General features: G+C 39.7%; 3 protein-coding genes across 6 annotated transcripts in view; 1 reads left to right on the plus strand and 2 right to left on the minus strand.

Annotated features, from left to right (window-relative positions):
- Nucleotides 1-9074: 9074 nt before the first annotated feature.
- On the minus strand, nucleotides 9075-45890 carry nsg2 (neuronal vesicle trafficking associated 2). The gene is made up of 5 exons (XM_039776803.1): nucleotides 45638-45890; nucleotides 45060-45236; nucleotides 34623-34733; nucleotides 12645-12755; nucleotides 9075-10767 (listed from the first exon to the last, which is right to left on the minus strand). The coding sequence occupies exons 2-5, from the start codon at nucleotides 45186-45188 to the stop codon at nucleotides 10570-10572; spliced, it is 549 nt and encodes a 182-aa protein (XP_039632737.1). The 5' UTR covers nucleotides 45189-45236; nucleotides 45638-45890; the 3' UTR covers nucleotides 9075-10569.
- A 6685-nt stretch (nucleotides 45891-52575) lies between these two features.
- On the minus strand, nucleotides 52576-87731 carry cpeb4b (cytoplasmic polyadenylation element binding protein 4b). 2 transcript variants are annotated; one of them, XM_039776804.1, is made up of 12 exons: nucleotides 87301-87731; nucleotides 85254-86491; nucleotides 73244-73334; nucleotides 67245-67295; nucleotides 63183-63206; nucleotides 61645-61815; nucleotides 61000-61089; nucleotides 60401-60519; nucleotides 60124-60238; nucleotides 58954-59135; nucleotides 57143-57414; nucleotides 52576-53656 (listed from the first exon to the last, which is right to left on the minus strand). In XM_039776804.1, exons 2-11 carry the CDS (start codon nucleotides 86442-86444, stop codon nucleotides 57187-57189), a joined length of 2262 nt encoding a protein of 753 aa, XP_039632738.1. In that variant the 5' UTR covers nucleotides 86445-86491; nucleotides 87301-87731; the 3' UTR covers nucleotides 52576-53656; nucleotides 57143-57186. The 2 variants fall into 2 exon arrangements, with proteins under 2 accessions (XP_039632738.1, XP_039632739.1); XM_039776805.1 differs by lacking the exons at nucleotides 52576-53656; nucleotides 63183-63206 and having other exon boundaries at nucleotides 57045-57414.
- Nucleotides 87732-138328: 50597 nt separating this feature from the next.
- Nucleotides 138329-144179, plus strand: part of adad2 (adenosine deaminase domain containing 2) — an 11304-nt gene continuing 5453 nt past the window's right edge. The window contains exons 1-4 of one of the 3 annotated variants that reach the window (XM_039776644.1): nucleotides 138329-138603; nucleotides 139974-140133; nucleotides 142269-142374; nucleotides 143014-143137. In XM_039776644.1, coding sequence (XP_039632578.1) covers nucleotides 139988-140133; nucleotides 142269-142374; nucleotides 143014-143137 — 376 coding nt within the window. In that variant the 5' untranslated portion in view covers nucleotides 138329-138603; nucleotides 139974-139987. The remainder of the gene's footprint in view (nucleotides 138604-139973; nucleotides 140134-142268; nucleotides 142375-143013; nucleotides 143138-144179) is intronic. The other 2 variants (XM_039776645.1, XM_039776643.1) reach the window with 2 other exon arrangements.

A 144179-nucleotide genomic window follows, 5' to 3' on the forward strand; every position in this document is an offset into this window, starting at 1 on the left:
TAAATATAATATAATGAAGTCCACATCAATAGCCATGCAGTCAGTACTACCTCTCTGAAATTTTGTTTAAACGATGCTAAACCTTTTTAACACATTACTGAGACGTGTCTGCTGTTGATTGAAATATGCTACCTGTAAAGGCTGTGGTGTGTGATGTATTTGTATTAGATTGCATTACACAATGGAGTTTCATGTTACGTTGTTAGACAAAATCCTGTGAAGACTAACTTGAACCCTGGTTTCAACATTTTGTTTCTGTTTGTTTTGCTTTGATGACCACAGCAGTCTATTTCAGACCTAAAATACAATTTTTATTCATTGGACAGACACAGTTACGGTCTGAGATTGTTTCCTAAATTGATATAGGTAGAAAATCAAATATCACAATATTTTTGACCAAATACATCGATGTCGATATTGCGGCGATACTGTTGAGTTGACTGTTGGTGCTTTCACAAAATATTTACACAGTGAGATTTTAGATAAATAATCATCAGTAATGTTGATAAACTGACTAAGTGGGTAATGGCAGATAATAGAACAGCAGTAAGTCTGGTAAGTTCGGAAAATGACATCACTTTATTGTAATAGTAGATAACTTTATTGTCCCCATGGGGCAGTTGGGTTTGCGGCACAATCGCAAGGCTATGACAAGACATCAGACATATGATACAAACAAATAGTCCTTACATCAGACACACAGACAGGCATAACATGAAGAATATACATCACACACTACAATACACTATACACCCTTGGGTATGATCAGACCAGCTGGACAACTAGCTTATTTTGAATGATTTAAGCCTTTTGTGGCTTGTGGTACGAAAGAGAATTTGGATCTGTTCTTGGTCACAAGGGGAAGGCAGAAATGACGCATAGATGGCAGTAGTTTAAAATGTGATGCCAGGGGGTGTAATTCAGCCTTTAAAACCAGGAAAAGACAACACTTATGTCATATCGCGATATTACGATATCCAAATTTAAGACGATATCTAGCTTCATATATCAATGTCGATATAATATCGATATTTTGCCCAGCTCTATGATTTGGTGTCATCATGACTACAATTAAACAGTACCTTGTCTATGTTGGCAGGTCCAGCCTCTTTAGAATAAGCATGAGTCATAAAATGAACACACTTGTAGCCAGCAAGTGCACATGAAATGCACCCAGGCTGGTATTTAAGTCTGTCATCTCTTAGTAATTTAGTAATCCCTGCTCTCACAGAGCACAGTTTGCTGTTTGCATCACGGTGTTTTGGCATCCATTCCTAAATATGACTGACATCTGACCAGGGATTATACCATTGCCCCAGTTTCACTGGGACCGTTGAGCAGAGAGTGCTGTGTCGCAAATAAGCTCCACAGACTACACAAAGATCAGAGAGTGTGTGTGTGTGTGTGTGTGTGTGTGTGTGTGTGTGTGTGTGTGTGTGTGTGTGTGTGTGTGTGTGTGTGTGTGTGTGTGTCGTGTGCGTGTGTGACCGCCTGAATGTCTGAATTAATTCATATTCCTTTGTGTGTGTGTTTGCCTCTTAATGTGATCAAGCATGAATGTCCAAACAAATTCATTCAAGTCTATGTGAGCATATGTTTATTGCTGAGGAGCATACACCAATGTTTGTTTTCATATAGTGAGTGTGTGTCTGTGCATGTCTGAGGCAGAAAAAAAAACTGTAGGCATGACAAATGTATTTGTAACCTATGATCTAATGAATTTTCTTTCCTGAAATTATATAAATAATGAAAACCCAGTACACTGTTGAGCCATCATTTCTGTTTATTGCCATAACAAATGCTGCAGACAGCCAGATTATTATGCTCTGATACCGCTCCCTGAGAAAGAGACAGGACTTACATCCCTTAACCCAGACATTTATATTCTAAATAATTGAACTGTGCTCAGTATTTTGAATATTATATGTACCAAACGCAGCAGGATTGCCCCAGCAGCAGTAAGGGTTTGTGGATATAACTGACATCCCCCTAAATGGATGGAAGAAACTAGGCCAGGACAAAGTATGAACACACACTCACAGGGAGACACACACACAGTGCGTTAACATTTGAACATGTATATGCTGATTTAACTTAGCAAACTACACTTTCATTATGGCAGACTGCATTTAAATATGATTGATACACCGTGACAATCATCAGGGTCACTATTATCATTTAATGCTGTAGATTACTTAAATTGACACACACACACACACACACACACACACACACACACACACACACACACACACAGTCCATTTGAAAAGCCCAGTGAGTAATGAATTTAAATGAGACACCATTTTACTAGTACATCGCCTGTAATGTTAATGTAGAGAAACCCTACATTTTTCATGCAACATGTAGAAGTATGTTAAATATTTTACGCTCTTTTTAAGTACTGTATATTTTCTTGAGTATATCATGGCTGGCTCACTAACATCATCAGTAGTCCAACAGGCAGGCCAGCACACCGGTAGACTGTGAGGTAAAGGGTGGTGTGCTGTGAGAGACCAACTGTAGCTGATAGGTCATAGTTACCATCACTTGTGATCACAAGAGTGACCCTTTCTATCACCAAAGTGGCCTTGACACTGAACCTTTCGGTTTCTGTATATGCCTAAATGTGATGTTCATTTCTCATTTACAGTACAATATTTTCGCCCGTTCCGGGTCCGGTTATATCTCTTACAGTAGACTCGGGTTGCTAATGCTGGCTATAGTAAATACAAGTATAGTCCTGATAAGGGTCTGACAGCCTACTATACATCCCTGAAACTTGGCAACACACGTCCACATTTTACCATATGCAGAGGTGGGTAGTAACGAGTTACATTTACTCCGTTACATTTACTTGAGTAAGTTTTTGAAAAAATTATACTTCTAGGAGTAGTTTTAAATCACTATACTTTTTACTTTTACTTGAGTAGATTTGTGAAGAAGAAACTGTACTCTTACTCCGCTACATTAGGCTACAATGAGCTCGTTACTTTTCTTTTTACCTCTTTGGTATTCTACGCGTCATTGTTTGTATTCCCCCCGCGTGCGCCTCATTTTAATGTTTTATTTTGAAAGAGAGAGAGAGAGAGAGAGAGAGAGAGAGAGAGAGACTTCCGCCAAAGGCTCTACCACGTACGTGACTGTGTTTCACCAATCAAACGTAGTTGTGCAGTCTCGTCAGCTGGCAACAAAAAATAGGTGACGCTGATGCGTAAATCAACGCTTATCAATATCACTTCCCCATCAGTCAGGACCAAGATCTGACCATAATTACACTTGTGCTTTCCATAAACTGCCGTAATTAGCCTATTGTTTCAGTTTGGAAATTTGTGTTACTTGTGCTTATTTATTTTTATGTATTATTATTTTATGGATTTTATTTTTTAAGTACTTGAATTTACCTGGATTATTTTAATTTAAGCTATTTTGTAATTAATTCATTTTTATTTATTTTATTGATTGGATGAACTATAATTTGCCTAAAGATGATTATTTAGTATTTTTGTCCGTCTGATTGAATGCTTGTGTTAAAAAATAAATCAGACGTTACTCAACAGTTACTCAGTACTTGAGTAGTTTTTTCACTGAGTACTTTTTTACTCTTACTCAAGTAATTATTTGGATGACTACTTTTTACTTTTACTTGAGTCATATTATTCTGAAGTAACAGCACTTTTACTTGAGTACAATTTTTGGCTACTCTACCCACCTCTGACCATATGACCTGACAACACCACAAACGGAAAGATCTTCGGCGCAAAGTTCCATCAGGCGATAACAAGCTTACAACTACCTGTTCAAATGCTTAAAACAACCTATGGTTAAGTTTTCTTGTGGTCATGACATTCATGTATGTGCTCTCTGAGTCAACAGTGGAAGTAATGTGAAGGTAAAGCACAGCAAAGTCTCCGACGGGAGCATGCTGGGAGGGTTGGAGAGTACAAAGTGACTTTGACACTAGAAACTGCAGTTCCCATCCTGTCTCCAGTTAACTTTTATAAACTAAACTTTTAACCATGACCACAATGTATATCAATGTATCACACAGATACTGTTTTGAATTATTGTTATCCCATAGAATGAAGCGGAGGGCTCGTCACAGTGGCGGATCAGAACATGATGAATTGTTTTTTTTTAACAGTCACATGGTTCGTTTTGAAGGGTCGTGACAAACAATCTATTTTCGTCAGTTAGGTATGAGGTGTTGTTTCAAGAGAATGATGTTGCAAACTATAAGCAAGCTTTTCTGAGAAATAAATCAGATCCTGACAGAACAACAGCACATTTTGTGTTTTGCAGTGACTCACCAGTGTGTGTGTGTAATCCATGGTGCATAAAGTCTGTGTGACTGAATTGTAAAAAAAACTGTAACACCAAGGACAAACTCAGCTCAGACTTCATTTCAGACACTTGATTAATATCAAAACAGATTTTTCATTATTGTAGCTAAAACACAGTGTTTTTCAGCATTAGTCAATAGAAAACATTGACTTAAGAGAGAGAGGACATGTGGAAGGTTGCATGTTTTTTTTTCTTCACTTTGTGCTGAACGGGACTAATTTTATGTTAAAAGCAGATCCAACTCCACAAAGTACTGTACAGCTCCCATGACAAGAGCGTCTCTAAGATCCCTCATATCAAATTCTTATCATTTATGTACATTGACAGGAAAAACTGAGCACAAAAAGTGCCAAACCAAACTTTAACACTGAATATAAAACTGTCAGCATCTGCCAATGTGCATGTCTCGATGTCTGTCGAGTGCAGATGAAACCCCTGATCTTACTTACCTGATGACTCCTCTTCTCCCCTTGTAATTCCCTCCGGATCTGTCCCTCTCCACTGTTATTTTTCTCCTTCTCTTCCTTCTGTTTTCCTCCTCTACACCTCCGAGGGCCAACTGCTGAGAAGCAGCCTTTCTCTGACAGCAGAGGAGATGGCCGAGGGAAGGGTTGGAGGTCTAGAGCATAAATTACACAGATGGCCATATGTGTGTACGGTACATTTGAGTGGTGTGTGTGTGTGTGTAGGGTGCATTTACAAACAACAAATGTTTTGCAGAGAATTTTAAAATAATTAGAATAAATCGGTAAATAAGTGTAACTGACAAAAAATAAAGCGATGATGTTGTCATATTAATAACTGAGGAGACTACAAAGCTGTTGTAAAGGGATGGTTAAATGGAGATTTAAATAATGGCAATAGATGGGGAAGATCAGATTGTTTGACAGTCTGGAAGTAACAATGAAAAATTCTCTGTCATCACCTTTTTTGAAAACCTTCACCATAACAAATATTTCACTCCAAGTGGTTTATTTCAAATGTTAGCAAACAGTCTGCAGCTGTTCATTGACATATGTACAATGACAGTAGCCGATACATTTACTGGCCTTGGTATTAAGACTTGTTTTCACCAATTGAAAATATCAAAACAGTGCTGTCCATCCGCAGTAGCTGAGAGCCGAGGGAAATGGGAGATGACAGCAATGAAGTATGTGTTAAAAAAAAGAGAGTGCGGAAGGAAGAAAGAAAAAGACAGACAGACAGAGAGCTTGAATATGAAATGAAGAAGACAAAATGTGAGCAAGAAGAAAAATGACGACTGTGAGAGAGAGAAGCTCTGAATACAAAACGTTGGATCTTTTCCTGTGTTGGGAGACAACAGGGTGGACATATATGGCTGTTCATTTCCAAATGTCTGCCACATGCTCCCCCTTCTTCTACTTTCTCCCTCCTTCCTCCAGCAACCCTCTATACTTCGAGAAAACATCAATGACTGGTCTGCAATAATCAGTCCTTCTTCACATCAGTATCTAATATTCTGCACTGGCAGGAATTTAGCATTAATTATAGCACTGGAAGCTATTTTCCATTATAATTAGAGAGCCAAAGAAAGGATTAAGCCACAGTTCATCTGATTGCCAATTGTCCCTAGTAAGTAATCAGGGCCATAAGGTCTTTTAAATTAATGGTCTAATAAGCCTGGTGAGGATTGTATGCTTCTCGCAGTGTGAAGAGAAGAAAATGATCTTACATTTAACAGTTCTGCTTAAATTAGTGATCATACATATTATCATCTTGTAACATTCTCAAAATGGAATGAGAAATTGCAAGTGAAGTCTTGTTTCTATATCATTAGATATACTTTTCACAAATTTCTTCTCAGTTTAGTCATTGTATATTTCAAAGGTATACAGTATCGTGGTCGTTTTGTTGCCCATCATTGTTGGCCTTGTTATGTCTCGCCAAGTTTCTTAAGTTTAGTTTCTCATTCTTTGTCTTGTTCTGCACTTCCTGTTTCATTTTGTATTCACCTTTCCCCCTTGTTTCAGATCCTGACTTCCTCCCTTTGTGTGAGTTTCCCGCTTTTGTTACTGTCTACCCTGCCCCTGATTGTTTTCACCTGGTCTCCCCTACCTCTTGTATAAATAGTCCTTGTTTCCCTTTGTCTTGTGCCAGTTCGCCTTGTCTTGTCTCCTCCTTAGTCTTGTCAATGTTCCAGCCAGGTTATATACGCCATTAAGTTTGTTTGATAATATCCTCCTTGTGAGCACCTTTTGTTTAAACCATTTTTCTAGTAAAGACTTTATTTTGTTTAACTTTCAACCGTGTCTCTGAGTCGTGCATTTGAGTCCTCCAGTGTCGGGTGTCTAAGTCGTTACAGACCTTTGAAGGAAATAGACAACTATGTACCTTTTCTTGCCCATAAAGAGTCACCAGCTGCTTCTGACCCTTTAATTCACATGTCAGCGTTGTGTTAGGGTTGTGTAAGCATGTGCAACAATCTGTCACCGTTGTGCAGACTCTGAGTCAGTTCTGTTGTGTATCCACGTGGGGTGGGAGTAAAGAAAACGGCAGACATCAGGAAAAATGTGAAAACCCTATGATCAGTCCTTAATATTTAAGTTTCTGTTGTAACTGAACAACTTAACAATAATGAGTTTCTTTGCTATAGTGATATGGCAATAGGGATAGCAAAAGGGACGGTCTGTAAGTCAGTCCGCCACACTGGTCAAGAATTAAATGTCTCGACAACTATGAGATGGATTTCCATGAATTCTGGTACACACATTCAGGTCCTCCTCAGCATGAACTGTAACAACGTTGGTGATCCCTTAACTTTCCCTCTAGTGCCATTTTTAGGTTGAAATTTGAATGTCAAATTTTTGGGTTTACCTTTGGTTGACATTCCCATCAGCCTCAGCTGTGTTTTGTGTTCAGTAATTAGCAAACAGTAGCATGTTATGCTAAACAATGATGGGGGAATGTGGTAAACATGATGCCTTCTTAACATCAGCATGTTGGCATTTGCATTGTGAGCATGTTACAGTAGCATGCTGATACTGGCACAGAGCCAATAGTATAGCTGTAGACGCTTAGTCTTGTTAGGCTGTCATGCATGTCATTAGCTTGGAGTGAATAGCAACAATATGTGCAAAATATAGCATTAACTAGGTTTATTTTATTTAAAAAGAAGCTGTACTTGAACTTGGTGCATCAACACGTGCTGATTATGAGAATTCATGTTGTTTTGTTGGTTTGTTTGAAGGAACACGCGTGCATTGACTGGCTCGTCCTATTATAATACTTCTTGTATATTAGTATAATATATACCATTTTGAAATCCCATTAAAGACCCAGTGGGATATCATGTTTTAATACCTTTGAAAGAGCAACAAGTAGGTGTGGTTGATAAGACATTATAAACAATATGAATGTGTCTACCATAAAATAACTCGTAAACATTTATAGGTGTAGTTGTCCTTTATGGACAATGCTGTAAGCTAATGATCAGGACTGTTTTATGGCAAAATTGGATTTGTCTGATTTTTGCATTGCAATGTAATAATTTAATTTCTGAGCTATTTACTTTGCTGAATTGGCCAAAAACAGACATTTCTCAATTGATTTTCCAGAAAATGTATAATATTATATGAAAATGTATATTGACTGTGATAGGAAATGACATACATTACACAATGATGGTCATGAATAGAGTGGGCCAGTGTTGTAGAGTGAATCTATTTCCTGAGTCTAAGTGTAAAACACATTTAGGTTTACAAAAATAAGTTTAAGTAAGTGTTGTTTGGAGATACTTTGGTTTTGACACCAGGTGACAACAAACTTTGACTGATTGTGTGCAATGGTTGGCTTTGGCATATCTATTATTGAAATAGGAGGACTACAATAATAGTAAGACAATACAAGAAAAGATTACATTATTGCTGCTGCTATGTCTTATCGATTATACTGATTTGCCTTTTATTTCAATCTTACATCGCATACACTAATGATGATGCATTTTGCATGTGATGCATGTCATTTCAGTAAACCTTTGTGAAAACCTTTAGTATTATTGACACACTGTCTGATTATGCTTAACACGGCAGGATGGTGTGCGTCTCCTCTTATTGATTGACTCATGTGGTGCCTGCATCATTCATGGGAGATTTTGGACTTACTTTATGGTATTTGAAGCCAATTTCCTGTACATTTAAAATGTTGAATTTAATGTACATGTGTTTTTTGTCCAAAGATACACCGTTTATATTTGTCTTTTCCTCCATGTTGTTTTCTTCTCTCTTTCTCTGAAAGCTCTGTTGCATTCAGTGGGCGTTTCACTCCTCAGTGGAGAAAAACACAGACAGCTGACGAATTCATTAGAATACAAGCCTCTAATTAGAAAAGCTAGCTATTCTTGTCACTCACTGAATACACTGTTGTTAGTACTGTTCATAAGAAAAACAAGGGCCTTATCTGCCATTCACAGAGGACTCTGTAGATGTATAATGTATCCATTAGCTATTACAGATACAGGTATTCTACTGGTATTTTTTTGTTGTTGCTGTCAATCACCGCTGTTCATCATTACAGCCAACAAATCTCTCTGCAGCTTTGGAAAGTTCTATGCACAGCAGAATACATATCTAATGTAGTTTGAATTTGAGTAGGAGTATGAACATCTGAATAATATAACTTGCTGTCATTCACACTGCACTGCCTCGGGGCTGCATTAGGCGCTGTGTGAGCGCTAAAGAGACACAGTGGTAAGTGGGACTGACAGACACACTCGGCACAGGTCACAGCTTGTTTTATTTTGAATTCAAACCAAGTTAAGAGTGACAAGGATGCACACTGATAAATTACACCAGGTATCGCTACATATCAACTAACAACATCACAATATCTCATAAAAGCACTCCTGACAACAGATCCAACGTTACAAAATGAAAAATAACATTACAGGAACAAAACTCGGCTGCAGTTGAAGCCCATCGATAAACATAACAAAACACTGCAGAAAATAACAGCAAGAGTTTCGGCAAGAGATGTTGATATGCACAGTATTTCCTTTCCCATCTGTAACATTGTGTTGAATGGAGCTACAGTACATGTACAAGACTGAAGCAATAGGTAAGTAAGTCTGTAAAAATCTAAAAGAAAAAACTCCCAATAATAAGCTTCTACAATGTATACACACAAAAAACTAGCTTGACCGCACAGTTGTATGTACAGCTTGGGTGACTAGGGGATTTCTGGATTTAAAATGTATAGCACAGCACACTGAAATATCACTGTATATGAGCTATCAAACAGCCACGATGGGAAAATTCATTCAATCCACTAAAGACATGTTGCGGATGTGGACATTGGCGTGGACACTGGCGTCAAACTTTCCTCAGACAGTACGGCTGAAATTTTGTGTTTAAAAATGTGTTACAGCAATATAAGACTATACTAACAATTTTCGGGTTGGAATATGAAGGTGTGTGTGTGTGTACTCCACTAAGCTTATTCTCTCTGTCTCTCTACCTGTTCAGGAAATCAGTAAAATACACTTGAGTAATCACACAGTATACGGCAATGTATATATGTGTGTGTGTGTGTGCGCGTGTGTGGCGTGTGTGTGTGTGTGCATGTTTTTGTGTCGTGTGTGTCGGACGTGTGTGTGCGTGTTTTTGTGTTGTGTGTGTCGGACGTGCTTGGGGATACGCTGTTAGGACAAGAAAGAAAAGTGGCTGTGAATGAATATACATAAACTACACAAAGATTCCCAAATTCAGAAAGAGGAAGCATGAAATTCAGCATTGACTCGTGCCTTTGTACAAAGATAATCACATACAAATCATTCATACTTTACAGTAAAAAATAAATATATCAACACAATCAATAAATAATAAATTAGAGGAAAGGACTAAAGACATGGTAACAAGAGAGCAGACCGTGTGTGTGTGTGTGTATACGTGTGTGTGTATCAGCAGATGATGATCCCAAGAGAGCAAAGGTTCAATGGGAAATGCTGCTCGATAAGAGAATGAGCACATAAATGGACAGTCAAGGTAAATCAGAACATGACCTAGCATGTGCTTGTGTGTTCTTATGTCTGCATGCATGTTTTCACTCTATATTGGCTTTATATATGTAGCTGATGTGGAAATATGTGTCTCTTTTGTCTATATCTTTAAATATTCACCTACATGTTTGTGTGTGGATGCATCTATATCTGCCTGTGTCTGTATTTCTTCATGTCTGCATGTGTTTACAACAACCTTTAACCGTTCAGCTAACTCAGTGGCCCTCGTCGCTCGGAGGTTTAGCGTCGTGCTGCTGCCCCGCCGCCCCTCCAGGCAGCCAGGGGGAGACAGAGTGCGAGGTGGTCTGCTTGGCCATGCTGTAGTGGCTGATCACTGTGTAGAAACGGCCCCTTGAGTTGGCATCCTGAGCAGCGTAGTAGGCCTCCAAAGAGGCTGGGATACACCGCTTGTGCTGTAAGGGAGAAAGAGAACCCATATTTATCTTGTTTGTACGTGAATAGAATCAGATAAAATAATGCAGTTGCTTGTTGTCGAGGTCCTCTCAAGGTTGAAACAAGCCAGTCGGAGAAAAGTCATTCTATACATCTATAGAAAATTTAGTAATTGAGCTCAGATTTATTAAGATATTACATTAGTGGTATACTTGACATTACTCAGTGTCAAAATATAGATATATATATCAATGTTCAAATATATTTGTGATTTTCAAAACTGGCATATCTAAGAAGCTAACATTGACGTTTGCCTGACAGACATGGAGGGCAAGCTGCTTTGTGGCTTGTGTTTTTCTTTATATCTAGCTAAAAAATATACTGCGTGGTTTGCATTTATTTTATCCAAAATAATGACCAAAAACAGCCGAAAATGTCTCACGAGAATTTAAGATGATGGGGGTGGGGTGGGGGGGGGACAGCCACAAGCCTTTTTTTGCACCCGGTGAACACATGCATGTGACACTGCTAATAATACCTCTGCAGGCTGCAATCAGAGCCCCTGCAGAGGCTGTGGGCCTGAAACTAGATTTATTCCACCTTAAAGACCAGATTTGTCCAGTGACACAGAATCCCAAGGTGACCTCTCACAAAGTACAGAGAAACTTACGTTATAAGTGCAGTGCAGTGGAAATCTATAAGTACCAGGGAGGTAAGGAGAGGCTGTCTGCATCACATTTGGAAAAGTGTAGACATTCAACACTAATACTGTACATATCTGGGCAGCAGATTGTTAGATCAGAATGGGTGTTTAAGCTACTTCTTTTACGAGCTCAGCCATATAAATGGGGGGGGGTTAGTGATCATAATGTGATAATTATTGTGAAATAGGCAGTTAATTTCATTTTCATCTAATAGTCGACATGGCTAATGACATATGAGAATGGCCTCAATGGAGTTTCTTTCTTTGGCTTCTGTGTCAAGGAACAAAAGCCTAACATTACACTTGATTATACTGGTCATAACAAAATCACTGATATCATTGATTCATGATTGCCTGTCTGATAAGCCTTGTTAGCCTCTTTTGTAACGTGACCTCGGAAATGAGTAAAAGTAGGGCGGGAGTTTTTTTTTTTTTTCTCCCATAGGAGACTAGTTGGTGCACCTTTTTTTTATTATTTAGATAGGAAGGGAAGTAGAGAGGGAGACTGTAAAGTGCAGAGAGGATTTAAACAGCCAAGGATTAGTCCAGCACATAACCCCTCTTACATGGCAAACTGTTGTTCTACACTTTTGTATGGATTAAACAAATGGTCGTTATAAAGTTCTAATTAGTGAGCTTTAGAGTTGTTGGTTGGTGGATTTTGTCTCTTGTTTCACCTTGTTTCCAGTCTTTGCGCTAAACTAAGCTAAGATAACCAGTTCCTGGGTATCCCTTCATATTCAATGGACTTCTCATCTTACTTTCCAGTCTCCACCAAAAAGCAAATATTCCAAAAAATGTTGAGCTTGATTTAATTGACAGCAAATAAAGAGGCAGCATACTTTTATTAATGAATTAATCTTTTAAGCAAAAATGCCACTGGCATCTCAAATTTGCTGATTTTCTCCTTTTTATATAATTGCCAATTTAATATATTTTGGTTTGAGACTGTTGGTTGGACAAAACAAGTGATATGAAGATGTAACCCAGGGCTGATGGAAATTGTGATGGACAGTTTGGGATATTTTATAGACTAAACAAATCAGAATTAGGATCTTAACTCATCCTGTGGATGCTAACGTTCACACATTTCACACATTCCAGCTGCCCTGTTAACCACCTGACTATCTCTGGGCTGTAAATAGGTGTTTTGTCATGCTGTAAAATATAATTCAGGCCACTTATGGGTCTTACCTTGTAAATGAATCCATCTGGGCAGGCGTGGTCATAGGTGAAGGCCTTATAAACCACCAAGAACACGATACAGGCGAGGAAGGCCAGGGCCAGGATGATCAGAATAGTCACCTGGGGGGAGGACAAATGATGGTCAGTGTGTGTGTGTGTGTGTGTGTGTGTGTGTGTGTGTGTGTATGTGAGCATAATAAATGGTACAGTAAGATGCTGCTGACTGAGGTAGAAGTGTATCAAGTTGTGGACTAATAGTATGCTATAACATTCATTTGACTTTTGTCCAAAGCAATTTAAATGTTTTTGCATATACAGTATATTAAAGGGATACTTCACCGATTTAGCATTCAGCTTTGTATCAGTAGAAACCCGATAGTATTTCTGAATGACCGTGCCTCCCTCCCTCATGTCCCCCTGAGACGAGAGATTTCTGCATTTGGGGCCTGGAAAAAATCTTCCGATGACGTAAAATGACGATTTTTGTGTCATTGGAAGATTTTTGGGCCAGAGGCAAAGGACTACAGCCAGTAGTAGGATCTACTTCCGTATGTTTTCAACACGCCCACAGGGGGTTGGACTGCCGAGTCTGGCCGAGGTATTCCGAATGAAAACGACTGTCAGCCATCTTGAATCTTCGCTAAACAGGCTTTCGGTTTTCAGCAGAAAACATTTACAACAATTATCTGTATTCAAACTACCGGACGTGTGTACCACCGGGATACATCGGTACAGATCGGAGAATATGGAGGAAACGTTATTACAGACGCAATACTCGGCACACTACGTGAGCTTCGCCTGCACGGAGACCAGCGGTGTCGCTCAATGCCACTAGCCGGCTAGGGGACATCCTCATTGGCTAGGTGGAAAGCTAACGCTAGCTGTCCACCTGTCCCAGCCATCCTGCTTGCAAGTGTCTGCTCATTAAACAACAAGCTGGACTACATCCTCCTTCAACGAAACTCCTGCTGTGTTTTTGTTGTTGTGGAAACATGCCTGAACAACAGTGTACCGGAACCGGGACTATCCAGCTACCAGGCTGCTCTCGCCGGCCCGTGGAGGTGGGCTGTGTTAAACGGACTGGTGTAGAAATAAAATCCAACTAGCTATTGCTAACTGCTGGTGGAGCTTGTGACTGTTAAATGCCGACAATTCAACATTCCACGCTAATTCACGGCTGTGTTTATACTCTGTGTTTAGCTACACCAATGCTAGTATGCGTTAGCTGAACTTTACGGATCCTGCTTGCAAGTGTCCGTTCATTTAGACCACAAACTGGACTACATCCAACTTCAACGACACTCTAAACGTGAGTTCAGAGACTTTGTGTTTTTGTTGTGGAAACATGCCTGAATAGCGTACCGGACTGTCCAGCTACCAGGCCTGCTAGCCCTCCGAGCTAGAGATGCTCTGTCGCCGGGTAAAAGAGGTGGGCTGTGTTAACACCGAGTGGTGCAGAAATGTGGTGATTTGTATCATTTAACTGCTAACTGCTGGTGGAGTTTGTGACTGTTAAATGCCGACCATTCTACATTACACACTAATTCACGGCTGTGTTTATGCTCGGTGTTTACAGCCCACCAAGCGCTAATGCTAGTATGCGTTAGCTGAACTTTACGGGGCCTATAAAGTGTGTGTACTAAATGTAGCCTGTTTCGTATGTCGTTTTTATATAATTTCGTTAATGTGTTAAATGTGTAACCACTTGAGTCACGATGAAACGTTGTTTCGTGTATATGGTTGAAATGACAATAAAACACGCTTGAGTTGAGTTGAATGCCTCTGTCGGTCTGTCAAGCGGTAGGCGTGGCTTGGGAGTGGACTCAAAGCAACGAAGCAGGTGCATTCTGGGATTTGGTGTTTTTCATCCATATAAGACCAAAACACATTTTCTGGCTTTTCTCGGCCTAGAAGGCAACAATTTAAATTTTTTTTTTCACATTTCTACTACATAAGTGACCCAATTTAAAGATATATTCAGCTTTCCAGCGGTGAAATATTCCTTTAAGAGCAATTGGGCATCTTGCTCAAGGACTTCATTATTATATTGTATTTTTTTTTTATTTCAAACAAATAAAAAAATAAATAGCAAAATGAGTAACTGAAGTTTTTGTTTTTAATGTGAGGGTTTTGTTTCATGAAATGCACAACAAGGACATTGCTTTCTATTAAACTTGGTGGAAGGGTGTATCATGGGCCAAGGAGAAACCCATTACATTTTGGAGCGGATCCAAATCACAGGGCATCACTGATGATGATTGCAGATACACTAATTTTCACTTTCGTTAACATAATGAAATAGGGCATTTGTGCTGCATTCATGTGGTGTCGGAATAATCGGACTGGAAAAATTCACACTACATAAACATTGTGTAATAGTGCATTCTGGTCGGAGATCTGCGCTCTCCAAGTGCCTTTCCAGTTTTTTCTGTGATTTGCATACATTTTTCCATAATATTATATAGAGTATATCGCCCAGCCGTTAATGAAAATCCACACTGACTTTGCCGTTCATGATCATGAGGGTGGAAAAGAAAATTAATTTCAGTTGTTGGGTACCTTTTTTTTCATCAGCCTCATGAATCAATTTGCATCCTTCTTGTCACCAAACCTGTGCCTATAGTCAGTGCACTCAAGTCACCAAGAGAAGCCTACTGCAAGAAGCAGAAGAAAAAAAAACTCTCCCTTTTCCGATCGTAAATACGTAGGTGGCAAACTGATTTATGAATAGCATTTTTTGAAACTGCAAGCAACTCTGAGGTGTTTAAGAGTGCAAATTAAGCTTTTATATTGCTGGTCTTTATAAAAAAAACAAAAAAACTGGAACTAACTAAAACTTTCTGGTCAGTCTTCACAACATGGAACTAAAGTATGAAATGTTATCAGCATTTACTTGGACAGAATCAAAACACTAGACTGGGTAAACCCAGCCCGATCTGCTGGCGATTTGATTTCGCCCTGCAGCTCAGGCTGGAAACCTGTAAATTTTTATATCCTGCTTCCGTTACAAATCTGCGGGGACCAATCACAAACTGGCTTATTCACCTGGCGCACTATTGGCAGGTTTAACACGATAACGATAGAGAAGCGACGGCAAGCAGCTTCTTGTTTACATTCAACATGGCGCAGTAGGGGTGGGAATCACCAGAGGCCTCACGATATGATATTATTGCGATTTTAAACATATTGCAATATTCTGCGATATATTGCAATGTATTACCTTTTTTCTAATGATGTCCCCAAAGGAAAATTTTGTCAACATATGTTTTATCTAAAAAGATACATTTCTCTGTCTGTTCATCTCACTTCAATTTTATTGCTGCAAAATGGGGATTGTCAAGCAGACAGACTGACCAACACATATATTGCCACGAAAAATATCGCGATACTATGCTGTATCGATTTTTTCCCCCACCCCTATGGCGCAGCAACCCGTTGATGCCGCAGTCGCTGCTACGTCACCCGGACTGATTGGTTGAAGGACTATCCAATTGCGTACAGAGTCATTTGTCATTTGAACTATGCCCGTTGATTACGCCTCTTGTGCAGTAGAAAATACAGAGCACTCCCCAGACTAATGTTCAATCTTAAAAGATTGATCTTGGTCTGGTGATAGCCAGACTATCAAAACACATCTGCAATGTGAAAAATGCAATTCACACTTGCATTTCATTTCAGCGTACTGATGCAAATAAGAATGCCTCTGTGTAGTGTGAGGTGAAATATTCATTTCCCTGGCAGGCTAGACAATGTCGTAGTAAAGCAGATTAAAATATAAAAGGATTTATTTCCTCCTACTTTCTACTTGACATCATGATTGGATGCTTCTGAGAGAGCATTTAATTAGAATTATGCAAATCAAGTGCAAAGGATAGTTGTGTTTAAAAATGGTATTGTCTGCCAAGTCACAAATGCCAATGTGTGTGGTGTATGCATATGCTTGTATCTGCGCGTGTGCATGTGTCTGTTTCCCCTGCACACATGCTCCAAAATAAAAAGTTGCTATTTAAAAAGTCAGATTTATCCCAGTGAGCGAGCTGAATAAAGAAACAGAACCTTCCATAATGGATGATTTCTAATTTCCAGTTTCCATTTCAATTCTGGCATTAAAGTCCTTCCCGATTTACTGCTTTCTATATGATCTGTCACTGTGATATGTCAGAGCAATTACACGTGGGTGTGATCATTAGTCTCCATCAGTGTTATGGGGGTGGACAGGGACACGCAAGCTAAGTGACTGTTTACTTGGTGTCAACTGGGGGACATGACTCTCAGCCTTGGTTGCTGCTGACACTCTGTAAATTACATCTTCCACACATCACACACTGCAATACATTAAAATGACGCATTTAAAGTCATGGTGACTCGCCTTTTGGAGGCGAAATAGAAGTCGAATGACCCACCCTGACCCCCTTTATGAATTGTGATGCACATAAAACAGCTTATTAAGGAAGGGGATTAGTATAAAGCTCCTCATATCATGCACCGAGCAATCAGTGTTTTATGCATTTGGAGACACAACTTTGCGTAGACACTTTGAAACATGAAACAAAGACTTAAGTTGCTAATGACTGAAGAACTAAAATTGACGAAATTTAAACAGCAAAGCATTTAAATTATTTATCTGTATGGCCCACCCATCTGAAACATTCATTATATATGAAACGAATAATTATTTAATGAATCAAACTGCCTTCTTTAAAATATATGATCTGACCACTCTTTAATGATGCTTGGAATTAGGTCATGACTTAAATTAGTGGTATTAACCCTGGCATGGAAAGTATATCCTATGTTAACGTTCGGTGACATTTGTAGATTCAACACAGCAGCAGCAGTCGGAGCAACAGTTCAGGCCAGAACATACCCGTGCCCTTTGTAATAGAAATGATCGCTCTAGAATCCCTGTTGATTCAGCCATGGCCATGTGGTGTATAAATCCATTAAAAATCTATCCTGACCTTTCTCCATTATTCATAATCTGGCTGAACTCAGCAGTAAACCTTAGGAAGTCGTCAGGGTAACGCTATAGCTCACAGATGAAGACTCCCACCGGGCATGAAGTGGATTCGTACATTTATCTGCCAGTATCTACTGGTCTGATGCAATATTCCTCTATGATACGATAATGCTCTTATACTTCTGATAACAGCTGAATCTGTGCCAAGGGTGCAGCCACATTAAACATAGAACAGAATAGAATAGCACAGTGGAATCCAACGTAATAGAATAAGGCTTTTTTGGTGAATACAAGCTTATGATATCTCCCATCATGGCAGCTTCTCCCACCCACATCAACATCATCCTTTTTTCTGTTGAACACAGTCGATAGTGCTGTTTTGTCATTAGCGCTCCACTATGTGCCATCCTACACCACTATCACCACCAACACAACCATCATCCAGCTCGCTATGTGTGCCACAGATAACAGACAGACGTTTGTTTTTTGTGGATGCAGATACAGCGCACAGTGGGCTGCGATCATTTGGACGAAGAGCACTGTGTCCTTAACAAGAACTAGCTCCATTAGTAAAGATTGGATTGACTGTATAACAGGCGACCATGGCTGCTGGGCTTTAGTTGTTTGACCTAATCCACCCAGGGCCAATAGAAACTTGTTTCTATGAACATGGATTCATTCACATGGTATTTAAAGCTGCACTGAGCAAGGATTTTATGCAAGAATGCATTTCACCAACATCTCCCTGTGCATTTAAACTGTTTGCCCCATGAAACTGGAACTGACAAATATAAACTTAAGAGCAAAATTAAAAACTACAAACAAACAAACAAAAACTAATCAGTATATTCCCTTGCCTCTTTTATCCCTATGTTGCATTATACTGAAAGTGATCACACACAGGCTCACTGTTCTTCATCTGATTTCAAGGTACTTAACGCTTATTTTATTCAACATTCAACCAGGAAAACCTAACTGAGTTGAAATATCTCAATTTTAAGAAAGTCATGGTCAAGAGCAAGAACAATAAAGTTACAGACAACATAAAAAAACATAACTTAAACTTAACAACTTTAAATATGTATTGAGGAATAGTGAAAACTGCTCATCAGAATTTTCATCTAACTGCTTGTTTTGTCTATCGTTGGATTTAAACCTGCTAAAGTACACATTTTAAACATTTTAAGATTAAGATTTAAACTAAAAATTAAAACTATTCTTGGTATTAATATCTAAACAGTTATCATTCACAGAAAAGAAATGAACTAATTTTTACAACTGAGAAGCTGGAACTGGGGAACATTTGGCATTATTGTTTAAAAAAGTAAATTTAATTGATTATCAAACTTGTCTATCAACTTTATTATACTGCATATTTTCATGCACATATTTCCCATCCTTTGTTCTTGCATCACAGAGTGTGCAGCTGTGTATTATGGAAAAAGACAAACAATCATACCAGATTACTCCCTAATTTCCGACTGCAGAATAAGCATCTACAGTCTACCTATTGTTTATGTTTACCCATTTCTTTCATAACACACCTGCTTATTTTCTCTATTTGGATTGTAGAAAATACTTGATTTATAATTGATATTTTACACAAAATACACTTTCCTTTGATTATTTATGGCTGCACAGTGCCACATAGGTTCAAAGGCAGTTTCCCTAATGGATGTGCTTCTTCACAGCCTATTTCACCACCATTCCACATATGATTTCTCTCCTCTTTTTTTCACGCCTATGTTAGAATGCAACACACCACCCTCACTCTCACTGCTGGATCTTGACAGGCCATATGGGGGAGCAGACACTTCCTCACATTGGCTCGAGGAAAAGAGGAGAAAATGTAAGAGTGTGTCTGAGAGAGCGAGAGGGAAGGTGGGTGTGTGACAGGAGAGGGGTGCGAGAGAAAAATGACGCTGATAAAAACAGATAACAGAGTGGCAGAGGGAGCAAAGTGAGAAATATAGGAGGAGATGACATAGACAATAAAGCAGCGAGCAAAAGGCAGACAAAGAACGAGTGATGGAGATCCAGGGGCAGATAAAGAAGCTTGTTCCCTCTCTTGGTAGCTGGTGGCACAGACAGACAGACAGACAGACAGACAGGCAGGCGGGCGTGCGGGTGGGCGGGAAGCCAACACAATTGGATATCGGTTGATGCATTAATCAATACATCACTGATGGAAGCATAAACAACTATTTTTCATTCATCTTCCTGTTATCCTCTGACACCTTCTCTATAGCAGCACAAGAAGCTCAATCCACCAGGTCTTGGATTATTTACTGCTTCTCTACAGTGAAGCCTTGTGCTGACATGTCGAGACACATGCATTAAAAAAAGCTATTAATATCAAATTAGAAAAGTTCTAATATTAAATACATTTTATCTTGGCTGTAATAACCTCTGATGCCTTGAGGGAAGTTTGTTGATTAATGAAATTAATGAACTTGGTGACAGGGTGAGCTAGTGCGGAGAGAAAGCATCCCCTAAAAAGATATATTAAAAAAAGAAAAGCTTAAAGGTCACTGGCCAGATGCATATGGCAGCAAAAGCTGGTATATGTCCACCAGATTCGACTTCCAACAGTAAACAACAGACAAGTGAGGATTGTCCCCATAAAGGTTTATAGCTTTGGCCTTCAATTATATCCATTATAAAAACATTGTGCTCACCAAGTTAATTGTAAATATCCATCAAAGTTTGCTGGTATAAATTTGCACACAGTTTTTTTTCTGTTCTGTGAGGTATTATTACCAAAATTACAAGTGCTCCCACAAATAGTGGTTTTAGGTAATCTGATCTGAACTGCTGGCTGGTTTATAACCTGTTTGATCACCTGGACCACTAAGTCTGATGTCTTCTGTGAAAAAGGGGCATTTGTCAAGTAAAAATGGCAAACATTCTCTGGTTATAGCTTCTCATACGTGAAGCTTTGCAGCTTTTCTCTCTTTTATATCTTTGTAAATTGCATATATGCAGGATTAAAACTGCTGGACCAGTCAAAACAAGTAATTTGAGGACTATGAGCTCTGGGTACATGTTGCAGACATAATCCTAACTATGACATCAGAAAAAAACTGTAAAAGTTAAAAATATTCTTCATTCATTCTTCCCTCTGGAACAAACCAATCTAGCCTCAAGATTCAACAGTGGAGATGGAAATGTGTCTACTCGAGAAACTAAGCCCTCACCTACAGTATTCATGTACGAGCGTTTAAGTCAGGGATCAGCTAGCTACATAAAAATGTAAATGAAATATTCTCTTATCCTCTAAGGCAGTTTTGTAATGATGAAATTAATGAAGCGAGTGACAGCATGCCTGTTAGGGAAAGTGGTTGGAAACTACAACCGATAACTGAAAGGTCATGCATTTGATCCCTGTGTGTCCTTGAGAAAAACATAGAGCCCCTAGCTACTCTGTCACATGGAATATGAATGTGCAGGTTGTGGAAAAGGACGTTAGGTAACTGATGCAGTCTGGGACAAGACAGCAGTGGCCATTTGGGCTCCAGAAGATGTTTCTAAACCTTGTAACTGTGATTTTTCAGGGGTGGAAGAGGTATTCAGTTCCTTTACACAAAACTCCACTATGAATAAAAGTCCTGCATCCAAAATCCAACTAAAATAAAGGTACGGCAGTATTATAAGAAAAATCTACGTAAGGTAGCCTATTCATAGAAAAAGTACGGTACTCATGTAGAACAATTGCCCCTGTGACTGATATATTTATATTAGATTATCAGATTAATACTGATGCATAAATAGGTATTTTACTGTTGTAACTGGAGCTATTTCTAACTACTTTTATACAGTTCTGTTTTAGTCCAGTGGTTCCCAACCTCCTGAGTCGGGCCCCTTCAAAGGGTCACAAGGTAAATCTGATGGGTCGAGGGGTCATGAGATGATTAATAAGATTTGTTGTGAAATATTTGATAGTTTGATCTCCTTGAGCCTGATACAATTGTTTATATACAACATACGACATCTGAAAGGTGAAAAGGAGCCCCAAATAAACCTTGCTTTTTTGTAAAGGAGCACACGTCGAAAAGGTTGAACACCACTGGTTTAATCCTTAACAATGCATTGCCTTTTATAAGCTTATTACTGTATATGGTATATGGTTTACATAATAGTATGAAAAGTAACTGTTAGAGTAAAAGAAGACACGGAAGCAACTCTCAAAGCAGGGATCTCTGGGGAGCCAGCTACCTCAGAGCGGAGTATCTGAGACTGGGCAGGGGGATGTCAAGGAGACCGTGTACAGGGATTGGGGCTCTCGAGGACTGGCTATCCGGTTGAGATGAGCACAGCTAAAGTAGTGTGGCAATAAAGTACAAACACTCCACTGTCAAAATGCATTGCGTCTCCAATGGAAACACAAACCGTTAAAATGTAGGCCTGACAAAACACAAGATTCTCTTCTGAGCTCAGGTTAGCTCAAGCCTGCACACAAGAGCCTGTCTACCTCAGAGCTTTGCAGGAGGTTTTGTGAGCTTTCGTGTAGTGAGGTCATAAAGCTACATGTTCCATAAACAATCAATAGAACATGCACTGATTGAATACTTGCGCAGTCCTCATGCTGTTTTTCTTTGTATGTGAGGGCATGTCATGTCAGATCTACCATTTCATATAAAGGTCACACGCAGGCACGTGCACACATAGACATCCAAAGGAGCTGATGCACCTGCCCTTTTTCTTCCTGATTTTTTATTTTTTTTTATTAATAAATATACCCTATACATATTCCTGCTAGCACACAGCTTCCCTGTCAAACAAATGTAGTTCTTGAATTAAAATAATCAAATTATCAGATCGGGAGATGACACACTCTCTCTCTCCCTCTCTCTCTCTCTCTCTCTCTCTCTCTCTCTCTCTCTCTCTCTCTCTCCCCCTCTCCATGATGCATCTCCTCACCGCACACACAGACACACAGAGAGAGGCAGACAGGCAGGCAGAGAGGCAGACAGCTCCTACCCCAGAAAGTTTTTCTTGTCTTGTGTGGAGGTGAGTGGTGATGAACAAAAGACTAAGCAGCCAGTGCCTCGTTTTACAGCTAATTAGACGAAAGACAAAACAAATAGTTAACTTCTGTCTTGCTAACATGCATGAGCTACTAGCTTCTGTAATAAGTTAGCTAAGGTTTAGCTGAGGCATCATGGCCCTACAGGCTAATGTACTGTGCTTAATGGAGACACCTCAGGTGAACAGCTACAGTAAAATATGTGTCTGATAACAATAACAATCGCCACATTGATATGCAAATTAGGCGTTGACGAATTAAAATGAGCTAATTTGCACACATTTGACAAGGCACTGCAGGTGAACAGCACACAATATAACTTGTTACCACAGAACTTCCCCAGTTAATGAGTTAAGGGTCTTTCCCCCTTAAAAGTTAGGTTTAAATATGTAGATGATTTTAGAAGAAATCTACAGATGCAGCCCAAAACAAATACCATCTAAATATGTATTTTGGAAGTTTCATTTCCATTAGAGTAAAAGAAGACATGGAGGCCAAATAGATCAAAATCTCTAAATTGACCACAACATGTAAAAAGTGTCCTGGATTAAACAGTAACTTCATCATTTGGACCGTAGGCTCCTCATTTTATAATAACAGGGTTAGATTTCTTTTCAGATTTTTCAAAAAGATTCTTTGAAGTGTTATTTATTCTAATAGCACTAAAAGATTTAAAATTAGTTATTGCCATATGCAAAATAAACAAAACTATGTCCCTCTCCTTGGTGCAGTCACTTATTCTAGATATATACTTGAAACTAATAGCATAGAAAACATGCACATTGTGGCAGAGTTTCCCTTGCTGTTTGTGATTAACCTGGTCAATACCAAAAAGTATCTGTGTGAACTGATCATTTTGTTGAGTATTTATTAAATAAGTGCTTAAGGGAAATAAGAAAAAATGGTAAGGTAGTCAGAGTTGTGTTAATATATTTAACATTTTGTTAACATTTAAAATAAATAATTATTTATTAACTATTAGGCCTTTTTTTTTCATGAGCTCCTGCCGCCAAAAATGTCTGTGCACGTCCCTGGTCACACAGATGCAATAAGGAAACCAGCTCATTCAGTAAAGCTACATCAGGGTGTCTATGTTGATGATTGCAGTCTTAGATCACAGAATTCAAGAATTAAGACAGATTTGGTCATGTTTACCACTTATACAGAAAAAATACAGAAACACACCATATAACAACTGTTATTCTGTCTGGTATGAGCACATAATCTCCCCCTCTCTCTCTGTGACTGTGTGTGCACACCCAGAGGTGAATGACTTAGAAACACTCTGTACATGAACGTCCTCTGCAGCTTACTCCCACAAAGTGCAGTAAGAGTTGCTGAATTTTCTTTTAAACCAGGTTGGCCACTGCACTGACTTGCAGCAGCGAAGTGAGGCCTCTGCATCCTACAGAATGTATTCAAGCTATATTTGTGCAGATTTGTGCAGATTATAGTCGCCTCAATTACAGTTTTTAATCATCTTAAACCACAGCTTCACATCCATATTAGTCAATTTGACTTGTAAATATCGACCATTTTCGATTTAATCAAAGGATCCAACTGCACTGATGATTAGCTGGGAGACAACAGATTTGAATCCTGCATACTAGAAGATAACGTGCTGACTGTCCATGGTGACTTGGCCTATTTTTCCGAGACTTGAGCAGACTCTTTACAATCTCAAAAAACAGTTTTCATGAGAAAGTTAGGATTATAGCCTTCATATCGTGTGTGTGTGTGTGTGTGTGTGTGTGTGTGTGTGTGTGTGTGTGTGTGTGTGTGTGTGTGTGTGTGTGTGTGTGTGTGTGTGTGTGTGTGTGGATAGCGTTATTGTGAGTTTATATGTCCTCTGCTGCTTTGTAATAAGACTTGTCATTAAGGAACATCAAAAGTATTTCTCTCACATGCACGCAGAAATCCATGAGTTCAGTAGCGAGTGAGACAGTGCGTTTTCAGCAGGAGATAGATGCTAATTATGCTAATGAATCCCAATTAAGCAAGGTCTCTATGGAGACAAATCTTCAAAGGTTTTGTCGGAGCACGCTGTCATATTGGTTAGAGGAGAATGTGCTCTTGGGGTATAGACTCCAAATCAAATAGCAGGTGGGCTTAAAATTACAGAAATGAGCAACAGAAAAGGGTGAAAGAGACAAAACGGAAAATGCATATACAAGAGCACAATGAATAAACATCACTCTTCCCCTTTCCAGGGTGGTCCATGATGATGCTCAGTTGCTCTTAAAATATGATCTGAAACCTTAACTGTACCCTCACACCTATAAAACATGTGCACTGAGGAAATAGACAATACCAATCAATAATGACAACAAATTCAAATGCATCCTCAATAATGTGAACACACGAGCGCTCACACACAAAAACCCACTCAAACAGACACTAATTATGAATCAGTAATAGTTCCCTGACGAGACATTAAACATCTGGATTAGATTTGCTAATCAGCTCATATACTCTGCTGGATGAAGATGTTGCAAGAGAGGTGATATTAACGCAAGAAACCGCCTCTACACAAATATGCACACACACACACACACACACACACACACACACACACACACACACACACACACACACACACACACACACACACACACACAAGACAAGGTTCATTACTCTAATGTATCCCCAGCTCCCAGTCTCCTGGGTATGTTTTATGTTCCTGCATGTTCACCAACTGTGTGTGTGTGTGTGTGTGTGTGTGTGTGTGTGTGTGTGTGTGTGTGTGTGTGTGTGTGTGTGTATGTGTGTGTGTGTGTGTTTGTGTGTGTGTGTGTGTGTGCGTGCGTGCGTGCATGTGGAGCAATGTAGCCTACAGTGACTACAAAACAAAAAATAGCTTCAGGTATTGGATCGGCCAACATTACACGCAAACAATGGGAATGTCATGAGAACCTAACAATCCTGCTGTTACAATCACAAGAGAACGCTGTTCAGAGAAGAAATATAAGAAATAAAGTTGAGCAGACAGATAGAAAGGATTGTTGTACTCTAAGTAAGTGAATGGAGAGATTTGGGTGAGGGGAGGATTTGTCTTGAAAAGGAGTCAAACAGATGATGGGGGGAGACTCTAAGCTGCCTGCTGCTCTAATACATCATTTGTACCGTTTCCCAGTCAGCTGAAAGTGAGGAGAGTCAAGTATGTCAGCCAACACACTTAACAGTAAAAACGATGTTCAGAATATGTGGTTTATCAGCCTTAAATTATAGATGGAGAGCTGAAGGAACATGAATAATAATTATGATAATAGAACAGAAAGACAATTAATAATACTCATAATAAATAAAGACAGTGATACTGCTGATGTCTGGGCTGCAAAACAGCGTGAGTAACATAGAGAGATGGTTGGATCGATTGCAAGGACAGATGTTAAAGTGGGAGGAAAAAACAGAGAAGTGAGAAGTGGAGGGTCAGACTAGTCATCCGCAGTCCGTCTGTGTCCTAATTGCTCCCATGGCTCAGCTTGTCAGAACTACAGCAGCAAAGTGAAGGACTCTGGCTGAGGACAGGGAGCACAATGTCCGCTCACTATCTTTTATCATTTTCAAGATAGGGACATGAAAGCCTGGCTTTTCCTTGGGCTCATGTCTCCTTTTCTATCAATCTGAAATTGACTGGCTATGAACCGAGCATGCTCTGTTGAGTCTAATCTGCCTAAAATGAATCATATCTGCACAGGGCTTCAATTAAAAGATTAAATTTTAATCCCAGTCTCAAAAGTAATGGCCACGATACCTGCTTCAAATCTGATCAACCCACACAACTACAGATGATGAAACGTGGTCTACAGTATATCTAAGCTATACTTTTGTAAACTATTAAAAATTTGATTGCCTCCATTTAGTGGTGTTTTAAAAAACAAAACAAAAATTCATTCAAGTAATTCCAACAGGTCATGGAAAAAAAATTATAAAATAATGTTTTAAAAAATGCCTTATCTTGCAATGTTAACAAATCTTTTGAATATTGCTAGATCAGCACCAGACACTAATTACTTTTTCCTCTGGCAATGGCCTAATTTTCCACCACATTTTATTGAAATATGCTCACAAGTTTTAGAGATATCCTGCTAGCTATCAAAACAAAAAGGCAAAGATGATAATTATGCTCACAGGCAGTTTCCAACCAGCCAATTATACCTAAAGCAACTGTGACTTGGTATGATCCTCTCACTAAGAATCTATTAAAACTGAATTGGACTACATGGCGGTGTGATAAAGAAAAACACAAGTATTTGCAAAACATCATGGACTGTTACTGTTAACCCTCCTATTCTGAGATGACTGACACAGAACATAAACAAATCAGGCTGCATATGAATACTGTATGTGTGCCAAGATGTTTAATGCTGTCAGACTGCAAGGACATCATTCAGGCTCAGAAATCCTTTTTAGCCTTAGCAACCCCTGACAACTGAGTTTATTAAGTTATTCTGTAAAAAAGAGTTTGGATGCAACAAAACAAGACAGGATGGTGAATCTTAGATGGATTTAGGATTATTTTTCAGTAATCACAAATTTGATTCTCTCTTTGACCTTTAGGATAAAATAGAAAGTGCAGAAATATTTGATTCAAGAGTTCCTCGTTTACTGAATGGCTAAGAGATGATTTATATGTACTGTGTATGTGTTCACATCTGCTAATAATGATAGGCAGACGGTGATTGAAATCTACTGTCCTTTGAGGTTCTGCTTGATATGGGATCTCTAACAACAAGTAGAGCAGAACAGAAGCCATCTGGACTTATAAATCATCCCAAATATCACTCACATAGCAGCGATGTCTGTCTCTGTTGTTTTCTGTCTGTCTGGTCCTGAAGATTGCGAGTTGTCTGTCTGTCCGGCCTGTCTAAGAGTCTGTCAGTTTACACAGGGGACCTTTTTACAGTGACAAATGACTCAGACTTTACTTGGCATTGGGATGGCAGGCTGACCTAACCAGGACTGTTTGTGGCTCAGTGGAGCGTTAAGACGCACATATGGCACCATCCAGCTGAATGCTGGTTTTTAGCCTGTTAACAGCATCCTCTTCCTTTCTGTTTTATACTGATAACTGATTCTTCTGCTCACATAAAGCCAATAAAACCATCATATTCAGCTGAGGCATAAACTGAACATCACAGCCTGAACCGATTCATAATTTAACAATGACAGTCAGCAACTCAAAGTGTGTGTACTTGAAGTGTGTGTGTGCAAGCCAAGGCTAGGGATCACATCTGGCTAGTTCATTTTATCAGAAGCCAATTTTGAACAATAAGATGTCTGAGAATATCTGCCAATAGGAACTGGCATGGTAATAACAGGAACTGTGAGTGAGTGTGTGTGTGTGTGTGTGTGTGTGTGTGTGTGTGTGTGTGTGTGTGTGTGTGTGTGTGTGTGTGTGTGTGTGTGTGTGTGTGTGTGTGTGTGTGTAAAATGCTTCCCAGAACTGAATTTGCTGCCACTAATTGTTGGCTTGTTATGACACGATAAAGAGGGAGAGAAAAAAATGGCAAACAAAAGTGCAAGCTGGACAGATGATGAAAGGAAGAGACATTTTATCAGAATACAGCATAGAAAATCTGCTCTGGATAGGATATAATAACATAATGTAATTCTGCTAAATAAAACATTACATTCATTATTAATTCCACTTGTTTTAATTTAAACAAATTGTATATCCAAATACAATACACATTTTCTATAGGCTCAGTCTGTCACTTAAAAAAAAAAACAATTCCAGTGCTGGTTCCATCCATGGTATCAGAATTTTGGATAGTCATCATGGAAACATTAATTGGTCGTGTGACAAGGGCTAGGGAAATTGGCAGAACAGGCTGTGACAGTACTCTGATATGGAAGGGCTGGGGAGGGGTGGGGGGGGCGGCGTTTGGGGCACCATGGGGTATCATATTTCCCTTCTAGCCCCGCCCCTATACATCAGGACACATTTTACGACCATTTATGACCAAGTACCTGAAAAACGTATACACTCCCATCAGCCTCAGCTTATTAGTGCCTTGTTTATAGCACTAATAAGCAAATCATAGCATGCTAACATGCTAAACATTATACCTGAAATTAATCAGCATTTTAGCATTGTTATTGTAAGCAAGTTAGCATGCTATCATTTGCTTATTAGTGCTATAAACAAAGCACTAATAAGCTGAGGCTGATGGGAGTGTATACATTTTTCAGGTTCAGCATTTAGCTCAAATATAGACTCACAGAGGCATTAAGTGGCTTTGAAAAAAATAAATCAGGGAATGGAAAGTGTACATTAAATTATTAATAAGTGGAAATCTGATAAACATTAATAGTATAATATTCAGAATGTTTTAAAAATACCATTTGCAGCACACAAATGTACTTAACTAGTTTATTGTTTATTTACTTCCTTAGAGGGACTCTGGTGCATAATCAGCAGCTCCATTTACCTCTCCACTTTCTATTACTGGGACCAATCTGACCTGTCTTTATTACAATTATTATTATTAGTGCCTAGATTTAGTAAACTTTGGTCATCAGTGTCTTCATGCAGCAGGAATCACAAGAACTTTTAGATGCATTGGGACATCAAATTCAAATGAAAATGTGTTGAAACAACTCAAACAATTAAATATGCAGTAGTTTGAAATTTATAGTTAAAAAAAATAGATGACCAGTGGGAGTTAATGCTTATACAAACACAGAATGATTTCAGTTTTCATAACACTTGCTGTACTCCAAGTGCAGCAGAGGAGTTTAGATGCTGTTGCTCCCACACCAGCAAAAATAAAGTATCTGCCCTCGTCTTCCCCTCCCTCTATGTTCTTCCTCCTTCAACAGCACATAAGGTTCAGAGTATAATAGTAATGCTGAAGGTAAATCATTGTTCCCCCATTGTTCACTTGAATGTATGTGTGTGTCTGTGTGTGGGTGTTTAACTGAAAGCAGACGACTGCTATAAACACATCCTGTAATGAGCGTGCTTTTAGTCATCCATACAAAACAAGGAAGACCAATACGTGGAATAGGAGGCTGTGCGAGGTTACGAAAAACAGCAGTAATTACCTCCAACCTGAAAAACAGTGGAGGTTTTCTGTGGAGGCGGCAGATTGCCGCAAAGCTTTTGTCAGAAGGCGAGGTGGAGGTAATAATGGGATAATTGTTTTGGCTGTCATGTGGTCACTGTCTGTGTGTGCATGATCAGGTTTGTGTTGGAGTGTCAGTCCCTGAGTGCATGTGGATTTAAGGTGTCTGTGTGTGTGAAGGTGAGAGCCAGCCAAGTACACCATGTTTTCTGGGTAGCAAGCGGGCCAGAAACCAAGCAGGACAACACAAATTAAATTTCCCTTTCATCAATCTTTACACCTGCATCTCTCAATCCCTGCCCTACTGTGCCAGACTAATCTTTTCCTCTCTTCCAAGTCCTGGTTTTCAGGGATGCTCTTCATGGCATTTTTTATCCATCAGAAAGTCTGCAGTTGAGCGTGGTGGCAAAAATGGAAGAGAAAGAGAATAGATGTTTTGCAGAAAAGGTCATAACCTGAATTTTTATATATATATATATAAAGAAAATACTGCAAATACCACAACACAGCAGCTTTCCTCTATCCTAATTTTCATCCCTCTCATTGGGTCCCAGGCCAATGCAATTTTGATATTTGAATATCAAAATTATACAGTATATATATATATATATATATATATATATATATATATATATATATATATATATATATATATATATATATATATATATATATATATATATATATTTGCCATTTGCACAAGGACATGCAGTATGTAAAAAATATCACACTAAATTAATTTTTTTTCTCCTAGAAATCACATATTTGGTCAATGATGATCTGGCAAGTCACACGAGAAATTAAATTAGTATCACTAAGAACTATAAACTCCACCACACATGTGAATAAATAAATTTTTAACTTAAAAAAAATAGATTATACCATACTATAATAAACATCAAATGAAGTAGTGTGTGGTGTTGGCCATACCGTATTATAACACAAAAAATATTTATTTATATTTAAAATCAATTGTGCCCAGTGGTTAATCCATCTTTATGTATTAACTTAGGTATTAATGTATCTTTAATTCTATGTGACTCAAGCTACAGGAGATGTTTCACAAGCATTATATATGTCAACAGACTGAACTCGGTCTTACCGAGACCTCTCCAGGTTCTGTTTAAACGACACGCAGCTTGTAGTCTTTATTTCAGATAGTTATGAGGGGGGAAATGTGCTCTCCTAGGTTTGTTAATGGAATAAAACAACTACAGGAATACACTGTATCTCAGGTCGGCTGGGAGTAATCAGGAAGACAGAGAAAGAGAGGGAGGGAGGAGAATAAAAGTAAGGCGGCAAGGGAAAGAACAAGAGTAGGGAAGAGGGAGGGGACTGGAGCACGGTAAGCTATGACACATGAACCCGCTCTGAAGGCAGGAAGAGAATGGATGAGAGAAGCAAAGAGAGACAGCAGGGGGGAGGTAGCTCTTGTGAGAATCAATTATTGCGTATATGCTCTTGTGCCCTTTTTCCACCAAATTATAACTGTTTTATATTATTGTTGCTTTATTCTTTAGGCAATAATGCATTGTGGATATTAACATGTCTGCCTTTTCCCCCCCAACTGCTCCTATTTCTGTCTCATTTCCTTGCAGAAGGATCACTCTGAAGCAGTTTAAATCAAAAAGGAAAAAAGCAATGCAGTGAGCAAAAACGTGTGAGAGGAAAGAAAGCAGCGTCAGGGAAGGAGAGAGAAGTGGAGAAAATGATAGAGAGTGGTAAGCAGGAGCGAGGCGGTGAGGGAGGGCAGATTAGAGAGCATTTTACACTCTGAGCTCTTTATCCATCAACACAATCTGCAAAGCTTTGAAGAGAGAAGAGATGTGCAAGCTTTTATCCAGAACTGTTTGCTCGGCACTGCACAGTATGCTGTGTGTGTTTGTTTGTGTGTGTGTGTGTGTGTGTGTGTTTGTGTGTGTGTGTGTGTGTGTGTGTGTGTGTGTGTGTGTGTGTGTGTGTGTGTGTGTGTGTGTGTGTGTGTGTGTGCAGAATCAGCTCTCAGTCAAGCAAAGCAAGCGGTTCAGCTGAGCACCCAAAACCAACCAACATCGCACAAAACCACACAGACTGAAATGCATTTCTACAGAAGCTGATGCAGAGTGGCAAGTCAGAGATGACATTAAAGTCTGCTGCAACATTTTGGAGCAACTCTGATGAGCAAGTTGGCTCAGCATTGCTACATGGCAATGTGGACATTTTTGACACTGTGTCCTGATCCCCTAAAAGATCTGCAGATGTATCATTGCACTTTTACTGTATAATATGTATATCAGGCTCATGATGGACTGTTTAAGAAATGATTAAAATCAATGAAGCAGAACTAGAGATGTTGTGTTTATGTTGTGTATTAAACCGTGGTGCTTATATTACCCACAATGCAACTTCACCGCTGACAGTTTGGTCAGGGCTTCAGGTGTGTTATGCTTGTAACAGCTCAATGTACCCTTTACTATTTAGCCTATTTGAAATGAATTCACTGCAAGCACTCTCTCCTCAAATATTTTTAAATGCAGACTTCTCATAAATGCTAATCGCTGTACAAGGTTGGGCGTTATGACAATATACACCATGAGATGACAGACATTAATCAACTGTAAGATATTCCTTATATACTGTATTTCAGGTTGTTTTAGGCCTTTGTGGGTAACATCAATGTAAAAAAAATAGGGATGCACCGAATATTCGGCTACCGAAAATTTTCGGCCGAAAATGGCCCAAAAGAGCATTATCGGTTGTGATGTTGTGATGACGCAAACAGAAACCGCGACCTGCACGTGTATCAGTACCCGATCCACCTGCAAAGCGTCTCCTAAGCAAAGAGGTTGAGACGGACCACGGAGTGAAAACAATGAAAAGTACGCTCTTAGAGTCCGTCAGCACACGTTTCAGTGAGATCTGTTCGGATCCTCTGCACTTCATCGCGACTGTACTTGATCCGCGTTATAAAGACCATTACTTGGATGCGGAAATAAAGCAGGGCGCACGAGAAATGATCCAGGCCGCGATGGATGCGGAGAACCCGCGTGGAGACGGAGACGGAGCGCGCCGCAGCGCGCGGGCAGGAGGAGATCAGAGCGCCAGAAAAAAAGACTCGTCTCTCTGCACCAGATGAGGGGCATGCACCCTCGTTGTCTGATATGTTCGGTGAAATCCTGCAAGAAAGTGCCTCAAATAATAAGAATAATAACAATAGGTAAGCTATTCTGTTCTTAGGCTACTATATACTGTATGTGACTATCAGATTGTAGCCATTTTTCTGCTAGATATTTTTTTAATTAAACTTTAATTTTAATTTATACAATTGCAATGCCTTGATTTTAGTAAAGTTAGTACACAGTCATAGCCATAAATGCAATGGTACTAATAATTGGCATAATTTCTTTCGGTGTTTCGGTTTTCGGTCTTGATTTCCTCTTTTTCGGTTTCGGCCAAGAATTTTCATTTCGGTGCATCCCTATAAAAAAAAAAGTACCTCAAGTGTTCAGGTATTAAATTCATTCTATTAGTCAAAAACATAGTATGTAGGCCTATAAAACATTTCTCATCTTACATTTCTTATCATAATACTGTATCCATATTGTGATTCAACCCTAAAAAAGGTATATTCGTACTGTGGCAGAAGACACACACACACTCCTATCCCAGCTCAACCTTTCTGATGTCAAATATGGCTCATAAAAGGATGGAGAGCTCCTTCCCCTTTATATATATATGAAATTAATAAGGGACTGCAGGACTTCATGGACAAAACAGATTCACAACAAAACAGAGGTTTCTCTAGATAGAGGATTCCTGACATGTTTGTCCACCGATGCTGCCATTTCCAAAACACCAAGCTCATTGCATCGCTTTGGAGTGCCGTGGAGGCCCAAGTGAGTCGGTTTTCTGCTTAACACTGGCTGCATGCTCTGACACAGCTTCAGTGTAGCAGTGTGTGAATATACTGTAGCGTGTTCACTGCCTCTTTTGATGCCTGAGATCTCATTCTGTTATCCTCCGCTTTTAAAGGACGTTTCAGGCCAGTTTTACACCTTTCTTTTACACAGACACCTACACTTAGACATTTGCACACCTCTGCTTGCGCACTTTCTCTCCTCTCTCTCTCTCTCTCTCAGTCAGGGTTGCCATGGAGGGAGGTTTTCTTTGCTGCCATGACAACATGAGTTCTCTTTGGACTCCCTTAACGACAGAAGAATGGAACAGACAGTGCCTGGGTGATGTAGATGTTTTGGGACTGGTAGCTTAGTGATCCATACACACAGCATAAGTCACCTGTCCTAATATTTGCCAGGCAAGAGGAGTGATGGAATAAGTACGCAGCTCCTTTACTTAAGTAAAAGTAGGAATACAACAACGTAAAAAATACAATCTAAAAGTCCTGTGTTCACAATTATATTTAGCCTACGCGAGTAAAACTACTACTTCCTGTCCTGCATGAGATGATAATATAATTACCAATTCTTCCATATTTTTTTTTGTCCGCAGCTCTGCTTGCATCTCTAGTTCCTTGGTATTTACATAGCAACCTGTCTGAGTCGATTACAGGTGTATTTCTAAAACCAAACTCAGTTCAACGTAGTCGCATTTAATTTTTGGAAACCGAGGGGGAAAATGTCCAATGAATGAATATCCTGCTTCCAATTAGAGTCAAATATTACCTGAACCCACAATGTTGTACTTGGATGCCTATTATACTTTTGAGTCACAGACCAAGTACAGTAGGAAAGCACTGATCCAAACAATTTCTCTTCTGATATCAGCCGATACCAGAGCTGAATGAATGCAACTGATGCAGAAACACAATTTTTTTTTTATGTTGACATTGACAAAGAAACTGTATTTACATCATAGCCAATCCCCCATCCCCTTAATAAGGTCAGGATCAGTGCAGATCCAGATCCAGCAAATTGGATCTCATTTATTTTTACCTTAAGTCTCTCAGACACCCCGTCAGTAAAGCTGATGTTGAACTCCTCCACCTTGGGAACCTTCAGCCTCTTCTTCTCTGTCTGGTACTCCGTGCGAGTTTTTACCACCACCTGGAGGAGGGAGATAAACCGTTAAAGCAGTTAAATACTCAGGGAGGCTGAAGGCAATGAAGGGTGGATGGATGTTATTGTAGGAGGACATTTTTGAAAAGTCAACACAAAGGTCTTACTGTACACTTCACATTAAAAGGGTGTCAGAAAACAAGATGCAGAAGCACATAAATAAGACACATGAGATGATCGCTGCACTCCAGACACAATGCCAAGGTGCAAGAAGGCCGGAAAAAAAATCTGATGTTGTATGTTGTCTAGAGTTTACTAGAGGCATAGGATTTAAAAGACAAAGTTTAGAAGATGTCTTCTGTCATTATCTTGGACATAAAGACTTATTTAGTGCATTAGTTTTTAGATTTACAGATACTCAATTTTGTATTGTTTAGATTAGGGCTGGGCGATATGGAGAAAATCAGATATCACGAAATTTCTGACCAAATACCTTGATATCGATATTGCGGCGATATTCTAGGGCTGACAATTGGTGCTTTAACAAAATATCTTCACACTTAGATTTTAGATAAATAATCATCAGTAATGTGGACATAATGTCTAAGTGGGGAAAAGGCAAATAATAGAACAGCTAGAACAGTCTGGTAAGTTCAGAAAAGTACATCACTTTACTGTAATGCAGCCTTTAAAACCAGGAAACGACACCACTTATGTCATATCACGATATTACGATATCCAAAATCTAAGACGATATCTAGTCTCATATCACGATATCGATATAATATCGATATATTGCCCAGCCCTAGTTTAGATATGGAATAAAAATGTGGTTCCTCGAAATACTGGATGTGCATAATGTAGCTGTATGGGAACAAAGGAAAAGATATGACACTGATAGGACATCAGGAGGTCATGAAATGCATAAGCTGCTGTTAGATATACCAATATACTGGATCTGGAAAAAATAAAAGACACAGATAACAATAGCACAACTGTCAATAGAAAGTAAAAATGTAGTATATTGTAATAGCAGTGAATTCCTGGACCTTTTATTTTGGCATAGGTATTAGACCTCGGCTTCAGAATGTACATGACACCCAACGCTCAACAGAGCTAAAAACCATCCTACAGGAAACACTGGTGCCAGGCATCTGGTAGAGATCGACTGTGTGCTAATGATGTCTAGTGCCTAGAATCCAAGACCCCAATCTAAAGGGAAAACATTGTGCTTTGTGCCGGCAGTTAGATGGAAAAAAAAAAAGAGCCAGGCTGCCCCAGTACTGTCAGTGTAACACTCCTCAAGCAAACAGGTTTAAAGGGGTGAGATGGGCACAGGGAGAAGAGACAGAGTGCAACTCCCAAACTCTTAGATTTGTCTACTTATCAACTTTCACTTGTGTTGAGGTAGGTACTGGTTCAAAAACTGTGGGTAGGGAAAGTGGATGGGATTCCTCCATCAATTCAGCAACTACAGAGGTTCCCTTGACCAATGTGTCAAACTCCATTTCCATTCCATCAACGATGATTCTGTGTTTTAACAAAACATGCCTTTTTTGAGATAGCATCAGTTGTTTCAGCAAATACTAAAAAACATGTTTATGTACAAAAGTGGCAAAGCTCTAGCCTGGAAATCCAGACCCAAATCCGAAAGATTAAGGGTCTGGCATTAAGTAATGAAAATGGCCCAACTTGAGGGGCGGCACCAAGCATGCATTTGAAAATCTCACTGCACGCAATTGGATAACACTACGACCAATCACAACAATACACGGGGTCACGTATCCAGAACCCCATACACTTAGCTACCAGCGGAGCTAACTGGTAGATTAAACTGTCGTCATCTGTTTAGCTCGCCTCTGGCCCGCCAATATCAGATACACCGATGTGATTGGTGCAGCTCGGCTACAAGGGTATAGTTAATGAGCATCGTTACTCAATGCCAGAGTGACTCGCTGAGCAAATTCAAATTGTGCTCTCGCGAGAACTCTGGATTTCCAGGGTAGCAAAGCTCTCTGGCTGCAGTAGGAGTCATGACTCCTGTCTGTCAAGAGCAAAGGACAAAGTCTGGGTGGACAAACGGGTCGACAAAAGGTTGGACTTCAACACGGGAGATTTGTATCCCCTTTCTGACACGAATGTTTATAATAGGGAGTTTAGGTTATAATTAACCTTAGTTTTCTCTTTCTCAGCAATTAACTTGATCAGTACAATGTTATCATTAACAATGGGAATAATGGTCAAAAAATAAGAACCAGGTTTTGATAAACCGGAATTATCCTTTTCTTTTTCTGTTCATTGGCCACCAGTCCAAGACACCAGGTGGACTCTATATGCATGCACTCATATAGTATCACCTAAATAATTTCTTCACAATTTTGCTTGAAAATTAACTTACATCCTTCTTGCATGCACTCCTTACATACACTTTTTCTAATTCTGATGCAACACTCATATAAAACTCAAACTATGCATATATTGTGACCAATTGTCCTGTTTAACACATAACGTGATTGATGAACTAGCTAGCATGACATACAGCACAATTATGTACTTACTTCAACAATAGAATAAATAATAAATCAGGAGTTTTTCCATATCTAACATTGAATATCTCGGTTATCCTCTCAACATTGAATTGTAAAAATCCTAATTCTTAAAGGTCCAATGTGTAGGAATTTCTCCTATGTACCATTGAGATCATATATCACAATCAACTCTCTCGCACCACGCAATTCAAAGTACATATTACAGCTACGGTATCCTTCAAGCTTCAAAAAGCCAGTCTCTTAATCTTTTCAATGTCTTTTTTCTTTTTCTGGGTGAAGAAGAAGACTACTGTTCCTGAAATTTGGATTTTGAATACGTGTTGTCTTTCATGTTTCCTTCTTCAAACTTGCAATACCCATTAGCAGCATTAGCAGCACCTGTGAGTTTATCATGTGACAGCAAAAATGTGAAAGGCGGAGCAGTATGTCCTGTATGTCCCTTACCGGCTAACGTATTTCAAGATGCCGCATGAATATGAAGCGTCTACCCAAGTTCATGCAAATGTAAATGTAAAATTTCAAGCCAAAAGGAATACTTGGAATTGATGGTGGAGGTAAATATTCGTGAAAAGGACAAGTTTGTGAACAGGCAACACAGATTTTAATAATGAACAACTAAACACGTTACACACTGGACCTTTAATCCTATAAAACTTAATTAACTTGTCTTCTCAGCTTTAGCATAATTTTTTCATCTTTTGCGGCACTGACTTAATTGAACAAAAGAATCGCTTTTTACCAAGTTTCACTTCATCACTGCACCTACAAAAGAGAAAAGGTGTCGCTACTGTTTTGTGCATTCACTAAATATTAATGTGCAAAAGAGGACGGGGCAGATAGAGAGAAGGTGTACAAATGACAAGGCGGAAAAGAGGTGGAAGAAGAGAAAGAGAACAATGTCTCAGTGTCCTTGTGGCTAATTGCGCTGCTTCTGAGTGGCTCTCCTTCACTTCGAGACAAAGCCAGAAACTGCTGTGCTCACAAACGGGCTCCACTATCTGAATAACAAAGCTGTCAGTTGGCTCTAGAAAGCCTTTATCTAAGAGTTGAAGGCCGCAGTAGGTGCACTGAAAACATGCATTGGACCCCTGAGGCTCTGAAGCCTCGTGGCTTTCAGCGCAGCAACACCAAACACCACAGTCCTAACTAATGTCTCAATTTTGCCTAAACTTTCTCTTTCTCTGACCCATTTCACAACAGCCTGCTCAGGGCCTCCAGGTTCAAACACAGCAGCGCTTGATGTTACTTCATTACTCTCTCCCCTCCTGTACCTCTCCTTTTTATTTCACATTACCTAATGACGTGGCTATCAGTCAATGTTGCCTCATTTACACAGCCCTTAAGCTATCAGCAGCAGCTAGGAATCTACTGAACATAGTGCTACCTTCTCTGATTAGAAAGGTCCAACTACTCTGTGGGAAACCATAAATGTATGAACAATAAAATCTCGTTTAACAAACCTTGATGTAAAAAAAAAACATAACATGAACGAATGCAGCCATTAACAGTGGTGATATGATGACTGAAAATGTAATTACAACTTGCTTACTTATGATTCCACAGAGGTAGCAGCTCATTTTTCATTTGTGATTTCTCTTGATAATTCATTTATGTGTAGTTTATATTTTAGCCAGTGGCTTTTAAGGATGGCAATGTTGGTCAGTCGGGTGAAATATCTTATTAAGTGTTATTAAGAAAATCATCCAAGTACCAAAATCCCAATGCCCTGACTTTTCCTCTGGCACTACACCAGCAGATTGACAACTATGGGATGGATTTCAATTAAATTTGGCAAAGACATTCATATTCCCCACAGGATGAATTGGGTTGGACTCTATAACACAGCCTGCGATTTATTGTGTAATTTTCTCAACTATATATACAGCACTTCTTTTGTTGGGGCAAGCTTACCTAATAATTGCAATGAGCAAAGGGCAAAAGCATTTGTTTTTAGTGCACTCTGTGTAGTGAAATAACTGCTGCCACACAGGATGTTTTTGAAGTCAGCAGGATGTGACATACTGTATGTTTATTTTAAAAATCACATCATGGCTTTTTATGGTTTTCGTTTTATATTTGAGTGAATTAACGAGAGAATGAAAGACACACAAAGAAGTAGAGAAAAGTACATTTCAGAAAAGGCAGTTTTAGCTCATCAAACAGCGACTCTCTCTCTCTTTCTCTCACACACACACTTTCTCACTCTGTCTCTCTCTCTCTCTCACTCTCTCTCTCTTGCTCTGTCTCTCTCCATCCTTCTGTCTCCAATCACAGTATTTTTTTTAGATTTGATTTTTCCTGTGGAAGAGCTTTCAAAAAATGTCTTTACTCCCCATCTTCTCCAGAATGTTATTCCTCAGATCTGTTATCACTATGATTGCTGTTTCATGTCTCATCCCCAAAGACTGAGCTGCGGAAGAGTTGGTCTTTGGTGAGGTTTCAGTGCGGAAGGCAGCTGCAGATATTTTTTTTTATTGACATGTTTGTTTTTGTCTTTTCTTGTGAATAAAACAATGAATGAAATTCATATAAAATTCAGAAGGGACACCAATGCATACATGAAATAAAATAAGATATGCTCTATTTGGAATCCTGTTCTTACATGTTAGAAACATAAAATACAGGTTTTCTAAATGCTCAACTATGTCCATCAACTAGTCGCTACCTGTGTCTGTCCACCATTTGGTGCTGGCCTGATGGCGTAGAGCAAGTTTTTAGTGCTTTTAGAACTGCAGAGTTAGGTGATAATGCTTTGTGGGTTTGTCACTACAAGCAACACTTTTTTTTACATACATGTAGTGATTTGATCTGTTCATATGAAAATATTTATAGCAGCTTAAAAATGAAAAGCTACAAAATAAATCATCGGGCTCTCTCCTGAAAGCCAGTGTTGGTCATTTAGAATAAGCCCTGCTGGTTCTCTTCACCCAGGTAAGTAAGAGCAGTTATTTGCATTCCTCTGGCATCCGAGGTGTAAATCGACTTCTGTCTACACAGCTAGAATAAAAACCAGCAGAGCAGCAGGACTGAAAACCAGTGGTCCAACCAACAGGCAGCACTGTTGGATTAACCAGTATATACAGTACAAGAGTATGAAATAAAGCAAGAATGACTATTGAAGGCACAAGATGCATGTTGTTTTTCGTTACTTTTCATTACCTCCGCCAGGGAGGTTATGTTTTCTTTTCGGTTTGTCTGTTGGTTGGTTTGTTTGCTGGTTTGTCTGTTACTTTGTCTGTCAGCAGGATTACGGAACTTTAGATTTAATGGTTAAATACAAAATGTAAAATGAATCTAAAAAAAAAAAAAAAGCTTTACATTACCTGTTACAAAGCCTGACATTTAATTCACCAAAGCTAACAGGCTCTATTAGTGTGCAGGCTTTCTTTTTCATTAACATATTGAGTCATTAATATTTGGTTGCATTCAAAAGTCACAGCCTCTTTGCACAGCCAGCCAGATACATTTACAAATCGCTTATGTATAATTCGTGATCATTTGTCAAATTAAACTTGGATGCTGGCACATCTGGTTACAAGGCCTTACATCATCACAGCACGTAAGAAATCATTCATCGATCTATTGCTGATTTAACATTGCTGACTGAGCATTCCTGCTCCCAGGAATTCCTCCCTAATTCATGAGGATGAGAACACAAAGGCGTAAAGGATGAATGAGACTTAAAAGCTGCTCCAAAGGAACTGAGGAGAGAAACAAGAAAAGGATGAGGGTGTGTAAGGGGACATGTTGGACAGTAAAAGAGAATGGTTATAAGTCTGTGAAAGCCTTTGAAGCAGGTCTCTGTACTTCAGCTTTGTTCTCAAAAACAAAAACAAGCAGAAAGAAAATCTCTGTCTGTCTGTGAGTCTCTCCACCCTCCTCTGTTTTTTTTGTTTGTTTTTTCAAACCAGCAATCCAATCAAGATATTGGTGACCCATTGGTAGCTGTGACGTTGTCCATGCCCAGATGGAATCAAATCTATTACCTCTCTAATGCCTCAGCCTCTGCAGGCCACATGTGTGGGTGTGTGCGTCCGTTCGGTATGAACTTAACTGTGACTGCACATCGCCCCTGCAAATATCCGCGGGTAACCCTGTACTCGGGGAGGTCACATAGTCATCAGGCAAGATCAGGGTGAAAACAGCTGGGGTTGTATTTGTAAAGCTGCTCAGAATCGCGCACTGCTGATCTGGGGTACTAGTCAGGTCACAATAAATCTGGCTTTACTTATAAAGGACAGAGATAACAAAACTGGTCACAGGTCAGATTCTGAAAGGCTGATAAAAGCTGATTAAAAATCAACTCTTTCTGGGCGGGGCAGGTGGCAAAAACAACAACCTTACGAGAATATAGTGATTTTCATCACAAAGATATTATTGGTGTACCATATTTTTAGTGATACAAATCCACACAAAGGGTATGGCTTCCTACAAGACTGCCATTGTCCTTTAAACGTACAATATGTAATTTTCTGCCGCTAGGGGTCTCTCAATCAAAACAATGGATGTAAACACGGACTTTTGATGACGTTGTGTAGTGGCATTATGGGAGTTAGTTTAATACAATTGCCGATTAAAATAGATCTGTTTACAGTTTTATCCTTGTTACGTTTAGTAAGGTCTATTCATGTCATTATGATAAAATAGCTGCAGTTTCCCCCACATAATTACGTTTTCTTGATTTGATTTGTATTGGTAGCTAACGTTAGCTAGCTAGTTGACCAGACAAAATGATACTGTGTGGCAGAAAGCAAGCTGTATAACAGTTACTAAGTGTTATTCTTTCTGTGAGATTGTATGATTTGCGATTACTCTGAACGTATCATCTGAAACGGACCGTGTCATTAAAATAAAATAACAGATTTCTCTGGGTTAACATAGGTATAGTAATTTTTAGACATTTTAATACAGAAATGTTACATATTGTACCTTTAAGTGGCTATAATAAATATTAAAAAACAATGTGACAAAATGGTAGGTTAGAGTTCACAACTTCTTTCCACTTCCCCAAGTGGCCCCAAAAAAAAATAGTTTAAGTTTTAAATTTAAAGCAGGATTACAAAGTGATACTGAAAACTGGCCCCAAAAAGACAATAACAGTGCAGAATACCCATTGCATTAACAATGATAGCCATCATCAACACCTCCCATGCTCTGATGTCTAATTACAGATTTCATTATTATTTCTCTTGCCCTCTGTTGCGTTCATGCATCACCTGCCAGGAAGACAAATTCTTGCACAGCTGGAGACAAATTCAAAGATTTACAGTAACAGCAAATTGACCTTTACAAGTCCCACACAATCTCATATAAAAACAACCCATAATTTGTTTTACATGGATTTGTGTGGGAGTTGTACAGTCAATTTGTATTTTTAGCATTTATTAATGCCTGTAAGTGTGGACAACTTAAACCAGCTTATTCAGCGGCTGAACTGACAATTTCTTTAGTTATGTAAGCAAGTGAGCAGCATACAAAATCTGCATCAGCTGTCAGCAAAGTGTGTCCAAAAGCAACAAGCAATAGCAATCTTTGTGTGTGCGTTTCCCGAAGGCATGTAAAAATCCACTGATCAACAAACAGCGAGCCTTCTTCTCTGACCACTTTTCCTTTCAAATGTCAATGACAATAACTCGCTGGTATATCGCAGGAGCTCATACTCCACTCAGCTTATTCTCTCTGTCTCTCTACCTGTTCAGGAAATCAGTAAAATACACTTGAGTAATCACACAGTATACAGCAATGTATATGTGTGTGTGTGTGTGTGTGTGTGTGTGTGTGTGTGTGTGTGTGTGTGTGTGTGTGTGTGTGTGTGTGTGTGTGTGTGTGTGTGTGCGCTATGGCGGCAGCTTCAGCTACAGTACATAGCAATGTTCTCGAGTCTAGTGGGACTGATTTAATCATAAATGTCTGACAGCTTTATGAATGTCATGTTAGGAACTGGAGGCTGCTAACAGAAACAACTTGCCACTCACACACAAACATGCTCACATGCATGCATTGTGCACACACACACAGGAAGGCAAGCATGCCAGCGTGTGTGTTCTGCGTGTGTGTTTGTAAGAGTGCAGTGAATGACAAGACAGTTAACAGGTATATCAAATGAAACAAGATTGTGCCTCCCTCAGCAGAATACTCAGTGAGGGTTCCGGCTGTTCTGTCTGCAGCAGCATAAATGGCCATCCAATTTTGGGTTTTTAGCGAATCCTCGACAATAAAACCACTTGAAGAGATTCATCTCAAAATTTTCATGATTTTTAAAGGCCAGGCAGATAACTTGGGTCCATATTTCTTGGACCTTGTACACATTGCTGTAAAAGGCTTTTGCCCTCATAAATTTGCTGCATTTTCAAGGACCCACAAATATATGTAATGCTTTACCTTTTTTCCCAGGGATCGCTCCAAAGTGTTTTATTGAAGGAGAGAAAGCCTTTCTCTTTCTCGCTCGTTTTTTATGATAGAATGGGCAGATGTTGTTTAAAAAAACTGATGTAGGACTGCAACTTCTACTACGTTTTCATTTCAATACATCTGTAAAAACATGGTTTTGATGAGGCAACTGATCATTGTCTATAATGTGTAAGAAATTCATTCGAAAAATGACAATTTTGTCAGAGCAACAATCCAAAACACAAATATATTTAAAGAAACCCCCTCATGTCTATATCTGATAAATAAGTACAATAGCTGGAGCCGGGAGCAGTTAGCTTAGCTTAGCATAAAGACTGTAAGCAGGTTGAAATGGCCATCCAACAGTTCTTATGTGTCCAATGAAACTACAGATAATGCTGACTATTAACAAAGTATAACTAAAGGCTTGAAGAGTCAATAGCATTTCCATTGAGTGTTGTGTTTTCCATCCATCCAAAGATGCACTATATGGTTTCCTCTGTATCAACACTGACTAAATATATTGTAAACAAGCTTAGTAATAGTGGTTGATTTCTCAGTACCTGCCCAAGATCTCCCTCTCATTCTCAGTGTTTTGGTTTATTTTGTAAAAATAAAAATAAGTTTGATGAAATCTTAATAACAGAGGTAAAAAATATTGTCCTACTTTGTAATCTGCAAGTGCCTTTATCATTTCAAGTGTTAATTGTAAAAAGTTATTTTTGTTTGCTATGACTGTCCTTTGAGAGTCCAGCTTGAAGCCTTATTTGGAAGAATGTATTGGTTCGAATAATGTTGTTTGTCAATAATCCTTCTGACATCTAATAAGGTGAGTTAATAAATCACGTCAGAGATCATTTCATCTTGGTGTCCTGTAGGTAATTGATCAGTAGTTTAGGGTAGAATTATGGGTTCATATAGCTGCAAAATGAAATCATCACAATGTAACCATGGTCTTAAAACGAGCCAAACACTATAACACGACTGATGCGTAATAGAACGTTCATATGAGCATGCCTGTTGTCTAATTCCATTCATTTTTATAATTTGCAATCAGGTCAGCTCTCTGTCCCGACCCCATAGAAACACCAATCAGACTCTCCACTTTGCGCTGCCACCATGGTAACTGGATTAACGAGCTGCGGTGCAGTTACTATGGGATGTCGAGATGATAAATGACAGTCTGTCTGGCACCAAATCTGTCTCCTAATCTCAGCTGGAAAACAAAGGACACGGCTGGGTATGAATTTGTGAATGAATGAAAGGGGTGGGTGTGTGACTGGGTGTGTGTATATATGTCTGTGTTTTTTTTTTTTTGGGGTGGGGGTTATGAGGACAGGTCAACAACATTGACTTAGTAGAAACATGCACAAACAAGCAGGAAACTCTCTTTTTCACAGACTCCCACAAACACAACCAGGCTTTAGTCTCTCACCTTGTCAGGTGCTTGGCTCTGGAGACTGCCGACATCCAGTGGAGTGATGAGAGGCACATTCTGAAAGCCGTCCTCCACGCTCACAGGTTTGGCCCCTTTGTCTTGAAGATTACTCCCCAGTTTCACCATCTTTCACCGCCCTTATATATATTCCCTTTATTTCCCTGAAGACTGCTCCTGAATAGAGGAGGTGTTGAGAAAAGATGGGTTTTACCTCAGCCTTTCAGGTCAATGAAAGCTGGCAGACACAGGCTATTTGATGGAGAAGATTCTAGTGTAACAGGAGATTAAATATTGAGATTTTAACTTTATTATAGCATTCTTTAAAGCACACACTACATAGCCTACGGGTAAATGTTATCAAATGTTTTGTTAAGCGGAATCAAATTCGGGGCATGCGATTAATTTGTGAACGATAAGAGCAGCAAAACACTCCCAAAAAAAAAGCACATTTGTTTGCAATGTAAACGTATCTCGGACTTTATTTAGCAGAAACCAGAAAGAAAAACAAACCTACGTCTATATCATCTTCTCCACCTTTCTCCATCACAAAAAAAGCAGTAAAAACAGTAACTTACAGCTGACCGTCCTTGTGTGTCCGTCTCCTGTGTGCTGCGGCAGTGTTTGTGTCTGACAGAGGCGGAGGGGAGCACGGATGAGGAGCAGGTGAGGCTGGAGGCTGCTCTGCGGTGTCGCTGCTGCTGAGGATGCGGGAAAGCAACGCTGCACCGCCGGAGACAAGCTGGATGTCTGGCGGCAGATTTCCTACCAGCAGGCAGCCCAACCCCCTAATCCAAACACAGCCTCCTCTTCGCCGCGCTGCTACACCCCAGCCGCTGGAGCTGCCACTAGGGGGATTTTTTTTTTTTTTCCGGCAGTCTCGTTTGTTTGACTAAAGTGGAATCCGAATTAATGTTGCCTTTCTGGGATGCTCGTAAACTCCTGTCTCCTGTAGCCTACCTGAGCTGACAAGGTGGAAGCATATCCACTGCATTTATGTCTAGTCTACATAACAATTAAAGCATTTAGGCTGTAGCCTGGTAAATTATTGTGTCACGGTATAGGCTACGTTGCAAAAGTACTTTTATTTCTGTTTTATTTTGACACATGAATTAGAGAAGTTGATGTTCTATTATGAATAGCCCAAATATGTGCATGTATCCTAGCCTGTGACAGCTCAAAGTTAGCCAGAATTCAATTAGAGAACAGTCAACTTCAGCATAATTCTTAAAAATGACCTACAATTAGGCTACTTTATTCCCAAACAATAAGGTTAATGATTCAGAATCGATTAACTGTGCCTTTTTAAACATAGATCCCAATGTATCAGTAGGCCTAATCACAGAAATTCCATGTGAAGGGAGAAAACGAAATCCTAGGATAATAGATTAGTCAATATTTCCCACAGTATATGAAAGCAGATGAAAACCACGTGGAACTCATATGTGTTCTTTGGTCATAAAGCGCCACCTGGTGGTTAAAGGAGTGACACACAGTCAAGTTTTAGGGAATCTAAAAACCTAAATCAATAATCCGACTAACAGTACACCACTTGTTTGTGTGGAAACAGATATGCTTCATTAAGATTAATTGGTTCTCTGTAGTAATTATAGTGGTTAGGCAGATTTGTCTGATAAATAAATCAATCAATAATTTATAAAAGCAAATAAGACATGCTCAAATAATCAAAAACGCAAGTAAATGCAACATTACAAAAAAGATAATTTCAAAAAAAGATAATTTCAAAAAAAGATATTTCCGAAAGAAAATCCCTTCTTTCTCTATCTCTGTCCCATGACCCTATTTTTCAAAAAAGTAGTCCTTCAGGATCTGTGACATATTACACCCTAGATTCTCCTCGTTTGTCCTGTAACCTATAAGGACATAATGACATAAACTACATTGTCAACTAGAAAATGCTTCTGAATGCTGAAAAGCTAAACTGCTAAAGCTAAACTGGATTGCTGGCATAATTGCGTAAGAAGTGAGAACAGTTGGAAAAGTGTGAATGGTTTAAATTTGTACAAATTTCATTAAAATGTTAAATGATAGTGAATGAAGTTTTTTAAAGAAAAGTCATAGTATACCATGCTGAAAAGTCGTAGTATAGGTTTGTCAAAAAAAGTGATAAAAAGTCACAGTATAGTTTATCGGAAAAAAAGTAATAAAAAGTGATAAAAAAGTCCAATTGTACGTCGGAAAAATTTATAAAAAAGTGATAGTATACTATGCTGAAAAAAGTGATTAAAAAGTAATTGTATGTTGAAAAAAAGTCATAGTACAGCATTTCGTAAAAGGCCATCAAAAAGAATTAGAATGGTATGTTGAAAAAGTCATTGTATAGTATGACGAAAAAAGTCATAAAAAAGTCATAGCATAGTCTGTCAAAAAGTGATTAAAAAAAGTAGCTCACCTGGTAGAGTGTGTACCCTGTGTGCAGAGGCTCAGTCCTTGTTATGGTATATTATGTCGAGAAAAGTCCTAGTCATAGTAGTCATAGTATAGTATATACTATACTATGACTTTAGGACTTTTCTCTTAGGTCGGAAAAACTCGTAGTATAGCATATCTAAAAAAGTGATAAAAAGTCATAGTTTAGTATTTTTAAAAAGTGCTAAAAAGTCATAGTATAGTACTGTATGTCCAAAAAAGTAATTATAAAGTCATAATATAGTATATAGAAAAATATAATAGTATAGTATGCCCAAAAAAGTCTTAGTATAGTATTTAAAAAATAGTCATATTATAGTATGTTGAAACAAGTGATAAAAGGTAATTGCATTGTATGTCAAAAAAGGTCTAGCCTGGACTGGGAATCAAACCTGAGTCAAAGTCTGCAGTGATTACATTCTGGTTGTCTGTTGGAGCTACTGTTCTATCAGCTAATTTATGTTGAAAACAGTCATAGTATAGTATGTCAAAAAAAAGTCATAAAAAAGTCACAGTATTGCATTTCGAAAAAACATGAAAAGTGCCAAGCTGGACTGGGAATCAAACCTGGGTCAGAGTATGCAACTACCTGTTGGAGCTGTACTAACCACTAGGCCACTGTGCCACAAAATAATTTATGTTGAAAACAGTGATAGCATAAAAAAGTCCAAAAGATGTATTAAAACAAGTCATAGTGTAGTATGACGAAAAAAGTCATAGTAAAGAATGTTACAAAAAAATCACAGTATAGTATATCGAAAAATGTGATAACAAAGTCATATATAGTATGTTGGAAAAAAGTGATAAACATATGGTATAGTACGTCAAAATAATTGATTAAAAAAAGTCATAGTGTAGTATGTCGAAAAACAAGTCACAGTATAGAATGTTAAAAAAAAAATCATAGTATAGTATACGGAAAACAAGTCATAAAAAAGTCATAATATTGTATGTCGAAAAAAACTAACCACTAGGCCACTGTGCCACAAAATAATATATGTTGAAAACACTCATAGCATAGCATGTAAAAAAAAAAAAAGCCATTAAAAAAGTCATAGTATAGTATGTCAAAAAAGTCGAAGTATAGTACGTCCAAAAAATGTATTAAAAAAAGTCAGTGTAGTATGTCTTCCCCCACCTGGGGCAGAAGGGGGAAACCAACCCCTGCTGACTGACCTCATCACTAACTGTGCGCTCCATTTAAATTTAGGGCGGGAAAGTCGCCACAGACACTCAGTATTACCAAAGAACTTCTAATATAGGAAGAAGTTCCACTCCCTCGTTACTTCCGGGTTCTGAACTGGTTGCAGTTCCACCAGAGTTCCATATAGGGGGCGCTCACAGGCCAGTGCAGAATGAATGGGGCTCTATGGAGCTATACCCCTCAAAACCCACTTTTCTCAGGATATAATTTTTTGTCTAGTAATTTGAATGTTGCATTCGAAAGGGGAGGCAAAAAAAATATACACACTGCTGTGTGTTAGATTTTTTAAAGTAACTTTTTTGTTCTAAAAAGCCTTTTAAAATGTTAATGACGTCCTACACATATACGGCCAGAGATACTGCTTTACGGCAAGCTCTGAGTCGCTTCCTTTGTTCTCTCGAGGCATCGACAACACAGCTGACAGGTTAGACTCTCCCTGTTAATACATGTGCTAGAAAGAGGTTTGCTAATGTTTTAAAGACCACACCGAAATATTCATTCTGATATTCAGGCTCTGCTTCGGATGCCGTCAAGCTGGATCTCCGATCGTAATCACTCCTTCACTGACCAATCAGCATTCATTAGCAGAATGCTAGCGTGTTATGGGCAACAACGAGTCACCCTGTAAGAAATCAAAAGGACATAAGTACTCGTTCATTCAACTTTCGACCTATAACCCATGTTGAACTTGCAAAAACTACAATCAAATCTGAGGTTTCTCAACGACAATCAGGCGAAAGAGACAAATTTAGCCGTCTAGCTCCATAGAGTCCCATTCATTTTGCACTGGACTGCGATCACCCCCAGTGGAACTCTGGTGTAACTGCAACCAAAATCCGGTACAATGGGGCTGGATAGGGAGTGGAATGGCTTTCCGTAAACCGGCTTTGGTATTACTTGACAAAGCAGCAAATACAAGTGCTTTCATCAGTGGGTCATGTGCTCAATCACCATTGTTTTACCTCACTTTTTGATCGATAGGTACTTTCTAAACAATTAACTACATGAAAATCTTACGGACAATACCTTTAAACAAATTATTATTATATTAGTAAAATAAATTATTAAAAAGAAAATTATACTGTAATTATCAAGAATGAATGACTAATGATCACACTTTCATGAATTCACACTTAACAGTACAAGATGCAACCAGCTGGTGGCGTCACTGAGCCGTCAGACAATTTGTTCAGTTTTTCCTGGATTTTGAGAAAACAACACATGGCCCAGTAAGCAGTCTTACAAGACATGCGTCTTTTTTTGGAATTTATGGACCCTCGATCTGAGTCAATTTAAGTCCATTAAAAAGTCAATCCGCCCCAACGCTATTTCTTTGATGGCAAGCAACACTGCACCTGGGATAAGTGCATTTACAAACAATGTTGGAATACAAAGCTAATAAAATCCAAAAACAAGCTTAAAATAAATAAATAGAAACTAAGTAGATATCCTAGCTAAATGCTACATAAACTAAAACACCTATCAAAAGTAAAAAATGCTAATATCCTTACTCTTCTCAGATCTCCCTAGTCTGTCTCTGATGACAACTCCAAACGTTTCCCATAGCTGACAGTTGATTTTGTGTTTTTATGTCTTGACCAAAGTTAGTGTTCACTTCCTTTGACTGCCTTTTCCTTCGAGGCATGTCATAGATTATTTCGCTCCATAAGACACTTTTATTGGATTTTCTCTGGAAATAATTAAAATGTCTGCTGCATTTAACACCATAGAAAAGGGTTCAGAATTGATTTATTTATTTATTGTACGAGGAATACCTCTTGAGATGTGTCCTCTCATTTTCGAGAGGGTCCTCGGTAGGACTGGACGGTACAGAAGACAAGACATTGCAGTACTCACTCACATACAAGTTCCCCCTATAACCCCTCTACGTCCATGCCCAGACATCACATCAATGTATGAAATTAATAACAGAAAGATAGAGAAATAACAGAAAACTATGAAAAATCAGACAAACCAAAAACAATTACACCAAAGAGCAATCAAGCTTTAGGGAAAAGCCAATAACCGACAAAGAGGAGCTGGTTGAGTCATGAATACACAATGTGGAAGTAGCCTACGTGCTAACGCTGCTGCAGTGATGGCTCAACCAGCTCCTTCTTGTCGGTTATTGGCCGGAACACTGTTTGTTATGGTTCGTGGGGCAGGTTGGCGCGGTTTGTTTTTGTTGCCGTTTGTGGAGCCTGGGCAGCTAGCGGATAGTGAGGAGATGTTTGCTGTATGTGACAAAACATGTTGTAGCCTAAAAAACGCGTCACATCACTTAGAGCACCTTTAAAGTGTGCTATTAATAGCCTGCCGTAACGGCTTGAGCACCGCTAAAAATAGCATATAGCGCCGCCGCTGCAGTTACCTCCCTACCAGACACTTTCTTATTTGTAACTGTCAATGCAAATGAAAAGAAAAACCTGGAAGAATAATTCGACCTGACGAATCATCAGACTCATTCATGTCAGAACTGAAACACTGGAACAACAAACCCTGACCCACAGTCTGTTTCCCCATTGATGGATATTGTTGAAGGAAAACAAGTTAAAACACTGGTGATGTTTTAGAGCAATACTTTTAGGTTAAAATGTAAACTATTTCATGTAAACTGCTGTGAGTGACACTGAAGCTGAGCAGAAAATGATTGTTTCAATACTGATTAGCATTCGACCCCAACCTTAGCTTCTAAAGAATGATTAAGTCATGACCGTCAATTTGCATACTAGAGAAGAGGTAAACTTCTGTTCCTGCTTTTTGGGGAGCCACTCCCCGCTGGGCCAGACTTGATTAGGACAAAGAATGAGTAGCTATTCCTGTAGTTTGAGAAGAGGGACCTGGAAGAACCAGGTGAGAAAGTGGACATATACAGGCAAAAACACTTAAAATATTCCATTCACATTATATTTACATATGCATTTCATAGAGGACTAAGCTCTTAAGAAAAAGAGATGTTGGATTTTCCCCATCTGGTTCAGAGGCATTATTAGATTATTCATCATGTAGCTGTATAACCATATCAGTTTCTATCAATGATGTAAATGAAAAAGTTTAAAATTAACAGCAGAAAAAAAAACATGAATAATCCTGTCTAAAAATATGTTAAGGCTTATTTTACCAGTTCAAGATATGTGCAGGGGCGTAGCTCAAAATTCTGGGCCCTGTAGAAAGGAATTTTCTATGGGCTCCTCCCTGCACCCACAGCTATTAATTCTAGCATATTTTTGGGCCATCCTCACGAGGGCCCTGGGTACTCAGTCCCCTTTAAGCCCCCAGTCCGACGCCCCTGGGTATGTGTGCTGCAGTAATCATGCTTTGTAGTTTCAATCTTTTGTCACAGCAGATGCCTTGAATCTGTTGATAGTTTGTCATAATTGCATGTCTCAATCGGTCTTTTTCTTTCCCCAAAACTCACCAGAAGTCATGATTTAAGGGTTTAAAAAAAAATAAAAAAATCTTACGGGGGCATGCCCCCGGATCCCTCTAGCTTAACTGCTATCAACTTTTCATTAGGGGCTGAGCCCCCCCAAAGGTCAGATCCTAGAATCACCCCTGTTTTTGGCTTACCTTCAGTAGTTTAACTCCTCAATGCTGCAGTGATGTAGTGTATTCCAGGGTGTGGTCAGTACAGAATAACAACAGTGCTGGGTGTGGTCAGAGGTACAAGGCAGTGAAGCACCACCTTTCAGTCTGTTGTTAAGTTACTGTTTGGATAGACTGCTCATACACATGGTAATATTACACTACATGAGAGCCGAACTGTGATTAGAACACGGTAAGATGTGACCAAATATAAAAGGATCATCTAGTTATTGAGACTATCCCATAACAGCTTCAAATGTCCCACGACTTGACATAAATAAACACACCAAGCACATATATTCATCACAGTTAAGATTTATTTCATTCAACATTTCACATTACAAATATTTAAAAATTATGCATACTGTTATAAATAGTTGGCTGCAAACAATTAAATAACATTAGATTTGTCTTTTTCGTTTCACTAGCACTTCTACAGACCAACTCCTAGAAATATGGACATATCCGTATTACATAACTTAATTAGAAAGGAAAATACAAAAATAGGAACTTATAAAGTGAAATGACAATAAAAATTAAGGTGATATCTTAAGTAAAAAATGCTATTAATAAATACATCAACCTTCCCATACACAGTTAAAAACTATTGAAATCTTGCCATTAAGTAACATCGTTAACAGACAAATATTTAAATATTTATTTTCCTTCAGAAAATGTGAACCATATATTGTGGAGCACAATATAGCAATTAGTAAAAACTAGACACTTTAACATATTAAAAGCTTCACCTCAAAAATATAACAAAAATCTGATCAAAATTATAAAAATCAATTATACATTCCAATTAAAAATATACCAATAAACAGCTAAATACATTGTTGACCTAATAATTACAATGCAATCAATCACAGTAGCTTAAAATAAACAAAAAAAAATGAGCAAATGAGCACAAAACCTTTAATGTTTTAAAAATAACTTCAATTATTTATATTAGTACAAATAGTTTGATTTCTTTTCTTTTTTACAAACACCAGCATGAAAAGGATTACAATAACAGTAGAAAATGACTGTGAAAAACATATTAACATCTTCTTTAATTAAATGTCTGCAATTAAAAATGGCATTAAAGAATTACATTGCAAAGAGTCTTTATCTGGAAAAAGGTTCAAAAGAAGTATTGCACATAACAACTTGAAGTTAACTTGCAACATTTACCACATTCAAGTCTTTAAGCTCCCCTTCCTCCAGATAGGTCTATATAAGATCACCTCGACAGACTGCGGGGATGAGTTCTCAAGTCTTTTAAAACAGTGTTCTATAAGGATGCTCAAAGTCCTGCACTGCCAAATCGATTTAAAAGTTAAGTTTCTGTCTTGTTTCTCGTCTTATCTCTCTTTCGTGTGCATCCTGCAGAGGTCTGCGAATGGGGAAGCGAGGAGATCAACACATGGGGAGGGGAAAGGGGAGGGTGAGAGTGGGTTTGGGGGTGTCCTTAACAACTTAATAGTTGAGAAACATTTGGTGCACACCACAACAATTAGTTTTAATAGCTAATTCATGTACTTGTCATTTTCTCTTCTTTTTTTGTCATGCATGCTAAGGATTACAATAGGTGCTAGTTGGCAAGTTCAAGAATATATATATATATACTTTTTTTGAAATATTAAAATATCTAAACACCAAACATCCATTCTTGTGATACGAGATTCAGCGTTAAGCTTGAACCAAATTTTGCATTCTCCTTATAATAAGTTATACTCCATCTATGGAGAGGAAACCAAGACAGAAGTTACCATTTTCCAACTAGTATAGCCATGTTTAGAGACATTAACATCAATTTCAAATTATAACTTTTTTTTTGTTTTTTTTTATTCTCGCCATGCTGTTATTGACCAGATTGACTGGAAACATCTAGTGTACGAAAAGCTAAGACCAAGAGAGCAATACACTTTGGTCTCTCCTCGGCAGATCTGAAGTCGCATCAACACAAGTGCGCACTTAGTTGTAAAGTTTCCTCAGCACTGAAATGTATAAAAAGCATAATTGAAAATAATATATATTGAAATCACTCAACTTTTTTTCTTAAAATGAACATTTCCATATATGCAGATCTCTCAGTAACAAAAGTACAAAAGCTACCTTTCACAATGTGAAAAATTTGAGGTATTGCAAAAAGGAGTTTTCCCATTTGTGAAAAATGTGCCTAAAATGACTGTTGGAAAAAGAAAAAATATTTAGAAAAGTAGTGCATAATAAATGTTTATATGTGCATGACAAAATAATTTAGCTAGAAAACACTGTACCAAAAATCAGCAGGCCATGTATAAAATAATCTTTTTTTTTTTTTTTTTAAATCTCATTTAACAGCAAATTCTTCACAAAGTGTTTTAACTTCTAAAATGCTCACCCACCACACCCACAAAACTAATGTCCAGGGTGCAAAACTGGTGCAACGACACAACGCCGATATGAGGATACGTTTCTCACTAGTGTGTATAATCAAGTTTCTGTACTAACTCCCTGACATATTTAAATGCTCGGCTAGTAGGTTACCACTGAGTGACTTAAAAGGTCAAACAAATGAGAGGATTAGTTTTACTTTTGCTGTGTGAATGTGCACTTAAACTTCCAGCAGACCTATTTGAGATAAGAAGAACTAGTGCCTACCAGCATGCACCTCCATTTTGAGCTATGTGAGGCCTTGTGTGTGTGTGTGTGTGTGTGTGTGTGTGTGTGTGTGTGTGTGTGTGTGTGTGTGTGTGTGTGTGTGTGTGTGCAAGCCCTGTTGTTTTTCCACTGGTATTCTAATGGGTTTTGACTGCACTGTCAAATATATATATATATATAAATATATTATGTTCAAGGCCAATCTTTGGTTTACTGGGCTTGACAGTTAAGCAAAACTGGGTAGAAGTGACAGAATTTAAAAAATATATATGAAAAAAACATCCTTAAAAAAAATGAGAAAGAAATAAGAATAAAAACCTAAATAAGAAATGAGCTACAGTATGACCCACTACTGCACAGCCATCTTTGGTTCCCAAAAGCCACTGGGTACAACCGACTGTTACCAAGAACAAACTGCATGTGGGTCACAAGTGTGTAGTAGTAGAGCACACTGCAGAGACTATCTTCATTTATGCTTCAAAAACACTGGATGCTGAGTTGGATTAGCTTGGCAGGAGAAAGGATAGAGGGTTCGCCGAAAGGGCAGATCCCTCTATGACTCAAATGTGTGCTGACGATTGGGAAATCAGATAAACTTTAATTGCTTCTTTCGTTAATTGTAGCTGACTCTCGGATGCAAAGTAGAACTTTTTCATTAAAAGACGGGAGAATTGCAGAAATGCATAAAAAAAAATAAAAAAAATAACTAACAAGACCAGGCATTTCCTGTTTGGTGGTAGCCCCGTAGAAACTGCAATAAAAGGTGACCACTTGACCAGCCTTCTCTCGAGGAGTTACCCTAACCTCAGTCCTGAAAGATCCGGGTCCAAACCCCGCTGTGTATTGACACAGAAAGCAGGGTTTGATCCATGAATGAGGCCCTACCCTCTGTTAGCTGCTAGCTTAGCAGTAGAGGCTGCAGGCAAACGTGAGGAGGCGGGGAGGGGGGAGTTGGGCTGGACTTATCTCTTTACCAGGAAGCCTGTCTGTCTGTCCTTCGGCCTCCCTACGCCATACATTCCCCTAATACACTGTATACTGTACGATGCTCTGCTCTGTCCCTAGCACAACCCTGGGTTTAATTACAAAAATAAGGAGGTGATGAAGCAAGTGAGTACAAAACTGTGCCAGTCACATCACACTGCCTGTTGCATCACTTCCCTTTGATTATAGTTCTTAGGAAAGGAGAACACGAGCGGGTGATAATGTTTTCTTTCTTTCGTTTTCTTTCTTTTTCTTTTCTTCCTTGCTTTTTAACTGTATTCGGCACATTAGCAGCTGAGTTTGAGGTATTAGTTTTTGCATGTCAAAATGGAGATCAAAACCCAAATATGTGTTGCTAAATTTTGTTGCGATTTTCAAGTTACATCAAAATATTCGTATGATGGTTGAAATTATAAAAAGAGAGGTTCAAACAATTTGATATGGGAGGGAAAAGAATCCATTTCGTTCTGCAGTAGGCCCTCTCTGTTCTTCAAAGTTAATTCAAGATTCAGCTTTGGTTAACCAATAAGGGTCTCATATACTGTATCTGCACTCTTTAAAATTGGAAATAAGTGCACTCTTCTTTAGCAACACCTTTTTCAATTCACATTTGCTCTGGAGCCTCGTGTATCAATAGAGAACTTAATCACACCTCTCAGAAATAAATAGCCAATGATATGCTGTTGCAACAGCATTTGCTCTGGAGACTCAATACAAAATGAAAAGCAATAGCTCTGCTACAAAAGAAGTCAATCAAATGTCAAATGAAGTGTATTGTTTTGGGGCCTCTTGTATCAAAATTAAAATCTAATTGTTGTTTAGAAAAAAAATAGCTAATTGAATAGCAGAGTACCATATCACACCTCAAAACATTCATATATACATATATATATATATATATATTATATATATATATATATATATATATATATATATATATATATATATATATATATATATGATAGATAGATAGAAGTATTTATTTTGACAACTAATAAAAATATTTCAAAAATCAAACGCATAAATAAAATTATGTTACACATCTTTTTTCCTTGCTGGACATATTTGGATATAATTCCAGTTTTTCTTTTCTATCTTCAATATATATATATATATATATATATATATATATATATATATATATATAAAAACTTAAAAAAATGAGAAAAAGGTTCAGTGAAATTAGAGCAAAAAGGAACCAGCAACAGAAAAGTGCATTTATTTGTACAATGATTTGCGACTCCTGCACTACCTGGCCTCCTGTTCCCCTGTTGCCTCTCCCTCTCTGCCGTCCGCTCAGTTCCAGCGGAAGGAGATGTGACGGGGTCGGTCGCCTCCTTCCTTCACCAAGGGTTTGTGAAACTCTCGTCCGGCGCGTGAGTGGATTGCCGCCCAGCAGTACTCGCAGTAGTACTGCAGACAGGTGACATTGGCGCAAAAGAATGGTGCAAACTTCCCGCCGCAGCGAGTTCCCTGGCACTCATCGCACAGCTGGTCATCCAGCACGTATGGCTTCACTTCCACCTGCAATCAGAGGTGGGAATAATTCGAATTTAGCATTATTATATGTTATTTCCTTTACAATATCTTTGTCTGCATACTGCTGTGTCTTTATCCATCCTGTCTCTGCCAGATGTTTTTAAGCAAACTTGCAGAAAATTAAACAGATGGCACCTGGAAGGTAGGAAACGCATCTGAAAATGTAAGTATACTACTGGTATGGTTCATTAAAATCCTTTAGGTTTCCAATCAAACCTTTTTTGACACCATTTATGGTCTGTTTTTCAGCATTACCGTAATAATAGTGTTGCTAATAGTAGCTATCTTTATTAGTGGCGGAGTTTAATATTGCAGGGAGTAATGAAACAAGAAGTTCCAGCAGGCTCCAAATGTTGAAATTTGTGGATTTCAAACTCCCTTTTCCAGACCTACTGTACACCTTTCATTTGCTTTTCCAACTGCTCAGTGATGAGAGATTGGGCTATTAGCAAGTGACTGTCACTGAGGCACTCTACAAATCTACAAATTGTGCACAGCAATTATGCAAATGAGAAAGCATTGTGCCATTATTCCAGTATTTCATTTTGTGATGTTACCTGTTCACTAGATATTTCTGTTGGATTTCTGTGCACGTTATCTAGTTCACTCACCTCTATTGGGCAAATGTGAATAATATTTGAGTCAAGTTAGCGGCCGCTGTAAGCTGTGTTCCTGTGTTACTGTAATTCCTTGGCTGCTGACAACAGTGGGTAAGTCATTGACAGCCTTAGCTTAAAACTGTACACTGGGGGAGTGACCGTAAAGACATAACCTACAGTGACCTGGTGAGATTCAGAGTGCATTCTGGATTGTTTTTTGCAGAACAGAAGTAGATGACTTGAACAAAACAGCCAGAGGGCAATGTTTAATGTGAACTGCAGTGGTGTCATGGCATAATCTGCCATGACATCTAAAAACCAAGAAACCTAAAACCCTCATCACTATTCTCAATCACCACCCTCCCCCTGCCTGTGACTCTTTGAATTAAATCTGCACTGGAATATTCTGTTCTGGGGGTTGTTTGTAATTGTTAACAAGGTATTGCTATAAAGAACCATTTGACCCTGTACTGTGAAACTAAAGGAAGATACATTGTTTATGTTGGATTTTATGTAATTTTAGTAGTCGTTTTGATACTGTTCTGAGCTCTGACTCTACAGTAGACATTTTGGTTGAATGTAATTTTGAATTAGAGTGAAAATCCTTTTTTGAAGCTTGGAGTCCAGACAAGTGTTGCTACTTGCACTTATCTTCTAAAATGCATAAACAATTATGCCAACTGTGCTTCCCTACTAATAAGCAATCACATTCTGTATATAGTGCTGCATTTTTCACTCCAAAAAAAAAAAAAAAAAAAATCCAGTACAAAATGTCTCTCATTAAGCACTACTCCGAAAACGGGCCATGGCGTGGAGAGTTTGAGGGAAACGGAACAGAAAGTTGAGGTGTGGGGAGACAAATGAAGAAAGAAGGCAGCCGGAGGGGAGACCGAAAAACACTGAGCTCTCTTTTCTTTTCACTCACCCGTTTATCGATTTCTCCATGCTGCAGCTGTACAAAGCGAGCACTGATAGCAGCAATGTAGCTCTGCTGATTAGAGAAGGCGACCCGCCCTGCTCCCTTGGGGTACTTCAGCTCAGGGTCTGTGTCGATGCCAGCGTAGCAAACTCCACCATACAGGCGATCCATGATCATGGCCAGCTCCACTGCAAAGAGGGAAAAGACACAATGAACTAGCTGAACAAAATATTCACAAAAACAAGTTTGACGCATGGACGCAAAAGACACAATAATAAACATTTTGGCAAAATCCAACGCATGCACGCACGCACAATGGCACACACAACACAGAAGTATTAAAGTTCAGCAGAGTTTGATGGGGCAAATATAAGAGTAGGGTCAGCTAAAATGGCTGCAATAAATCCCAATAAGTTTATTTTCTTTGTGTTTTTCTAAACAGCAGTTAACAACTATGCAAATTGGGGGGAGATGACCTTGCAAATTTACAAGGCAGCTTTACTAGTTAGAACATAAAATGTCAAATGGCAGACTGTAGATTTTATACATGTAAATTGTATCCAAATATTACACAGGGTTATAAAACATGTATTGCACCACAGTAGGGCCTTATGACCTTGGTCATATCCACAACTACAGCACAGAAGTCTAAAACACAGCTAGCAGCGGTGCAGAAAACATGAACACACAGTGCACATAACATTGCTAACAGGATAAAGAGGAATTTAATATTCTACACAGCACAGCGTGCCACAAAGGGTACTTCCTGACGGGACCAGTATAGGTCAAAGCCGATTTCAGCAGTACAAAGCCTCTTCTTGCTCTACCCTCTAGCAGGTCTAATGTTTATTATAAACACAAGCTGATCACATTGCAGTGTCTTACAAAAAGGAGAATTATGTTTACAGCTGGCATTTCAAAGACTGGGATGAAATGAAGCATGAGAAATGAAGTACGGCTACTTTGTGATTTACGGTATAAACATATGCAAAAGGATTAAATGCAGAGATGGACTGAAAATGTATTCAAGGCCTTATATAAGGCCTTGAATACACCGAAAAATATAGCAATGAGACAACAGCAAACACATGGGATTCGAGCCGTACGCACAATACATACTTCAAATGTACTTTGAAGTATGTAATCTTATATAAAAAGACAAACAATCAAGGATACCTGCACGGAGCGGACGAGGGACACCTCCCACAAAGATGGTTTTCCTCGGGTCCAGAGGCTGAGATCCATCCATCACAAAATCGCTGTCATTCAAGTTCCAGGGCCGGATCTGAACCTGTTGCACACAAAACCAACAGGTTTCAGCACTAAGCAGTTAGTTTAGTACAAGCTGGTTGTAAAGTCAAGTAAAAGTCATAACCACAAGTTTCACTGAGTTTAGTGGACACAGCGAGAGATTTGAGCAGATGGGTGTGTTTGTGTGTGTGTTCCCACTGACCGGCTTGTCTTTGATGGTGGGGCTGGACACACAGAGGTACAGCTTGCCGTCCTCTTCGATGCAGGCATCGATCAAAGCCTGCACTGAGCTCTCATCTTGAAACAGCAGGAAGGCATAGCCTACACAAAGTACAGCAGGGTTATTCATGCTGCTGGGGACACAATGTATTGACAAAGATGATTACTTTGACTGAACAGACATTCTGCATTCACAGCAGGCAGGCATAAGCTTTTACAAACAGACAGATAGACAAACAAACAAATAAACAAACAAAGACGAACAGTCCACACATGGTTACAAAATGCTTCAGATAACAGACAAAACCAGACTGCACAGATGCACACATATGAATAGAGGTAGTGCACAGATACAAGGCTAACAATGCCGTACCGAAGAATACTAAAATCAGTTACCGAAAAACACATCTGTTTTTTTCTCACGCAGAAACACAAAGAAACTGAAGCAATAACTGTAACCTATCTTTTGTAGTAATAAATTGGATCAGGAACTGGTACGTCAAAAAGGGTATTACAGCTCCCCGAACAAAAACGGTAAACAACTGCGGGACAAAACGGAACAGAATGATGAATTTCACAAACCTTTGGGTGGAAAATAGGATTTGCTCTCTGCTTTGTGAGGCCAGTCCACAAACAAGTGTCCAAAACGCCGGAAACTGGCTGTTATCTCATCTGAAATTAAGCAGACAGAATGCATGTTCATTGGCAGAAGAAAACACTGAAGATTTACAGGAAAAGTCCTGCCTCAGATGTCACTGTATAGTATAGTATAGAAAATATCATCAATAAACAGTAGGATGCTTGTGTTTCAGGTGTAATTTTCTAATATTATCTTATGCTCTACCTTGCCCTCAAGTTTCCTATCTTCTGAGTTTCAATCATAACCAATAATGGCCAGAAATGTAATCCTTTTGATCTTAAAGCTAAAGTGTGTGACTATTTTATGATAATCGTCCGTTACATTCAAGCCATTGCCAAATGAGTTGATACAAAGCTAATTAAGCCTTTCAGCCCCACAAAATTCTCTCTGTATTTCTCAGTATGGCTATGTTTACAAAATGGTGTAGTTCGGCGACATTTGCACACAGCAGCTTGAGCGATGAGTTTTACGTCAGAACAGGAAACCGCAGCTTTTCAGAGAAGAAAAGACCTATATGTTCAGCAGAGGGACTAAAATCAGATGGGGGACTAGAAACTACGCACTATAGCTTTAATGTAACTACTTACCTTCATCTATGTCCGGGGGCAGTCCTCCCACAAAGACCTTACGTGAGTAGCGCTCGACCCGCTCTCCGTTCTGGTGTGGAAAGCAGTGTGGAGAGCCCAGGCCTGCAAGACCCTGATCACCGCGCTCATCGTCAGGGAAACCATCCTCCATGGGGAAGAGAGAGGAGTGGCCTGAGAGAGAGAAGAAGAAGAGGAGGAAGGGTTTATTTCTTGAGGAGAGATTTTGGCGTAAAAGGTTAAGATGGGGTTCATTTCTCTTTCACTGAATAGACCACCTGGCGCTGGGTGGAGGGGGAATAAGCAAAGTATTTCTTTAGGTCTTGATCTGACATCACTTACTACATCATTAGTAGCATGCAATGCACATGACTAGGGATGCATTACAAAATACTTCTATTTCCTTGGGCACTTTGGGACTTTAATAGCCACTGGTGGGAGTGAAACATTGCAGGTATTTTTCTAGACCCTAAAAATGTGTTCAAAACCTCAGACTACCATTATGAAAAAGGAGGACATTTATATGTAGTAGTATAGTAGTAGTAGTTAGGAGACAAGGGTAGCATGCAGCACATAAAGATTAGGGGGAACCGGGTCAAGCTAAAAATAATTGTATGACTGTTTAATCAAAATTAGGAGAAATAAATATAAACGTGACCAGAATAGTAAAGTGGTTAGGACTTAATTTCAGTCATGTGGCATGGAGAGAAGTCATTTCCAAAAGAATTGGGCTGAATGAAAAAACAAAGAGTAAGAAATGCACAGAATGTCACACAATCAGTTGCCTTGACTCACACACTGCCAGCAACTGTAATGTCAACGAAGGACTGAACATGCATGCAACAAACACAGAAGTCCTCTCAGTGAGAAGGTTTCACAGTGGACTGTGCATGTTAGTGCAAGTGTTTGTATATGTGTTTTAGAGACTAAGCCCTCCCTGGCCTATTCCTCCTCCTATAAAACCTGTCACGGGGCTGTTTAATAAAGTTTTATTCAAGCGAGTTAGCCTCAGCTTATAGTATGTGCTGTGTGTGTGTGTGTGTGTGTGCGTGCGTGCGTAAGTGCGTGCGTGTCCGGCCATGTGTCTTTGCTTCTGTTGCAGTGTGTGTAAATCGCATATTACACTTGGTGTGTCTCTGTGCCTCATCAACTTTCAGCTAAATGTGACAATAACAACTATTGTCTGACTAAACAATCTTGCAAAATGTGTGTGAAAATGAGAACGAAATAAAAGCAAGCAGAGTCAAGCATAACGAGAAACACGCACTAAAAGACGAAAAAAAGCATAAGATCACTTCACAAGCTGATGGCAAGGCTCGACACTTCACAATCATGCAGACAAACATGTCACTTTACTGTACGGGTACAAAGCGTAGAGTCATTCAAAAAAACGTTTACATTGCATTAATTTAACAACCCCTACGCCCTATATCCAATAAAATCACAGCATGGCTTGACATCACTGTCAGTCAAAAATATTGAGACCTAGAGTTTGATTTATGCAGTAAAAGTGACATAATATACCCATGATTATAGTTTACCTCGTCTCCTGTTATAATTCCTGGCTGCATGTGGAATAAGGACAAATCAAAGAAGAGGGTGATTACAAAAGATGCATAATACATGTACCAACAAAAGTGCCAGGTGCTTCATGACAATGGAGAGATTATTCATTGTCTATCCGCCCTCTATTTTATTAATCAGCTGTACATTATAATTAGCCCGTGGAACTATTACAACACCACTGTACCGACACTAGACAATAAAGTTAAAGTACAAGTCGATATTTTGATGTCCTGTAGACAAACGCTTCAGTGAAAGAAGGTAACGACTTGTAGCTTGATCATGTTGACACAATAATTTTATCTCACTGTATATTTTGAAAAAGGATAAAGATGTTTTGCAGGTTTCAGAGTGGACACTTGTCACCTGGCTATTTATGCAGTACTTTCAAAATGAAGATGCAATGTGCTTCATTATCAATTAAAAGATAAAAGACAAAATCCAAAGAAGACAAAGGACAGTTCAGTACATCAGTAACAAAGAAAAAAAAGGAAAAATTACATAAATCCAATAGCAACAGAACAGTAACAAGTAGGGCTGGGAGATATGGAGAAAATCAAATATTACGATATTTTTGACCAAATACCTCGATATCGATACTGCAACGATATTGTAGTGTTGACTACTGGTGCTTTCACAAAATATTTACACAATGAGATTTTAGATAAATAATAATCATCAGTAATGTGGATATAATGACTAAGTGGGTAAAGGCAAATACTGGAACAGTTACAACAGTCTGGTAAGTTCAGAAAATGACATCACTTTACTGTAATGCAGCCTTTAAAACCAGGAAAAGACAACACTCATGCCATATTACGATATTCCGATATCCAAAATCTAAGACGATATCTAGTCTCATATCACGATATCGATATAATATCGATATATTGCCCAGCTCTAGTAAAAAGTAAATACAGGCATCAGGATTACAACATTAAAACAAGGCAACAGAGGCTAAACAGTTGTGCAACTTGACTGAACAGTACAACTGTCCTGCATTCTGATTATGACCAAGAATCTTATAAATGGAAAAGATGAAATTGTCCAAGGACTGAACCTTGAGGCACACCACTGGTAATCAGGGACATGGATAAGATAGTCCAGAGAAACATCTGCATTATAATTGCACAAGATCTTGTACAATCCTGATAGCAGACACAACAGCAGATTCGGTGCAGTCCCACTGACAAAAACAAGACTGAAATGCATCAAGTATGTCACTATAATCTTAGCGTTCCCAGTGGCAGGGGGTTTGTTAGAGTCTGTTGCTGATAACAAGTGCAGAGGAAGCACTAGTGTGGCTAACTTCCACAATAAACGGAATAAAACTGCCAAAAGTAATAATAGAGCAGAGTAACCATCAACCATCAAGTTTCTGGACATGGCCTGCCATTTCACAATGTGTGATTTGGCCTCCTACAGTCCCGCTTTTGACTTTTAAACAAACTGTATCTATGAAAGTGAGCGGTTACGGTTGCAATCACCATTGTTTTCAACGTCAACACAATAGCAGCTCTGCGGCCAAGGAAGGCAACAGTGGCACCAAGGAGCGAGAGGGCAACTGTTATGTAGGTGCAAGGCTATCTGCTTTTGTCGCCCGAGATGATAATGTAAAACTTGTTTGACCACGGCAACCGCAAGAGACAGACAGATCGAAGGAAACAATAGTGTTAACCACTCTAATTTAGAAGGCATCAGGGGTCCTTCTAAAACCAGAAAGCATTCAAACTAAATGGGCACAAAAGAATCAATGTATGGCTGTGATAACTGGATGCTGCCTTAAAAAGTGATGTTTCACATTTTAAATAATTCTGTAGAGAAGGTGAGAATATGTAACCACGGTGACATTGGCTATATTTTCTTTTGTGTAATTCATGCCTCAGAAATCAAATTCTCTTTTCTGCCTTAAAACATGTGTATAACCCATCTAACCGGTCCATCAGCCAAAAAATGCTGTTCACTGTAATGTGTAAACAAGAAGATGCTTTTTTTACTCATTCAATTTAATGCGCTCACTGGGACATAATGTTTCTTTGCACAGAGCCAAGGAGGAAGGAGACTGAAGCATGGACCCATCTAAAACTGTAAGGACATGGAGAGGATGAAGAAGTGGCCAGGACTGTGTGCAACAACAAGCAATAATCCTTGGCTCCCTCAGTGGACTCTCCAACCCAGATGGACATTAACTCTGGGGGGTGGGGGGGGGGGGTCAAAGAGAGCTAGAAAGAGACAGACACAGAGAGACAGACACAAGAGAGAGAGAAAAAAAAAAAAAAAAAAAAAAAAAGAGAGAGAGAGAGAGGGAAACAGGAAAGCAGATTGACAGAGAGTGGAGTGTGCTATAAAAAGTGTGTGTGTGTGTGTGTGTGTGTGTGTGTGTGTGTGTGTGTGTGTGTGTGTGTGTGTGTATGTCTGTGATTGGAAGAGATGGAGAAACAAGCTGATAAAGCTGTGTGGGGATGAGAGAAAATGAGAGTGAGCAAGAGAGATCAAGAGAATGAGGAATGCAATCTGTGTACGCTTATGAGACAAAAGAGAGAGAGAGAAAAAAAAAAAAAAAAAAAAAAAAAAAAAAAAAAAAAAAAAGAGAGAGAGCTGGTGTGCAACCTCTGAATCCTGCCTATCCGCTGGCACCATCTGTCTCAGGGCTTGATGACAGCTCCTGACCATGTGATCTCACCATGTGACCCAGTGATCTCGTGAAGAAACTACTGGCCTCTCGTGTTTTACATTCTGGCCCAAGACCAGAAAGCAAAAGCTACAACAACACAATTACACAATGATAAAGGGAATGAGAATTTGCAAGGGCAAAAGAGGTGTAGCTGAATATTAAACTGCTGTTGTGGAAACTGCGGCATGTCAAAGGGATTTGCCAGATTTCATTCAACCCTTGGAGAGAGGCATAGTTATTTATATACAGTTTAAAAGGAATTTTTTTCTTCTGTGCAACAAGACCATATGAGGAAACTACAGCACCTAGAAATTAAATGAACTATAAATCTGCATCTGTATTTTTTAAGAAACACAAGCATAAAGGAATATATGTTAGAGTGGAGTATATAAAATATGTAAATACAAAAGAGCCTTGCATTTTGCATCAAAACTATAGGCTTTGTGGCCTATATACACATACCACATAACCACAACAACCCTGGTTTGCATCCGGCATGGGGACCTTTGTTTAAAGAGACGCCGTTTACAGGACAAAAAAAACTTTGGTACTAGGAGTTAAGCTAACACACATGAAGCTAGTCCCATGCTAAGGCCATTTTTGTATACCATTCTATCCCTCAATCCATCCACTTATTTTCCCATTTTCAAAAACCACTACATCTCTTCCATTCTTCTCTATCCATATCCATTTTTTTTATCCCCCTCTTCATCCATCTATTTATTTGAGTGACGTATCAAGAGTCAAATGAAAGGAAAGGACCTGACAGAAGTTCTTAACTAGGTGAACAGTCATCAACAGAAATGCTTGTTGGTTAAGACTATTTTTAAGAGGCGAGTATGTAAATTTTGTTTCATGTTAACATTTACAAGAGAAGGAGACACTCAGCAGGGACACACAACTTTTTGGATTAATTACAAAAGGCAAGCAAGGCCACACAAGGCTTCACAGTCACCAGACACAAACACTCAAGGTTATCTGGCACCAGCCAACTATCTCCATCTGCAGTACTTTGTGTCACCTACACAAAGATGTAACGAAGACAAACAGAGTCACAGAAGTCACTAAAATTGGTTGAATCATACTTTATGTATGTCCACTTGGCTGGGGGAACCTGACATGATTTACCTGAGGGAAACATGTCTTTAGTACAGAAACTAAAAATGATCTTGTTTTCTTTCATTTAGCCTGCCAGGTGTTATATGGTGCATATAGATTAATGAGGAATTTTTAACATTCATCATTTTTCATGTAATTTGTCAAACAAATTATGTATAACATTTTGCACAGAAATTCCCTTATGAGTTAATCCCTGATTTGCAGTGTTAGTGGGCCCTTGAAAAACTAAATAGTTTGCCATACGTACCATTGAGGGGGAGAGGGTTGTCTGCTCCTGGATGGGGGAACCCCAGACGACCTGCACAGGGAGACACAGAACAGAAATATTTAACATGATGGGCCCTACATATCAAGAAAATCAGTCAGTCAGTCTTTCTACTAATGGAGTAGGGCTGAATATACCAGGTCATTGTTTTATGCTATGATTCATTATTCTAAACAAAAATTCAGTACAGGAGTTTCTATTTTGATGACTCTATAGTATCCACATAATATCCTATTATTTAAGGCCAATTTAATTTTTTACAAATTTAACAGATTTAACAGAAACATATCTATAAAAAAGTACAAATCACAAAATGACTTAGCCACAAAACTTATAGACAAACAATCTGAGGAAAACTAGCACCACTATTAGTTAAGCAGTTTTTAACCAATTTGGCAAAAGGTTGGGACCATGACAATGCTCTCAATTACTGCTGCATGTGCAGAGATTTACTTCGCTGATGGGCAATATTTGAACAATTCTGCACATCAACGTAGGACATTCGAAAAAGCAGATTTGTACAGAAGAACATAATAAACGGTCTGAAAAGCCCAATTTTCAATAACAACGTTCATACAGAATAGGCTGTGGCTAGAACAGATATGAGAACACTGAGTGTTGCTTTCACATCAATCTCATTGGAACCATCTCTCTCCCTCTCATTGACCTGCATTTCCCTATGTGTGCCTCTCTCCTGCTTTCTCTAAGCCTCATATCATACATTTTACATTGAGCCATTTGCCAGGCCCGTCTTACACACACACACACACACACACACACACACACACACACACACACACACACACACACACACGTTATGATGCCAAACAAGCTTCAAAGTTATGCAAGGCCCGCTTGCTGCAGAAGGATAATGAAATGAAAGGGCAGAAATAGTACAACCATTGTTGTACTGGTACGGACCGCCCTGTGATTGGTGCATTCCGATGCCTCGGTCACAAGGAAATCTGCTGGCCCCTCCCCCACACCCCGCTTATTGAGCCCCACAGTACTCCGTACATGTGGTGCATAAAACAGAACTAGACCACAGAAACCAGGACGGACCAACCGTGGAGCTACTCTACATACATCACATTACATTGTTGGCATTAAAATACAAGTTCACTTATTCAATAAAACGCTCAGTTTAATCAAAATAAATTTAGAGGTGCCAACCAAAACCAGATTATGCAGACAAGCTAAATTCCTCTAGACTGCACAGCAGAATTCAACAGTTTATCGCCCTCTGTAATTTAGCTGAGTAATATATATATGCTGATAGGTGCACCACCCAAAATCAAAGTCCATCTGAGCACAACCCGTCATATTGGATTTTAAGAGCCTTTAATAGTCTCTGAGGAGCAAATGTGCAGGCACGTAAGCACGCCACATCCCAGTGTGTCTGTAGGGTTGTGCCCGCTCTGTGAACCTCATTTGCAAGCTGCTGGCTGTGTACAGTCCAGTACCAGTTTAAGCACATACGTGTGTGTGTGTGTGTGTGTGTGTGTGTGTGTGCGCTGAACAGAGAGATCCTTTCTGTCAGTCAGGACAATGCTGGAAGCGATTCAAAGCCACTTCTACTGTAGACATTTTGTCTCGCCTGTTCCCTTGCTTCATCACACTTTGTTCAATATGTTCTGCTTGAATGAGAAATTTGTGCTCTGCTTACGTGTATCTAAAATGTACTTGTGTACGGATGCTGTCTGTGTTGATTATATTTATGTGTGCATGCTTGTATGTATGTATGTGACAGAGAGAAGGAGGGGGCGAGGGACAGTTGGCCTGGAGAAGAGTCAGTGTTTCAAGAAAATGTGCTGTAATTATGTTTTTCTTTTTACTTCGCTGTGAGGGAAAAGGAAAGGACTCACTTAAGTCACTGCTACACTTGGCACAGCAGTGTACAACCCTGGACTATAATTATGAAAACAAGGAATAAACAGAATCATATTTTGTAAAAGGCCAAGGGCTAAAAGATGAAAAGAAAGATAAATGGAGTATGGGATGAGATATGGTGTGATGCATCATGTGAAAGCAGTAAAGAATGGGGCACTGTAGAAGAACAAATCTGAAGAGGATGGCTGAAGAAAAATTAGGTAAAATAAGAGGAAAGAAAGATAAACGCGTGGTCATACTATTGGACAACGCATAGAATTAACTGAAATTACAGAAGAATAATTTGTTGTACCACATATAAACACTGCCAGACAAGTCTATCTTTCCTCAACCTAAACAGGGAAAAAAAGGACAAAGTCTTTACATTCAACTATTAAAGAAAGTTTGGGTCAATACTTCGTAATTTCCAAACCCTACATGGTTTCAGCCCTAATGCAGCAGAAGATAATGGGGTTTTTACTTTAGAAGAAAACTTGTTTGGTCTTCAGGTGCCAAGTTCTTGGATCTAATCTAGTCGCAGGAATCTGTGCCAGCATGGCTGGAGCTAAGACACCAAAATGTGGCTAATGAGGTAACCTTCCTGTCTTTTTCTCTTAATATTGCGGGAAGATTTACTAAGGTTTGACAGCAGAACATTAGATCACAGCTGGATGTGGCTGAGCCCAGTGGGTGTGAGGCTGAAATACATACGAGGTGATAGTCTCAGAGTTTTCACTCATCTTGTTGTTCTGGTAGTGAAACTGGTATGAAGGTGTGTTTTACTTGGCTGCACCTTTTTTTTTTGTAGAACATGTGGGAATATATACATTCAATAAGATTAAACCCGGGGACAAGGAGTAATGTGGGTACTATATTTGATTTTCTGCAAAGTAACATTTTAAAAAAGGTACAAAGATAAGACAAACTGTACATGCAGACTAGAAAAGAAAAACATCACATTGTTACTGGCATTTTGAGATCTTTGTACTGAGCTTTAAGCTCACACAAAAACCTAAGTTATTACATTTTCGGTACTCGGCCCATTAGACTGTGATGACGTAAAAAAACAAAAAAAAAATGATGGTTACGAAGTAGTCGTCGTCTAGCATTAAGCCTTGCGGTTGGATAAACTACTAAGAACTGTGGCTGACAATTTAAACTCCACACCCAAATCCTTTAAACTCAACTAAAGCCTGGGAAAATCCAAGGCGTTTCCTTTTGAACAATGATCATTACCAAAACTACTACTACAAGCTACTCCTTCTCGACCAATGGCTAATATTTGCCACAGTATTGGCTGTATTCAATAACCCATTTCTGGGTTACCATTGACCAATGTTGCCTAACACCATTCAGCCAATAACAGACGTTGCCGATTCTCTATTCATCAATAAACCTAGTCAGTTATGGCCCTTACCCACTGCTAGTGCCAGCTCTGCTCGGCCGCGGTGTGGTGCCCCGTCCTCCTTTTTCCATTGCAGATTTAGTACCACCTCATGCGTGATGCGAGCGTGGCTGGTCGCCATAGCGACGCCGCAGGAAACTGCCGTGACCTAACGCTGCATTAATACATCAACAACGCCAGAACTCCGAACGTGTTGTTTTGATCATGTGCAGTTGACGACGAAATTTTGTTCAAATTACGGCAGTCCAGGTGTCATTCAGGAAACCCCACTGCCTATTAAATTATGACGATACAGTAATACTCTCTCTGAACCATACCAGCAGTCTGCGCGGTTTTTCACGTCCACCTTTTGTATCGCCTCAGCTCGCTTGGAACCTCGACGGAGATGATACTAAAAAGAAAGTACCTGTTGGCAGGTACCAGGGACTTTTTTTCATAATGGAAAACCAAGAAAGGTGAGTAGAGACGAGGCGAGTCGAGCATGTACCACGTAATGGAAAAACAGCATTAGAGTCCAATTTCTGATGATTCGCTTTTTCAGAAAATAACAAGTGATAGCTCCTGCTTTGTAATGTATATAATATGTACTCACTTGCCAGTTTATTAACTAGTGAGTAGTTTATAAACTAGTTTGAGTTAGTTGTGCCTCTTTCTATTATTATAATAATTTTAATTCATTATCGAGGAAGGTAGGCTACTGTAAATAACAGCAGCACCTCTCAGTTTCAAGGAATACAGTTCAGCCACCTCAAAGTGGAATCAACATTATAACCTTCATAAAAGGTTGGGTTTATTGCAGGACTGTTGTATAAGACTGCATCAGTTTTATCTAGGTGTACCAAACAAACTGGCAACTGAGTTTACGCACATGTGTAAAAATGCCCAACGGTAATAATCAAATCCATATACAGTAAAGTTTCAAAGACCAGGATAACATGGATTTACACTGACCCGGAAATAAAAAGCTGCAGGGGTGCACCCATAGCCTACATCAGTTTATCTGTATGCTAACAAATCCGCTCTTAAATACAACGCCTAAGCTCCCATCAGCCCTGTATTCTCTCTGTGTCGCCTTCTTAAAATGCATGGGGAAAAAAAAATATTTTTAATTCAGAGTGGGAAGGAGAGAAAATGAAGAGGAAGATGTGAACTGACCTCTCATGTTATTGTTGATCACAACACTAAAAGCAGACAAAAGCAGTCTAAAAATCTGATCTGTGGAGGAAGTGAAACTTCTCTGTTAAGAAGGGCTGTTTAGTTGTGAATAAGTGTGTGTGAGCAGTTATCAGCTCTACCTTGAAGTGCAACACTCCTTGGCCAATGAAATACAATCATGACACGCACTTATTTGTTATCTTTATCGCATATATTTGATGTTAATTTATGAGAGTAGGTCGATTAACATTTAATTTTATTAGAGCATATGCTGCCATAACACTAACATCTATTTAAGGTGCTTGACAACATTTTCGGAGGCTTAATCATTATTTTTGGAGCTTTCGATTTATATTTTAAAACCAATTTAAAAGAGGTGATACATACCATGGATAAATATTGTGCGCCAACCATGTACGGAAATATGTCAAATTTGCATCACACGTGCTAAAAATAACACCTCGAGAAGGACTGCTAAAGCAGGAAAATAAGTAGGTTTATTTCCTATTCAAAATGACATGCTATTTATGGCTCATCAGAATTAATGAAATCCAAATATAATAGGGATGCACCGAATATTCGGCCACCGAAAATGTTCGGCCGAAAATGGCCCAAAAGGGCATTTTCGGTTTTCGGCCAAAATAATTTTATCACCGAAACAATACGGCAATACAGAAACCGCGACCTGCACGTGTGTCAGTACCCAATCCGATCCACCTGCAAAGCGTCTCCTAAGCAAAGACGTTGAGACGGACCACGGAGTGAAAACAATGAAAAGTACGCTCTTAGAGTCCGTCAGCACACGTTTCAGTGAGATCTGTTCGGATCCTCTGCACTTCATCGCGACTGTACTTGATCCGCGTTATAAAGACAATTACTTGGATGCGGAAATAAAGCAGGGCGCACGAGAAATGATCCAGGCCGCGATGGATGCGGAGAACCCGCGTGGAGACGGAGGCATGGAGCAGCGCCCAGCGCAGGAGGAGATCAGAGCGCAGAAAAAAAAGACTCGTCTCTCTGCACCAGATGAGGGGCATGCACCCTCGTTGTCTGATATGTTCGGTGAAATCCTGCAAGAAAGTGCCTCAAATAATAATAATAATAATAATAATAATAATAATAATAATAATAATAATAATAACAACAATAGGTAAGCTATTCTGTTCTTAGGCTACTATATACTGTATGTGACTATCAGATTGTAGCCATATTTCTGCTAGATATTTTTTTAATTAAACTTTAATTTTAATTTATACAATTGCAATGCCTTGATTTTAGTAAAGTTAGTACACAGTCATAGCCATAAATGCAATGGTACTAATAATTGGCTTAATTTCTTTCGGTGTTTCAGTTTCGGTTTTCGTTTCCTCTTTTTTCGGTTTTCGGTTTCGGCCAAGAATTTTCATTTCGGTGAATCACTAAAATATAATTTTGTTTTGTCCACGTCATGTCATTAGCATTTATGAACTACGTCTCTGCTGTTAACAGAGTGCAAATGGTAGTATAGCCAGTTGTCTGCTTAGTGTTTCATGTTTTTGATTGACATCTTCACCTTTCAGGGTATCCTGCTCGGCCCTCATGATGTCGATCAGGGAGCTCTCCAGTGTGTTCATGTTGAAGCTGTCAAATGACCTGGTGCGTTCCTAAAGAGAGGAGAGAAAGAGGAGAAACACCATTTACATTTCTTTCCCTGCTTCAAAGACATGCAGTTTTTAATAAAACTAATTCAAAATGTGTGGCAGTCAACAGTCTTTAGAGATGAGCAGGTCCATGGGAGCAACTGGAGCGTTATCATTTATCCATATCTTACATCTCTGTAACATTGCCTCAATTAACCCAAGCTGGCCAAAGAGCAAACACAAGACAAGGATACAGCATTCATCTTTATTCACACACAAAAATATACTGTTTTGCAAACCTGACTGCTTCACAATTCAAACATGTCCTGAACAGCCAGGACCAAAGTAAGCTATTAATTAAAAAGTTACAGACACTTTCCCAGTTATCCATGAAGGGTTTTTTACTTCAGTCTTGCTTTACTTTGAGCATATTTCAAAGAAAAATACAAAAGACATGACATCAGTGTCAATTCATATTTCTTTCTACCTTGCTTTGAATACATGCAATGCCGAGATATTGTGAGGATTCGAAAGCACGATGGTCTCTTCATTTAAGATTCTGACACTTTTGGCATTGGCATAGCCTAAATAGCGGGAAGGACAAACAAAACAAATTAGCCCTAGTTTCACATAAGTGGAATTTCAAGTGCTTCACGAATATATTCTGCAAAAGATGTAAAAACTCAGATAAAAAGAAGATGGATAAACATTTAAATAATTTACTTTAGGGTTTCTTTCTTCTGCTTGAATTTCAAGGCCTCAACAACCTCAAGAGACATCTGTATCGCACAGGTGTGTGAACCATTTGAGTGACAAGTATTTCTACAAGTCACTCCTTTGTTTATTTAATTAAATTTCTGTTGTCAGCATTTAATTTATTTTTGTCTTATTGTTTGGTGAGATTATATTGTATTTTTAAAAACTAAACAATTCCCCTCTTCACATGGTGTGTATGTATGTGTGTGTGTGTGTGTGTGTTTGTTTAACTGCTGTGTTACTTGAAAACCTAAGTGACTAACTAACTGAGCTAAAAGTTCACTCATTCAATGAGGCAGCATAATGGAAGTCAACGGTAAAACCAGCAGTAGAACGAAGAAGGAGCCAACAGCTTTGTCACCTACAAACAAGGGCATCCTTGGCATACCAACCATACTGTAAATGTTTGTATGCACACACAAAGATGTGTAAGAGAACAAACAACCATTCCAATGTGTATACACAAAATATGTGCACACGTCAAAAACATGTGCCTACGCACGCACGCACGCACGCACGCACACACACACACACACACACACACCAAGTGCCATGCTGATAAGGCTTCTGTTTTGACTCCACCTCAGCCAAACTAAATATACAGCCTCTGACAACAACTTTAACTGATAAACTCTTTTGGTTTTCCTTCTATCCAAAACAACCACAATTCAGGCGGACACTGCTGCTAAAGACGACCATAAACAAATCATATCCTCCTTGTTTACATTTACAGCTGGTGCTAAATGTCTCCACAACATCACGCGACTGACTGGCTCAGTCCTTCCTCTGTCTCTTCCCCATTTCCCAGCCATTCTCCAACGCCACCTTAAAAGCAGAAATACCTTTAGAACAGTTTTCTATTTAAGTGCGGCAGAGACCTCACACTGCACAGAGCCAATGACTCTTCTGGCTACAAGTTGTTCAATAAACTGTACAACGTGACTCAAATGTTTAGTCATGAGTATTTATTTTTTTCTTAACTGTCTGGTCAGGACTGAAATAAACTTCTTTTCCTTTCCGCATCATATCCATTGTATCAGCCACTTGGCTATTTTATTATTATTATTTATTAAGTACATCTGTGGAAAAAAATAATAATGGCATACTTAAATAATATAAATTGTAGAAACCATTAACTATTTAATGACAGTATTTGCAGAGATATCCAACAATGCTCTAACCTAGGCATTAGCATTTCATGTTTGCAGTTTATGTATATATGGTATTTGCAAAACGCACTAACATGAGCATTTTAAACACCAGAGTAACAATATTTAACACAGGGACAAGGAGTAGAACCTCCCTGAACTATAAAGATACAAAAAATAGCAATGCCTGAATACATCTCTTGAGCTTAGTTTTTGCTATAAGATTTATATCTGCAAAACATCCGCTTAGAGTTGATTGAGGCTGACAAGATGCTGACAGAACAATCGAGAAACTGTGAGTTTTTTGATGATGACATGACTCACAGCCTCTTGAAACTTGCAAAACTTGTGAACAGTAAGGTGTTACAGATAATAAAGATTCACTCTGCAACAGAATGGCTTATTTGTCTTCTACCCTAAACTTAATAGAGAATTTTTGTCTGGATTTACTCTTAAAGAGAAAATCCAGACATTTCCAGAACAGCCACCATTGTTTGGTAGTTTAAAATGAATAAGCAGGTGTAGCAACAGTTTGAATTGAGGTCTGATTGAGGTCTATTGGGCAGCCTACTTGACATCACAATACAAATAAAGCCTGACATTGTGTGAAAGCCTGTTTATTAAAGTGAGCTATAAGTCAAAATTAAATCTACAATCCTGACAAAATAATACCAGAATGTGCAACACTGGTATGTCAAATTGACCGCCCCTGAAAAGTCTGAAACTTCCTGACATCAACACTGCCTGACCAGCTCTGCCCTTGACCTGACTGATAATGGGCCAGCCTTGCACAACAAGAATTACCCAATATGCCTGTCAACCTGTAAGTAACCGATCTGTATAGTCAATCACTCTCCAGTCACCACTTTGTCTTTCCAACAAATAGGCATTCATCTATGCATAACCTCTGTATTATGTACACATTTGTCCCCATGTTACAAAAATTGGGTCAATGTCTGTGGAGAATGGTCTGAAAGCAAAACCACCTTGGGAAGAAAAGTTCATATCGTACCGTGTTGCTTCATGAACTCAACAGGGGTGAAATGCTTAAGGGTTCAGAAAAACAGAACAGAGTCTGTGAACTATATAACCAAAGGTCGGGGCAGGCAGGGAGCACACTTTTTTATCTACTGTCTGCTGTCTGCAGCGGCTCCCAAAATCCAATAGCTACTTTTATTATCTGATCAGTCAAAGAGCTTGGTTGGATGTCTGGCACACACTGGCTGATGAAACAGCCAAAAAATCTCCAGCTGTAGCCAAAATTTCACCAGCATTTTGGCTGATGTAGATGTGTAGATTTCCCACACTGACAGAGGGAACATACTAACACAGGGATGACATGGTAGAAGAATACACCCAGTGCACACTCTCTCCCTCAAAACAAATATCAACACAGGGATCTAGGCCAGACTAGGTCTACTATTTTCTCATATCCGCCTCAGTATCTTGTGTGGACTTAGGCTATTGCTTTAGGTCAAATAAACCAAACATTGAAAGGCAAGGGAGGCAGAAACAAGTGAAGGACTGGTTACTGTGGGAAGTATACACCACTAGTGGATATATCTGAGCATAGGCAAGTACATAAACACATTAGACAAACACAGACAGGTTTAACATGAAAGTGCAAGATTTCTGGGATCTGCTGCATTTTTAGAGGTTATGGTATTTTTGTAGTATACTATGATAACTGGGCAGAAGTAGCAAGCATAAGCTCTTCCTGGTCAAAAATGTAATGCTTTCATCGGGTGTCATTATTCTTTATCGTACCATCTTCTTGTTACGGTTATATTTTGGCTGACGTAGTACTGCAAGGTAATCCTATTATGTTGTTTAGAAGAATAGGAATTCATTTTGTGGCCGAGATATGGCGGGCATGAGGCCTGGCTGGTGCTCTGCAGTTGCTAAGCATTAGCCTGGAGAAGTGCAGAGAGTGATTAATCATCAGAGTCATACATCCTTCTGTCTCTCAACAACTGGCCAGTTGACCACCAAATTACTCATCCCTGACTGATTGCAGGACACGCACACGCACACGCACACACACACACACACACACACACACACACACACACACACACACACACACACACACACACACACACACACACACACACACACACACACACACACACACACACACACACACACACAACACGTGGGTAAGCAGAAAAAGTACAATCATCATGACCCAATCTAGTTAACGCTAAATGGATTAAAATGGCGAGACACAGTGACACCCCTTGTTTTTTACAGTGGCCGTCAATAAAAACCTGCATGATGGATCGATTTACATTAGACAGCATGGCAAAGTGCATCTACCAAGCCCTGTTACCATTTTTTGAATATTTGACCCTGGATCAACAAATAGGTACTGAATTGATCTAAAAGTACTGGGATTAACAAGTTAGGAATGCATCATCAAATTTGGAATCATCCCTTTGAAAAGAGGCAGCGTGTGCTCAGTGGATCAGAGAATGTGCATTGTGGGAGGCATGAACTCTAAACTGGGCTTATTAGATTAAATTACCATGACCTATTATAGGTTCATTTATCAGTGTTTTATAACCAAACAGTCTAGTCAATATAAAGTACACACACTGCGTCTGTATGAATTAGTTTCTTCCTATAAAAAGGGGTAAGACCTATGTGTTTTCATAGCTCATCGGAAAGACCTGACAAAATAGTACTGTGATCATTTGGTCCAATGCAACTTAGCCAATGCTACCTGAACTCTGAAGAATACTAGCTGCAAAGATTTGTCGATTAGTTGATCGACAGACAATAAATCAGCAACTGTTGAACTGTTGAGAATGGATTTATCATGCCAAAAATATGATGTTTCCAGCTTCTCAAATGTGAAGATTTGCTGAGTGTCTTTGTCTTCACATTATTTTAAACTGAATACATTTGGATTTTCAACTGCTGGTCCAAAAAACAATACATTTTGATGACATTAACTTGGGCTCTAGGAAATTGTGGCGGGAATTTTTCATTATTTTCTGATGTTTTATGGACTAAACGATTCATCAACAAAATAATGTAGTCAGATTTAAAAAGGTAAAAGGACGGACAAAGCGCTTTACAATTTGTACCAAGACCTAGCCAGTTGGCCTGCTTGTTGCTTGCTTCACATGCCCATAGTCATCTCCAACTGCTGTCACAAATCAACGATAGATGATGGTATTGGGGATTTGTTTAACTGTAAAGTGAAAAAAGCTTGAAATAACAAAGTGGATCAGATTGCTTGTAATGTACACAGCCTCTCAACTCTAGACAGGTTTTAATCTTAACCACCACAAAACAGAGAGGACAACCTCCAACAGATTTTGATGACATAAAGGGAAGTAAAAAATGATTAAATACAGCAAGCTGTGGGTGATTAACTCCAACATGAATCTTCCATGTCACCTGCCTGTTAATGAAAAATGGAAGTTGAGGGAGGGTGGAAAAGGGAACAAGGTAAAAGACATAAGAATATGTGGGCGCAGTAGGATTTTTAGGTTTTTAAGAGGCTAGAGATTATGACACCATCCACCTCACATTCATTCGTGGGAAGGCTGATTTTTTTTCCCTTATTTTTTGTGCATCCAATCACATGCCCAAGACAACATGGAGAGAGAGGAAGCCCAAAGCAATGAAGGGAAGGGGAAAATAGCAGATGAAAGAAAGGGGATGATGGAGAGAGGGAAAGTGAGTAGTGAGGTAAGGCAGAGTAAAAAGAGACGAAAGGAAGGCAGGCAGGAAAGGGAAGCAGGTTGAGCTTTTGATGCTTGCGATTATGTTTCTTCCTGGTCAAAGTATTTCAAAGGCCTGCTATGACATTAAATACCCCCAACTGTCAAAAACAACCTATTACCCAGTGTTGGCTGAAAGGTGTGTGTGTGTGTGTGTGTGTGGGGTGGGGGATAGAGGCAGGGGTTCCAGCAGTATTTGCACTGCTTGCGGATTTAACTGAACTGACTCCTTTATTATATGCAATGAGCTAGGCTAAATGCAATATGACGCTTCCGCATAGACTCCACTCTCTCTTCTTCCTTTGTTAAGACACATGTGCACAAGACATAGGCCAGGGACTAATTAGGGCTCATGCACTCATGGGCATGAGCACATACACACAACACAAGCTTTCTTTTTTCCTGTTTCAGAGCATCTGTCAAGGGTGTGAGAAGGGCACAATGAGGCTGTATGAGCAGCAGAGTTATGTGCTTGCCAGCACAGCTCAGGCCGCTCATTAGTCTAAAAAACATTTCTGTCATTTAACACCAATGTCACAAGGACCACAGGTAATGGCTGAAACATCAGGCCTCTACAGTTTGATGGCTCTGAGTGTCTGTTTGTAGACAGGCAACGCTAGAGAATTACGTGCACACATGAATAAGAAGGCTACCTGAAAAGACTGAAGCTTTTTGCTTCAAAGTAAACCCAGGCACTGACAATCACTGCATGATTTCTAATACTTGCCTAAAAACTGTCATATTGATTAGATTGCCTTTCAAACAATCAGAGGTAAAACAGCGGTGTCAAGTCACAGGTGTTTAACATTTGTTTCCACTGCAGGCCTGAAGAGCTAGCTTAATAATGTACCTTCATATAACAGCACTGTGTACAAGGCTGCAGTATATCTAAGCTACACAAACAGAGAGTAGGGAGCGGTAACCAACAGTTACCCAGGTAGCTTACTGAGCCAATATCCTGTCCTGGCTTGCTCGCCTTCAGGCCCTGCAGGTCTTGGTCTGGTCACAGGCAGAGGTGTCAAAAGTATTCACATTCATTACTCAAGTAGAAGTATATATACTAGGGTTTAAAAAGACTTCTGTAGAAGTTGAAGTATAAACTCAAGCTTTTTACTCAAGTAAAAGTACTGGTTTCAAAACTACTTAAAGTATAAAAGTAAAAGTAATGTAAGGGGGAAAAAATGCCACTAAGGACAACAGCTTAGGCCGTGCCACAGGGGCCTGTAGTGCACTATCCCACCTCCACAAAAAAACATTTTTCTAAAGGCCATAATGACTATAATGTTATATTAAAATGTTAATGTTTCAGCCGCATTTACGCGCATTGAAAAAGGAACGCATTTTAGTACAGTGCAAATACGTTAAAGAACCATATATGTGTACTACTGAGCATTAACATGTTTCATGGAGCGGAAGATATGATGACTAGTTGCCTATGAGTGTTGTAATTAGCTTGTGGTACTTGGGTGCGCAGAGCTTGCAGCGCATTCGAAAGGAGTTGTTTTGCATCCAACCATTCCGAAAAATTCTTCAAGGTACGGCCAGGGATGTAGAAGGGTTGGCTGGTCTTCCTGGCTACCAACCTCCTCGCTGGTGCTTGGTTGGGACATTTCGCTCGAGTTCGCTTGTGTCTCTGCCACGTACATCTTCGTACTAGGCTACATCTTCTTATATACTGTCTATGGGCTACAGACGTCTGCTCTTTCCTTGCTGGAGTGTGACGTGATTTGTGTCATGTGCACGTGCGATGGATCGCGTACAAACCAATAGGGTGTCGGAATGTTATACTGTATGTTTATACTTCTCATCCAACCACAATCAAATTCACTCGATCCGGATGACGCAATTTATCTGGATAGGTTTTTGGTTTTTTTGAATGATGACAAGCCAGAATGAAAACAAGCCAAAATAGAATAGGAGTAAAGAGGCTATTTTTTTAAATGTAAGGAGTAGAAAGTACAGATAATTGTGTGAAAATGTAAGGCGTAGAAGTAAAAAGTCTGCTGTAAAATAATTACTCCAGTAAAGTATAGACACCCAAAATTTCTACTTAAGTAAGGTAACAAAGTATTTGTACTTTGTTACTTGACACCTCTGGTCACAGGCCAAATTTACCAATCTGAATGAGCCCAGTACACCTGGCACAGCAGCAGACCTCGGACCGTGAACTTCACAGGTGAGGAGGAATTAGGGAGGTAGAAAAGACAGAAAATTTGCATGGGTGATTTTGTTTCCTCCCACAATCCAAAGAGGTTAGGTTAATTGGCAACATGGGTGTGAATTATGAGTGTGAATGGTTGTCTCTATGTGCTAGCCCTGTGATTGACTGGTGACATGTCAAAAGTGTACCCTGCCTCTCGCCAAATGTCAGCTGGGATTGGCTCCAGTCTCGCCGCAATATCAAGGATAAGCAGGTATAGCTAATGGATGGAAAGTAAGAAAAGCACGAGAGACGAAAAAGAAAAGCAAGGAAGGCTTTCATGGCCTTTAAAAAGTACAAATTATTGGCCTGAGGCTAGTTACTAGCTGACCAGTGTATTAGCAGTTAGCAGCAGTGCTCCTGGCCTGGAGCCCATCCCAAATACTAAAGCTGCTCTAATACAGCAGTGGCCCTGCCTGCTGCAGCAACAGCCACAGTACATTTTCTCCCTCTGTGTGCCATGGTGCTGTACACCATTTTGGATAAAATATCCACCTAATGGCATATGACCTTGCTCTCAAACTGCATCTACACATTTCCTCATATACACACACATAAATGTCATGGCCTAAGGCAATTACAAGACAACGCCAAACTCCATGAAAGTGGACAGAAAGAGGGATCTTTGCTTTAGCAGCTAGCTTTTGTAACATACCTCACCAGTGACATATCACTGTTTTAATGTGTGTTCCTATCTACTGAATAGCATCTAACTGCAAATGTTACCGAAGTGCAGCAACTCTCTGTAGAGCTGTGTGTTACAGTCACATCTAATCCAAAAGTGTACAGATAAACCGACACTTTGATGAACAAACTTTGATTGTACAGGAGGCAGAAAAAAAAAATGTGAATACTAAAGCTAAAGCCACTCATCCTTCATCTGTTGTGTCAGTGCTAAAATGGAGACAGTTGGAGAGGGCTTTTAGAGAAACCATGTGACAACAGTTCCTCATGGGGTCTGTTTAGTTCAGAGTTACAGGAGCTACTGTATTTCAATTGCCAAACCCGGGGGTGCCTTGTGTAAGGCAACATGTCATCAGTCATCTGAACAGTGCATGATCTCGACAAGCACAGTTTTTCTTTTTTTCTTTTTTTTTTAAACAAAGCTATTGGTCTAATGTTTGTCGTTATTGCAATTCTTCAGCAAAGGCAATAAAATGGAAGTGAATGTAAATGAAATGGCCTAATGGCCTATAGATCTTAAAGACTGAAGTACACTGAGGAGGCCTCTGACGAATAAACTTCACAATTGGTATCCTGTGTAATAATTTAACAGGAGTTTCTATAGTGCAGGCTTCAACGTTGCAACATGAGTTTACGGTTCAGAAAAAAACACGACATATGGTTTATCATTTGATATGCTTACAATATTTTTTACAAGCATGTCACACAGAGAGACAATGCTTGCTGTTACCAGCATCTCTGCTGTGAGTCGAGAAACTCGTCCATTGGCTCTCAAAATATAATCCTATATCACCTCAGATCTACCAATTACAAGCCCATAGTTTAAAGGTTAAGCGTCAATATACATCTTCATTTTTTTCTAACCTAGACCTATATTATTAATTCCTTGTTCTTTAGAAATTGGTTATACTTACATAATCACACACACACACACACACACACACACACACACACACACACACACACACACACACACACACACACACACACACACACACACACACACACACACACACACACACACACACACACACACACACACACACACACACACACACCTCCATCTGCCCTCACAGTATCAAGAGGGCAGAAGGACAATGCTACTTTGACTGATCTGATTCAGTCGCAATGCAGAGCAACATACTGCGGCTAAAGTAATGCTAGCTTTAGTTAAATCTGACATGTGGACGTAACAGGAGGACTGTCCACTGCTCAAAATGGACGCAGATTTACAAATTTAGATTGAAAGAGAATTTGCTAACAGACCAAGGTTCTTTTTTAAGCAGCATCTACAACCATTTACTGTCGCTAGTTAAGTTGTGAATATTCATTGAAATGATTTGGAACAGACCAAATATGAACCTGGCCCTATGACTGCCTACAGTAATTAGGCTGTAAACTAATGGTAAATATCTACTTAAAATACGCAAGACATGTCAATACAACAACCTTACCGTTTGGCCTGAGGTGCCCTGTGAGTCATTAATTGCAAGTAGAGTTAGGGAAATACCTGGGAAGCTTATGGCAAGCAACATTTTCTTACAATTATAAAGTGAGTTAATTTGCTAGTTTATTTTTGGTTCATTCCTGAAAAAAATTGTGATTGATTTGAGATTATGAAGTAGATTTGCCCAATGGATGGGCATGGCCAGGAAATGAAGTAGCTCCTCACTGGTGATCTCTAAGGCCAATTAGAAATGCTGTTCGGCTATTGACATACCGCTGAAACAACACAGGCAAGCAATTATTCAGACAATTTAATACTGTCTATTCCATCCATGATGACATTGGGAACCAATGGCAATCAAGTACCTATGACTGACCAGAAGTTAATTTGACAGAGCAAAAGGAACAAAGGTAAGAAGGCAAAGGATATGCAAAGCCTTTCATCAGGTCATAAGGCCTAGCTGGGCCTATAGCAGCCTTCCTGTCTTCACTCCCGCCTCCCCTAACGACCGACACAATCAATCATGAGCTAGATCAATAAAATGAATTTATCTCCATGCTCCCTTTACTCTCTCCATCAATCCTATCGGCTGTTTTCTACATGTGATTACACAATTATTCAAGCCATCTTCATTGTGAGTGGACCCGGCTATCAAAATTACACTATGAATAGGCTGGCATTTTGAAAACGAGTTGCTAGGCTATGGCAGCCACGACCTGGGTGATTAATAAAGCGGTAATCCTGAAAAACCATTGGGCATTAGGCTTGGGTCATAAATCCACAGTATAGGTTTTTTTTTCTAGCCAGAAGAAAAGAAATCCCATGATGAGGTCTTCTTCTTCGCTGGTGTATCTAGATTTTTCTTTACATCCTAGTCTCTGTCATTTTTGGTCATCCATTCCTATGATCTTTCTCCTCACACCCTCTCTTGCTTTCCCCATTGCTAACTCCCTCTTCCTATCTTTTTTATCTCCATCCATGATGCCTCCCCCACTCGCCACACCCCCACTACTCACTCCAACCCCCCAGCTCGTATACGTGTCACACACCACTGCAGTGACAGAGCCACATTAGTCATAATCAGGGACTTCCACATACAGCTGTGGAAGTACAGAGTCCAACGACTGCTTCCTAAACTAACACGATACCAAATGTATTATGTAAATCCATACCCTCCCCCCATGTCTAAAAATAGCAGCTATACCACATACTGTAATAAAATCAACAGCTAACATTAATGACACATTGGTGTTTAATCATTCAGGCAGCAAGCAGCTACTGCTGAAAAATATTCACACAGAATTAGGGATGCACCGATACCAGTACTTGGGTGTCGGTGCGATACTGTGCTCATGTACTCGTAAAACTACCCCGATACAACCGCCCCCGATACCACTTTATGGCAAAGTGACATTAGCCTAAATAGATAGATAAATATAATGCTTTGCATTACGTCTGTGTTTTAACATTGATGTGTTTACTACTATTGCCAGGCAGCCTGCTTTCCTTTACTTCCGGTTTCTTCCTCTGTCTGTACACCCTCTGGTGTTTCGGAGGGTACTGCAACAAACAATGCGCTGAGCATTAACATTTACGGCGGTGCGAGTATACCCGCACCTAAGCTCTCGTCTTGTCAGTTGAGCAGGTAGTCGAGTAATGTCAGCACTTTGGAGATATTTTACATTTATGTGAAATAGGCGGCAGTGCCATGTTTGTTTAGGAAAACACAAAGTTGAATGTTAACCAGTCAGCAACAGCATCCAGTTGTATATTTACTTTGTTACAGTCAGAAAGTGAAGAACATCTGATGAAAATAAAACATTGTTAGAACTGTAATAGTATTATTAAGTACTCATTTCGGTACTTGGTATCGGCAAGTACCCAAATGTAAGTACTACAGTACTACATACCTACACAGAATAGCATGCCAGAATTACTGCTAAATCATACAATGAGACTATCACAGGAACTGACCTGAAAGGGGAAGATGTTATCACTGCGGCCGACTCCATCATCCATCCAGGACTTGGGGTTGAAGCCTGCGGGACTGTTTCGAGGGTACTTCTGGGATGCCACATGGTTGTTAGGGAAGGTCTTCTTCAGTGGAGAGATAGAGTTGATGGGGGTCATCCCGCCATTCAGCCCTCGGCGATAATCTCTGCCCTGAGACCCTCCCCAGCCACCGCCACCACTACCATAGCCTCCTCCGGGACTCCAGGAGGTGGAGGAGCCAGGGGAGGGAGAGGGGCTCTGGTAGCTGGCAGGACCCCAAGGGGACGGGGGTTTGTTCAGGCTGTTGGACAAATGCGGCAACTGACTGAAAGCCGGATTCCTGTGCGGAAAGGGCGGTGGAGGGTGTGGTGAGGCCGGGGAGCGCCGATGCTGCTGGTGCTGGTTGTGGGGATGTTGGAAGTGGGGGTGTGGTGGGGGAGCCGGGTGGTGCTGGGACAAGGCTGCCGCTGGTCCAATCTGGGGGGAGAAGTTCCCGCCAAACCCTGGACTGACATGGTGTGAGAAGTTCTGGAACAGCAGGGGCCCATTGTTGGCTGAGGCCGCGTTGAAGAAGCTGACGTCCTCATTGATGATGGTTGATGGCGCTGGCGGAATGGCAGCTGACCAGTTGTTGAAGCCAGTAAGCGATGACGAGGTTGTACTAGATTGGACCTGGCCAGTTCCCCCAAGACCAGACGTCTCCTGGTAATCAAAGCCTGTCAAGACAGGAGACTCAAGACGTAACTGCTTCTCTTTTCCGTTACTTCCTTCAGACGTGCCGTTGTCTGTCTTGGCTTCATCTGACCGGGCTTTTTCCAGTTCTGAAATGATCCCACCACCATTCCCACTCTCTTGGTGACTCCCAGGGGACAACTGCTGCTGCTTTTCTTGCGTTTCTTGCATTTCCTGTTGCTGCTGTGCTTTGGGCTTCTCTGGCCCCCCCAGGATTTCGTCTTGCACGCTGTTGTGGGTGGCAGAGGCAGGGAAGAGCCAGGGAGAGCCTCCCGTGGTGCCATTCCCTGCGGCTGTGGTGCTGTTTATGAAAGCGGCAGGGCTCTGCGACACATTTTGGTGGTGGTGTGGGGGCTGCAGATGCGGGTGGATTCGGACCGGGAATGCAGACTTGTTGCCAGTGTTGTTTTGAACTAGGACTCCAAACCCGTAATCCCCCATTTGTTTTCTGCCCCCACACACAAATGCTATCCCGTGATCGTTTGGTCCTATTGAGAGAAGAGCACACAGGATGGCATGCACTGAGTTAGCAGTCAGCCCCTCTCATTCCACTATAGATCAAGGGATTTAGAAACAACTAGGTGATGGCCATAGACATTTTCTAGTGACATAAAAGATCTTTCTTTCCGTTGGGTCTGTTTTACACCCTCAGAGGATTCCTAGACATATGATAATCACACAAGACTGTCATGAATGAGCTCATTCTTTTACAGAACAATCTACCCTTATTACTCTGAGCAGTTGAACAAACCAACCAGTTAACATTACATCTTTAGCTAATTATAACCCCGTGACGTTGCCAGCTTGTAGCTAAGTCTTCAGCTGAGCTGCTGGCAGCCACCAATATAGCTTGAAACATTGCCGTGTCGAGCCGACACAATCTCCATTTGGAGACGTTTTCCTAACACAAAACCAGCTGACAGACAATACATTACCCGCAGTATAACATTAAAGAGATGCCCGCTCTACAAAATATCAATGAATTTTGAGAATATTAACAATAAACCGTCATAACGTTCTGAGGAAAAAACACTCGACCTTGTTTGACAGCTGTCAGGAGTCTGTGGAGTCCAACCTCAAAATGTATCAGACACAAGTCATACAATGAATAGTGCCAGACATTATTGCTCGTTATTACATTGTTACACGTCAAGTAACCGTCGATAGTGAAGCGGTTTCTATAAACTGATTAGACATTTCCATCCGTTGCTAACGTTAGCTATCTAGCTATCAACCGTTAGCATACATGCTAGCTAGCTGGACAGGCTGAATACAGGCGAATAAAATGTCTTTTCACCTTCTGATCCCCACCTTCGACCTCGGCGATGTCTTTGTCGAGATCCTTTCCACGGTATGAAAGCAAGGTGTCCTTGAAAAGAGGAGTGCGTCAGACAAAGCTTTTACAGAGGCGATTTGAGAGCTGGCTACAGTGCAGTTGGTCAGCTTTTTTCTCCCTTCTCCTGACGTGTCCTGCCTGCTCAATGACACAGCTCTCTATCTGCTGCTTCTAATCTGGACGGTGTAATCAAAGAGCTTTGTTAACGTGGCAATGAGTGAAATATATCCGGCCGCTGTTCTTTCACAAGCCTTATTCGATCGGTTTCATTGTTCGTTTGATTTTCAGTATATTTTCTCGCTAAATGTCTTTCCTACAGAGCCAGCCGATTCCTGTGTGCTTCTTCGGGCTGCCCCTCTATCCTGAAACCGACCGTGGCCGAATGACAGCGAGAGATCAGCCGAGACACACTTCCGCTTGTAGCACCACCCTTTCCACCGTTACCACGCCCTCCGAGGGCCACACCTCGGTATGTGATTGGCCGGAACACCGGCAGCCTCGCCTAATTTCTACAACATTTCAAGGCCATGCACCAATAATACATCCATGCCATCCTTAAGTACTGCCCACTGAAAAAAAAGGAGTAAAAAATTCTCCCAGCACGGTCCTGTCCTTTCACGATGCAGCCGGTATCAGGTCGTGAGAAAACTGAGATACCCCCCCCCCCTCCCCCGAAAGGATGGCAATGCCTCCGAAAAAGAGCATCCTTGGCAAAAGCATTTTGATCTCATGCTCCATTGTAAATGGATGATTAAGAGGAAGGTGTGGTATCATTCCAGGAGCTATTTTTGTTATCCATTTTTCTAGGGTAACCCAATTTAGATTTATACATATATAAATTCCATATCCCATAAATTCTACTTTTATGATGCCTGTAATGTTCAGCTTGTGTGGACACTGTCACATAGTTTTTAATTGGATTTTTTTTTTTAGCATTTGAGTCATAGTAAGTGGTGGTGTTGTACTTAGGCTACTCCAAAGCACTGTGGAGACCACAACCCTACACCTTAGAGGTTATAGGCTATACCATTATTAAAATCCTTTTCTCCTTGAAAACCATATGTGCACAATATTCATTTGTCACATGATGCATCAAACTACATTATATCACATGAATTCATGACATGCCAACATTGTCCTACATGTGAATTTCTCAAGTGAAATGGTGTTCCACATAGGATGAATGTATGAAATATGTTTCATATATGATACATTAACATTTTTTTTTGTATATCTTCAGGCTGCTATTTGTTTTAGCTTGAGTATGTTTTTAATTGTTTTTAATTGTTCTTTCATGTTTTATGTAAAGCACTTTGAATTGCCTTGTTGCTGAAATGTGCTATATAAATAATGCTGCCCTGCCTTGCCTTGCCTTGCCTTGCCATAAAGACTGGAAGCAGGGGGAAACAGCTAGCCTAGCTCCATCCAAAGGTAGTGGTTTCATGGGGAGTTGTTTGCTGGACTATTTCTTGGCTGACGTCCTGGAGTCTTCTCATCATTGTGATGTTGGCAAGCATCTATAATAATATATAATGTGATAGAGAGCCAGGCTAGCTGTTTCCCCGTGCTTCTAGTTTCCATGCTAAGCTAAGCTAGCTCCCTGCAGGCTGTAGCTTCATATTTAACAGATTGATAGTGGTACTGATCATCCTATCTAACTCTTTGCAAGAAAGCAACAAAACATATTGTATTCCATCCCTGCACGTGCACAGTATTATATCTGATATTATAGTTTTAATCTTAATCTCTTTCAGTTTCAGTACATTATACACACTATGTTCAGCTGTGGCCCACTACCCATGTGCATGTGTCTGCTTCTCTCTACACCGCCAGATGTCTGACCATCCAACCCTTTTTCCCTCATCACCCGCCCACGCCATTTCCCATTTCTCTTTATCTGCCTCTCTGTCCTCCTCTGTGTCCTTCTCTCCTGTACGGTCATTATCACCTTGAGGTCATCAAACAGCTTTGACTCTGTCAGTCTTTCCGACCCTCAACTGGCAGTGTTACATGCAGCCGCAAATGGCTATCTAATAAATCTGTCACTTCAAGTCCAGCTGGGAGAGAGTGATAAATTAGGGAATCCGTAGTGTTCTGCATTATTATGTCTGTACAGAAAGGATGAGCAGGCAATGGGAGGTCGGTAATGGCAGGTATTGGCAGGGTTAGGAAGTGACCGGCTTAAAGTAATCCGATTAAAAAATAGATTACAGATGTCTGATAGTAATACTATTCACATTTAGCTTGCAAACCGGTGCGAGCTGTGCAAATGCCCTCACAGGCAACAGACTTTGGAGGCCTCAAATGTGAATTTGAGTCATATATTTTGATAGTTATAAATTGATAAACATTTTTAAATGCAAGCTCTTCACGTACCTAAAAGAGAAGACAAATGTCAAACTTTCCACATTTTTACTCTTCCCCGAGACCATCCCCTTAACCAAAGCAGAAATGATTGAATTTAGAGTGAAACATATTTCGTCCTCTCTCAAATAATATAATTAGTCTTTTGATTGTCTAATAACAATGATATAATAATGCAGCATCTATCTTCCAAAATAGATAATTTTCCCTGCATGTCTTTTTAATCAATGTAATAGGTCCAACACTACATGTGCAGTACAGCAGGTCTAGCCAACACTGCATTTCCATTTCTATTATATATTGTTATTTCTATCTATGACCTCCATTTCCTTTCTTCATTTTCTAATTTCTGTTGTGTTCCACAAACGAAAGTGGTCAAGTGAAATCTTAATCATGTGCTAGAGGACGAGAATCAGTAGGAGAAAGGCGTAATGTTTGATAGTCTTAAGTGTTCCAGCTTTACAGTATCTCTTGCGTAGTAGGGCAGAGTATCATTCTCACAGTGGGGTGGATGTTTAGCCAGAGTGCTCGGTACAGTTAAAGGGTTTCTAAGACAGAATAACCAGTCTTACAGGCCCCACTTTGGAGACAACACCCTCTGCATATTCTTTCCCTTTCTTTGCCTGTCTTTCATTTTCTGTCACACATTGTGATCAAATTCCCCATGTCCAAAGCAACCCAAAAACAAAGCATAATTGTGAAAATATTTATGGAATCTATATGTCTGTTACTCTGTTCAAAGCTACTGAGATGTGTTATTTGTCTACTGAATGAAATAGCTATTAGCCAGTTTTTTCTGGCAATGGTTTTGTATGTTCCAAGACTGGATAGGTGCTATGAATAAAACATTGAATCCATTAAAAAATTAATCGCCTTTTACCTTGGGGCATAATTATGGTGCAATTTATACAGTGCTGTGTGTGTGTGTGTGTGTGTGTGTGTGTGTTTGTGAGCATGAGTGTTCATTTGTATGTGTGCACAGAGGTGCCAGAGTGCAAATGTGCACATGCTAATAATTTCACAACTCCAATGTTTATGATTTATATTGTAACATTTAAATTTGTGAAACAATTTCCTGCTACTCTGATGGTAGAGAAAATCCTGCAGCCCTTTCACTTTGGCTTGGGAAACCTGCTTACTTGCTTGGACAAACTCAAAAAATGCATTGTGATCTAAAAGCGTGGCTGTTTTCCAAGTTGACATTTGGGAAATACAAGGTTTTGACCTGTCAGCAATTGTATTTGTGTAAATTATGCAGATGTTTGATAGATAGACGGTTTCGAACGATGTAACAAAGCCCCATGGTATGCTGTTGTAGGGTGTGTTTGTCCTATGAAATATTCAGGGAGTGTACATGTTGCTAACAAAACGGTGTGGACGTGCTCCTGGGTGGCTCTGGGACACAACAAGGACCTCTGGGTACAGGGTGGAGTGGGGGGGGGGCAAATTTGATAATGTAAAAAGCAAATATGAGAGAGGTGGGTAGAAGGATAAAAGAGCGGTGGCAAATAAGGATCAGGGATGGATGCAGAAATAAATATACAGTACATGAGTGTAAAGGCTCCTATCTGAAAGGTCTCCAATAAAACTTACTAAAAAAACACTAAACCATTTGATGACCTAGTTTTGGTTTCAAATGTCTCTAACAAGGATTTTAGTTCCATTGACTTCATTTTGAACACTATTATTTATAATCTTCACACACAAAGAAAACTTGATAGATGTGTCCAATAATGTACCATAGTCGTATTGATCTGTCTAAATCAATCATTCATAATCATTGATATATATATATATATATATATATATATATATATATATATATATATATATATATATATATATATATATATATATATATATTGAAATATAAATAAAAGCCATCACTGCCCTTTTTCTCTCCTCAGTGTTTTTTTTCTTTTTCTTTTTTCTGACAGCCTGAGACCTTTCACATCCTTCATCCGTCCGGTGTATTTTGCCCTGTTGTGTTCTCCCTGGGGACTCTATACTAATTAAGCCAAGAGGTCTCTGCCGAAGAGGCCAGGACGACTGTTTGAAAAGATGTGTGTGTGTGTGTGTGTGTGTGTGTGAGTGAGTGAGTGAGTGAGTGTGTGTGTGTGTGTGTGTGTGTGTGTGTGTGTGTGTGTGTGTGTGTGTGTGTGTGTGTGTGTGTGTGTGTGTGTGTGTGTGTGTGTGTGTGTGTGTGTGTGTGTGTCGCAAAGGCCAGGCTGAATTCATGACTCTGCTGCGTACAGAAGGGATAATAAATTACAACGGAGCAGCAGATGGGGGTCTGTAATGTGAGTGTCAGTGTGTGTGTGTGTGTGTGTGTGTGTGTGTGTGTGTGTTTGTTTTCGGGCACACTATATTGAGCAAATATGTAGTTAAGTGAGTTAACACATGTTTCAAAATTCAACATCTTGCACTGGAAAATCTGCAGTTTGACTAATTTTTCAGTCGTCTGATCATTGTGTGACTTCCCATATTGCTGTAATGAAGGAACATATTACAGGTAAATAAAGAAATCTGTAATTCAAAAGAAAATGTGCTTAACAATTTACAAACTGCAAAAAAAACAAAAAACTTTTTTCAGGAGGCAGTAACTTCAGGGAGTAAATTGGCAGAATTACCATGATTAGCTGGCATAGAAAAATAGTACTCGTGGTAGTCGCAATAATCAGATGTGAGCTGCACACATTAATGTTTCCAAAAGAACTCCAAAGAACTGGGACTAAACGTCAAACCAAAATGTTATTGATCCATCCATCTGGGGAAATCGAGATGTACAGAAAAAAAGTTAAATTGTGTTTGTCTATCACTACGCCTCTGTATCTTGAGTGATTCTTCTTCTTATATGTGGCAGTCTGCAATGTATGAATTTGTTGTTGCCATGGCAATGTCAAATTTGGGCTACTTGTTCATTCATTCACTGTTTGTGACACGATTCTGCTTATTTTCATCTATTTGCATCTTTATTTTTCTCACGGATCAACATAAGAAAAACATTTGGAAACAAGTATCGATCTGTCAAAGGGTTTTGTGTGTGTGTGTGTGTGTGTGTGTGTGTGTGTGTGTGTGCGTGCGTGCATGCGTGTGTGTATAATTAAAGAATGTGCACAGATGTGTGTGAAATCAATTGAGGAACTGTGCCCCTAAAGCGGTGGTGGTTTCATTTACCTTCTGGGCACTTCTCCATGGCTGATGAGTCTGGCTGGGTGACAGGCTGAAAGCAGCCAGGACAGCAGATGCTGGACGGATGTGGTGGCCAGCTTCAAGTAAGAATCCACCATTGCTATTATCTTCAACTGTGTTTTTGTAGTCATACGATGTTCAAGTCACAGATCAAGTCAAGTCTCAGTGAGTCATTATCTCAGGATTGTTGTAATTCTAATATCATCCAGAATATGATAATGTGTGTAATCATATCGCCTCAATGTTCCTAATCCAGTTCAGTTTCAGTTAGTGATTTTCTTTGTTTCCCAGAATGAGTTTTAGCCATCTCCTGGCATGGCTCTAATAATAATAATAATTTATACTTTATTGTTAGACAGACCTGAAATACACCCACATGCTCAGTACCTAGCCTATGCATGCACAAATGGTGAGATGTCAGAGTCAGGGGGCTGCAGCTGTCGAGGCACCCCGAGCAGTTGTAGGTTTGATGCCTTGCTCAAGAGCACCTTGGCAGTGCCCAGTAGGTAAACTGGCACCTCTCCAGCTGCTTATCATCAGCATGTTAGCATTGTCATTGTGAACATGTTAGCATGCTGACGTTATCATGGATTGGTGGTGATGTGTAATTCCAGATAAATGGAAATTAAACCTAAATTAGATTTTTTTTATATATATATATATATTTTAAGTGTTACATAATGGTATCATTTCACAGATAAGTATGTAGCACATTTTTAATTGGCTAACTCTAATCTATTAGTTTGATTTTATTTCAGTCTAACTGCCATTGGTGGCCAGTTCCTTTGCAGCCATTTTGCCAAAAATGATTTTGGTTTTGTTTCACCTAGCAGGAGAAATTTCCCAACTCTCTGACTGGAAATAACGTCTAGAGAGCTGACATTCCCACTCAGCTGCTAGCCAACTTGTTTGTCATATCAATGATTGCAGCTACTTCTCTCACTCAAACCACATAATGTCTTATGGATGTTGGTGGACATATTTGTATCTCTGCTATGAGTTCTGTCCTTCAGTTATGAGCAGCTATACCACCTACACCTAAGGTTTGCCACCGATGAAATTAAATTTCCATTTAATCCCCTGGAAATTGTTGTTGACCAACAAAATAGGATCCAAAAGTCAGTTTGATGTTTGTTGCTAGTTGTACACCAACTTGGGCTGTGCCTCTTGTAAGGTCTGTCTGCATGGGGTTCATTGTGTGTGTTTGTCTTTCTCTTGTTTTCTCTCTCCTGTGTGTCTGTACACACACACACACACACACACACACACACACACACACACACACACACAGTGCTGACAGAGGCTAAAAGAAAGAGCAATGGACAGAGGAATGCTGAGTCAAGCAGACCTGAGCCACCCACTGCCCCAATAAAGGTACAGAACATGTGGCCTCATTAATAATGAAAGTCCTCCTTAAAGCCTTGAAAGTCAGTGATATATGTGTGTGTGTGTGTGTGTGTGTGTGTGTGTGTGTGTGTGTGTGTGGGTGTGTGTGTGTGTGTGTGTGTGTGTGTGTGTGTGTGTGTGTGTGTGTGTGTGTGTGTGTGTGTGTGTGTGTGTGTGGTTATTAAGACATTAGGCTAGTCTGTGTGTGTCTGTGATCGGGAGGGGGACACAAAAAGAAATGGTTATGGTATGGCTTATGGGATTTCCAGATCACTTTAACTGCAAGGTGGAGCTCCAAGTGTCTCTTATCAGTCGACACAGCTGTACCAGGATACTGTGATGTACTATGATATGTGTCTCAGCCAGCAGATGTAGTGAAAGCCAGTTGGAATGATGTGCAAACTGTGACTACCAGCCAGAGGTTTCCAGACATGACTACACGTTTCTCCCTCCAGCAATTCTGTAATCCCCCAAATCTCAGTTCCTTCGACTGTGAAGTGAGAATTAAGGAATTTTTTAGTAAAAGTAGTCCTAAAGGCTGAACCCTGATACCTCATGCATGCAAAGTGTAACCATTTCACTTTGCATTGCTTTGATCTATCAAAGTCATCACTTGTGGACATTAATTGGATATGTTTTCTGGGCATCAAGTTTCTGAGCTGCTTCTGAGTTTATTTAGCATTGCATGATTAATGTAAACATAATCTTATTGTAATATTTTTTGCATTTAATTTTGTCCAAACAGAATTCCAAAGAATACAAATAATATGTAAATTCAAATCTTTATCTTTATAATTATTTAGCGTTGGAGCCAGCTGATGTCAACATTTTTTGTTTTGCAGATAATAAAAGCCTTAATGCTGATGGTCTTTCTATTGGTATTGTGGTGAAAAGACTTGACAGTTTTGGTATTCTGGTAGTTTAGAAACTAGAACATTTAGAATTTAGCATGCAATAACAACTCTGTACCTTATGTTTCTTCTTCTTTATAAAAATTACCATAGGTAGGTCTTAAATGATTTCTTTCAAGGAGGGTTGTTTTGCATTAGAATATGCCAATGATTTGGAATAATGTTCTACTCTACTACTGTATGTAATGCAATAAATAAAGCGTGGCTTAGATTTGGAGGGTTTAAGGTAGAGGTAGACTTTTGGGATGAAAGCTTTGAGCATGAAAAATAGTTTTCCAATCTGTCGGCCTGGTGTTAAGAGAGGACAGCATGTAAATCAATAAAATCTATTTCTTCAAGGCTGTAGTTAATTGTGAATCTCAGTCCTGCACAGTTACCAATGAGTCTGTGAAAATATTCCAGGGTGTCAAGGCTGTTTTGCTATTTTGCCATTTATTTTTGGAAAAAAATATTATTATTTTTAAAAACAATGTATGATGGCTTATGTGCTGGACTATTTCTTGGATAGGACCAGTTTCCAGGCAATCAGTGGTGACTCCAAGAAGTTACTGGTCCCTTCATATTTACCACAGAAGCATGACAGTGGTATAGATCTTCTCATCTAACTCTCCGCAAAAAAAGTGAAGTGCATTTCCCAATATGTTAAACTATTGCTTTAAGACACCTCACACCTCAACAAAATATTTTTTACAATGTATTAATAAGCATTTAAAAAAAATGTTTGATTGATTTCACCTTATTGTCCTTGGATGAGAATTTTACATGCTTAACATTTTGTTTTTACTACTACTTTTATTTTGGGTTGCCTACAGTATTTGTTCAATAAAGCAAACTGCCCTCTTGCCTCCTGTGGCATAAGGAAATCCTTGAGTACATATATCAAGTTTTCCATGCATTTATACAATGCATTATCCATAAAATCAATGCTTAAATTTCACAAATGCACATTGTGGTTATCACAAGCCTGCTGAGAAACATTAATATGATGGGTTTTATTAGGTTCACTTGGCATGGTCTTCTATATTAGGAATCAGTGGGAGTTAGGAGCCTTGGAAAGAGTAAGTGATTCCTCCCTGCCATAGATTTATGTTCTAAGAGCCAGATTGTTCTATTTCAATTACTCTTCCAGATGTTTCTGTCCTCACTGTGGCTCTGCCAGCCGAAAGCTAACCGAGGTTAACTCTGTTAGTCATAATGTATTGAAGCCTTGCTCTCTTTTACCTCAACTTTCTCTCAAACTTGGTTTGGAAAATCAATTTAATCACTGATATACAGTATTATTTTAGCATGAGCCTGCACCAAAAGGGATGTACTTGCTCATGCTTTGCTGGTTGTTGCATGTAAGGGCCAAGTTACATAACATGATACGCTCCATGATTTCTTAATTTGAAATCAAACTGCTGATCTTAGACAATATCTCAAGACTTTCAAACAGATCTGGAATAAGGACATAGGGAAGGTCACAGGAGTTTACAGGATTCCATTAATCCTATTGGATGTCTGGGCGGGTGATGATGGCTGTACGAGCTGTGTTGGCATTATTATCAAGCATAAAGACTTTATGACCTTTCCAGTGAGCGACAGTGCGAGAAGGGGCACTTTAGTAAAGAGATTGATTCCCCCCCCCCACCCCAAACCCTCAGGGCCCCCTAGGATCTGTTGTGTGTTTATTGACCTCCGTTTGCAGAGTTCACAATCTGGCCCATTGGTAGTTAGAGCCATTGATTGGAGTATAACATATAGATGATCAATCTGTTAAAATTGCACTGGCTAGGAGCTCAGCCAGTCACCAGCCTCTGGGGTCACGCGAGGCACACAACGTGACCGATTTTGGAACCTGGGTCGTGTACGCTCTGCATGCATGCAAACAAAAAAGCATTTTGTGTGCATTCATGCATATCTGTTCATGATACATTTATCGTAGCATGTGCACTGTGTAAACATACATTAATCATGAACATGCCATATAAACTCTCAACACACACACAATGTCATGGCACCCACCAATCAATACCTCACAAAATCCATAACAAACTGTTTAGCATATTTGATCATCTGCAATGCTGCCCTCAGAACAACCTTTTCAAGCAGATAAATGGATGTCACAGTATTCCTTCTTCTCCTTCACTATTTTAATTTTTTGTTATCCTAGTGGCATGGCTCTGGGGATGGCAATGTCTGTCTGTCTGTCTGTCTGCATGAGGGCCACTGTGTCTCCACATTATTTGGATCATGAATGTGCTGGTATTTATATGTTGATGTGTGCTTGTAGATTTGTCTGTATAATTGTTAGTGTGATAGAGACTATGTAATGGTGTCGCATGTAAATTAATGTTTTTAGTGGCTGGGGATTGTTCTGTGTGTGCAGGGGCTGCAGAAAGAAATTAGCTAAAAGCTTAATCTGGCATAAATCATGTCCTCTCATTTGTTTATTGTGTATGGTTCTTGTTTAATAAATCTAATATTTTGTATATTTGTCTAATAATAACAACAGGAATAATTGTAATAACTTCGGTGATTCTCTGACTTTACATAGAGCGCCAACAAAAGTAATGACAGTCCCACGGCCTCAGCTGTACTTTGTATTTAGTGCTAATTAGCTAATGTTAGCATGCTAACACGCTAATGTTTGGCTCTGTAGCTTTGTAGATTTATAGTTTGCAGAGGTGAGTTAATGCATACATTATGAGTACATATGAAGGGAGGGTCTAATAGGTGCATTTGGGTATTTATTTAGCTACTGCTTTTATATAGCACTACCAACGGGGTTTACACAGAAGATACATACAATGCTACATTATATGCAAACATTCGATAAATAAGCCTATCATACTATGTCTTAATGTAGTTATACATTCAATAATGAATGGTTAGTCATCTGTAATGAGGCTTACACAATGAGATGCTAACATTTTGATCTTTTTCTTGTATCATTGTCTGTGTTTGTGCTGGCTACTGTAACCCAGTCTCTCTGTCTCTCTTCCTCTTAGCCAGGAGTAGTGGACAGATGGTAGGATCAAACCCCATCAAACATTTACAACCTCACAGACACAAGCATCATCGCACTCACTCCCTGACATCAGAGAGGTCCACCCATACCACCCCCACATGTACCCACACACACATACACACACACACGCACGCGCACACACACAGACACACACACACACACACACACACACACACACACACACACACACACACACACACACACGTTCCCCAGCAGCTAGCGTGGAGTATTTTCAAATTAAGATTTTGATGAAGCTTTGGCAAAAGTCTGATAGATGATGATGGTGCAGTAGCTCTTCCTCTCACTGACCAACTACATTTTTCAGCAAAAAGGATCCTATATGCTCTGCTATACTTCAGCTTAACGGTGTGTTGCCGTTATATTGTTGACATTTTGGTCAAGGACTTTCATCAGGACATACTGAATCCATCAGACTTGTTTTACTGCAGCCTTGAGTCCCCAGGGTCCTGTATCTCAAACAAAAGGAGGACGATAGATAGAGAGGAAGGGAGGACAAGGATGATGAGTCAAGGGAGAAAGAGAGAGAGAAAGAGAGTAAGAGGAGGAGGAGGAGGATGACAGTGTTGAGGAGGATGGTAAGAGAGAAACAGATGATTAGCAGGCGGGGGAGAAAGAGGAGGAGTGGTGGAGGTGGAGGAGGAGGCACAGGAACTAAAATGGATAGCTACAATGCTGTCATGCTATGTCCTTCAGGCTTTCACTGAAACAACAAGCACCCACTGAATGATGACGATAAGATCCAGCCAACTCTTTACACAGAAAACTCAATCCGATATGACTTGCAGAATCATGGATGTATGTATAAATCCAGCATCATACACATAATTTCCTAAATGTGGAGATTTACATTGATGTAAAGCACTCCCTCTGCATGTTGCCATGAGAGAAATTGTTGAAATTGCCAAGTCCATGGCCACCTTGATGACAGAGCAGTAGTCGGCTTGTCTTCACTTCTATTCATCTGAATAATTCCAGCTGCTTCTCTCATGAATTAGTATTTTGATTACCATGCTTTGGGGATCATTACAGGCTGGCACAGTGACGTCACTGGTTTTGATTAGAAGATTACACTGTATGTTAAGTATATTGTACCTATTGTGACAGCGAGTCCAATTCCTCACTCTTAGTTTGGCTTGATCTACCCAGGAGCTTTTAATAATCTGGTAAGCAATGACTAAAGGGTCGAAGAGAGCTCTCCAAATTTCTGTAAAATACTGGTCTAACCATGCACCCAGAAAAGCACTGGAAGGTGCAGTGAATTGGCATAGTGGCCATTCTTAAAATTGCAGGTCACTTTTGCTATACACATCCATCACAAAAGAGAAAGCTTCAGACCGCAAAAGGCAAAGTTTGCGACTGACTGGTGAACATAGTGGAGCATTAAAGGTGCAGTAGGTAAGACTTATAAAACTAACTTTCTGTCATATTTGCTGAAACTGACCCTATGTTCGAGTAGAACTACATGAAGCAGGTAATTGAAAAAATCTGGCTCCTCTGGCACCACCTACAGCCTGTAGTGCGATTTGCAAAAATCCACCGCTCCCTGTTCAGATGCACCAATGAGGGCCGGGGGGGTGTCTAACTACGTGTCAATCACCGCTTATGCACACACATTCATTCTCCCTTGTGGGAGGAGGGGCTTAGGAGACCGTTTTGGGCTTTAGCGGAAAGGGGGGAGGGACTGAGAAGTTGTCGATGTTCAAATTTTTTGGCTAAGTCCTGGATCTTCACAATCCTACCTACAGCACCTTAAAGCAGCTAAAGAGACAGAAGATATTGCCCTCATACGTTGGTGGGGCTAAAAGAAGACGTTCAGAACATTAATCTGGCAGCAAACAAATACTTGCTATGTAAAGATATAGTGGAGTTATGGCGTCCTGCAGAGAATGAAGTCACAGTCCCTCTGTGTGTGTTGTAATCCGAGACTCTCTGTTCTTTGTTTGGATAGCCAGTCCGGCTGTGCGTGCATGTTAGTGAATGTGACCGTGAAAAAAACGTAGGTCGTTTACGTATTTTTTAACCTTTATTTAACCAGGAAAAAAGCTAATTGAGATTAAAAATCAAATTTTCAAGAGTGGGGAATGGTCTGTGAAAACTGTGTGGAGGCAATCCTAGCGCGACGATGAAGAAATGTGTCACATACACTCTTTATTATTACAGTTTGCGCCATTAGTTCTAATATAAATGTAAAAGTCATCAAGAGCTGTACATTATTTCTATGTCTGACTTTCTATTTCTGACAGACACACCTTCTTGGCTTAAAATTATGGCAACAGCTGCTAAAAGCACCACTACCTCGCCCTCCTCTACCCGATTTACAGCCACCCTTTCTTGGCTTAAAAGAGAGGGTGGAACAGGCCACACGTTGTAAACAGCCATGGCCCGCTTGCCTGGTCCGCCGGTAAAGTTAGCAGTTATGGCGTCAGGATCACTTCACTGGCTGTGTCTCAATTGGTTTGCAAGTAACTAACTTGAGTAATGTTACTTCATAAAATTCAATGTGAGTACACGAATGTTGAAATGACTGAAAATGCCCATCCCTAGTAGCCATGATAAATTAGCCTAAAGCTAATGCTTACCTGTTCAGTAGGAAATTAACCAAATCGGCATCCTTTTGGGCTCTAAGCTGTCTCCATCTTTCATTACATCTCCCATATTTATCCAGGGTTTGTTACGTCTCTGGTCATGCAACTGTTAGAAACGTGCCACGGTTTTTTAGGTTAGGTACAATCTATCTCCATTGATCCTGTTGTTTGTTTGCTGCCTCCATGGCTGTACTACAGCTGTAGCACGCTGGGGTTACGTTTTTACAGACCGTCTGGCAACTCGGCCCGGCTGTCAGAATGGCCAGTTGATAACAACACACAGGCCAAAACACAAACAGACATTCCGTCACAGAACGGAAATTTCAAAGGAGAAAATACTGGCTTAAGCATTGGTGTCAGAAAACATAGTATTTCAGCTTAGCGTGTTACCTTAATATCTGATGACAGGGTGTGATCATTTTTGGATTTAATACAGTAAATATATTACATATTGCAGCTTTAATAGAAAATTGATTGCCTTGGTGTTTTCAAAAGTTTACTATTAATGTAAAAAAACACTGGTACAGGCTGGCTGCTGCATGATTAACAACCAAAACAGAGATACAACAAATGCATGAGTATGTATGAGTATGAGTTTGAAGAGATTTAGTAGAGCACAGTGAAACAGTCATGACATGTACAGTACATACCCAAGTCATGCATGAACTACAGAGAAAATGTTTGCCTGCTCACACATGAATGGATTCACTCACACACTCACTGATGCACAGACACCTTCGTTGTCCATGCTTCCTATTGTCACACCTTGGTCTATAATAAGCCATATGAGTCATCGTGCCATTTTTTCAGACAAGTAATTCCCGATAATGACACTGGGCATGCAGGTCACCAGAACAACACAGGTGCAGAGGTCACGGTTACACAGTACCTTTGCCTTTATGCCAGTCAGTGCGTCTGCTGTTGGCAAAACAAAGAAGGTTCTAGTGTCCTCTGACCTGATTAGACACACTGTGCATTTAAAGTCCATCTTTCTTTTGAGGTGTGTTAGAGATATAGGCCAAACACTATTTCTCTCTGTCTTTCTCTTAAACACACACACACACACACACACACACACACACACACACACACACACACACACACACACACACACACACACACACACACACACACACACACCTCGGCATTTAGAAACTTAAACCTAGAGCCAGTGATGAGTCTGAATGCTCTCCCAGTGTTGACAGTGCTTGACTTATTCTGCAGTGTGCCTGCAGTCATTGAGATGCATAGCAATGTCTAAATAGAGTTCTGCCAAGTTGTAGGCAGTCATTTAACCACCACACACACACACACACACACACACACACACACACACACACAGACACACACACGAATGCAGAATGCACAGGGAGGGTGAGACACAGACACAAGGATCGTGTGAAAGTGAATTCACTTGAACCTTTTTTTTCTAAGGTGTAAATTCAAAAAATAGAATGTGTTTGTGTTGATATTTTTCAAGAGGAAATCAATGTCAGTGTTAGCATGGATGCTGCATGTATTGTACCTACTCACTACCAACACTGGTAGAAAAGCTACGCTAGTAGCACTGTGAGGTTGTAGGCCTACTTAGGAGCAGTGGCGCTTTGAGCTAAATGCTTATGTCAGAATGCTATGTATCCATATGCATTTCTCTATTTATTCTGACAGAGAGACAGAGAAATGCATATGGAGCCAGAGTGTGCGACACATTTTTCTTACTTTTAAGTCTACTTCTAGTGATCAGCACCTCACAACAGCCCTTGGTGTCCATTACTTTTCTATATTATATAATGTCTGAATACTAACATGTTGGTGTTTAGCAAGGTATAATGTTCACCATGTTAACCATCTTAGTCTAGCATGTTAGCATGCTAATATTTGCTAATTAGCACTAAACACAAAGTGCAGCCGTGGCTGATGGGAATTTGTTTTGTAATAATTTGCTTTTAAACCAAAATAGGCTATTTATTTAATTGAAACTTTGATGTTATTATAGTGCTGTATGTAAATTTAGGGAATCACCAAAGTTATTACAGTTCTAAATGCACACTTCCTGCATTACTTCAAATACTAATTTACTCCTCTAGTAAACTAGTATTCACATGAAATAAAACAATAAAACATTTAGACCATTCAGCAAAGCACTCTGGGTAACATTCAACACACAAACTGGTTGCTATGGACTCGTCACTAGGCTTCCTCCACTTCGCCGTTTAAACAAAGTGGAATAAACATAAGTCCAAATCTACACAAAACCCGCAATCAATTAGTAAGCTGACATCACATGTGTCATTTAGGAAACCTTTATTGCAACCTTGGCACGGTAAGCTGTCCAGACTAGCAACATTCATTTTCGTTTTTTACGTCCTGGTGCTCGCATCGTCAGCCAGGAAATATTTTTTTTACTAAAGCAGTATATGAAATCAGATGTATTACCTACCACCATTTAGTTGTTTTGTGTTATTTAGCTAAGATATTTATAAAATATCTGGTCATGCCAGACGTAATTATTCCACTAATTTTTTAAACAATGCAATTACCCGTTTCAGCCACCAGGGGGGCAGCTCCCCGTGCCCCACAGCCAAATCATGGGTCAGCCCCATCTGGTAGTGAAGGAGGGCCGAGACCCGAGAATGAGAGCTACATGGAAAAATATGCACCAAACAAGCCACTTTGAAATTTTGCTGTTTCTATGAATACAAAAGTTGGGTAACCCCCCCTCTGGACTAAAAAATGTTGGATGACCCTCAACAAAGAATAAAAAGACATGACCCTCCCCTATTTTCCTCTGGTGGTCCATTCCATAAATACCGAACGGTCCCTTAAGAACTCCAAAGTCATCCTTTGGAGCAAAAAATACAATCAAACATTACCTGTTGGATGGTGTTTGTTTCTCCTGCCACCTCTCTCTACCAGAGTCAATAAATACATATTAGCACTATAAAGCAATATGCTGAACAGTTTTCCTCTGCTGCTCTTTTGAAAAGATGAATGCCGCTGCTCCTGCAAGTAGAGGATCACTCAACGTTCCTGCTGGGATGACGAAACAACAGAGAAACCATTCAACACTCTTCTTTACCATACATGAGGAGTTGATGTGAGTTTTATCAATGTGAGTCTGGCATCCAGGTTCATGTTGCGTGTTCTTTTGCTCCCCTTTTTAGCTCAAAATGGTACCAAACTAACCCTTACTTTAGTAGTCACACTGTTAGTGTGGCTCTAGAAATGGCAATGTCCGACGGTTCATCAGTTGGTCCACTACTTTGGTCCAGACTCAAATGTCTCAACAATTATTAGATGCATTACGATGAAATTTGGTACAGACATGCATGCTGATGTTCATATTTACCTCAAAGCTGCTAGCATGACTCTAAGTCTTATTTTATTGTGACTCTAATAGATTTTTTATCTGCCAGTCTGGAAAGTGAAAGTAATTACAGTCCTTGAGTTATTAGGAAATTACACCTGTATGGCCATACAGATGAATACCATCATAAAATGTATCAGTCATCTATTTATTTTTATTTCATTATTAATATCCATGCCCTGTAATAACCAGATACACAGTTAACTAATTAATTTGTTCTCACACCTCAGATGTTGCTGTTAAAGCTGCTGTTGAACTCAGTGAACTCTCCGTGAAACATCACCAAAGTGTGGACTCAAACACATATTTAGCTTTAAAGCTTGGTGCATTCCAAACCAAAAGCAACACCCTGATCTATAATCTGTAAAGAGTGTTTAGTGGAACAAAGGTCATAAGGCAGCAGTTTATCTGCATGCATGTTTGGGGGGAAGGTTTGGAACGATGAAGGGATGATCAGCCGACCAAAGGGACATGTCCTAAGCTGATAATTTAGCATTTTTACTCAGCAACGTTTTCATTATGTATAAGCTTCTTCTCTTGGTGCTTTAGAGGTAATTACACATCAGAAGTGTTAAAGAGGAGCAATAGTCCAGTATGAATATATGTTATAGTACAATAATTGATGGTGTAGTCACCCTGTCATTCAGTTAGTTTATTCACCACTTCTAAATCTACTGGCCAGACCATGACAATTAGTACGGATATTCATGGTCCTCAGACGATGGATTGAAATGATTTTGCTGATCCGAATTTTCATATAGTGCCGTAATGTTAGTGAATAGATATCTTTTGAATTTGCTGCAGTTATTCAAGGTCCCTAGATGATGAGGCTTATTGTTTTGGTGAACCCTGACCTTTGTTCTGGTGCCACTGTCAGACAATTATTTACTTTTGTACAAAACAGACATCAAATCTAATGTGCAGATTTCCATAACATCCATGCTCTCACTGTGATGAGGAAATCCCTTTTGATTTAAATGACCATATAGTCTTTCCTTTAGCATCATCCTTAGGACACACCACTACTTGTCAGTATGTTGTTTGTTTAATCCTAATATTTAGCCTACATATCATGGAGTGTAATGGTCATTGCAGCTTTTAACAGGGCCCGACATTCGCAGCTATATTTTAAGCTATTATATGGATTCAAGACATTTAGGACTGTTGTTTAAAATGACAACGCTTTCTAAAAAGGGGCCATTTGTGTTTTTTGGAAAAATTGAGATGTGGATATCAGGTGGCTTTTTGTGGTTGCTATTTGAATATAAAGACAATATTTTCTTTCTAACCGTTGAGCTTTGCTTGCAATAAAAGACAGCATTTACTGTCAAGTGCCATGCACTCAACGCCTGAGAAAGCTCAACTGCCGTTGCATCAGTGTGAATGAATTGGCGTTTTTTTCTTATTGTGTCCATTATTATTCATTCAGTTAATATTCCTCTCTGCCTGCAACCCTCACATCAGAGTAGACGTCTAACTCTCTTTTTCTTTTTTTATAGAAAAATAATAATCACCTGATCCTGCTGTTATAATTGGGGTCAAGGAGAACTCATCATTTATAAAGAAATATCCCCCTTCTCATTTCTTTCTCTGCCTCTCCCTCTCCATTTTATCATCTTCTGAGGAGAGGGTGTCATGGCACCCGGAGAAAACTGTGACCTTGCTGTTCCACTCCAATTCATATCCATTTGTGTGTGTGTGTGTGTGTGTGTGTGTGTGTGTGTGTGTGTGTGTGTGTGTGTGTGTGTGTGTGTGTGTGTGTGTGTGTGTGTGTGTGTGTTTGTGGTCATCTAAAAAGGTCTCATAGGATGTTTCTGTCCCACATAGGCACATAGGCACCTGATATAAATGTCTCAAAAGCCCCTAATAACTAGACCACAGAGTCCACACACACACACACACACACACACACACAAACACACACACACACACACACACACACAACACACACACACACACACACACACACTCACACACACAGACTCATACACACACACACTCACACACACACACACACACACACACACACACACACACACACACACACACACACACACACACACACACACACACACACACACCGGAAGGCAGAAACAAAGGGAGGAAAAGAACAGTATCAATGAGAGAACTGCACTGTCAGTATACATCCAGCCTCAATTTCTAGGAAGCTCTTCAGTAATCCCATAGTGAAAGGGAAACTGCATTGTCACTCCTAACAGGGATGCCATTTTGTTTCACAGGCAGTGCAGCACTAGAGTATCAGGACTGTTAGGCACAAGTTTGTGTCTCAGCCTGTCTATCCCTCTCTCTCATTCTTAATTCCACTGAATTTCGCTCAGACAATTTGATACATGAATTTACAGATTTCTTGCAGTGCAGCAGTGTACATGTATATGTATGACTGTTCCATACCCGATATCTTTGACTCAAACATGCTTTTTTCTGTCACACCCGCTCTTATCTTTCCCTCACTCTCTCTTTTTCTCAGAATTTTATCTTTTTTTTGGGGTCCTGATACCTCCGATTGCCATGGGTAGCAAAAATAGGATGATGAGATTACCATGACAACATGAGGGAGTGACATGGGGGTTATTTCTGAGGTTGCGCAGTCCGTGTAGAAGAACTCGATGCCACTGATGAATCATCAAGAGAAGCAGGACCAGTATGTGTGACACCTCCTGCTTATCCAGTATGCATTTATGCATGTAAACTGTATGCTGTTTAAACTGTAGGAGTTTTTTTTATGTAAATCATCCAAGAATGGTTGTTGAGTATTCATGGTCTTTTTCTGTCGCCCTTATTCACATTGATAGTGACACACCATCACACTCAGTGGGGTTGAATGCTTTGCTCAATGGCACCTTGTCAGCAGTTGTCAAGGGAGGGTAGATCACTACTCATTCAGTTTCCTGCAACCGCTTTTTCAGGAGAGGTAGACTGAATTTCCCTATTTAACCTTTACAATCGCAGACTTGTTTTACACACTTTCCTCATTTTTGCAACCCCATACCCGACTTGTTTTCTTTAACCTTTCTTCCTCTTCCTGTTGTTTTCTCCACCTCCTGCTGTCTCAGACTGTCCCATTTTGCTTTTGTATTCCTCCTCCTGTTCATCACCAGCATTATTCCAGCCCTTCGCCTTTCTGACTACCGTGGTGGTCTTGCACCTCCACTTTCGCACCCACAGCCTCGCCATAGCAACAGAAGTGACTGCGTGACAGCCTGCATATCAAGGAATGGAAAACAGAAAGATGGAGGAGAGGAGTTGCAGAAACATTCATTTGCTTGAAAAAAGACAGTGAGGGGAAACACCAAGCTTTGCTATCCGAAAAGATAAGTAGGTCAGTCCTAATCTGGGGTTGAGTTTAGCGTATAAATAAATAAATAATGAAGTCAGCTTCACAGTAAAAACACCAACTAGGTGGAAAACCCTTTAAATATGAAAACCCTCTGTTCTGCATTATGACATACAGTATACACATGGTTACATGATTCACTATCACTGTAAAGCATCATACTGATGGATGGACATGTAGTGACAGAGGCAGATGTAGCCTGAGAGAGAGAGAAAGAGAGAGAGAGAGAGAGAGAGAGAGAGAGAGAGAGAGAGAGAGAGAGAGAGAGAGAGAGAGAAAAGCCTGGACTTGATGGCATGGTTGGAGATATGAGGTGCATTAGACAGATGGGACATGTGATAGGTCGCATCTGGTGAGGAGAGGAGAGGAGTTCTTTGCCTAATGATTTTTAGGAATATGTCTGTACTTTTCAGTGGGGAAACTATATATGACAATTAAATAATACATTCATATCAAATATTTGTTTATTTTAAAGGAGTAGTAGAAAAAAATTATTTTTCAAGAGTGAGAAGTACAGAGTTGAAGTCAGGTTTTGTCCAGTTTTTTTTTAAATAGACCTACCAACACCTGTAAAGCTGAATTATCAACACAATGCACGTGCTTCCCATATATAGACAAACAGAAAGGAAAAAAAAAAAACTTTCATTCTGAGAGTTAGTTACATCTCACTCGCAGGCAGAAAGTGCATAAATTTGAAATATTCCTTTAAATGATAATATACAATCTTCTACTACACTACCAGGCCTTAGAGAAGAGCATGGTGCATTTTTACTCACTCTCTGCCCTTAAGCAGTGCCCATTGCTGCATGGTGCCAACAATGTCTTCTGCTTTTGAGTGTTTTATCTGTCAGTTTCTACTCAAAAACCTTCTTATTTATCTTGTTTAACACTTAGGGTCTCACAGACTCCACAATAGGGGTGCAAGATATATCTCAATATCGTTATCGCAATATCACGTTGTGCAATGTTATATCGAAAGTGTCGAAATAAGTCTGCAATATTTTGTTTATTTTGTGGAGCGCTGCGTCCCGTCCGTTGGCTGTGTGGCTTAGTTTGATTTAGAGCCCGCTTGAAACACTGTAATGATCATGATTCATTGGCCAGTTACCGTGCCACTTGCACATGTAAGTACACGTCAGCACACGGGTCCACTATGTGACAAACCCTATAGCGTACCACATGTGTGCATATTTCAACAGAGTGACAGTGTAAGTGAAGAAATTAATAGAGACAACAAAACGGAACGAATCAGAAAAGCGAAAGAAAAGTTGTGTCCTGTTCTCTTTATTTATTTATTTTATACTGTCCAACCAGTAAAACATGCGCTGCATGGCACTGACGTAGCAGGCTGACTGCAGGGCATAGCATGGCACGGAGCAGGACCACGGCGATAGCTGCAACCATGATTTAGGTGCCATCCTAATCCAAGGAAAACTGCTGGCCGAAAAAACATAAGGACTCCGGGGAATAAGCTCCCCAGAGCTAAATTAGTAACAAGCATTTCTGGGACATGAAACAGATGGAAAGAAAGAGGAGAGAGGAGCTCAGTGTGTCAAAAGAAGTCCCACGGCAGTCTAAAACTATAACAGCATAATTAAGACCTGATGCAAGGCAAACCTGAGCCAGTTCTAAGGGTTGGTAGATGACTCTGATGACTATGAAGAGAAGCAGAGAAGAGAAGGGGTGCAGTGTCTGTAGCCATACACCCTCCCCTGCCGGTCTAGGTGAACGCTGCAACTCCTCACTCCCTAACTATAAGCTTTATCAAAGAGGAGAGTTTTAAGTTTACTCTTAAATGTGGTGACGGTGTCTGCCTCCCAAACCCAGACTGGGAGCTGGTTCCACAGGAGAGGAGCCTGGTAGCTGACACACATCTTGTTCTAAGGAACAACACCTGTACTGCGTTCTATTTACCTCGGAACTCGGAAGCCGGAACTGGGAATGCGTTCTATTTAAAAGTCGAATTTTCATTGTTTTCATTAGCTCTAGCCCGGTTAGCTATTGTTAGCAACCAGTTGATAACAACGCATTACGCCGTTTTTTGTGCATGTAAACAGCGTAACAACATGTCCACAGATAGAAGTTGGACATGCCTGTGTGAACGACTGATTTAGTGAGACACAAATGAGACAGAAGTGCTTATAACTTTATGTTACTGCAGCTTTCCAAAGTGTTGATACAGGGCGCAGCCATGTTGGATTTTGAACTCGGGCTACTGCGAGGTCATACGAGTTCCGAGCTCATAAATACGAGGTCAAGGGGCGTGTTTCCGACTTTGACCTCGTAAAAAACGCGTTCCGAGGTAAATAGAACGCGGCATTAACCCTGTGCTGATAGCTGAGACCCCACTGTGCTGGCTGACACACTTCTTTGTCACCATCAGCCTGCACTGATTGGATTTATTTTTCTTTGCCCTAATAGGGTATTATAAAGCCACTTTTCATTTCCCCTTTGAGCTGAAAAGGGACAAACAGAACAAAGACTCCAGTGGACACGGCCAACACCTTCCCTGCTGGCATTAGGCTTTAGTTTCCTAATCTCACCTTGCAGTGGCGGAGTCATTTTATCAACCCCTATTCACACCAGCACTGAAACCTTAGGGGACTTATAGTTCACCATGTATATGTAGGTAATGTAACTGAGAATAAAGGTTGTTTCCTGGAACACTTGGGGGACTCTGCTGCACTTGCATCATGAAATAACCCTGCTAGTCTTCATAACCTCACTATGTTTGTGCATTTCCGCAACGAGGAAGTGCTTATTTTTAACTTCCTGTCTACACTGAAAGTGAGAACGGGTTGCGTTGTGTACATTGACATCTGCAATAAATGGTCACATTGTGGCTACATTTGAGCAAATATCTGACTCATTTTAAAATAGAATGTACAGCAAGAAGCCTGAGCTGAAAGAAAACAAGAGACGTTCTTCTACAGCAGTCAATCAGATCAGTTGCTGTTATAATGGTGACCTGGCACAATGTGTTTTGTTTGTGTTTTATAATATGTTTATAACAACAGCAGCTACTGCAACACACAGTAAGCTAGTTGTAAGCAAGTTAATGGCATAACTCATCTTTTTTTTTTTATCGGAGATCTGTTGTGTATGTGGTGAAGTCATATAACCTCCTAAAAAATGTGGACGTGTGTTCCCAATGTTGAGAAATATATAATTATAGGTTAATAAGGATAATAGTTTAAACTGCAAGTTTTTCCTTGTATTTATTATAACCAGTTATAGTAACCGGAAGTTAAGCGACAAAGCAAGGACTTTGACTTTCTTTTTTAAACGAAGACTAAAATTACACACGTCAGTCTGGAGGGATGTTTTTCTTACCTCTCTTTAATTAAAAGACTCATGGCTGTATGTTATAAAACCATTAGAAAGTGTGGACTGGTTTTGGTTGCCCAGTTGGATGTACTATATAAATGCACCAGATCACAGAGGGGGCTGGCTGTAATAGGTGATCTGATTTCCCAGGACAATGGGTGACCTCACCATGTGATTGAACACCAACACTGGTATCTCAAGTTACCGTCGTCGTAGCAACAAATGCTAATGCTGCATGCCCTGATCTATGTTGATGATGACAGTCTGGTTTGGACAGTTAATCCCGTCCTATCAGCGGAATCTTCCTTTTTTTGCTTTCCATTAACCCTCCCAACCACTTATCTTCCTCTCTGTATCTAATTCTAATCCTCTATCACTGCTTTTTTCTGCCACTCTCTATTGTGAACGAGTAAGGACTCCTCAGTAATACTGTAGCGGGCAAAGCACAGCAGTCCCTACACTATCTCAGGAAGGACACAACCTACCCAAACTGTTGCTGATCAACTTCCTCCAGTGCATGCCTGGAAGCATAATCACATGCTGCAACAAGGATGACCAGAAAGCATCACAGCAAGTTATCACAGTGGTGTCAGACACATGATATAATCACACACACTGTAATCAAAACAAATTCAAGCATCCAGCCTTGATATTTCAAGTGATATAAGGCTGTTGATAATTATTTTAAGGTCTTCTTCTAACCAGTCTTTCTTTAGTAGTTATGTCCCTTTCGCACTCCATTTGTAAGTCTGCATCTGTCTGAAGTTTAAATGAGTTTGAAAAAGCATCAGATTGTTTATTTATTTTTTGGACACAGTGGATGTATCTTGAACCCTTCACACCTCTTTATATGTCTCAGAAGCAGATTGCCCTTCTACCCGTGTCTCTGTCCATCTATCTGTCCTGTTTCTCTTTGCTCTCGTCTGACTACAACTGCAATGTCCAGAGAGAAGAGGGGGAGGGAAAGATGGCTGCAGAGAGATGAGAGAGGTGGGCAGACAGTCAGAGGCCACGAGGGACAGAGAAGAAGAGGAGGAGGCAAGTGAAAGGGGAGGAGGGAAGATCATAGGTGTCTCAATAGGATGCTGCTGTGAAAACATCTCTGAGTCCCGGTATACAATCTATGGAAGGAGCTGAGAGAGGGACAGAAAGATTGTCGATAAATTGAATAACACAGCCATTAGTCTAGGGTTTTTACTGTATTGTTTTTTTCCGCAAATGTTGCTAACCTACTACAACTACATGTTGCTGAGTAGCATATATTGGCAGTTGTATGTATGTTTATACTTACATTTGTATGGTATTACTTCTTAAACAAGTATTCATTTATTTTTGTGTCACAAAGCACAACAAGGTGTAAACACAAGACTGGTACATTATTACTTTTTGTGTTGATCTAGTGAACTTCCAGCATTCACACATCCAGCAGACACTGAGCAGCGTGTGTGTGTGTGTGTGTGTGTGTGTGTGTGTGTGTGTGTGTGTGTGTGTGTGTGTGTGTGTTTGTGTGCGTGAGTGAGTGAGTGTGCCTTTGTTGTTTCCCTCAGCTGCTCTGTGGTGTCCTAATGGGGCAGGAATAACAACAGGAGATCTTAAACAGCAGCTGTGCCCGGTCAGACCACACAGTGGAGTCTACCAGCAAGCTGATCTTATGAAAAGCACTCTAAGGTGACAGAGTGCAGCAGGGAAAGAAGCTACAGGAGTATGTTTTATACATGCATCCATAAGGGTGGCAATGTCTGTTTGTCGGTTGGTGGATCTGTCCAGACTGAAATATCTCTTCAAACACTGACTGGATTGTTATGAAACTTGGTTTTGATATCCATGACGACCAGACGATGAATCCCAATCATTTTGGTGATCCCCAGTCTTTTTCCTGTTCCACCACCAGCAAGTCAGATAAACTACTAACTTTTACTTGCGTAAAAATGTATCATGATGGTTTCTTTCTTGTGACATCTTCAAAGTGAATGTTTAGGCTATTCCTTCAGTTTTTCAGTAGGACTTTTGGGGCTCTGTTATTGTCACAAATGACTCAGTCCTTGACTATGCAACAAGACATGCAAAGTTAATTACAGCGACTCCACGCAGAGGCTCAGGTTTCGGGGCTCCTTTAGCCCTTGGGCCCCTGAGCCTGGTAGGCCCGTTCGGTAATCCACCCATGCGTTTTCTTAATTGTTTCCTAATCTGCCTTTAAAACTGGCACATTTCTTTGCACAGCCCATGGGAGGAATCAGAAGAGATAATAAAAACTAGCCTCATCACCCTGCTGGTACTTGCAATAAATGAGCTGGCACAGGCAGCAAAGATGTGTTCAGTATTTGTTTTGTTTAATTGTTAAGCATATTTTAATAATTCTGGCTGGAAACGACAGTACAGTATCTAGTGGGTATTACTAATCCATGCAATGTCATCGATGATGTGGACCCCCAAAAATTTGAAGCTTGGGACTTACACTCATTTGAAGATGCAACTGCAATTACATTGTCAGAGACAAAATCTCTCTTGAATTGTGTCCGATGCTCTTTTTCATAATGGATGGATATAGTGTAGTGTGAAACTAAATTGTATATAAAAAACAAAACAAACATTCTGTGGGTCCACAAAATCCATCTCCCATTCATTGTCTAGGGAGCAGCTTCAGACTTGATTACATCACAAAATTGAGACTTACTTCTCTGGTTTCTGACTTTTAGAGAGAGAGAAAGAGAGAGACAGAGAGAGAGAGAGAGAGAGAGAGAGAGAGAGAGACAGAGAGAGAGACAGAGAGGGAGAGAGAGAGAGAGAGAGAGAGAGAGAGAGAGAGAGAGAGAGAGAGAGAGGATAATGTTCACAAATATCAATTGAACTTCCCTAGACCATGGAAATAATATACTAGAATTCTTAATTTAGGTGGTGTGCCTCTTTAAGGTTTGGTTATATTTGGGCACACCAACTTGGTTATGATTCAGGAAAGATCATGATAAATATGACTACTTAATATAAAATAAAATAACTACTTGATTAAGGCTGGGGAACAATCAGGGTATTGGTAAAAAGAAACCAATGTTGTCTGTGTGCAGAAAACAGGACAAACAGCGGTCTCCAGTGTTCAAGGTTTTTTTGACCCGTCTGAAACAACTAAGGCTTTCATTTTTGTTGAGAGGACAGTCTTTGAAGATGTAGCTACACTTTCATTGTCGGAGACAATGACACAAAGTCTCTGTTGAAGCTGATATTGTTGTGCCCAATGCTAATTATTGTTCCATGTCTGTCAGATTGGGCCACTTTTGATATTATGTAGTCTGATGCCAGCATAAAGTCAACCAAATTCAAATCATTATTATGACATGTATTTTTCTGAGTTCATCAAGAACATCCCCATGAAGTTTAATTTCAGATAAAGTGACACTTTCACACTCCATCCTTCCTGGCAGGCAAACAGCAAAGAGACCAGTCACACAACCAAGACACACTGAAGCACACTTCCAGTACTGTTCCTATCAGCACAATCACACACAGTGAAAGGATTGTTGTGTGAAGCCAGTTCAGGCCTCAAGCAGCAGCACATGGTGAGCCCATGTGACCCTCTCTCTCTCTCTCTCTCTCTCTCTCTCTCTCTCTCTCTCTTCTCTCTCTCTCTCTCTCTCTGGGACACATCTGCAGCGCTACAGTACAGGCTTGAGGAAACAGAACATCTGATACACGCATAAACTGTGCTGTACACTTAACACACATACAGTACTGTAAAAATGCATGTGGCTCACAAATACACAGAAAAACACATACTATCACTCTGATTTAAGTTTGACCTGCGTTGTGCACACACATCTACTCTTTGTTAGCCAGAGATTCATGTGACACTGATCGTATGATTAACTTTCACTTCACTGAAGCTCTCAAGTCAAAGTCGACTGAAACACAGCAATTACAGCAGATAAAAAGTACAGCGTTGTCTTGGAAACAAGCCAAATGACCATCTGCAAACACAATTTGACAAGCTAACTATTGTCCTCCTAAACAAGCCAAACGTTATAACGTTTTATCTTCACTCTACCAGCTAGGTGCGATGATGAATTTCACAGCCATGTTGAAAACAAAGGGACAGAGGCATGGCAGCATATTGCAGAAATATATTCCAAATAATGAACATTTCACTTAAACAAGACTAAAATGCTAATCATTAGGGAACATACAGTTAGACAGTTATCTCCTCCAGCGCGCTTTGGAGGAGGGTCTGGCAAAGCAAGACTACCTGCAAGGTGACATTCTGAAACGCTGCTGTATTTAGTTATGACAACTAATTTGTGAAAGGAGGTATAATGAAGAAGAATGGTGGATAAGTGAGGTGTATTGATTTGACTAGACATGACTAAATGTTACAAATAAAAAGGAACAAAAAGTCCCAATTTATTTTTACCTTACAGAAATGTTGGACATAAAATATCTGCGGTTTCTTAGACCCAATAAGATCTTCTGTATCAGTTATGTTTATGAATAACTTTTTTGTAACGTTTTTTTAAGTTTCTGATCCTTTCTGATGTTCTTCCAATTTAGCCCATTCTGTATCTGCATTATCTATAGTAAGCCGAAGTCACAGCCTGTTTCAGTAGCTTCTGTCACTCTGTAAAGTGCAATCTCTCAGCATTTCTTTCATCTACCTTTCCTGTGATTTTCTTACCATTTTGTAAGACAAACTGGCATCCACTAAAGCACTTGCTATTAGAAATTGAAACCTTCATTATTTTAATAAGGTTCAGACGACAGGTCCCATGAAAATGTACCAGCGTGGCAGTGTGGGTACTTTTGTTACAATACTGTATATTATCTGTAGTTGACTGTAGTATCAGTATTTTGCTGCTTCACACACCACTCAACTGAAAACTATGCTGTCACTTGCCGCTACTGCTTCTATAGCTTTTAACACGCCCCACCCCAGTATCCACCTGTAGGCTCTGTAGGAGTTCACTTCCCCAATAGGGGGGGAAATGATGAGGTCAGAGCCTAAACACCACATATCAATGCTGTACATATTCTACATTCACATTATCTATTTCATTGGAGTTGGCCAACTTAACTGTTGGCTCTTGGTGACCATATCAAAAACATTAATATATACCTATACCTCATAATTTTATGTTGCCAGCTCTTTCCACAATGCGCACTGGGTAATCTAATGAACAATGAATTCCTTCTGGTTTGAAGCTGAGTTTAAAAGTTAGGAAAAATAGGTCATACATTATGACCTATAGGATCACACTGACCATAGGGTGTAGATGCAGGATTGTGTGTGTTTGTGTGTGTGTGTCACTGTGGTAGTGTGGATGACACAGCCCTTATGAGGATCCTCTGAGCACTTAAAAAGAATGTGAAGAATGAAAGGAAGGAATCACTGCTTATCTCAGGACCTCAGGGTCTCCTCGTTCCCTTACCCTTTTCTCCCTCTGCTCCTCTGCTCCTTCCTCTCTCCAACTTCTCCCATTATGTGTTATTGTGTGTTTAGATGAGTAAAAGGAAATCTAGGGGTTGTCCTTGAAACAACTGTATAGTGCAGGATGAGCAAGTAAAGGCTGACATGTGCTCTGTTTGGATAATGCAATTTGCTGCATATATACACTACTGGTCAAAAGTTTTAGAACACCCCAATTTTTCCAGGTTTTTATTGAAATTCATGCAGTTCAATGTCTTATTGTACTCTGAAATTAAAGAATAGATCAAATGAACAATGTAAGTTAAAAAAGAAATCATGGAATCAATTTATAAACCAAAATGTATTCTAAATTTTTGACTCATCAAAGTAGCCCCCTTTGGCAGATATAACAGCTGAACACACTCGTGGCATTCTTTCTACAATGGAAATCAAATATTCTTCAGAAAGTTCTTCCCAACGCTGTTGCAGAAGTTCCCATAAATGCGTGGCACTTGTAGGTTGCTTTGCTTTCACTTTTCTGTCCAGTTCATCCCAAACCAGCTCAATGGGATTTAAGTCTGGTGACTGTGCTGGCCACTCCATGTTTTTAAAGGGGTGATAAAATGATTATATAGGGTATTTCACACTGTTCCTTATGGTCTCCTAATGGGGTATGTAACATTGATTGGGCTGAAAATGGCCTGGTTGATAGTTTATTGGCCCTTATGCATTCCTGTGTTTTGGCCCTATTTGTGACAAGAGCTTTTCTTCCAAATATGGTATGTTCATGAATATTTAGATGAGCTGCACGCTGATTGGTTGAGCGAATTGCCATATGCACACATTAGAGACGCGCGCTGATTGGTTGAGCGAATCCCCAATACACACATATTAGAGACAGAATCTCATATTCCAGACACTGCAATGTTTCGTTACCAAATTCACTTCTGAGACTTTTTTATGAGAGAAATCAACTATATAAAGCTCAAATATGGGCCGCTTTACGAAAATTGATGGCTAATTGCAAATTTGGTAAGACGTGTTGGACTTTAGGAGCTCCACACAGTCTGACGAGCAAGCGGCAGCCTGCTGGGCTCCATAACCAGCGCAAAGTCACCCTTTGTGGATTATTGCACTACGGGGCTCCGCGGCCAGCTGCCGGCATAACTATAATATATTTACAGTTTGAATTTCGTCACGGCACAGATATCACAGCTACCCCAAGGTCTTACAAAGCTAACGTTGTGTCCGATTTGAATTTAAGGTATTTTTATGAACTCAGGGTCTTGTTAGGAGGAGCAGCTAGCTAACTAGCTAGCTATATGTCCCATTCAATACAATGGGGAAATATCGCAGCTAGCTAGCTACACTTTTGGCATAACTATAGTATATTTACAATTTGAATTTCGTCACGGCACTTATATAACATCTAGCCCAAGGTCTTACAAAGCTAACTGTTGTGTCCGATTTGAATTTAAGGTATTTTTATGAACTCAGGGTCTTGTTAGGAGGAGCAGCTATCTAGCTATATGTCCCATTGAATACAATGGGGAAATATTGCAGCTAGCTAGCTACACTTTCGGCATAACTTTAGTATATTTACAGTTTAAATTTTGTCACGGCATGTATATTACAGGTTCCCCAAGGTCTTACAAAGCTTAGCTAACACTTTCGGATTTCAATTGAATGCATTTTTGTGAATGTCAGAGTTAGGAGGAGGCTAGCTAGCTCTCATTGATGGACTCCAGCTCACCGCGGCTCTATCAATGAGACTCGCGGACAAGAGGTGTTTATTTCCCCGACTGTTTGTTTAAATAACTCAACACACATATCCATTATAAGATTAACTGGAACCCGCGGGCTGCGGTAAGAGATTGCGGGTGTAACAAGCTCACTGACCGCGCTCTCAGTCACTCACCGGCCGGCCGGTAGCAGGAAGAGGGGAGGGAGAACAGCGAGCTGCAGGCCCTGGAGCTCTGTCAGGGCAGCGGCGTGTGGTAGTCCAGTCACCCAGAAAAGGATATGTTTGCACGGGTATTGAGCACCGGGCCGCCAGCCGAGCTCAATCGAGCTCACAGCATGCCGGGGTCTGTGACGGAGGACAGGCAGGGCGGCGATGTAGCAACGCAGACAGCACCGGCCGCTGAACTCCGACACACAGTTGGACAAATTTTGCAATTAGCCATCTATTTTCGTAAAATGGCCCGTATTTGAGCTTTACATAGTTGATTTCTCGCATAAAAAAGTTTCAGAAGTGAATTTTGTAATGGAATAGCAGAGACCTAGATTCAGAAGACTAACTGATCTCAGGTCAGTTGTGTAGCCTATGTAAATGTTGGGGCGTGACCGTTCTCTTAATACACCCATGGGCGTGACAAAGGTACAGGTTTTGAGATGCTTACGTAAGCAACTAGCTTTGTTGAGATTCGCCCGTTTTCAGCAGCAGTTTCAAAATATGAGATTTTCATAGTAAAGGGGTGTCAATGGGATTTTGAGCTTATATGTATGTCTTATTTACTCACCGAACTGTAGTTATTCAACTATGACAGGGAAAAATCGGTTTTGCATTCTTTCACCCCTTTAAGCTTACCATCTCGTTCTTTTTTGCTAGTTCTGGCATAGTTTGGACTTATGTTTTGGGTCATTATCTTTTTTGTAGGATGAACCCCTGACCAACTAGGCGCATACCAGAGGGTACTGCATGGCGCTGCAAAATGCTGTGGTAGCCGTTTTGGTTCAGGGTGCCTTTCACTCAGTACTCGTACTCTGTACAAATCACCGACCCTGGATCCAGCAAAACAGCCCCAGACCATCATGCTTCCTCCTCCATGTTTGACAGTTGATGTCACACACTGTGGAACCATCCTTTCGCCTACTCGATGGCGTACAAAAATCCTGTGTGATGAACCGAAGATTTCAAATTTTGATTCATCAGTCCATAGCACCTTCTTCCAGTCTTCAGTAGTCCATTGACAATGTTTCTTGGCCCAGGCAAGCCTCTTTTTCTTATTCTGACGTCTTAGCAATGGCTTTCTTGCTGCAAACCTGCAGCTCGAAGTCTTCTCTTTACAGTTGAAACTGAGACTTGCTTATTACGACCACTATTAAGCTGTGCTTGAAGCTGTTGTCCTGTGAGCTGCCTATCACGCAAGCTGTTGACTCTCAGAAACTTGTCTTCTGATTCTGTTGTGGCTTTGGGTCTGCCAGACCTCTTCCTGTCAGAGTTTCCCCCAGTTTCTAAGTGCCTTTTGATGGTGAAGAACACTGTACTCACTGACACCTTGACTTTCTTCGCAATTTCTCTGTAGGAAAGACAAACATTCTTAAGTATTATGATGGTCTGTCTCTCTTTCATTGTTAATTGCCTTTTTCCCGCCATTTTTACTTTCTGCAGTACAATACTGTTCAAATAATGCTCACGAGGGTATGGTACCACAGTGTATTCCAACAATACTTTTATACAACAGAGGGGGTTGTAAGTAATCCAGACAAGTTGGAACACCTGTGGGGATTGGTAGCACAAACCTTCAAAGCTTGATCAACCTCCATTGCTGCAGAACAGCTTTACGTTGTTTACCCATTTCTTGTTACCTGAAAAAGGCCTTTTTGTAAAATACTGAAATGTACATTATTTTTCAGTTTTGGGTAACCTTACTTTTTTTTAACCTCAGGCAGTTCACCACTTACCTTTGTAACATTTCAAGCTATTCATTGGACTTGAACTGCTAAAATTTTAACCGTTGTGTTGACAAAACAAGGATTAATACAGCACCTTAGTGCTTGTTTGTACAGCATTTTGGTCAGCATAAACTGTGTTTAAATGTGCTCTAGAAATAAACTTCACTTACTTACTTTAAAAGAAACAGGGTTTAGAGAGCAATTCTCAACAAAGTAAACAGAAGTACATAATCCTTGTTTTGACAACACAAGGGTTTTAATAAAAAACTAAAAAAATTGGGGTGTTCTAAAACTTTTGACCAGTAGTGTATGTGGATTAGCAGTTTAGCAGAAGGGAGAGGGTGTAGGAAGGGAGAAGTGCTAGAAGGAAGGAGAGGAGACTAAATAAAAGATGACAAAATGGCAGGATAGAAGAGGTGATGGAAGGGAACTACAGCTCTAGCCATGTGTCCTGGCCAGCGAGACTTAATTGATTGAGACAGCTAACTTCCAGTAATTCAGCTGATGAAGCTTTTCACTCTCAGGACTGCTGGCTGGACACAAATAAACTCACTAGCATGGCAGCAGAGGAGTGGAGATGAAGATAGAGGATCAGAGAGAGGGGGATGCACTGTGTTTTGTTAACATGTCGACCCACAATCAACCCCTCCTACACAAATACACACGCCACCAAAATCACGACAACTGAGTGGACACAAATTGCTGATAGTGCTGTTCCCATTCCAGGGTTGGTGAAGACACATGCATGGCTGGCTGGAGCTGTGAAGATAATGTGGCATGCTAGGCCATAGACAGTACTACTGGTGGTGCAGAGGAATGTTGTCTGACCCGGTTTGGACTACAACATTTTAAGACTAGCCACAGCCTGAGCTCTTCCAACCTGATTCAAATGATCAAATCTAGTACACAATAGATTAGATAAAACTGTAAGTGCAAATACAGCCTAAAATCAACTCAAATCAGTTCAGTCCAACACAGCCGCAACCCGACCAAATTCAAGCATCAACAACAGTGTGCAGGCAGATTATGGGGCAGTGCTTTCTATTGAAGGCAGCCGTGCACTTCTTACCCCTCCCCTCCTCCCCTCAAGGCTCTCCCAATCCCTGCCTCATTCTCAGCCACGCTGCCGCATGTGCATGTGTGCCATAAATAGCATCAGAGAGGCTGCAGAGGGAGATCTGCAGATGAAGAGACGCACAGTCCTAAGATTACACCTGCTACTGCAGTCTCCCATGCAGCCACAGTCTGCTCTGATGTTCTGGATTATGCTGTGGGAAAAAGGATGTAGAAAAGGAGGGTAGTGGAGAGGACAAAATACAATTAGAAATTCTCCATCATATCTGGGACTGGCTTTCTATTGAGGTTTCCCAAGCTTCTCAGTAGATATTACACTGATATTTCATCATTGCACACCACAGTAGATTAGATTTCTGTCCTTAAATCCCTTTTCATACTTGAGCATGAAATGTCTCTGGTATTAGTTGGAAAGCAATAAGCTGCCTCCGTGTGAAAGCCACATTGGCCAGATTTATGAAACAAAGTAAGAGAGGTAGAGGAGAAAGAAAAGGTTGTGTGATACACGGTTGGGAGGAAGATGCGTCTGCTTTAACCTTGTTGTTCTTGCGCTCATGATGTAGGTCTGTTTAGGAGTGAGTTAGTGAGCAAACATTATACATTCAGCCTTAAGCCAGGGGCTCTTTGTTTTAGCCATGCAGGTTGTCTTATATTAATGTAAAAAATAAATACAATAATCTATAGAATCAAATGCACAGTTATATGACATGTGAACAGGGGAATAAATATGAATGAAATGATGTTTAGCAGGTATAATGTTTACCAAGTTCAACTTCCCCTTCCTAAGTCATTAGGATTCATTAAAACCATGAATGCCTGCACAAAATTACATTGCAATACATCAAATAGTTACATCCAATAGTTGTCAATATATTTCTGGCACTCAAATACTTTCAAAAGGCCATTTGTCTGTCCAAAGTCTTCATAACTTTCTGTTCATTCAACAGTAATATTCATACCTACTGATCTGTTTTTCTCTCAACAGTGATGCAACAGCTGGGAAAGAAAAATGCTGCAGTCACAAAGACACCAAACTCCTCAATAGTTGTTGATGCTTTACTAGACAACACCAACAAAAAAATGAGTGTGTCATAGATTGAACAAGCTTTGCTGTAACCTGGTACTTTTTCACATATATTTTACGTAAATGATGTGTAATAACGTGAAGAATTATACAGTAGTATTACCAGTAACATAACTTGAATCTATGTTGCAGCTGTCTAGGTGAACAGTGACATGACTTTCAAACGTATTTGTCCCCGTCCAGAATCAGTCTAGGTCATACAATTATAACATCATCACCGTAAATTAGTATATGTTTATATCTCTAAATTATCAGCCATAAATAAAAAATTTTTTACTAAACATATCTCCTCCATTGAGACTTTTTTACTCACTGCCTTCAGAGATTTTTAATGGAGTAAAATGGTGTGACAGTGTAACAGTAATAATAGGTTAAAAGTCAAAGCATTTATAGAGTTGACACATTAAGAGATTGGATTTAATACCCATGACGTCATTCTAGATAAACGTGTTATTATTTAAATTATTTAAAAAATTTTTAAAAATTATTTAAACACAACTGAAAAAGACGTCTTGGGGCCAAATATGTCACTCAAGCAAAAATGTATATCAAGTAATGAAACACTGGAAGAGACCACCACAAGGCCATTGTGTCAGAGTAATTACAATGAAGAATAGCTCAATTAAATTGTGGGCGAAAATGAGCAGTTTGAAATTAGAGTGGAAGATAAGTTTTCTTCCACGAATATTGGCTTTATTAATAAAAAGTTCAGGATGTGCACTCTAGAAGTTCTATTTATAATGTATTTAACCTGTATGTAATGTTTACATTTTTTTATGTGATGCAATACTGACATCATTAATAATTTATTGGGGGAATGTTTTTAGTCTTCTTACCTACTACTTACTTTAACTTTGGAGTAACTGGAAATATAAATTACATTGGAGGATACGAAGGCAGAGGTTAGTGAATCACCACTTTTAAAATAACTCGGACAAATAGTACATCAGACATTTAAAGTGATAGTTGTGGAAAAGGGAACAGTCTATAAAACCATGACAGCAAAGGTGCGTCAAGAAAGAAACAGTTACCAGTGCAGATGAATGCCTGAGTTATTAAAGGTCCAATATGTAATATATTTACTGTAATAAATCCAAAAATTACCCCAATGCATCATCAGATATTAAGGAAACATACTAAGTTGAAATACTATCTTTTCTGACAACAATGCTAACGGCAGTATTTTCTCCTTTTGAAATTTCCGTTCCATGACTGCAAACAAACGAACAGGATCAACAGAAAACCAACCTTACAAACATCGTTTCTAACAGTTGTGTGACCAGAGACGTAACAAACCCCGGGTAACTATTGGAGATGTATTTGAAAGATGGAGACAGCTTAGAGCCCAAAAGGACACAGAGTTGGCTAATTTCCTCCTAAACAGGTAAGCATTAGCTTCAGGCTAATTTATCACGGCTACAAGGGACGGGCATTTTATGTGATTTCAACATTCGTGTACTCACATTGAATTATATCGCTAAAGTACCCGAGTTGGTTACTCGCAAAAACAAATTGAGATACAGCCAGTAAAGGGATTCCGATTGGTCCTGGCTAACGTCGCCATGCTAACCATGCTAATGTTACTGGAGGACTAGGTAAGTGGGCCACGGCTGTTTACAACGTCTAGCCTGTTTAGCGGCTGTAGCCGAGTTGTTTTAAGTCAAGAGAGGGGGGCTGTAAATCGGGAAGAGAGGACCGTGAGTTTGCAGTGTGTTTAGCGATTGTTGCCGTAATTGTAAGCCAATAAAGTGTTTTCAGTCGGGTGGAGAGGACGGCAAGGTAGTGTTATTCTTAGCGGTTCCTACCGTAATCCTAAGCATAGGAAGTGTGTCTGTCCATCGAGTGGAGAGGACAGTGAGGTGGTGTTTTTAGCGGTTCCTACTGTAATTCTAAGCAGAAAAAGTGTGTCTCCGCGTGAGCACATGCTTCTATGACTGTCAATATAGCCAGCATCTAACGTTAGCTACTCCGTTGTGCTGTGGAGTAATGTCTGGCTATGTGAGACAAGCGTCTAGCAACATTGTTGTGAATGCTGCGGTCTCAGCCTGGCAACCAACGTGAACTTCGAGTCTGGGGAGGAGGGGGCGGGGGAGACGACTCACTCCAGTATTTTGAATTTGTATTGCAGTAACTATTTTAAACACTAGCGGTCAGTATTACATATTGCACCTTTAACTCACAATCGCAACAAAATACTGCCTACTGAACTAAATAAAAACAGCATTTATTGGCAGTAGCAGCATTTGGAAACTGCTTATATCCAAATATCTAAAGGCAGAGCACAAATATACATACCCTGAGGTACAGTGTACAAGCTGATCCACTGAGCTAGAAAAAAATAGCTATATGGTTTGAAAAGGTATTTCAATCTTTTTCCAAATTAATCACATTTGGAGAACACCAATGCATTCAACCCACAATGTTTGCTGCGACAAGATGGGGGAGCTGTGGCAATATGGCGGCAATCTCATGAGAGTCATTAGCTTCAGTGATTGCTCTGCATGGGTGTAGAGGGAATATGAGGCCCTATTACATGAGAAATAGATACTATTATCATGCAAACACTGTTTCCTCACAATATTTGCATATTCAAAGTGTCCCACGTGCACACTATTGATGCTCTCCCAGTTCACTGCTGTATAAGAAAGGCAATGCAGAGACTGTATCACCTCAGACGCCTGAGGAAATTCCAGGTATCCCCTCAAATACTGAGCAATTTCTACTCCTGTATCATTGAGAGCGTCCTGACAGGATAGACAGGGAACATCACTGCCTGGTACATCGAAAAGGACCATAAGGCCCTGCAGAGGCTAAACATACCATACGCGCTGCCCTACCCTGCCCAAAGGATATTTACACCAGGGACTGCAAGACAAAGTCTAGGAGAACCATTGAAGATCCAAACCAGCCGTGTAAAAGCCTTTTCTTTCTGTTGAGGTCGGGTAGAAGGTATCGGATACACCAGGCCAGCACTGGAAATTCAAAACTTTATTCTGTATTAGGATTTTATCATAGTTTGTTACTTATCTTTGAGTTGATTTCACCTTGTTGTACAAACATTTTTAGCTTTTAAATTGGGCCGAAGGCAATGACAAGCCAGTTAATTATTCAAACTCTAGACTGGTGAATACACTCAAAGGATGGCCTTCACATTGGTTTTGACATGTTGTATTGCAGTAGAAATTGTTTTTTTTGTGATAAGTAGGCTTCACATACTAGCAACATGTCAGACAGAAGCTATGGGACAGTAGAGGGAGACACATAAGTGGGCACAGTGGGATTTTATCAGACGCTCCAAGGCAGGGAATGAAGGAAAAAAGGATCCCGACACTCAAGGAGGCAAAAAGAAAACAATGAGGCAGGAAGGCAGGCAACATATTGGTCTCCACTCATTACATCGTCACCATGATCACCCAATCTGGGACTAGTTGGCATGAATACAGCCTGATCCCACCCTAAATGTGTGTGTGGGCAAAATTATTTTTTTCTTAGCAAAACCAGGCCATGGCCTATCTCCTTTGGGAAAATAGGCAGAGCTTAGGTCTGGATTTATATTAAACCAAGGATTACACTAATATAAAGCCACAGGGTTGGGCAGTGGCATGCACATTTATGTCCATACAGTTCTTCCGTATCTGTGTATGTGGCCATGAGTCTGCCATACACATGGATGACTGCTCATATGTGCATTTGTTGTTCATGATGGTGCAGGCATAAAGCAGAACTGTGCCTCTGCTTGCTCATGGACTGGGCTCTGTCCAGCCATGCTTATGTATGTGTGTGTCAGGGCATCATGCTGTTGCAGAGGGAGGCTGCCATTTGTTTGCCCTTGGCCCGCAGAGGACAGTCGGCTGCCAAGGACCGGCTCAGCGGAAAGGTGGAAAGAGTCATGGAGGAGCGGATTGAAACAATAAGAAGGATGAGGGGACATTTCTTTTATTTATCTGTGTGGCACACGCACGCACGCTCACACACACACACACACACACACACACACACACTGGTACAGACCTTGATCACTTATTCATTCAGAGCTGAGGAGAGAGCTGGGAGGATCAGGTTGCCTAATGACTAATATACACACACACCCACATACACACAAACACACCCACACACACAGGCAGTGAATCCCACGGGCCAGGGCTCGCCAACTCAATTGAATTACTGTTATCGTACACCCAGGACTGAGACTGGGACCCTGTCTGCCAACCACACCCTCTGTTTGCCCTGCACTGGAGGACACACACACACACACACACACACACAATCAGAAACTAGCACTATATCCACTCCACACACTCACACAGGCTGCATCCACATCACTACTGCAATGACCCACCACAGGCATGGTCCCATTATAGCCATCATTATTTGGTCAGTATTGATTACTGCTCTGGCTGTGGCTCTCAGTTTTAGGCGTGCACGCATACAAGCACGCGTGCGTGTGTGTGCGCACACACACACACACACACACACACACACACACACACACACACACACACACACACACACACACACACACACACACATACATGAATAGATATGCAGGTGAATATATTCACATGCATACTACAAAAAGACAAATATACACACATGGACATACAGGCACATATAGTACAAGTTACACACACGTTCCCAAGATTTTAGATCTCAGTGTATTGATTTCTACTGGGAATGGAAATCACTCCTCTACACTGTTCTAGTGGCTTTTTCCTGTCTGTTCTTTTTGTCTTCATTCTGACGCATGTTTCAATGTTCAAATGAATGATGAATGATGAAGATCACTGAGAAAATATGCAAAACAAAGGCCCCACTTAATAGAAACAGAGAAAAACTCCAGTGAATGGGGAATTAAAGCACAGCCAGAGAGGCTGCATTTGAAATACTGTGGTTTTGGTGTTGCATAGAAATGCTGATATCGCGACTTTTAATTTATTTATTTATTCACAAAATCAACAATAGGTACATATAAAAACACAAGAGAAAAAAAATACAAGAAACAAACTAATACAATAAAGGCCCATAAAACAAGAAGCCCCAGATAATTTATGACTACATGACTGATCCCTCTTGAGTTTAAAATGATCCCAGTCAGGACACACACAATACGATTCACATAAACATACAAGACAAAACATCAGAAATTTTGATAAAAAAAATATGCATCCAATACAAAAAGTCTGATGAAAAAACAATACTCAGTGGGATAACTATGTGTCACACTTGTAACAAAGCAGACGACCAAATAAAGATAAGGATTATCTTGATAAGGAGATAAGGGAATCTAACCATGTATTTACCGTGGAATTGTGGAATAGCATTGCAGTGATATGTGTTACATGTCCATAATTTCCATATATCTCGCTGCCAGAGACAACAGAGCCTGGCCATGGACCAAGTGTGCCATGTAAATGAAGGCTGGTGGCCTGCTTACTGTGGTGTGTTATGGAGGCAGCAAAGAGAGAAAAGAGGAAGAGAGACAGAAGGATGAGAGACAAAAAGAAGGGAGAAAAAAGGAGAGAGAAAAATGGTGATAGAGAAAGAGAGAGAAAGACAGAGGGTAAGAAGAGAAAGAGGGAGAGAGTCAGAAGGCTGATGTTGCTGCCATGGTAACCGGCGTCACCTTGGAGAGGAACAGAACAGGACCGCTCAGGGGAAAGACCCAGTGTGCACGTGCGCTCACACACACACACACATACACACACACACACACAAAAACTCATCAAACAATCGCACATTCACATATTCATTTATGTTTAACCGACACAGCCCTATTTTTAGACAAGAAATCTTGGTTGAATATGACGATTTTTGCTGGGTTTCATCTACAGTAGGTTCAGTGCAGTCCAAATGATGCCCCGCTCACCATTGATGTTTAATTTATATGTCTGAGCCAGGGCAATGTCTTATAGATGCCCCTGCATCCATGTCTCGCTTCCACCGACCACTCCTTTGTGCACTATAGAAATTCAGAAAGCCCTTTATCAACCAGCTTCTGTTTCATATGAATCATATCTACATTCAAATTTGCACTACTTTACTCAGCTCATATTTTGAAGACACAAAATATGCTTGAGTTTGACTATAGACCTTGGTGCAGTGCTTGCCCTTGAAAAGCCTCTATATGTGTACTGTATGTCATACTGTACGCATTCCTAGCCATCTGAATATGCATAGTGCATATCCCCTGCTGTGGCTATGAAGAGGAGTTCCCATCCCCCCACATTTTACCCAGAGTGTAATGTAAGTCTGTTCTGCATATGTGTGAAAGATTCCCCCCATTCTGTAATGTTATCTTCCATTCTATTAATTTTACGGGCATATAATTAGATGTTTGATTAGCTGTGCCTTTTATTAACTAAGTCTCATATTTCTCTCTTTCCTTTCTGACCGTAATGTCTTTGTTTGAGACAAAGATCAGTCTCAGTGATGAGAAAATCTCTTTACTCAATGTTATACAGAGTGCTATCCTGTCATACTGTATATATGTACTGTGAAGTATCTGTGAAAAACAAAGGCATCTATGCTCAACATCTCGGGGTGCAACTAATGATTATTTTCATTATCAATTACAATTAGTTATTACCGTATTTCTAAAATTATTTGTTTTAGATAATAGTGAAACATGCCCATTACAGTTTCCCAGAGCCCAAGTTGATGTCTTCAAATTGCTTGTTTTGTCTAACCAATGGTCTAAAATCCAAAAATGTTCAATTGGCAATAATACAAACAGAGATGAACAGCAAATATTCACATTTGAGAAGCTGGAACCAGTGAATATTCCGATTTTTGGGGGGGATAAATTACTTAAATGATTTATTTTCTCTCAATCAACTAATCAATGAAATCAACATTGCAGCACTAAATCTATCATTATAAAAATTTGTTCTGGTTTTGGAGCTTTGTGAGGGCCATCTACCTTGACTACAGTCAACATCATAAATGTACATTCAAGCTCATATGTTGGAGTGGTTTCAAAGCACCAAATTCATTGCTGATGCCATTTAGCTATTTATAGCACCGCATGTGCCAGAGAAATGTTCAAACAGATGCAATGGGTGTAACAAGGACATATAGCAAGTAGGGAAGGTGAAGACAGTGATGCTTTAGGACAGGCCTGAAATATTCAACTGTTATATGGCCTTAAAGATACGAGGAGACAGGGCTTGATGGGATAAACACAAAACAAGACTAAAGCCCTTTTTCGCACGGAATTAGTATTACCTGGTGACCTCTAGTCATTTGTAATAATTACGGAGGTTGTCTTAATCCCGTGCAAATCGACATGTCTGTGATTTGGCGGGGTTGCATATAATGTTTTTCAAGGTTTTTGTTTCCTGTGCGCCTTTTTATCCCTCTCGCGAAGACGGATATGGGATCACGGGGGCTGTGGACGCTGCCTCTCATGGACAACCTAGTAAAATCAGGCTTCTCTTATCCCATGTGGGGGGGGGTCATTTCTAAATCACACAAGGTCCCCAGATGATACTCCTGTGCAAATAGTGCTTAAGAGTCTACTGCTACCTGCTTTGTAAAGCTGTACTAAAAGCTAACATCAGCATGCTAACATGCTTACAATGACAATAATAACATGCTGATGTTTAACAGCTATAATGTAATATAACCATCTTAGTTTAGCTTGTTATCATGACAGTTTGCACTAAACATAAAGTACACCTGAGGCTGATCAGAATGTCATTAGTTATGAAGTTATTTGGTCAGAAACCAAAGTATTGGAAAATGTTTAATTATAACACAATGATAGGGCTACTGAAAAGTCCGGGGATCACCAAAATAACAATTCATCCTATATGTCTTGGCCAAATTTCATGGCAATCCTCGTTGAGGTAAAACCGCAAATGACAACCTCATTGTGGCACGAAAGTAAAATTCAGGGGATCTCCAAAGTCATTAGGATTACAATATTTCCAACAGACCAGCATTACCATCCCTACAGCCATGCTGCTAGTGTGGCTAAAAATTGCGAGCACACAGGCCCACATCCAAAACATACATTTCAAAATTGTCAGCAAATTTTTATTTCAGCAGCCTGCCATCGTGATAGCCATGTTGACTTTTATTTACCTGGCTTTGTGCACTGTAAGTAGACATTAAACAGCAAGAATAAGCTTGGACTGGCAGCAGGAAATATAGGTGATTAACCAGGTATCCATTGTCTTAGGCCTCACATTATTTGTTGTTTCTTAGGGAGTGTAAACAGAACACCTTTTGTACATTTCCTTAACTGGGTTTGAGATGGCAACAGAGTGAGCTGTTTTTTTTTTTTTTTTATCTATCAGGCCAAGAGTACATATGGTTTCATAAGTGGGAGTCACTTCACCCTTTAATTTGATTCCTGGATTCCTGGCAGTGCCTCTGGTCAGTAATGTGTTGGTCCTACCTACACAGACGCATCTATCATCTTAAATGTGATAATACAAGGTCAGCATCAGTTGACCACATGCTTTGTGGAAAGTATTGTGATCCTGTGATAGGTTTCTACACACTTACCTGCTGCAATATTGATTACATTAAGGCATTTAAAGGCACATATACAGAGTCTAACAGCAATGGTCATCATTTCTGTTGTATGTAAACCTCATAACTCCACTTTTCCATGTGTTTACTTTAGCTGAAAGAGAATATGACGGTCTAAGGGTTGAGAACATTTTTATCTGTTATCTATGAAACCCTTTCAAAACCTTGTTTTTAATGCAAAAAATGTTTTGTATATACTACAGAAAAATACATTTGGAGATAAGAGGTTTCATCCGGTAGTGATTACATGTAAAATGATACAACTATGACTTGCAGCCGGATGTTCTGCTAATGCACAGATTATATAGTTTACTGCACAGGCTACTGCATATCCCGTATCAATTCTTAGTCTCTCACTTCTGTGTTGTAATTACAGTTTAAAGCAAAGTTACACTTCAGAAACATGGACTATACACTTCAAATGAAAGTTTGAATGAGTCTTTGATTGCAACATGGTATGGCCTATCAAATATGTGCATGTGGCATATTCTCCACCTTTGTCTTATTCTTTAAGGCATAATTTCTGTAACATTCTCTGCAAACATGTTCTTTTATGGCTGTCACCTTTCATCTCTGCTTTGTTTGCAGAATGTCTTTGCAATTTGCAAAGACTGTGAAGTGACTAATGAATGGGTGAGATGCTCTAATCAAACAAACCAAGAAATGGCTTGAGCATAAGGAGAGGAGTTGGAGGAGAAGGGTGACAAGGATGGGAAAAGAAGAGAAAGATGTGTTCGAGAGGAAAGGATAGGAGGAAAAGTAAGAAAATGAGGGGAAGGCAGAGGGAGGTCAACAGAAGGAGAGGCAGATGCTCGTGCCGCGGATGCCTGTGCACGAATAATTATCCTGATGAGATTCACCGAGAGCGGCACGAAATGCAGAGGAAAAGGAGGTAGGATTTGGGGAATACCTCACGACACAGAAAAAGAGAGAGACAAAGGATGATTAAGTTTTATGCAAACATATTGTAGTATATGTAGTATGCAGGATGTGGGATAGGCACCTACTGCATCTCCTTCTTCTGTCTCGTGTTGTCTCCCTCCTCGTCATACATGGCGTGAGAAAGTGGAGCCTCCCTCTCATCTTTTAAAGATGCATGAAGCAGCAGCTACAGAGAGTCAGGGGGAGACTTCATACTGTAGGAGATAAAGAAGCACTGAGCAGCATCCACTGACTCTATAAGACACACACACACACACACACACACACACACACACACACACACACACACACACACACACACACACCTCCTTATAAACTCTCAACCCTTCAGTTTCTGCCTGCTAAGAGAGAAAGAATCACTGGAAGGACAACGAAAATAAGTGCATAATCAATTTTTGCTGTCTCCCTCCTCCCTGATTAGATTAAGAGAGGCCAGCCCAGAATGTGTCAGTGGTCGCTTTCTGCTTCTAGTGTAGCTGATATTATGAGCATTGTGTGCATCCTAATATCAGTAGCCACCTCCTTTTTGAGGATTCTGCTCGGCAGATTTGGACGGCAGCACATCAAAAACAGATTCTTTCTTTATGCAGTGGTGAAAGATCTTGATCTGTATCTCTCTACAATCCACTTCTTTCCCTGAGATTATAAGACAACACAGGTGTTGTGTCGGGAGTGCACACGACCACCTGTCTAGTTCTTCTCAACACAAACAGACAGACAGTCACAAAGCACTTCCATACGTCACTCTGAAATTCACACACAATCACACTCAATCCTTTCATGTGATAGGCCTGTATCACATGTTGCCATCTTATGTACACTTGTCTGTTGAAATGTCAGAGGTACAACTTTGCTTTAGGCTACTGATAACCTATCATAACGTGATTTTAATGTTTTTACCCAAAGATGGAGCAGCTATAAAAGTGTGGAGCAAATTAAAATACCACTGCTAAGAGATCTCTGATGGACACAAACCTTACTCACCTTTCAGCCTTTACAAACATTTGCCATTTAGTGAAGCGTGATAATACAATTTGGAATGAGGGTTTGAAATTACGAAAAAATAATATAATATTGTTGACAATGGACAGTTTCATAGGAATGTATTTTAACAAGTGTCTACAGGCATGCTAGCAGCTCTGTGAGGCTGTACTCAGGCATAGCATTGCTTTGAGCAAAATGCTAATGTCAGCATGCTAACATCCTCACGATGACAAAGCTAATATGCTGATGTTTGGAAACCATCATCATCATCTTAGTTTAGCCTGTTAGCACGCTGGCATTTGCTGATTAGCACTAAACCTAAAGTACAGCTGGGAGCTGATGGGAATGTCCTTGGTTTTTCAGGTCATAAACCAAAGTATTGGACACATTTTGATTTGATGATGGTGCTACGTGAAATGTTGAGGGATCACTTAGGTTTTTACTATTCATCCTGAGGGGGACTCCATGAAATCACCAGGATACATTTGGGAACCATGAATATCTGTACAAAATGTTGCAATTATCCACCTTGTAGATGTTGAGCTATTTCAGATACATTTCCAATATATATTTTTTTAGAAATATGATTATGCATTTCTTTTTTTTTGCTTTTATAAATTCCTTGAGTGGATGTTAGTTTGCATGTTTTTCTGAGGCAGACATGCATTGTGAAGATCCTCGAATTGAAAATTGTGGCAAAATTATATGTATCTGAAAATAGTTTCCTACGGTCACTTCTTATCATTATCTATGTATATCCTTTAAATGTGTGAAATGTACCATTGATTTTATTGGTGTGGATCAGCCATAGTGTTGCCTCTTATTGTCCTCTAATATCTAAAAGTGCAATGTCCTATTTTTTTCTTTCCTAAATAATACCTGGTCATTCATTTCAAATCCTAGCTCTATATAGTGTTTGATTTGTAATATTAGCCAGTAGGGCTAGATCCCAAACCCTTATTCTCTCTGTTCCCTCTTTTCTGCCTGATGCTACTGATTTGTAGGTCATGTGTGAGTATTAGAAATAAACTGAGAGAGGGAGTGAGCGAATGACTTTTACCCTCTAGTGGTGAGCCTGGGGAAAGGCCTGTCAAATGCATTTAGTGAAAATAATATGAATGGCCAATTATCCCTGTTCAGTTGTGCATGGAGGCAGTGACCCAGTTGGAAATCTGCAGTTTTAGATTTCAGAATTTCATATTTTATTCACCAGCGAGTCTGATACAGTTAGGTGAGAATGTGAGGCTTATGCTGTACAAGTATGTCAAAGTTTTCTTTTTTTGGAGTGCACAATCACCCAGTCTGATGTCACTCTTCGACCCTGCAACTCCCAGCGGAGCAGACTGAGTCAGATGCAGCCGCTCATGTTACATTACAGAGATGTTAGCGAGGTAGAAATGTTAACTTTCTATGAAAAGCAACACAATGAAGATCATGAAAAGGCTTTTTAACGTGCTTTTTAAAATGTTCACCACCCATGATATTCAGTTATTCATGGCCTGTCTGTGCAGTTACTTGTGCCATGAATGATTAAACATATTTTTGGAATAAATAATCCTGCGTACCGTCTCTCTTACTGCTGTAAGTTCCATACACATACATGATACTTGGTAAACAATCATCATGTAGGTTAAAAAAGTCAATTGGTGACTCACCTTGAGAAAACACACACATTACCATCCAGGTATTTATGTAAAGAAGGCATATTGTCTTCTAAAGAAAATCCATAAAATATCAAACAATAAATAAAAATAAAATAAAGTCAAATATGACAATACTCACTGCCCAAAAGTCAAAGAACAAAAGATAGATGGGTGCATAGGACAAATATTCATAATTGAATAAATGCAGATATTGTTACCATACATGAAATAAACCCACACTGTCCAAAATTGAGGAAAAATATTTTTCAGTTATTTATTTGGTACACATATAATGCTCAACTATAGCCTAGTTGCAAACAATATATACAAATGCTGCTAATGTTGCTAAATTAACATAGTATTCACACACACACACACACACACACACACACAACATGAAACATACTGCAGCAGCAGCTACACATTGTGGACACCAGTAGGAAAGCCATTGTTAAGCGGAGAGGGAAAATTGAGTTGGTAAAAATTCAAGTTTTCATTTCCAGTGCTAATTAGCATAATTTAATACATCACAGTGTTATCCCTGTCAGACAAGCATCAATAACAATACTCATCAACTGGGCCTGGTGGTGTTTTTTCACACATGGACACATACACATGCAAGCACACAAACACAATTACACTTTCACACACATGCACACAATGACATATGTTTAGAAAAATTGTCAACAGGCTCAACATTTCACAGTTCTGCTTGCCCATATTCCAACACAAAAGCTGTGACAATGTATTTGGAAAAACACTGTCCCTGAGCAGAAAAAAAAATATTGAAATCGTGCTCTACGGTGTTATCACGGTTTCATTTGTTCAACAGGGGAATCTCTCAGCCATGGGTGAGTGTGTGGGTGTGAAAGCAAAGAAGAAAGAAAGCTATAGGGAGAGAAAGGGGAATAGAAAGAGACAAAGAAAGGAGAGTCAGGGAGGGAATAGGTGGTATTTAAAATGAAGATGACACATGGGATAGTTTTCCATTGCGTCTTATCAGGCTCTCTTGAGATGGAAGTAACTTAACATTTCAGAGTCTCATGTGTAACACAGAAACACTGCGACATATGCACACATACACACACACACACACACACACACACACACACACACACACACACACACACACACACACACACAAATACAAATACAAATACAAATACACTCATAAGAAAGCCTCATTTGGTTCAGGAGAGAATGATATGAAGGCTTTTTTCTTGAGGTGAAAGGAATGGAAAGAGTTCAGTTTTGAGTTGCACAATGATCAGGGGAACATTTCTCTACTGCAAATGACTCCAAACACTTAGTAAAGTCAGCTTAGTAAAGTAAGTGTGTGTGTGTGTGTGTGTGTGTGGTGTGTGTGTGTGTGTGTGTGTGTGTGTGTGTGTGTGTGTGTGTGTGTGTGTGTGTGTGAGGGATTTACTGCAAACTCATTTCATTTTGGGAGCTTTTCAGCGCATGCTTTTTAGTGTTCATATTGGTATGAATGAGTGTGTATGTGTGCACAGCGTTACGGATTTAAAATTCATAGAAATCGTCAAACCATTCTGTAGTGCTATTTGCTTATTTACTGCATCTATACATAAAACATGACTAACCCACTCTTTCATTTCCTCCCATTTCCCACATTCAATCTAAATTCCACCGAAATGGTAACATCCACACAGATCTCACAGTGTAGAGATTGGAACTATGATATTTACTCAACTAGCCTGTAACCTACATTAGAGGACATCACCCTGGTTATCATGTGTATTTTAGTTGACTAGTGCTCGTTCAAAATGTGCCTGTTTGGAACGGGCGATTGCTTGGCCTGTTGTATTGCTGCTTGTAGAATTCTTCAAAACCAAATTGTACCCCCAAATTACTTAAAGAAGGACCCCAAACCACTTAATATGCAATGCCACTGTATAGCCCCCTATTGACATACAGTGTAGGCTACTTCTACATCAGAGGAAGACATTGTACAACTATATTTAACTGACAAAGAATGTTGCAGATTCAGAATTTAATCACAAAATATCACAATGACAATGTGGAGTACCTAATCAGACAGATGCCTCATGGATTCCGTTATATATATCTCCGTTATGAGAGCTAATCAGCACATATCTGCGTTAATCAACCAGCAGAACCGGACTGTGTGTGTGCGTGTGTGTGTGTGTATGTGTGTGTGTGTGCGTGCATTTGTGCAGAGAGAGAGAGAGAGAGAGAGATATAACATTTTAGTGTCGTCTTTTTCGTCAACGATATTGCATGTTGATATGACCACAGTCAGCGTTTATAATGACAGCGGTGTTGTATCGTCTCGTATTATCGTTAACGAATTTAACACTTGTTGCTTGACGTATGAAGCATGGAAGTATGGATTTGATTTGCGGGGGTATTTTGGCAACGGTAATGTTATTAGTGCTATAAGTTAGCAGTAGACTTAATTACCGGACCCAGGGTGAGTCAGAACTACTTTCCGGTCAGCTCCGAGATAGTTTCGCATTGCACAGCGCTGTGGAGAGAGCTCCAAGATTAGGTTATGTTCTGCCTCTGTTTAGAAGAGGTGAATTTACAGCTCACAGCGACTTAATACGATATAGTGTCTGGCTTTTCTTTGATATTTAGTGTTGGCAAATGGCTTTTTATTGGAGGCCACAATAATAAAAGATTTTCTGCTGTTTCTTATGCGAGCATCCAAACAGCACATGGACAGGTTTTTGTTTGTGTTATCTGCAGAACAACCAACGGGAAAGGACACGGATAATGTGTTTGTTTTTTTTTATACATGGGCCTATTTATGAATAATTTGAAACATATTATGTCTGTGTATGTTTCTTGGCAGAGGCATTTGTCCACAATAAACAGTTTATTATCATTGAAATATGTTCAGTTAACCAAAGTCGCCTCCATCAAACGTCAGTTTTCAACAACGCGTCACCAACTGGGGAACTCGGTTATCAAAATCCAGCCCGAGTTTCCCACCTCTGATTCCCACAGGACGTTACGTGAATGGTGACGTTTTCACTCGCAAAAACGTTTTTCCGAGGTCCATGAACGCACGGTGACACTGATAATGGGTGACTTTTTCTCAATCACTTTTATGATTTAAAGCTTGTTTTTGCATGTTTTTTTGGGGGGAGGACGAGCTAAAGGTCACACTAAAATATCCTAGAAAACAATGAAAGTTTTGGAAAACCAAAACATGTCTAAAAATTTTACTGAAATGCCTTGCTTACAAGCTAACAATTTTGATGCTAGGAAGCTAGCATGCTGAGTAATGGCAGTGAAAATGGCCGACTGCCCCGTCACATCAGGCCCTGTCACGGCTGGTCACGGCCCTGTGTGACAGTATTTTATATATCATATTATATTGGCTGAACATGACCATGTTATCCTCATAACATTAACATTAAAATAATAATAATTCCAAATAGGAATACTTACTAAAACTTAATTAAAGAACATAAAACATAGATTTTCCTGCAACAACAAAATCCATAAAGTCAGTCCTGTCATGTCATGTCATGGTTAGTCCTGTCACATCACGGTCAGTCCTGTCACACATCACATTATGATATAAAAATTTACTATTTAAGAAATTATTCATGATTTAATCTCTTTAAATGTGTACATGTACAGTGTGGCGGGGGTATATATCCACTATTGCATATTTGTAAAAATCTGGGATGTAAAGGAAGATTTATTACAATCGCATGAGTAGCCGGTGGTTATTCTGTGCTTATACCATCCACTAAAATTAACCACAAAGTCACATATTTCTTATATGAGTTACAAAACCATGTCAGATACAATCAGGGACATGTGATCAATAAGAAAATGCTATTTGTATCAAAGAAAGTCATTAGGAAACCTTTCTAACATTGATAAATGTGTCTGTGACAGGGCTGGCATTTTAGGGGTTGAAAAATGTCTTTTATTCAGGCATAAAAACATGTTGAGATGGCACGATATGTGTTTCTCATGGCTTAACATGTCCTTCATATGGCTTAATGTTCAGATAAAAAAAAAAAAAAATCTTTTTCCTTCAACGATTTTTAGAAGTGGAAATGTACCTTTCTGGTAGAATGTCCCTGGGGTTGAACCTTTATATACTGTCTATGGGTTGAACTAGAGAAATCGTCATCAGTGCATGACAAGGGTTCAAAATATTGTCAAAAGTTGTTGTTAGAGTAAAAATGGAAATATTAGGCTGCAAGTGTCTTTATATAATCTAATAAGCACGCATTATTGCAGCACCACAACATGAGTCAAAAAATTTCGATTTCCTCCTTTACTTGCCTCCAAGGTTGCCAGTTTCACCAACACGGATCCACGGCTCTGGATCCAGACAGGTGGACACAATCGCGACTTCGTCGTCTCTCTCAGTTTTGAAGAACGCCTAAAGACCTAGCTAGCTAAGGTAAACTTTGAGTTATATGTGGCCACAATTTATTTGAAAGTTAAAAGCGTTTCACTTCGTGCAAACTCGACATTAAATGTGTCTTTTTCTTTGACTGGAAACGTTGTCTGTTGAATCAGAAGAAAGAATTTAACGTTACCTAGCTAAAACATGTAACGTTAACGTAGCTATACGTTAGCAAACATTCTTTCTAAGGTTTGAGTAATGATGAAATAAATTAGTTGACGTTTAGCTAATGTTAACCGTTTTTTTTCAGAGATTTGTTTTAGAACGGTGCAAGTGTTCATAACTGCCGTTAATAAAGCATTTAAGGCAGCTAACGGTAGCTTAGTCGGTAGCTAACGGGGTGTCGCTTCACCCATTGTAGCACCCTCACTAGCTAGTTAACTAGTTAGCTAGCTAGCTGCTGTAACGTCACATTAACCTAGCTAAATACAGTAACTTAATAATATTGGGCAAGTAATATCCTCATCAGTTGGTCGAATGGAAGAAAAGCACTGAGAAAAACAATAATGTTGTGCCCATCAAAGTCTAATTAGCCCAAGGAGGTGATGTCTTTAAAAAAAATGTTGTCTTATCTGTCCAAAACAATAAAATAGACAATTTATAAATGGCAAAAGCAAAACATCGTCATGATTGAGAAGCTGGACCCAGAAAATGATTGGATGGTAGAAAAAAATATTAAATATGAATCTAACTAGCTATCTATTTATCTTCTATCAATGTCGATTGGCTAAATGGTTAAATCATAAGTCAAATCTGTCTTTCCGTTTGTAAATAGCCTAGCTATATAACCAGACTTGGTTTTGCACGTCTATTTGAGCTATTGCTAGTGTTATTGAATCCAGAGTTTGCTACAAATTAGTTTTATGGTCACATATTTCATTTTCGCCATATGAAATAGCATTACACTTTTGGTTAACACTGGGAAAAATAACTATGAAATCACAGAAAAATAACATCTCATGAATCTGAGAAAATGCCTCCACGTTTAATAAATAAAAATATTCATAGAAAAGCTTGTATCACCCAGTTTATAAGGGTTCATGTATAAAGTCAGTTTGTCCAACAAGGATTTGTGAAACATTTGTAAAGAAGTATTTCTTTTAAGTTACTTGTTTTTCCTGCTGCATAATGAAAATGAATAATGGAATTTATGTCTGTAAACAAGGTTAGGCATGTATATGATTTGTTTCTATTCTAGTGATTGTGATATCCTCACCAATAACATTGCATTATGAGAAGTTGAAGGCCACATGAAAGGGAACTAGCAAGCAAGTTTAGGAGTGGCTCTGCTAACAAAAATAGGAAATCCTGTTAACAGTTTAAAGCTGCAACCGTCACACTGACTTCAAATTATTTTTCTACAGGTTGCTTGAAAAGCATGGCAGATCAGGACGCATTTAAATACAGTCCAAGAAGAGGTGCTGCTAGTTTGCATTCTCTGCCAGACCCAAGTTTGCACCATCACTGTCCTCGAGTCCAGCCGACCGATGATGTGCCCGTTTATAGCGATGCTACTGGGCTGAGGTAATGAAAAAGGTGGCAGTGTTGTGTTGTGGTTAGAGTAACACTAGAGAAGGCAAACCTTATTTATATAGCACATTTCATACCCAGGGGAAAATACCGTGTGTTTTATATGGAGAGTAAGAAGAAAAATAAGAGCGAGAACAAGGATGGAGGAGGAGGAGGAGGAGGAGAAAAAAAGATATAGCCTACTGATAATGATGAGGAATATAATACTTACAGTATTAATTGTTATTGTAATAATGATAATATTCATTCACAGCAACCATACAGGAACACTTATATATTGGTTAGTCAATTCAAAGGATGTATTGCACATTACTGGAAGGCAACAGAAAGAAAGAAAAATGTTTAGTAGGATGCACCGAATATTCGGCCACCGAAAATGGCCAAGCCGAGAAATGATCGAGAAATGATCCAGGCCCACGATGGATGCGGAGAACCCGCGTGGAGACGGAGACGGAGCGCGCATGGAGCAGCGCCCAGCGCAGCGCCCAGCGCAGGAGGAGATCAGAGCGCAGAAAAAAAGACTTGTCTCTCTGCACCAGATGAGGAGCATGCACCCTCGTTGTCTGATATGTTCAGTGAAATCCTGCAAGAAAGTGCCTCAAATAATAATAATAATAATAATAACAATAGGTAAGCTATTCTGTTCTTAGGCTACTATATACTGTATGTGACTATCAGATTGTAGCCATATTTCTGCTAGATATTTTTTTAATTAAACTTTAATACTAATTTATACAATTGCAATGCCTTGATTTTAGTAAAGTTAGGACACAGTCATAGCCATAAATGCAATGGTACTAATAATTGGCTTAATTTCTTTCGGTGTTTCGGTTTCGGTTTTCGGTCTTGGTTTCCTCTTTTTTCGGCTTCCCGTTTCGGCCAAGAATTTTCATTTCGGCCCATCACTAATGTTTAGGGCCATTTTAAAAGAAATGAGAGACTGAACACATCTGATGTCCTTTAGGGAGACTACTTCAGCATCTAGGGTCATCAAAACTAAAGGCAGCTACTCAGGACTTTGAGTTGACTCTCGGTACAGCAAGAACCAGATGACCTGAGATGTCTGACTGGATACTTGCTATTAAGCAGGTCTAACATCTATGATGATCAGCTTATTGCTAAATCTACATTTGTCTGGATAAGAGATTTTTTTTTTAGGGTAGCCGGTATCCTCCTGGTCTCATTATGGGCAGAAATTGTTGAGAGCATTTCTGAAATTTTAAGCACATGACAGTGGTGACATATTAACCCTGTTTTAAAACATGACAAATGCACTGTCACTGTGTTTACTCTTGCATTGGGCCTGACTTAATTGTTTCTCTGTTTCACTTTAGGGTTTGTTTTGTTTTGGGGGTGCACTCTATAACTCTGTAACTGTTTCTTTTTCAACTGCGATTTGGCTTTTATTTTGTTGTGGCTGCTTGTTACTGAGGTTTCAGATCAAGCAGGTGAGGACCCTGCTGGCTAGTGTGTCCTGTCCAAATTAAGCACACACACTGTCAGTTACTGAAGCTCATTAATGGGAATATCCATAGTTACAGACAGTAAACCGCAGACAACCCACTGGCTCATTTCATTGTGAAACACATGTCATGTACTTGGTTTGAATCTGCTCTGAACCTTTGTTGCCTTAGTCATCCTCTTTTTCCTTTTATTTTATTTTCTATCAACTATAAAATTGGCAACCAAAACTCTACTTTGACTTAAAGATCAAAATATCCCCCAAAATCTTAGAGAATGTTTCAGCTGAATACCCGAAGTGTAAATGAAGTAGTATGATCTAATTTGAGATTCCACAGGCTATTTCTTGGATTCCCTACTTAAACATGCAGGTAGAGAAAATGGCACCGGTGAGCCATGTAATGATGCTTTACTCTTGAATCTCACCCTCCTCCTAACGCAGACAATATGTGTAGAGAAATGATACTGCTATTGACTGTAAATGGTGGTTAGGAAAATCTAAAAATATTAACAGCCATCTTCAGTTTGACTTGTTATTTAACTGCTTTGCTACGTCACTGATATTCTGTGATGTGCATATGTTCATTTACATTCATCCATACATTTTGATGGATTAGCTGCTCAATTTACAATGTTAAATACTTTCACTGTTTATATTATGATCTTAGGAAAGATCTACCTGCTTCCAGATACCATGACAGAGGTGACGAACCCATAACTGAGAGGGCTTCTATCCAAAAACTCGATTCAGGCGACATCCTATTGGGAGACGAGGTACAGTAAATAAATGGAAAGAGGTAATGTCAGGTATTCCCACTACTTAGTTGCTGTTGCATACAAAAGGCCATGTATTAAATGTGTTTGGTTATTGTTCAGGCTTACACCTAGTTTATTTGATCCCAAAAGAAGAGATGCTATCAGCATGTGACGCACACTGCCTCCAGTAGCCCATTTCCTGGGGGGAAAACATTATATGCAACCTTAGATACAATTTTCTGCTTTCATGATCGTGTCCTTCTCAAACAACCTGAAATGATGTGGGAATAAATGACTGTGTTAAGTCTTAATGAAAATCTGACATCAAAGTGAAATCTAAACATCTGTGATAGTTCTCAGCAGATGACTTGACTGGCAAGTAAAGCAGTGCTTCATACCATTATCCAGCTAACTGGAGGGGTTCAAAACCATCTGCAGCCACTTTGTCACTTACGCTGTGAACAACAGGAATACATTCTCAATGTTAATGTCACATTTTACATGGTCCTTGTATCATCAACAGTATGTTTACATGTGCGGATTGTCTTGAAAACTAAATGCTTTCCTAAATGAACACTAAAGAAATAGGTTCAAGGTTGATGAGAGGAAAAAAACCACAGTTCCTATTTTTTACCAGAATTATTTTGTTTTTCTCAGGATGAAGACTCAGATGATGACCCGGCCGCCCTCTCTCTCGGTGGTATGTCGCCTGCTGGAAGCATACTCTTGGATGAAGAGCTTCTCCTGGACCAGATCAAGGACTTCAACAAACCAGACGAAGGTAAAGTAGTATTCGGGACACTGTGTGATGTTGGCATTCAATATCTAATTCTAGTCTGGCTTCCTGTTGCAGCATGCATCCAAGTTCTTGTCTCTGGTGCTACAGAAGATCTGCTCCCTCCTCAAAGCCACAGTCAGACCCTAAACTCAGGCTCGTCCTGTCCTCTGGACTATTGGCTTTCCAGTCACTCAGAGGACCCAGTGGTCACTTATTTTTGTCTAGGCTCTTCTCTGTCCTTGTCACACAGTAGTGGAATAAACTGCCGACTGAAGTCAGGACAGCAGAGGCATTATACATCTTCCAACACAGAATGAAAACCATAATTTAAGACCTCATGCTAGCACTTATTGCTCTTATTGTAAGACGCTTCATAAGACTAAAGTGTCTTCGAAACAAGTGTTGTAGACACACGGACCATTTTTTTTGATTGGCTTTAGGAGAACACTGCAAGGTAAAGGTTGTCAGGCTTCACCTGATGAAGAAGTTGTGATTGAATAGTAGTGATTGAAATAGAAAGCCCTCTGGAAATTCTAGAATATCAATCTGGGACATAACACTAGATGAAAGTCTGTCTCTGTAGCTAGATAGAAAATACAATACATTGAAGACGGCGGCAAAGCATCAGATGGACAGTGGTAATGTCAGAAAATGACAAAATGGTCAAAAATATTTTTGTTTTGTGGTCACATGGAGCTCAATTGTCCAGGTCCCTTTTCTCTTAAACTACATAGAAGCCGAAATGCTTCCATACACTAGCTTTTAAGATAGGGGGTGCCGCAGATTATATCCATCTGCGGTTGCTCGCTGCGCCACACTAACCAAAACTCAAGAAGTAGCCTAGCGTGGAACATACAGCCCAATTTAGAAAAATTGTTACAGGCGATCATAATGTTGAGAATTGGGTTTTAAATTTCCGATTATTGACTTTTCTGCATCGAGACATAATCTACAGCATCGCGATGCATCTAAGAATCGATGCACCCCCAAATGTACCAATACAAAGCAACAGCCTATATTACATCAGTTTTTTACTGACTTTTAT

This window comes from Perca fluviatilis, chromosome 16 (assembly GCF_010015445.1).
Source record: "Perca fluviatilis chromosome 16, GENO_Pfluv_1.0, whole genome shotgun sequence".
Classification (NCBI taxonomy): Eukaryota; Metazoa; Chordata; class Actinopteri; order Perciformes; family Percidae; genus Perca; species Perca fluviatilis.

What these genes read in the sequence shown, in the direction of transcription:
- cpeb4b (XM_039776804.1), bottom strand. Translation starts at nt 86,444, where the DNA reads ATGGGGGATTACGGGTTTGGAGTCCTAGTTCAAAACAACACTGGCAAC. An exon ending in ATCCTATTTTCCACCCAAAG is followed by an intron (nt 60,520 to 60,999) that starts GTTTGTGAAATT and finishes TACTTTGTGTAG; the next exon opens with GCTATGCCTTCCTGCTGTTT. An exon ending in CCCTCGTCCGCTCCGTGCAG is followed by an intron (nt 59,136 to 60,123) that starts GTATCCTTGATT and finishes CCCTCTTTGCAG; the next exon opens with TGGAGCTGGCCATGATCATG.
- nsg2 (XM_039776803.1), bottom strand. Translation starts at nt 45,188, where the DNA reads ATGGTGAAACTGGGGAGTAATCTTCAAGACAAAGGGGCCAAACCTGTG. An exon ending in AGAGCCAAGCACCTGACAAG is followed by an intron (nt 34,734 to 45,059) that starts GTGAGAGACTAA and finishes TCCCTCCTCCAG; the next exon opens with GTGGTGGTAAAAACTCGCAC. An exon ending in GGGTGTCTGAGAGACTTAAG is followed by an intron (nt 12,756 to 34,622) that starts GTAAAAATAAAT and finishes TCCTCCCCCCAG; the next exon opens with GTGACTATTCTGATCATCCT.